Source organism: Delphinapterus leucas, chromosome 6 (assembly GCF_059928025.1).
Source record: "Delphinapterus leucas isolate spDelLeu-1000000601 "Yukka" chromosome 6, BTC_Dleu_Yukka2, whole genome shotgun sequence".
Classification (NCBI taxonomy): Eukaryota; Metazoa; Chordata; class Mammalia; order Artiodactyla; family Monodontidae; genus Delphinapterus; species Delphinapterus leucas.
Genome location: NC_143134.1, coordinates 87,575,511 through 87,718,982, shown reverse-complemented (window position 1 = coordinate 87,718,982; position 143,472 = coordinate 87,575,511). Strand labels below are relative to the sequence as shown.

Below are 143,472 nucleotides of genomic sequence, written 5' to 3'. Positions count from 1 at the left end.
CTGGGGTTCAGCTTTGTATTTGGCCTTGCCTCTGCGTGTAGGTCACCTGAGGGCGTCTGTTCTTTGCTCAGAAGGGGGTTAAAGGAGCTGCTGATTTGGGGGCTCTGGCTCACTCAGGCCGGGGGAGGGAGGGGTACAGAAAGTAGGGCGAGCCTGCGGCCGCAGAGGCCGGTGTGATGTTGCACCAGCCTGAGGCGCGCCGTGCGTTCTCCCGGGGTAGTTGTCCCTGGATCACGGGACCCTGGCAGTGGCGGGCTGCACAGGCTCCCCGGAAGGGAGGTGTGGATAGTGACCTGTGCTTACACACAGGTTTCTTGGTGGCAGCAGCAGCAGCCTTAGTGTCTCATGCCCGTCTCTGGGGTCCGCGCTGATAGCCGCGGCTCGCGCGCGTCTCTGGAGCTCGTTTAGGTGGTGCTCTGAATCCCCTCTCCTCGCACTCCCGAAACAGTGGTCTCTTGCGTGTTAGGCAGTTACAGACTTTTTCCCGGACTCCCTCCTGGCTAGCTGTGGTGCACTAGCCCACACAGCTGTGTTCGCTCAGCCAACCTCAGTCCTCTCCCTGGGATCCCGAGCCTCAGCTCCCAGCCCCCACTCGCCCCGGCGGGTAAGCAGACAAGCCTCTCGGGCTGGTGAGTGCCGGTCGGCACCCATCCTCTGTGTGGGAATCTCTCCGCTTTGCCCTCTGCACCCCTGTTGCTGTGCTCTCCTCCGTGGCTCCGAAGCTTCCCCTCTGCCACCCCCGTCTCTGCCCGTGAAGGGGCTTCTAGTGTGTGGAAACTTTTCCTCCTTCACAGCTCCCTCCGTGAGGTGCAGGTCCTGTTCCTATTCTTTTGTCTGTTTTTTCTTTTGCCCTACCCAGGTACTTGGGGGAGTTTCTTGCCTTTTGGGAAGTCTGAGGTCTTCTGCCAGCGTTCAGTAGGAGTTGTTCCACATGTAGATGTATTTCTGATGTATTTGTGGGGAGGAAGGTGAACCCCACATCTTACTCCTCTGCCATCTTGAAGGTCCGAGCTATAAAGAACTCTTAAAACTAAATAGTAAAAAAAAAAAAAGAAAGAAAGTGATGCCCAATGTTGAGTGAAGTAGAAATGCTTGAGCTATCTTGGCAGATAGTAGAAGGCTGAGGAAAGTGGCCAAGGACGAATGACTACATTATGTGAGGATACAAAACATATCCATTGATTGTATTCCATGAGAGAGCTCAGGAAACACACCATTCACCAAGGCCATCAGGAAAGCACTGGTGAGAGTAGCACTAGCATCACAGTGGTGGCTCTTCTCTACAGGTCAGGGCTCATTGTAGGAGAGGTGGTCGCAGAGCTGAGTTCATACATATCCATGGGGATGAGGCGCTTCATTGTAATAGAGACCATAATAATTGAAATGACCTTCAGGGTCTGAGGGAACAGCCAAGGGACTTGAGCTGCATGGAGTTGCGGAGATGGTAATAGAGCATGATGTCCCCAGGAGAAAAATAGGTAGCAAAGCATGGCAGGTATATACTATGATGATTTCCCTAGTTCTTTTCCCAAAGGGACCTGTGGACGTTTACTTGGGTGATTGTATATTGGGAAAGGCAAAATACCCAGACATTTTTAGACCCACAGTCTGAGTTGACATTGATACCTGGAGACCCAAAGCATCAGCATAGTTCTAATAGAGTGGACCTCTAATAGGCCTACAGGGACCACATAATAAATGAAGTCCTTGCTCACATCTGGCTCCAAGTGGGCCTGCTGGGTTTGTGGATACACTCAGTGGTCATTTCTCCTGTTCCTGATTGCATTGATATAGTTGCATGTTAGGGTAGCCCTCATGTTGGGTTCTTAGTCTGTGGGGTAAAAGATATAATGAGGAAGGCCAAGTGGGAAGCTTTGAAATTGTTCTTTCCTCTCCCAGCCACGATAATAAATCAGAAACAATATCACATCCCTGGAGCACGACTGAAGACTATTGCTGGCTTAAACAAGCAATAGCCTTCATCATAGCTACTGTGCCAGATATGATGTAATTGCTAGAGTAGATCAGTAAGACTTCAGGTACGTGGTATATGGCCATTAATCTGACAAAAGCATTCTTTTCAGTTCCAGTCAGAAAAGAGGGCCATAACAGTTTGTATTCACGAGGGATGGCCAACAATATTCTTTACATTTTGGCCTCAGGGCTATGTCAGCTTTCCTGCCCAGTCATAATATAGCTTGATGAGATCTGGACAGCTTGGGCATTCCACAGACCATCACACTGATCCATTTCATTGATGGCATGCTGATGTGCTCTAGAGGATGGGAGAAAAACCCTACAAAGATTCAGGAACCTGCCATTTCAGTGAAGTTTTTAGGATTCCAATGGTCAGGAGTATGTTGGGATAGCTCTCCAAAGTAAAAAACAAATCACTGCATCTTGTGTCCCCTACCACAAAGATGGAAGCACAGCACCAGTAGTCCTCTTTAGGTTTGAAAAGCAATATTTTCTACAGCTAGGTTTATTGCTCTGGCTCACATAGAGTGACCGAAGGCTGCCAGCTTTGAGTGAGACCTAGAAAAGGAAAGTCTCTGCCAATAGGATCTGGAGGATCCTATGGTGTTGGAAGTGTCCGTGGTAGGAAATGATGCGGTATGGGCATATGTTAAGCTCCAGTGGGACAATCACTTTGCAGGCCCTTGGAATTCTGGCTCCTGCTGCCTCTGAATATTCAACCTGTCAGCAATAGAGACCAATGCTGAGCGCTTGATAGGGCACTTTTCCTTGAGGAGACTAACCAGCTACTTGGTGGCAAGTCAACTGCTTTGGGCCTCTCCCACAATGGCTGGGCCAGTGGTTCATCCTCACAGGAATATATGACTTATTTGGGGTATGGGTTTGCATTTCCTACCTGTAATGGCTCAGCCAGCATCACTATTTAGGGGCTTATGGAATCCCTGATCTACAGGCAGGGATTCTCACACAGCTTAGCATCCAAACATGGGAGCCTCTTCATAGTGAAGGAAGTGTGGAGTGGGCCCATGATCATAGGTCCACTGGTCATATCACATACTATACCAGCCAGGGGCAGCTGGTCTCAGAAAATGTTGAATAGCCTTTTAAAGGCACAGCTAAAGTGCCAGTGTGTGTATGGGAAGAATACATGGCTCTGGGAAGCAAGGGGTACAAGCAGAAGTAACCCCACTTACCATTACTCGCAATGACCCAGTGCGGTATTTTGTACTTCCTATCCCTGCACCTCTGAGCTTTGTAGAGTTGGAGGTTCTGATCTCTAAAGAAGGTGTACTCTTGCCAGGGGACACAGCAAGGATCCTATTGAACTATAAGCGATGGCTGCCACCAGGGCATTTTGGACTCCTGTGTCCAGGGACCAGCCTGAGAGAAGAGCCACCATATTGGCAGAAGTAATTGACCCTGATCAGCAGGAGAAGGTAAGGGTGTTTTTACCCAATGGGGACAGGGAGGGAATATGTGTGGAATCTCTGTGATGCAGTTGGGCATTTCCTGGTATTTCCTTGCCCTCTTGAATGGACACATGCAGCAACTCTAGTCTGAGAAGGATGTGGTTACCCACAGCATGATTACCTACTTCAGGAATGAAGGCTTAGGTCACACTACCAGGTGAATCAACAAGACCAGCCAAGGTGACAGATGACAGTGAGGGGAATTTAGAAAGGAGGAGGCAGAGTATGAGTACCAGTTGCAGGCCTGAGATCAGCAGCAGTGATGAGGGCTGTAGTTTTTTCCACTCAGTGGGCCCTTGCTTAGGAAGAGAGGCCCCATGGAACCATGGAGGAGCTGCTCCCCAGTCCCCTGTGGAGAAGGAGATGTGTGCGACCATGGGAATGTGTCTCTCAGATCTCCTACTGTGGGCAGCGTAGTTGATGCCCCGCCTGCTCTGATCTACCTACACCACCACATTTGCTCCGAGGCCACGTTTCCTGTGGTCTTTTTCCAGACAGTGGTGGTACGCAGCAGGCCCATTCCTGTGAGACAGAGGACGCCTCTGACAGATGATTTTGGCCTGAGGATTCTACATCAGCTTTCAGATACTCTCTGAAAGCTTCATGGCATTCTAAGGCCCCTCCTACCTTCCTTCTTTGCCTCGCTCCTTCTCACAGGTTAGATGTGTGTCACTGTCTGGCAGATCTCAGCCTTCTCTAGCTTTCTCCCCATTTTTTTCCACAGGCATTTCCCCCAGTTTCTTGCAAGTCTAGTCTGATCTTGGTGTCTACTTCTTGGACTTGAACTGACACAGGTAGGTAGAAATTTACTCACTTTATAGATGAAGAAACTGTGCTTCAGGGAGGTTGAGTAACCTGCTCAAGGTTGTATAACCAATAAGTGGCAGAGCCATGATTTAAATCCAGGATCATCTGGCTTCAAAGCCCATGTGCCTAGATTTCATATTTCTGTTTTCTTGCTTCTGCAGTTTCTGTTAGCTTCATTCTCCCCCAGTCTCCTGGAAAGGCTTTTGAATGTTCTAGTCTGTCTCTACCCTGCAAAGGCAGGAGGACTTTTGAGTACTACACTTGTAACAGAATGTGAAAGAAAGAACATTGTACTCTTGGGGTCAGTTACAGTTCTTGGGTTTAAAGAACCCACCTGGGAAGGAGAAATTAAGGGGACAGGGTTGCTGAACTTCCCCTCCCTTCCTGGAGAGTCTTTCTGGAGAGTTAAACCATGAAAGTTCAGAGTTTTGTTTTATAAGAGAAACTGTATGCCTTTATACCCATGATCTTACTAGTACTTGTCCCTCCTTTATGCCCCTCATCTTCTATGAATTTGTGAGTTTTCCTCTTAATTAAATACGACACAAAATTTTTAAGGAGTGAAAATCAAGGGCTTTGTGGACTTTGTGGCTAGGCATCACCTGTGGAATTCATTCACCCTTTCCTGATCACAGTTTCCCTCACTGCCCTGGCTGGCCTCAAGGAGATTGTGCTCTTTTACCATGCGGATTCTCACGTGAACATATGGTTTTTGTGAGATTCTCTATCGAAAGCTGGAATATCTGAATGAGATGTTAGTAAAGGATAACAAAAGGAAAACCAACCTAGGGAGTGCTGTCCTATTGCAGGCAACATGGCTTTCAAGTCAGGTTTGTTTTCAGAGTCTGCAGGATGCTTTCCATCCCTGGACAGCTCAGCCAAGGTCTTCCCTTCCTGGCCCTTTCCATTAGGTGAAAACCACTACCTTTTACAGGAGTGAGGCCAGCTAGCTGTCTGCCTCAGGGCCCACCTTAATTGTTCTGTTTCAAATAAATTGTTCCCTTTCTTTTTTGAGCACCCTTGCTTACCCTAGATGTTTGACACAGGGAGTCTCTTCACCCAACTGCTGAAACTCTATCCCTTTCCAGTAAGGATGCAGTTGCCACAGCGTATCATAATTTAACCTCTTCTCCTTGCCCATCTTCATCATCATTCTCATCTCTACTGGTTCATTCCCATGTTCTCATCAGCACACAAGCATGCTGTAATATACCATCTTAACAAAAAACAAACCACAGAACTGCAAATCACAGAACTACAAACCACAAACAGTACAGAAATGTACTCTATTCTACAACCATTTTCAATTTATGGCTCTTTTCTCTGTTTTCCTTTCTAGCATAACTCTTATCTGTTTCCAGTGCCTCTCTCCCCATTTTTTCCTGAACCTACCACATCAATTAGACTTTCATTCCTACCATTCCACTGAGAATGCTCTTGTGAAGGCCACCAGTGGCCTGCAGTTTATGAAACTCAGCATTTAATTCTAAGTCCCCATCTTGCTTATCCACTAGGCAATATTAACATAGTCGATCACTCCTTGGGACCTTCAAAACGATGTTCACTTGACTTTGGAGACACCACACTCCCCTGGTTTCCTGCCTATATCATGAACTGCTCCTCCTCATATTTTTTATCTCATATTTCTTATCATATCGGAGCGCCCTAGGACTCCGGCCTCAGACCTTTTCTCTACATATATTCATACCCTATTAAAGGTTGACAAACCACTTTTATAAAGGACCAGATAGTAAATATTTTTGGTTTTGTGCGCCATATGGTCTTTTACAACTACTCAAGAAGCCATAGACAGTACAAACATGAATGTTGAATTGATCAGTGTCATGATTGCTATAGGTATTCAGTGTTTTTTATGAGCCTTACATTGCTAAATAAACAATTTGTCAACCTGGTATTTTAGCATAGTTACCTGAGCATTACTGGAACTCAGAGGGAGGAAAAGTTCCCTACCTGTGTAGGGGAGGAGGGGGAGTTCTGTTTTGAAATGTCTGTATATTTCTCCAGGACCTTGTGCCCAATTTTGTTTAAAATTCAAGGGTTTTAAAAGGCTCAAGGCTCAATCTGAACTCTTTTTTCTTATTAATGTCAGCATTCAGCCTTTGCTTATCATGTGGGAGAAGGATGTGTGTAGGGGGTGGAGGGTGGCTTGGGCATGGCTGTGGGGAGGAATGAGGGACAGCTTCTTAGTAGGGTCTGAGAAAGAGGGAGGTTACTTTATTTGTTGAGATGGGGTGATTAAACTCCCAAAGTGAATTCTGAGAGACAGCTGCACACAGAAAAGAGATGGTGATTAGAACTAATTATTGTTGTTGTAGATGTTTTGCATTTCTATAGCACTTTGTATTTACAAAGAATTTTGTAATCGCTTATTAACTTTCCCCCACCAGAACCTTGTGACATAGGCAACAGTACCACAGATGTTTGTATTTTGTCTTCTGGGAAGAAATTTGAGCTGCTTTGGCCATATACTAGAATTAAGGAATCAAAATCCTTATTGCACCTCTTTTACTTCCTTTGTGACTTTGAGAATCCAAATAAGAACTTGAACACTGTTTTATTCTATAATTTTATTATGAAGAGTAACTCATGAAGATGGTTTAGTACTTTGCTAAATTAAAAAAGATATTATATGTAGGTACATAATAATACTAACTTCTCAAAAATTGTTTTCTTCAGATTTTTAAAAAATAAAATTAATATTAGTGTCTATATCATATTTTTACATATCAAGTGTTTAGCATAGTGCCTAGCGTATTTACCTAATGAGTGCTTAATAAATGTTATCCATTATTAATACTGTAACAAGACCCAAGTAACATAGGCATTCTTATTGCCTCCACTTGATTTCTTTCTTTAGTGTTCCTGTCTTTGGGTAAAGATGCATGCAGATGTACATTCACTTATTCAGCCATATTTATTGAGTGACTACTGTTTATCAAGCATTGTTCTTGGAGCTAGGTATAGAGCGGTGAACAAAAAAGGAGTATCTGCTCGCATGAAGCTTATATTCTGGCAGGATGGTGAGGACTCACATCATTGTGGAGGAGGGACTTACATTCTAGTGGGAGTTAGGCTGGGACAGAGAGGATAGAAGCATGATTAGGGTATATTTAGAATATGTGTGGAAAAACTTTTTCCTGAAATTTTTATATAAAAATAGTATTTTGTAATAGCAATAGGTTAAGTGTTTATGTTTAACCTATTCATTTTTATAAAAGTATTTAAATATATACTTGTTTATTTTATTTTAGAAAAAATATACTTAGGAATTTATAAAATATTTAAAGAAAATATTATTTTATTTATTATAATATAAATAATAATACCACCATACTGAAATTTTTTAAGATAGGAAAAGTATCTATAATTTCATTACAATATTATTCCTTTTAAGTCGCCTGCTTCAACATAGGAAAAATGGGCTCAGTTTCCTGACACTTGGGCATGGCTTGTAGCAGCAGACAGCTCAGTGGTATGGCAGCCGTGGGAAAGGATATCACATAAAGCCATCCTGAACTCCCTTAGCCCAGAGCCTGCTTTGAAGGGATGAGGTAAAGGGAGGGGAATATTGGCCATGCTGAAAAAGATCAGGTAAAGATGAGTAGACTGGATAAGGATTAAATCCCTGGGACATGCCAGGTGCCAGAAGACCAGAGAGAAGGTTCTGGAGGTCGAGAGGAGCCCCAGGTTCTCACTGTTGCCTTCTCAACCTCAGGTGATTTCTGGGGAAACAGTTGCACCTACCCCCCCAACGTAAAGACTTAACACTTTTCTTTCTGTTAGTGTATTAGGGCTGTGGATTGACATGCAAGCCAGAGTCCTTGCTAAGATGACCCTGAAACAAGTTAATTTGGAGTTCCACAATCTGTGATTTTGGCCTCTTGCCCTCTTTTCCAGCTTCAACCAATGTCTTCTCAGTCTGGGTTCTTGCCTGGATACATCTAAATTGTGATGCAGTTTCCCAATTTATTCCTCACTCTTCGGACACTGAAATGAGTTGATGAACAACTTGAAGATTTTTAAGGTCAGAATTAGAGTTATGGAATTGAAAAATATGCCCAAAAAGGTCATCTGGGAAGTTTCTCTCCATGTTCCTGACCCTGTCTGAAAGTTTCTCTGTTTCTTTGTCCTGCTTAAAACTTTAGTTCTCTGACAGCAAGATTTCATAAAATAAGACCAGCAGTCACACAAACAGTCACCAACAGTCATACCAGAAATCTTCATGAATATCAGGAGTAAATGTCCCCGATCTTGATGGAAATGTGTTGGGGGCTCTTCTGCTTCTTCTAGGCCCCTTCCTGAGACACTCCCTGGATTCTGCTCTGGGTGTGAGCACTAGCTGCAAAGCCCTTAAGCTTTCTTTATTCTGGACACTAGGCCCACTGGCTTCCTGGCACCTCCTTTAAGGGTGCAGCCTCCATGCTTTGTCATTTTGTTGGAAAATCCTATAAGGGTTAGGAACAAGAGATGTTGTTTTAGGAGAAAACTCCCAAATGGTGTCTCTGATCTCGGGTTCCTTCTGTTTTACCAAAGGAAAAGTCAGCCAGGTCATCCGCTGACATGAAGAGACCCAGGCGGGAGTCCACAGCAGCACTTCAGTGCACTGAGAAACCTGCATAAACAGATGCCTTGTCCCAAGTGCTGAGAATTTAAACTTCAGGCTTGCATGAAGCCCCTAGATACGTTAGGGAGACAACCAGCAGTTTTTCTATTTTACATGGAAATGCTAATCTCACTTGCAGAAGAGAAGTACCAAAATAGTATTATGATTATAACAGTAGAAATGTAGGAGTGTGGAATTTGTAATGTTATAGACAAATTAAGCACGAAATGCAAATACCACATCAGAGTGGGCTGTGTATCCAGATCTCAGCTGAAATTCTCGGAAAGGGTTACAATGGCTAACTAGTGCAGCTGAATAAAGGGCTGCGGTGTGAGGAGATGGAGGGGGTAAAAATAGGTGATGTAGAAAGAGGAGGAGGCAGTCTTAGGTTTGTGACATCTCCTCAGCTCTTCTGGGGAAGTTGTTCATAGATTTGAATATCTACAGTAATGAATTCTCCCACTGAAATACGTATACTTGAGAATTAATTTAATAACTGTTACTTGGGAGGATAATACAGACTGCTGCTTATGATGACGTGACAACTTGAAGACTTAGTACGTTTGGGCTGCTATAACAATACCATAGACTGGATGGCTTATAAATAGCAGGAATTATTTCTTTTGGCTGTGGAGGCTGGGAAGTCCAAATCAAGGTGCCAGTCAGTAGATTCAGTGTTTGGTGAGGACCCAGTTCCTGGTTCCTAGATGGCCATCTTTTTGTTGAAATCTCAGATGGTGGAAAACAGAGGGGGAAGCAAGCTCTATCATGACCCTTATAAGGGTACAATCCCATTCATGAGGGCTCCACCTCCATGACCTCATCTAATCCTAATTACCTCCCAAAGGCCCCACTTCCTAATACCATCACATTGGGGTTAGGGTTTCAACATGTGAATTTGTAAGGGGGGTCATAAACATTTAGTCCATACAGAGACATTTGATAACCTGCAAATCTGATTGCTTCAATCCTCTGCTCAGAGTGCTCCAATGGATCCTAGTGCCAATAGCACAAGTCACTCATTATTTATTGGTTTGCTCATATTATTTTTTTCATTCTTTCCATAAATATTTGTTGAGTAGCAGTCTGTGCTAGGTGCTGGAGATGTAGCAGTAAAGAAGACAGATAAGGGAGACCCACCCCTCTTGGAGCTTGTATCTTGTGGAGACAGACAATAAACAAATCATTTAAATGGAGGTGGTATTTTAATAATAAACTAATGTGGATTTGTTTCACAGACATCCTAACCCCAATCATGTTTCCCAAATCCAATCGTATTCCCTTGTAGCCATCCCACCAGTATGTTCTCCACCATAAAGAAGAACCATATGATAGAGGGGAAACTCCCTCCAGAGAAAATGATGAAGTAAAAGAAAGCACTTTCATTGAGAGTAGGGGTATGGAGGTGGGAGGATGTTACAGAAATATTCAGATAGTGCGAAGGTGATCTGAGACCCTTTGAGCCTGATGGCAGGTACAAACCTTGGAGAAGCTCTATGTTTGATGTGGAGGTGGGGAAGGGGAGAGTAGGCAACGAAGGAGCATCTGTGAAGGCAAGCGTCTGGGTAAAACTCCTCCCAAAATGCTGCTTGTTCTCAGTGGTCTGTATTTAGAATGTAGAGATTCAACAGTCCCTGTGTAGCCCTAGAGTACTGTGAGGACAGCAAGACCAAGGGACACCGGAGCCACTGAGATGATGGCCGTAATGGAGGTTGGTGGTGGTGCTTGTTGATCCCAAGTGGATTCCAGGACAGAAACTAACAGTCAGGGGCGGATTAGAGATAAACAGGGTGAAACAGCTCAATTGAAGACCAGCAGAAAAAGAGTACGGAGGGCTTCCCTGGTGGCGCAGCGGTTGAGAGTCCACCTGCCGATGCAGGGGACACGGGTTCGTGCCCCGGTCCGGGAAGATCCCACATGCCGCGGCTGGGCCCGTGAGCCATGGCTGCTGAGCTTGCGCGTCCGGAGCCTGTGCTCCGCAGCGGGAGAGGCCACAACAATCAGAGTCCCGCATACTGCAGGAAAACACACACACAAGAAAACCAAAGAAAAGAAACAAAAAAAGAGTACGGAGACCAGCTGTACTCCCATGTTTCCAGGGAAGAGTAGTAGACACTGTGTATGAGAAGCGGGAGGGGGAAGGGAAGAACACTCTTATGAGGGCTGAACTTCAAATTGGCTTAATACTTACCAGAAAGTGACTATCACATGTGAAAAGATCAAGGGGCAAAGGAGAGAATGAAAAGAAGCCTGGACTGATAGGAAAAGTTTAGCTCATGAGAGTCTTTTTTTTTTTTTTTTGCCACGAAGCAGAAGCATAATATTTGTCAGTTGATTAATGTTTTAAAACACAAGGTTCATGATGCCATGCCCCTACTTAAAATCCTTCAATAATTTTCCGTTACATTTAGAATGAATCCTAAATCTTTAATAGGGCCTAAAAACCTCTATGATATTGTGGCCCTCCAACGTGTTGTAGTACTGCTTCATTTTAATCTCACCAGTCAGAATAGTAATAAGCTAATATTTACTGAACAATTACAAACACCCTATGAGGTAGGTATAAATGAGGAAACCAAGGTCCAGAGAGGTTATGTAACTTTTCCAAGGTCACACAGCAAGTTGGGGGCATAGCTGGGATTCAAACCCAGGCCATTTGACTTTGGAACCTGGGCACTTCATCACCACACTGTACTGTCTGTTTCAGTTCCTCATAGTGCAAGTGCTTTCCCACTTCAACCCCCTTGTGTACATTATTCCCTGTCTAAAACGTTCTTCTTCAAGTAAACTCACTCTTTCAGTTTCACCCTAAATGTCACTTCCTCTGCAAAGCTTTCCCTGATAGCCATATCCCAAAGGTTAGGTTACATGTCAGTCCTATACACAATCAGGATACCCTTCTTATTCCTAAGTAGCACTTTTTGTAATTTTATATTTATTTTGTGTGATAATATAGTGCTGGTGGGAGGTTGGGTCAAAAATTTTAAACTTGAACACATACACCAAAAAAAGTAGCTTTAAAAAAAAAAACCTGACCTCAATTCCCTGGTGGTCCAGTGGTTAGGACTCTGCACTTTCATTGCTGAGCGCCCGGGTTCCATCCCTAGTCAGGGAACTAAGATTCCACAGGCTGCGGTGCTGCCAAAAAAAAAAAAAAGCTGATCTAATCTTACTTTTGAGCGCCAGCCCCCTTGTTTGTATTTCTGACTTGTTTTGAAGAGCATTAGGAAAGTCCTTATATGTATAGATAAGTGGTTGTAAAATGTAACAATTTATTTTTACGTACTGTCTTTCAGTCTCAGGATTTTCTTCAGTTAAATAGAGCCATTAGAGAAGTTTTATTCCAATTTTTGTAAGACTTCATAGTTTGGTATAGTTTCCAGTGTGTTAAAAATTAGTAGAGGGAAATAGAATTACCATATGACCCAGCAATCCCACTACTGGGCATATACCCTGAGAAAACCAAAATTCAAAAAGAGTCATGTACCAAAATGTTCATTGCAGCTCTATTTACAATAGCCCGGAGATGGAAACAACCTAAACGCCCATCATCGGATGAATGGATAAAGAAAATGTGGCACATATATACAATGGAATATTACTCAGCCTTAAAAAGAAATGAAATTGAGCTATTTGTAATGAGATGGATAGACCTAGAGTCTGTCATACAGAGTGAAGTAAGTCAGAAAGAAAAAGACAAATACCGTATGCTAACACATATATATGGAATTTAAGAAGAAAAAAAATGTCATGAAGAACCTAGGGGTAAGACAGGAATAAAGACACAGACCTACTGGAGAACGGACTTGAGGATATGGGGAGGGGGAGGGGTGAGCTTTGACAGGGCGAGAGAGAGTCATGGACATATACACACTAACAAACGTAGTAAGGTAGATAGCTAGGGGGAAGCAGCCGCAAGGCACAGGGATATTAGCTCGGTGCTTTGTGACAGCCTGGAGGGGTGGGATAGGGAGAGTGGGAGGGAGGGAGACGCAAGAGGGAAGACATATGGGAACATATGTATATGTATAACTGATTCACTTTGTTATAAAGCAGAAACTAACACACCATTGTAAAGCAATTATACCCCAATAAAGATGTTTAAAAAAAAAAAATTAGTAGAGGGCTTCCCTGGTGGCGCAGTGGTTGAGAGTCCCCCTGCCAATGCAGGGGACACGGGTTTGTGCCCCAGTCCGGGAAGATCCCACGTGCTGCGGAGCGGCTGGGCCCGTGAGCCCTGGCCGCTGAGCCTGTGCGTCCGGAGCCTGTGCTCCACAATGGGATAGGCCACAACAGTGAGAGGCCTGCGTATCGAAAAAAAAATAAAAAATTAGTAGAGGGCCCATTAGAGAGTGCATGCTATTGTGTATTTATTTTAAAAAAGTAAAATGTTTATGGATAAAACAGAGCAATGGGCTTGCATGCCATCATGCTTATAATTGAAACTAGTAGTCCCAGGTAGAGTATTTGCTGGTGCTAGGGGTTAGGTTCCAGGGGCTGATGCTAAGATGCGTAACTTACTGAAGCAGCAAAGAACAGGATGATTAGGAAGAGTTATAAAGAAAGTTTGTAAGAAAAACTGAGAGTCAAGCTGAGAAGCCAAAAGCAGTTGAGACATCTGGTGGCAGGATCAAGGCTGAAAATGAGAGAAAAATGAGAAAAATGCACATACAGGTTTTTGTGTCATCAGAGGCTTTCATTTCACTTAGGTAAATACCTGGGACTGGGATAACTGGGCTGTATGGTAAGTCTGTTAAATTTATAAGAAACTGCTAAAATATTTTCCAAAGTAGCTATACCATTTTGCATTTCCACCAGCAATGTATGAGAATGAGAGTTCCAATTGTTCTACATCCTGATTGGCACTTGATAACATCAGTTTTTTGTTGTTGTTTTGGTTTGGATTTTAGGCATTCTATTAGGTTTATAATAGTATCTCATTGTGGCTTTAATTTGCATTTCCCTAATGACTAATAATATTGAACATCTTTTTACGTGCTGATTTGTCATCTGTGTATCTTTCTTTGGTTAACTGTCTGTTCAAGGCTTTTGTCCATTACAAAACATTACAGATTATTTCCTGTTCCTCTACATCCTTGCTAGCATTTGGTGTTGTCAATGTTCTGGATTTTGGCCATTTTAATAGGTGTTTAGTGGTATCTCATTGTTTTTTGTTTTTAAATTTAACATCTTTATTGGAGTATAATTGCTTTACAGTGTTGTGTTAGTTTCTGCTGTATAACAAAGTAAATCAGCTATATGTACACATATATCCCCATATCCCCTCCCTCTTGTGTCTCCCTCCCACCCTCCCTATCCCACCTCTCTAGGTGGACACAAAGCACCAAGCTGATCTCCCTGGGCTATGCAGCTGCTTCCCACTAGCTATCTATTTTACATTTGGTAGTGTAAAATAGGGGCTACTTTTCGTTACAGTGCACGGGCTTCTCATTGCGGTGGTTCCTCTTTGTTGTGGAGCACGGCCTCTAGGTGTGCGGCTTCAGAAGTTGTGGCACGTGGGCTTTAGAGTGCAGGCTCAGTAGTTGTGGTGCATGGGCTTAGTTGCTCCGTGACATGCGGGATCTTCCCGGACCAGGGCTCAAACCATGTCGCCTGCATTGGCAGGCAGATTCTTAACCACTGCACCACCAGGGAAGTCCCTGTTTTGATACATAATAGTTTGTACTTCTTAATCTGCTATCCCTATCTTGCCCCTCCCCACTTCCCTCTCCCCACTGGTAACCACTAGTTTGCTCTCTATATTGTGAGTCTCTTTCCTTTTTGTTATATTCACTGGTTTGTTTTATTTTTTAGATTCCACATATAAGTGATACCATACAGTATTTGCCTTTCTCTGTCTGACTTATTTCACTTAGCATAAGTACCCTCTAAGTCCATCCATGTTGCAAATGGCAAAATTTCATTCTTTTTTATGGCTGAGTAGTATTCCATTGTATATATATACCACATCTTTAGTCATGTGTTGATTGACACGTTGCTTCCATATCTTGGCAGTTTGAACACTTGGGTGCATGTTAGTTCATCTTCATTTTTGAAGGACATTTTAGCTGGCTATAACATTGTGGAATTTTAACACTTTAAAGATGTTGTTACACTGTCTTCTGGCATATATATATATATATATATATATATATATATATATATATGTGTGTGTTTTTTTTGTGGTACTTGGGCCTCTCACTGTTGTGGCCTCTCCTGTTGCGGAGCACAGGCTCCGGACGCGCAGGCTCAGTGGCCATGGCTCACGGGCCTAGCCGCTCTGCGGCATGTGGGGTGTTCCCGGACCTGGGCACGAACCCGTGTCCCCTGAGTCAGCAGGCGGACTCTCAACCACTGGGCCAACAGGGAAGCCCCCTATATGGTTTTTGATGAGAAATTCAGTCATTCAAACTGTAACGTAGTATTTTTCTTTTTTTTTTTAGTTAATTTTTATTGGAGTATAGCTGTTTTGCAATGTTGTGTTAGCTTCTGTTGCACAGCAAAATGAATCAGCCATACATGTACATATATCCCCTCCCTTTTGGATTTCCCTCCCATTTAAGACACCACAGTGCATTAAGTAGAGCTCCCTGTGCTATACAGTATGTTCCCCTCAGTTGTCTATTTTATGCATAGTATCAATAGTGTATATGTGTCAATCCCAGTCTCCCAATTCCTCCCACCCCACCCCTTTCCCCCTTGATATCCAAACATTTGTCTCTATGTCTGTGTCTCTATTTCTGCATTGCAAATAAGGTCATCTGTACCATTTTTCTAGATTCCACGTATACATGTTACTATATGATATTTGTTTTCCTCTTTCTGACTTACTTCACTCTGTATGACTCTGTAGGTCCATCCACGTCTCTACAAATGACCCAATTTTGTTCCTTTTTATGGCTGAGTAATATTCCATTGTATATATGTACCACATCTTCTTTATCCATTCATCTGTTGATGGACATTTAGGTTGCTTCCATGACCTGGCTATTGTAAATGGTGCTGCAATGAACACTGGGGTGCACGTGTCTTTTTGAATTATGGTTTTCTCAGGGTATATGCCCAGTAGTGGGATTGCTGGGTCATATGGTAGTTCTACTTTTAGTTTTTTAAGGAACCTCCATACTGTTTTCCATAGTGGCTGTATCAGTTTACATTCCCACCAACAGTGTAAGAGGGTTCCCTTTTCTCCACACCCTCTCCAGCATTTATTGTTTCTAGATTTTTTGGTGATGGCCATTCTGACCAGGGTGAGGTGATATCTCATTGTAGTTTTGATTTGCATTTCTCTAATAATTAGTGATGTTGAGCATCCTTTCATATGTTTGTTGGCCATCTATATGTCTTCTTTGGAGAAATGTCTATTTAGGTCTTCTGCCCATTTTTGGATTGGGTTGTTTGTTTTTTTGATATTGAGCTGCATGAGCTGCTTGTATATTTTGGAGATTAATCCTTTGTCAGTTGCTTCATTTGCAAACACTTTCTCCCATTCTGAGGGTTGTCTTTTTGTCTTGTTTATGGTTTCCTTTGCTGTGCAAAAGCTTTGAAGTTTCATTAGGTCCCATTTGTTTATTTTTGTTTTAATTTTCATTACTCTAGGAGGTGGGTCAGAAAAGATCTTGCTGCGATTTATGTCAGAGTGTTCTGTCTATGTTTTCCTCTTAAGAGTTTTATGGTGTTTGGTCTTAAATTTAGGTCTTTAATCCATTTTGAGTTTATTTTTGTGTCTGGCGTTAGGGAGTGTTCTAATTTCATTCTTTTACCTATAGGTGTCCAGTTTTCCCAGCACCACTTATTGAAGAGGCTGTCTTTTCTCCATTGTATATTCTTTCCTCCTTTATCAAAGATAAGGTGACCGTATGTGTGTGGGTTTATCTCTGGGCTTTCTATCCTGTTCCATTGGTCTATATTTCTGTTTTTATGCCAGTACCATACTGTTTTGATTACTGTAGCTTTGTAGTATAGTCTGAAGTCAGGGAGCCTGATTCCTCTAGCTCTGTTTTTCTTTCTCAAGATCGCTTTGGCTATTTGGGTTCTTTCGTGTTTCCATATAAATTGTAAAAATTTCTGATCTAGTTCTGTGAAAAATGCCATTGGTAATTTGATAGGGATTGCACTGAATCTGTAGATTGCTTTGGGTAGTATAGTCATTTTCACAGTATTGATTCTTCCAATCCAAGAACATGGTATGTCTCTCCATCTGTTTGTGTCATCTTTGATTTCTTTCATAAGTATCTTATAGTTTTCTGTGTACAGGTCTTTTGCCTCCTTAGGTAGGTTTATTCCTAGGTATTTTATCTTTTTTTGTTGCAGTGGTAAATGGGATTGTTTCCTTAATTTCGCTTTCTAATCTTTCGTTGTTAGTGTATAGGAACGCAAGAGATTTCTCTGTATTAATTTTGTATCCTGCAACTTTACTTAATTCATTGATTAGTTCTAGTAGTTTTCTGGTGGCATCTTCAGGATTTTCTTTTTTTTTTAACTTATTTTTTGGCTGCATTGGGTCTTCATTTCTGTGTGCAGGTTTTCTCTAGCTGCTGCGAGTGGGGGCTAACTCTTTTTTTTTTTTTTTAAAGAAGATGTTGGGGGTAGGAGCTTATTAATTAATTTATTTTTGCTGTGTTGGGTCTTCGTTTCTGTGCGAGGGCTTTCTGTAGTTGTGGCAAGCGGGGGCCACTCTTTTTTTTTTTTTTTTTTTTTTTTTTGGGGGCCACTCTTCATCGCAGTGCGCGGGCCTCTCACTATCATGGCCTCTCTTTTTGCGGAGCACAGGCTCCAGACGCACAGGCTGAGTAGTTGTGGCTCACGGGCCTAGTTGCTCCGTGGCATGTGGGATCCTCCCAGACCATGGCTCGAACCCGTGTCCCCTGCATTAGCAGGCAGATTCTCAACTACTGCGCCACCAGGGAAGCCCGGGGGCTACTCTTCATTGCAGTGAGCAGGCTTATCACTGTGGTGGCTTCTCTTGTTGCGGAGCATAGGCTCTAGGTGCTCAGGCTTCAGTAGTTGCAGCATGCGGGCCCTAGAGCACACAGGCTTCAGTAGTTGTGGCATGCAGGCTTCAGTAGTTGTGACACGGGCACAGTAGTTGTGGCTTGTGGGCTCTAGAGCTCAGGCTCAGTAGTTGTGGCACACGGGCTTTGTTGCTCCATGGTATGTGGGATCTTCCCGGACCAGGGATCGAACCTATGTCCCCTGCATTGGCAGGTGGGTTCTTAACCACTGTGCCACCAGGGAAGTCCCTTTAGGATTTTCTTTGTATAGTATCATGTCATCTGCAAACAGTGACAGTTTTACTTCTTTTTTTCCAATTTATATTCCTTTTATTTCATTTTCTTCTCTGATCGCCATGGCTAGGACTTCCAAAACTATGTTGCATAATAGTGGCGAGAGTGGACACCCTTGTCTTGTTCCTCATCTTAGAGGAAATACTTTCAGTTTTTCACCATTGAGAATAATGTTTCCCGTGGGTTTGTCATATATGGCCTTTATTATGTTGAGGTAGTTTTCCCTCTGTGCCCACTTTCTGGAGAGTTTTTATCATAAACGGGTGTTGAATTTTGTCAAAAGCTTTTTCTGCATCTATTGAGATGATCATATGGTTTTTATTCTTCAGTTTGTTAATATGGTGTATCACACTGATTGATTTGCATATACTGAAGAATACTTGCATCCCTGGGATAAATCCCACTTGATCATAGTGCATGATCCTTTTAATGTATTGTTGGATTCGGTTTGCTAGTATTTTGTTGAGGATTTTTGCGTCTATGTTCATCAGTGGTATTGGCCTGTAATTTTCTTTCTTTGTGATATCTTTGTCTGGTTTTGGTATCGGGGTGATGGTGGCCTCCTAGAATCAGTTTGGGAGTATTCAATCCTCTGTGATTTTTTGGAAGAGTTTGAGAAGGATAGGTGTTAGCTCCTCCCTAATCTTTGATACAATTCACCTGTGAAGACATCTGGTCCTGGATTTTTGTTTGTTGGAAGATTTTTAATCACAGTTTCAATTTCATTACTTGTGATTTGTCTGTTCATATTTTCTGTTTCTTCCTGGTTCAGTCTTGGAAGGTTGTACTTTTCTAAGAATTTGTCCATTTCTTCCAGGTTGTCCATTTTATTGGCATATTGGCTTGTAGTACTCCCTTATGATCCTTTGTATTTCTGTGATGTCAGTTGTAACTTCTCCTTTTTTATTTCTAATTTTATTGATTTGAGTCCTCTGTGTAATGTAGTATTTTTCTCTTGTTGTTTTCAAGATTTCTTTATCTTTGGTTTTAAGAAACTTGATTATGATGTGTCTGGGCATGGTTTTCTTTTAATTTGCCCTGTTTGGAGCTCACTGAACATTTTGAATTTGTAAATTTATGACTTTTATTAAGTTTGAGCAATTTTCAAGTCATTTTCTGAAATTATTATGAAATCCTTACAATTCTAGAACTCATAAGGATATATTAGCTAAAATTATATTTCCAGATCTTTAACCTTAAGAGCTTAATCATTAAACAAATGATTAAGTTAATTAAAAAACCATCTTTGGATACCTGAACTATTTCTAAGAAACAGATGCAAAAATACTGCTCACTAAATATAATTTTGATTTACTCTCATTTCTTGGAATGGCAGTATATTAACAAATATGTAAAAATATGCAAATTCACTGGATGATTATTTGCTACCTCAGTTTTCTTAAGATGATATGTGGTAGATGCCCATGGAAATACTAGCTAAATCACTCTTGCTTTTCTGTCTTCTAGTTTTCTCCTATGTCTGGAGAAAAGAAAAGCTTGTTACTTTAGTTAAAGATGATCATTAATATAATTGGTTGACTATTCTAGGCATTTTTCTCTGTTTCTTCAGTAACTAGAACAATGCCTTTAACATACACCAAAGCACCCAATTAAAATCTGTTGAATCCACCATGGCAGTGAAGATAAACGCCTAAGATTGAGCCTAAAATATCTTTACAACAAGAAGTACCCCTTTCGCAATTTAAAAACATTTGTTTTCTGGGGTATGGGTGGGGTATGGTATTAGCTCCATAAGTGAGAAGAGAAAGGAAAAACTTACAGAAAGACAAAATTCCAATAAAGAAATTAATAGGTCTGGGAGGATAAGAAAATAAGACACCAAACGGAAAAAAAAAATCCAAAAAGAGGACTAAATTGGGTGAAAGGAAGGACAAATGAAAAGACATAGAATGTGATGGATAAAACATAGCAGTTTGAAACACTCGCCTTTTACCAATGAATGTTTTATTATTAGAAAAAGAACTTCCAAGGTCAATAGGACAATCAGTTATCAACTACTTAAAATACTAATGATGTGTAGGAGTTTCACATTTGGGCTTTGGACAGAGGTTCAGCTCAACAGCTTCTCACTCCCTTTCCTCTCTTTCTTCTCCTTCTCACCTCTACTCCTTCCTCTCTCGTTCCTTCCCATTCCCTCAGGACTGCATGTGCACACACCCACAAAGATCAAAAAGTCTGTAGAGAAATGCACCCACGCAGAATTTATACCTAGAAACACATATGGTCAGATTCAGGAGACCCAGCTACACAGTTCATGTCCACATGATGCAGAAAAACACACCCACAAGGAGATATCCACTACCTCAGTTTTCACACAAAGACAAAAAGAAATCTAAACCTCACTTCATTGAGATCGAATATATACAAAATAAAATGTACCCATAGTAAAATAAATATTTCAGGAATCCTTCTGTTATTTCCACGTATCATTACACAGAGGCACCAGCCGCTTTATTCATGCTGACTCCTGCATGTGGATCACTCTCTTCCAATTCCACGTATTAAAATCCTGTCTGCTTCAAGCACCAGTTTAAATGCCATTTTCTACAACATGGAGCTTTCCCAGATCACTTCAGCCAAAAATAACCTCTCTCCTCTTTAGAGGAGATTTATATAGTAGTTTACTGTACCAGGCACATTCTGAGATATTTTGAGTGTTTCTGTATAACTAACAGTTATTTCCTACTTTTAAGTTATTGGGATTCACTTATGGATAACATTTATTACTCTCCCCCCCACCCAAATGCTTTATTCAATAAATAGCCTTTGATAGATACTACTCTGTACTAATGGGAAAAAACTGAGGCACACAGAGGAAGGTAGTTCAGACTGAGAAATAGTGGTGCTGCTCTCCTCTGCGGGAGGCCGGGGATTGTGGTCTTTGCAGCAGCCTCGTGTTTAGAATTGCCCTCCCTGCCTCTGCAACTGGTCAGGAGAGTGGAGACTAACTAGGAGGAACGGAAAGGAGGGAGAACTAGGAGTCAGTGTTCCTCAGCTGTGCAAGTAGAAAGACTACATGTTGTCAAGGTTCTCTGAGCCAGTTGGTTTCCTGAAGAAACCAACTGTATTTAAACTGAATTACCAACTGAAATTAAACTGAAAGGAGGCTGAGTCATAAAATCACCATGCTAATTTACGAATTTATATTGAGAAATACAATCCCGAGGGACCTGGAATACTCCTACATGCTAGTCAGGTCATTCTCTTCGTATAGGTCCATTTACACTGTAAGTTACATTCTAGTCAGAAGGCACTTGATGAGCCTGTAATCAAGCCAGGCGTGTGAATGGGACAGTCTCAGATGCTAATGTCACTGGGCTGTTGCCCCTGGGGGACATACCTGATGAGAAGTAGGTATGACCTGGACGACATTGGACACCTTTGGACCCAGCCTTGCTCTTTCGCTCCTGTTTTAGAGTCCTTTTATTACTGTGGCCCTTCTTTTCAAAAACAACTGGACATGTGAGTGGTCTGCAGTTTCAAACATCTTATAATCATATGTTATGTCCATTTCCTCTCAACTTGATTGAATTGAAGGTTGCAAGGCTTAGTGGAGTTTAGAAACAAACTTTTTATCCATCACTAAGTTGCTACGTGACCTCAGGCTAGTGTTACTTCACTTACAGGTGATTCAGTTTCCTCCTATATAACATGGGATAACAGCACCTGGGTCTGGTTGAGGGTAAGGGCTGAATGAGGTGATGTGTGTAAAGGGCCTGGCACATAGTACTTTTTCTCAGTCAGGGTCAATTCTCCTTTCTTCCGTGTGTTCCTGAATTCTTAACTTGCATTTACAGATCACTGTCTAAGTTAGGTCATTGCCAGAGATGGCCAAACTTACCTATTATAGGAGAATTTTTTTTTCATAACATCACCCTCAGATAGTTGTTTCAAATTTCATCCAGCAATCCCACTTCTGGTTATATATCTGAAGGAAGTGATATCACTCTCTCCAAGAGATATCTGTACACGCATGCTCATTGCAGCATTAGTTATAATAGCTAAGACATGGAAACAACCTAAGCGTCCATTGACAGATGAATGGATAAAGAAGATGATATCATGGAATATTTTTCAGTCATAAAAAAGAAGGAAATCCTGCCATTTGCAACAACACGGATGGCCCTTGACAGCATTATGCTAAGTGAAGTAAGTCAGACAGAGAAAGACAAATGTTATGTGATCTCACTTATATATGGAATCTAAAATAAACACCAAACTCATTCAGACAGAGAACAGATTGGTGGTTGCCAGTGTCAGGGAGTGGGGATGGGAGAAATGGATGAAGGTGATCAAAAGGGACAAAATGCCAGTTATAAGATTAATAAGTTCTGGGGGTCTAATGTATAGCCTGGTGACTGTAGTTAATATGTTTGAAAGTTGCTGAAAGAGTAGATCTTAAAAGTTCTTATTATAAGAAAAAAATTATAACTCTAAGGTGATGGATGTTAACTAAACTTATTGTGGTAACCATTTCACAATACCTACATACATCAAATTATTATGTTGTTCCCCTTAAACTAATACAATGTTATGTGCCAATTATATCTTAGTAAAACTTGGGTGGGAGGAAGAATTGTTGCTCTTTGGAGGCCATTTGCTCCCCAATACACACCCCAAAGCCCAGTGCTCTATTGCTTGAGGATTATTTTTGACACTTATTTAATACATAGATTGAAAGACTGTGCCCCTAGAGATTCTGATTCATTAAGTCTGGGGTGAGGCCAGGAAATGTGTATTTTCACAAGCTTCCCAGTGATTCTGATGTAAGGCCAGGATTGAGAGCCACTGGAACAGATGGCCTTTTAAAGTTCCTGAAACGGAGTCCTCGGGACTCATTGGGTGGGCAAGTGCTGCCCTCTAGTGCCTCTAGATGCTTGCTACACTTCTGTGTAGCGTAGTAACCTGCTGTGAAGCGCTGGTGGTCTTGCAGATACTACTCTGGGGTGTGTCCAACTCTTCCTGTCCAACTCTTGGGCATTAATAAAAATGCTAGCATATAAAAAATGTTGCTTCTGAATGGAAGCAGCTATACCTCTGTCCCCTCTGTCCCTGAGACATCTAAGGTATTCACTAGTGTTTTCTGAGAATGAGACACAGCAAAACTCCTAAGTAAGGCTTGTGTGGAGGGACAAAATCACATCAGTGTCCTGTCAGGATTTTTCTTTATCGGGCTGTGATATGACCCATGGTGCATATGAATCAGTAATCATGAACAGTTTCCTGAAGAAATTCTACTATTACAGTAATTGTGGCACTGTAGCATTATCATGCAAGCAGGGTCCAGCTTTAGCAAGTTTTCTAGAAACAGACGAATCTGAATCCTTTACAGTTGTGTAGCCCTCCAGAGTCCACAGAGACCTTTGATGTACTTCATCTCCCTTGTTTGCCGTTCACGATAAACCATGAGGCAGGAAGGGCAAAGCTGAAGGTCCATGCCCACATCATTAAAAGCAACAGTGGCCATCATCAAAAAATCTACAAACAGTAGATGCTGGAGAGGGTGTGGAGAAAAGGGAACCCTCTTGCACTGTTGGTGGGAATGTAAATTGATACAGCCACTATGGAGAACAGTATGGAGGTTCCTTAAAAAACTAAAAATAGAACTACCATACGGCCCAGCAATCCCACTACTGGGCGTATACCCTGAGAAAACCATAATTCAAAAAGAGTCATGTACCACAATGTTCACTGCAGCTCTGTTTACAATAGCCAGGTCATGGAAGCAACCTAAAGTGTCCATTGACAGATGAATGGATAAAGAAGATGTGGCACATATATACAATGGAATATTACTCATCCATAAAAAGAAACTAAATTGAGTTATTTGTAGTGAGGTGGATGGACCTAGAGTCTGTCATACAGAGTGAAGTAAGTCAGAAAGAGAAAAACAAATACTGTATGCTAACACATATATATGGAATCTAAAAAAAAAAACAAAACAAAACTGGTTCTGAAGAACCTAGGGGCAGGACAGGAATAAAGATGCAGACATAGAGAATGGACTTGAGGACACGGGGAGAGGGAAGGGTAAGCTGGGACGGAGAGGGAAGGGTAAGCTGGGACGAAGTGAGAGAGCGGCATGGACATATATATACACTACCAAATGTAAAATAGCTAGTGGGAAGCAGCCGCATAGCACAGGGAGATCAGCTCGGTGCTTTGTGTCCACCTAGAGGGGAGGGATAAGGAGGGTGGGAGGGAGATTCAAGAGGGAGGGGATATGGGGATATATGTATTCGTATAGCTGATTCACTTTGTTATACAGCAGAAACTAACACACCATTGTAAAGCAATTATACTCCAATAAAGATGTTTAAAAAAAAAAAAAAGACAGTGTGTGGACTTCCCTGGTGGTGTAGTGGTTAAGAATCCGCCTGCCAGTGCAGGGGACACAGGTTCAATCCCTGGTCTGGGAAGATCCCACATGCCACAGAGCAACTAAGCCCGTGTGCAACAGCTACTGAGACTGTGCTCTAGAGCCCACGAGCCACAACTACTGAGCCCGCGTGCCACAACTACTGAAGCCCGCGCGTCTAGAGCCCGTGCTCCGCAACAAGAGAAGCCACCGCAATGAGGGGCCTGCTCACTGCAACGAAGACCCAACGCAGCCAAAAATAAATAGATTAAATAAATAAATTAAAGAAAAAAGAAATGATCCATTAAAAAAAGAAAAACGGTAGTGTGTTCATTACACGAATGTGCCCTTGTTTAGGAAGACGCTGATCCCACTGTCGTATCCACACAAGCACCCTCCGTCAGTGGGTACCAAATCAATAAGTAAACCAGTACTAAAAGTCTGCTCTGCAGAAAGGCATAAGATTGTCATTTGACTCTACCTCGGCTCTGAGACAGAGGAGCAAGGGTGGGTAAGTTGCTATAGAGCAGTTTGCAGCATATGGTTTTAACAGTTTAGTGGGATGACAGTGGCTGTGGATTATCTGTTAAGTAAATAGTATACTCGTTGGAGCTGGTGCCAATGTTGCCAAATTTGGTGATTTTGTCTGGGGCAAAGAGGTCAGGCTAATGGGAGACTAAGCAGTGTTGCAGCAGTAGCTGCAGGAAGCAGGAGCTGGTTGTGTAGGAGATATAGAGTCCTATGCACCTCCTCTTCATCCCATTGGTAACCCTGGGGTTCTGGGGATGGCCGAACGAGCAACATCTGACACTGGACCTATAAGACTGAATGAAGCTTCTTAATTACCTACATTCATAGTCCAGGGAAGGAGGACCCCAAGTACCACGCAGTGCCATACCGGGTCAGATTAACTGGAGACTGAGAACCTTTGCAGCAGCATAGAGACCGGCAGCAGCTGCAGGAAGCCGGAGCTTGGTTTGGCAGGAATAACACCAGTAATAAAAGATTCAAGCCACTTTGTACGTATCTTGATCTACTGCTAAAAAGCTGATGCAAGATGCTTTTTCACTGATTATTGTTAACCTGTCATTCAGTGCTCTTTAGTTGGAAAAGTCTTCTCATTCCTGTATTATGGAATTTACAAGTTCAGGAAAGATGTTGAAATGGCTCAAATTCATCCCGTCTTCACGGTGAGACTCTTCTTAAATTATCTTAAATGTAAGAATCTATTTTGTATTTATTTTGTTCTGTAAAAAAGGACATTTAAGAAAAACATTCACTAATCCATTATTTTGCCAAATTATTTTCAGAATATTCTTCCTTATAGGTAGCAAAAAACCCCCTCATGCTAACAATTGGGTTTTCTTGGCCTTTTGTTTTTTAAATTGTGGTAAAATATACTCAATATAAACTTTACTATTTTAACCACTTTTAAGTGTACTTGTCACTGACATTAAGGACATTCACAGTGCTGTGCAACCATCACCACCATCCATTTTCAGAACTTTTTCATCATCCCATACAGAAACTTTGTACCCATTAAATAACTCCCTACACCTCTTTCCCAACTCCTAGTAAGGCTGGTTCTTGATTCAACTCTTAATAAGGTGGGTTCTTGATTGTGAATTAATCTTGTCTTTGAAACTAGGTTTTTAAGTGTCTTGAGAGCAGGCAGGTAACATAACTCAAATGTTTTTGTACCTTTGACACTGTCCAGCTTAGGGATGAGACTGGGAGGACTCCTTCTTTAACTCTTCAGTAAGTTATTTAAAACAGAAGCTATGTCCTTTCCTTGTCACATTAATCACTGTTCTTTTCCTGAACCTCTTGATACTGACTACCTATTGCCTGTGGCATCAAAACCTTCACTGTCCAAGACTTAACAAGACAATGTGTGCACTGTCCTCTTGTGTGTTTTCTAGTTATCTTCCCAGTACAGGTGATATAGTTCATGGAGTTCCTTTGTAGTAGGAGGAAGAGAGACAGTAGCCACTGTCTCTGTTTTAGGGCATGCAGTGTACATAAAGACTCAGTTATCTGGGGATAGAGGCCAGACTATTATCTGAAAGAAGAAGGCTGAGCCAACAGGATATAGAGAATAGAGCATGAAAGAGTATTTGCTTCCTGTGACTTGGCACTTTTAGGCTCAGGCTCTGCACTGTGTCACATGAGTTTCTCCTAGACAAATAAAGGTCTGTGATGCTATGCATGACGGGAAACAGGAGGGCTTTGTGATGCAGTCTACGGGTCTGGTTCTGTGCTCTGTGGGGCAGAGATGATAGGTCTAGAATTTGGAGGCATTAGGTTCTAAGACCCTGAAAGCCTAGGAAGCCTAGAAAGGGGGATGGCTAGTGAGGTTTAGATTATGTTGAGGCCTACCTTTATTCTGTGGGATGTTGCATATCCTCTTTACACTTATGGTTCCATCATCATTATTGCATTAATTATTTGGCAGGTGAGAAAGAATCACCAAGATTTAAGATTGGAACCTAACAGGAACTGCTGCTGGGTAGGGAAACACTATGACCACAACTGAACCAATTAAGCCTTAAACAAGATTTTATCCCCTCACTGTCTCTTGTTACCCTTAACCCCTTACTCCTGTTTTTTTTTTTTTTTTTTTTTTTTAAATGGTATAAGTTTCCTCACTGGATCCCAGAACAGCTTCATATTTGGGTGATTCCTCTGGTTGGTGGACATTTAGGGCCTTGGATGGCTAAGGTCCTTTGGCTACTGTACCACCGTTCCTCCCTTTCTCTTGTCTTATCCTGATCTCTCCACAGAACTTGTTCAGGGAATGGGGGTGGAGGTATGGTGTATGAAGATCCTAAAAATGAATCAGAAATAAGAGAAAGGAAATGATGGTGTGAAAAAGGTAGAGTAGGAAAAAGAAAGGTAGGAGAATGTGTAAAATTGGAACACAGAAAAAGCTTGGGAAATATTTGCAGGTTTTGTCTCAGTTTAGACATGAAAAGAAGAGAGCACCCCAGCTTCACACTGTCTTTTGCCTTTAAGCATCACCGGAGAGTCTAACAAAGGGCTAAAGATAAAACATCAAGAGGTAACGTCCCAGTCTCTGCTCTGAATTCTCTCCACTGTGGGTGAGGCTCCCATGAACCCTGTCCCTCAATGACCCCTGGTGCCAGGCACCAGGTGCTCTAACCACTGAAGGCCCAATTCCCCAAGTTGACAGATTCTCCCAGAAGACTTTTTTGGGTGGGAAATCAGAGCCTGGGAATGTTCCAGAATTCTCCACCTTACCCCTGGGAGTGAAGAGGAAGTAGGGGAGTGAGGAAGTAAGGGCTCTGTCCTTAACCGTGTCATTTACTAGTTTTATGACCCAGTGGACGTCACTTCAGCTCTCAGTCTTGTTATCCATAAAATGGGCATGATGATGCTGTCTCACTCACAGTGTGGTTGTGAAGGTCAAAGGAGATTAGGTCCAGGAGAGCACATCATACCTGGTTAAGTTGTAGGCAGACGTGCCTCAGAGTACTGGCTGTTGGGGTTTGCCGTCTCCTGTCATCCAAAGGTCTCCAGCTTCCTGTAGGATGTCCCTGAATCCTCTCCCGTTCCATGTAACGCTGTCTCCTGGTTTCTCAGCTAGGAGATTTTCCTGGGAAGAAGCTGAGAAGCCGTGGGAGCTGCCCTCTGTCATGAGAAGGTGATCTCTTGCTCTTTGCAGTCTCCCAACTCCTAGCCTGGCCTGTGATCATTTCTCCGCTTGGCCTGGGGCAGGGTTGGGGAGGAGCATAATGGCTGGGACGTAGCCAGACACAGTGGAGCCTGGACACTGGTTGGGGGTTCCCAGAGGAGAGGGTGGGATCAGATGTCTCAGGAGACAGGAGTCCTGCAGTTCTGCTCTGGGCTAGGCTCACAAAGGTCCTGGAATTCAGGATTTGACTAGTGCAGGATTAAAACTACATGGGTTTTCACTCAACCACAAGACAAGTTAGGAGGATAGATAATTAATTAAGTGCATAAATCAGTCATCATTTTCATATTCTCTTTACAGCTAGACCCTTTCAAGGGCAGACCCCTGGACCCTGCTGACGTACCTCCTCTGGTTTTGTCTTCAGGGAGGCCAGTTCCTGGGACAGCCCTCAGGCAGGAGCTTGTCATATTGTCCCCCTCTTGAGATCTCTAGAGAATAGGGATTGTCTTCCAAGAGATGTTGTGTATGCCCTGTAATCCCCAGAATGCAGAGTTCCCACAAGGACCTCCGTAGCCCCAAACGAGGCTGACTCCAGGTTCTATCTGGTGATGTTCCTGGTGCTGCGCCATCAGCTAACCATTGGCTCCCCCATCTGCCTGGTTGCCTTCTCCTAGTTCAGCTACTCAGCACAGGTCAGCAGAGAACTCACCCACCTCCCAGGCTCTCAAGGCCCTGCGTTCCCTTCAGTTGTCTGAGACTTTGCCCAGGTTAGCTAGCCCTAACCTGCTGAATGTTTCTAGAGAATAGCCGTGGCAAAAACAACCTGGGGGTAGAACGCAGAATTTACAGGCCAATCTCCAGGCCACACCCTTGAAAAGAGGCAGATGTCATTCCATCAGTAACAGACGGTTGCCATGTTTCCCTTCCCAGCCAGGGCTGGCTTCCTCAGGAGGGGAGCGTGCGGCAGATCCTGCGTACAGGTCCCTGCTGCGAAACCTGCAACGCTGTGGCTCTGGAGATTCAGCAGTTGCTATCGGGTGAGAACACCCTGACCACCACTACTTCTTCGGGGACATCGCAGGGCTCCTCTTGCCTAGAGGTTTTGTCCTCGTCTAGTCTCTCTTTTGAGCAGAGTCAGGATTCCCTGCACTCCAAAGAGCTTTCGCTTCCATCAGCAACCCGCATAGTGTCATAACTAACAAGTCAGAAATCCTTAACCCAGTTAGTTGCCAGGTCAGCCACTAAGTCAACCACTAAGTCTGCCAGTGCAGTCAGCATCCACGAATACTGGGCGGACGACCAGCAGCTAAGGCAGGAATGTCAAGGGCCAGAGGTACCCTGGGACGTGGGAGCTCTGTCTTCTTCAAGCCTTGAAGGGCCTAGGATTCCTGTGAACCAGCAAGACAAGAAGAAGAGCAACTCTGAATGTGTTCCAGAGAAATAAGGCCAGCAGCCCTTGAATATCTGATTCCCTTTCTTTCCCTGAACCCAAAGCTCACAAACCTAAAATACCCCATGACCTTTCATTCCCTTCATCTCATGTTCCTGTGTCCCCAAATCCCTGATGTATCTTTAAGTATGTGTATATAAATGCATGCATTTCTACACCTGAGGGCTCCCAAGATCTGTGGAAGATTCCTGTGGCAACTTATGTCACACGGCCCCCAAATTTTCCAAGCCTGGGGGAAAACACTACCATTTCTTTCATCATGAATGCTACCTCTAAGGCCTCTGTTGAAAAGATGGGCTTTTATCTCCCTGACCTGGGGTTCATGGGAGGTAAGCAAGTCCACCCAAACTTTCTGTTTTTCAAGGATACGCTGTGGATCCAGTGCAGATGTCACTGCAAACAAATCCCAAACTCTGTGACTCTGGCTCTACCCTCTATCATCTTTCAGTTTATAAGTGGTCTCTGTCCATTGCTTGGGGGTCATGCTGAGGCCTCAGTGTCCTGTCTGCAGCAGAACACAGCTACCTTTCTATGGTTCCTCTTTTATGCACATTGAGTCCCTGGTCCACCCCTAGACATCTTGCCACAAAAGTGGAGCCTGGTTTCTTTTTCTTCAATGATTTGTTAATCTCCAAACTGTCTAAAATTTCCTCTTACCTCAGTTAGACCCACCTTCTTTCCACATACCTGAATTTGGGCTTCTTCATCTTTCTATCAACAAGCCTATGTCAATGTCCCATTTCTGACTCTGGCCAAGTGTGAAGCCTTGCAGTGGCACCTTCACTTCAAAGGCAGCTCCAGCTTCTGTGGGGCTTGCCAGCTGTTGCCCAGAGATCTCTGTAGATGCATAGAACCATACAGCATAAGCCCTGAGACATGCTGAAGCCTGTCTCCTGAGACTTAGGGGCCTACCTGTTTGGGGAAGCCCATTTCAGTCCTCAAGAGCAAGGTAGTATTTTCCTGGAGCATGCCCTGAGCTGGTGGAGTTCCACCTTCAGAAGTGGTTGATTTGGCCGTTTGATTTACCATTGCTGGGGTCTGCCCCAGAAGATCCAGCAGTCCATCCAGTTGCTTCTATCCCCCGCTGACCAGCAGCCCCTGCCCCAGTATAGCACACTGACCAGGGTGAGTGTCCCCTAGCCTGCAGACCCAGAGGCCAGAGGGGATAGTGGCCTCTTCTGATCTATTGTGGCCAGTAGTGCCAGCCCACAGTTGCTTCCCAGGCCATGGTGATGTTGTAGAGCCATATTGGCTAAAAATATGAGAGGATCTGCTAGGGGATTGTCTCTGCCCACATCTGCAGCGGTTGGGACTCAAATCACTGGGTCTGCAGAATTCCAGGGGCCCTGGCAGCAACTCGGCTCCCTTGCACCCCGGAAAGTAAGCCCTTAGACATAGAGGCAGCAGTCAGTCCCTGCATGGACTAGGAAGTGACACCCTGAATACTGACAGGCCTTAACTAGCAGCAGTAAGCCTCACCAGACGGTGTTACTGATCACCTTGATTAGCACCTACCTAGGTGCCCTCCCAGGGAGCCTTTGAGAAACTGGAGACAAGTTTTGGCCTTCCTGTCAGAACTGTGGGCTCTTTGTACTGTGGCACTTTCCAAGGCTATGGCCCTGGCAATCACTAGCCAATCTCCAATCACAAAGATGGTGCCTGGGCCTGTTGGGTGCCCAACAGAGTCTCTGGCTCAATCTCATGTAGGCAGCAGTGTATAAATCCTGTGCAGTGCAGCAGAACCAAAAGCAAGCTAGTTCCAGAGCAGTCCTAACGGTTCTTCCCATGGGCCTCCAAGATCTCACAGCCCAGTGGGGACATAACAGAGGCCCAGGTGCTTGTGTTCAGCTGGAGGCCAGTGTGAACAACCCCTGCCTGGAAGATCCCTGAGCGCCAGGCCTCTGCAAAGGTGAGAATAGCTCCCTGCACCAGCAGGGAGAACAGAGGACCCAGGGAAACTCAAAGCATCAGAGAATCACAGAGAAGGGGGTGCAGCGCCGAGTCTCTCTCCAACCAGAGAGAACATCTACCCTGCCAAGGTTCCAGTAGGGACACTTCTAAGTAGAACCCCCAGAGCCCCTGACTTCCCAAATGTATCTCCAGGATCCTTCTCAGGTAAAATTTTAGTTTGGCCAGGATGGTTATGTTGAGTGAGTAGGGACTAGCAAGGATCTGTCTGGATCTTTAGAGCCACCATCTCCATCCTGTCAGCTTAGTGCCCCCTGTCAGTACCTTCACCAGCTTCTCCCTTTACCTGGAGTTCCTAGAGCATCCTCCAGGATTCCTTGGGACGAAAGGACCAGATAAGAATAGTCTGTAAGGCTGTTAGGGCAAGTTGAATGACCTCACCCAAACAAGGATTCCTGAGAATGTCAGATCTGGAGTGTTCGGGGCTTAAAGGGCCAGATCTTACAGGACCAACTTGCTGGCCCACATTTTGCAAGTCCAGCATTTAAAGGAGCCACATTTTTCAGATCCAAGCTTTGCAGGGCCAAAATTTGTAGGGCCACACTTTGTAGGGCCAAGAGCAGGGTCTGGTAAAGACAGTCCATACTCACAAGTGCCCTACCCTTACAGAAGCTGCAGAAGCTGGACTGGGAAATAAGATGAAGCACTTTACACACTGGATTAACCCCAAGGTGAAAGGTCAAGGGCATAAAGAATCCATTCTCCTCTCTAAGGATGAGAAGGTAGCCAAAACCAAGACAGAAAATGTTGAGAAGAGACCACCTCCCACCAAATGCCCTGTGAGGGGAGCTCAGTCTGAGAAGGAGGAGGAAGGCGTGGCCTTCTTTGATCCCCTCCAGTGCCTAGACAATGAGTTCCAGTGACACTCCCTTCAGTCCAGCCAATCCTGGTTCCTGCGCCTTTCCTGCAACAGCTCCAAGCACTGTCCTCAGCTGACTTGTTTCACTCAGCCAGAAAATCCATCCCATGTCTCAACTCTCACCTCAGCAGAAGGCACTTGTCTATACAAGGAGAATACCCAGTCCAGGAAAAAGGAGTTCATAGGTTTCCAAACTTCTGCATCCTCCTGAAGAAGGCTGTCATCATCATTGCCATTAATATGCAGGTGAGGCAGGGCCCTCTCCAAATATACTGTGTACCTCTAAGCAAAGAACCACCTGTTTGTGCCTCTTTGTTTTTAATGTGATATGTGATGGAGAGAGTAGAGGAGGTAGATTGTACTTCCCATATGGTATAGGAGCTTAAACCCATTTTACAGATGGGCCAGCATTCCACACAACTCTTTCAGCTCCACCCTGGACTGTGGATAAAGGGACTTGAGCAGAGAAGGGAGACCCTCGTCTAAGGTGCGCTGAAGGTAAAAATCAGGCTTGACTTCTGTCATGGCTTCCCGTGTTGTCTTTGGGCCCCAGAGGAGCAAAGTGTGCATGATGTAGTACAAGAAGTAGTAGCCAAGAATCCAGTGCACTTTTGGCCCACAGGCACAATTCATTGATAACTTTTATATATTCCCACAATCTGGAGGGAAGGTTTTTAGAGGAGTGTTAACAGTGCTTCATTCTTGAGGAGGTGCTTTGTGTTTATCAAAGGCACATAGCTAATATGATAGACGTCAGAAGCAATTGATAGAATCTCCCCTCTCTGCACCCTGTTGTTATTGATTAGATTTTAAGGGATAACCCATCTGGGAGCTTGCTGTAGCCCTGTTACCTGTTTGACCCCCACTGCCTTTCAGCTGCATGGAATAAATGCCTCCTAGAATGAAAATCAGTTGATGATAATGTCTCCAAAGAGTCACAATAAAAATGACTTCGAGAGGCATCTTGCATTCAACAATTAAAATGTTTGAGTACTTACTGTGTGCCAGGAACTATGCCAGACACAACAGTCACCTAGACACAGGCCTTGCCTCCATGCAGATCATTATCTTATGGGGTAGACAGTCTCATATGCCCAAATTGTCTAATCAAAAGTGTATATACTCGGATGTCCAGTATTTGTTTCAAAAGTGAACTGATTCCCCAGACCACCACCACCACCCAATCACACATACCAAACCTGCTCCCACATCAGTTAATGGCACCTTTCTCTTGCCAGTTGTTCAGACCAGAAATATTGGTGTCAGCCACGACTTTTGCTTCTAACAATCTGCTTCTGCTCTATTAGTAAATCCTGTTGTCTCTACCTTCAAAATTCAGAAAATGACCTTGTCTTACCTCCTCTGCTGCTACTAATACTACAATAGTTTCACAATCTCCTGCTTCTTCCTGAGACCATATCTCCAACAGTCTGTTCTCAACCCAGAAGCCTTATAGTGCTCAGGGAGCGTCCTGGCTGGAGAGAGAGAGAAAGAGATGGAGAGATGGATGTATAATTGTGGGACCAGATAAGGTTACTAAAGGAATGAGTATTAGTGAAGGAGAGATCTAAGGACTTGGCTCTGGGACATTCCAACCTTAAGAAATTGGGAAGAAAAAGAGGAACAAGTAAGCAGAGGAGACTGAAAAGCAGGAGCCAGGGAGGAAGGAGGAAATCCAGAAAAGTGTGGCATCCTGGCATATTGCAAGGAGAAAATGATCAATTGCATGAAAAGTTGTGAATTGGCCAAGTAAGATGAGGGTGTGGAGTTGACCACTAGATTTAGCAGCACAGAGATCACTCATGGCCTTGAGAAGAACAGACTCGCGTGTGATGGAGGTGAAGTGGAGTGGATTCAAGAGAGCATGAGAGGAGAGCAATTGGTGATAGCAAGTGTGATAGCAAGTGTAATCAATTCCTTCAAAGGAGGTTTGTTCCACAGAGGTGCAGAAGAATGGGGCTGGAGCTGTAGGAGGAAGTGGAACCCAGAGAGGGTTTTTTTTTTTTTTTTTAAGATGAGAGAATAAGATGTTGGATGTTGACAGAAATGATGCAGTCGAGGAGGGGTAAACTGATGATGCAGGGAGAACTGCTGGAGCCATGTAGTGGTGTAGAGGTGAGGGGATGGGAGTGAATGTCCAAGTTCATGAGATGGCCTTGGAAAAAGCACAGACACTTTGCTGGTGGTTAGTAAAAGGAAGGAGGCGTTAATGAGGTAAGACTTCATGTATTAGGAGAAGAAGGGTTGTGCTCACATGTAACAGAATTTGGGCAAAGACTCAAAAGGGTAAGTGAGGATCTGGGACGGTACCATGGCTATGGGGTGGAAGGAGTAGTATGGAGAACCAAAGCTGAAGGCAGAAGTAGAGGTAGATTCTGGAAGTTACCATGGCAAGTTTCTATTAGGGCCTAGGAGTTGGTGGCCAACTGAGGGCCCATGTGGGTATAAAAGGGTGGTTGAATGTGCTCTTGGAACACTGGATCAGCAAGAGAGATCACAGAGAAACTCTAGATGCACAGAACATGAGGAAGAGGATGGGACTAAGGACACAGAAAGGGGGCAGGTGTGGCATCCTAGTGTTCAGACACCAGGCATGTTTGGGGGTGGGAGGAGAGACTGGGATGCAGAAAGACGAAGAGGCTGCCCTGAGTGTTTGGGAGGGACCTCTGTTTTGGACACCTCATTCCTCTCAGAAGGTGGCACTTCTCTGCATTCCCACCATCTAACCTACCACAGAGGAGAGAGTAAGGGCAGGGAAGTGCTGTGGCTTCCTCATGGTGTGGTATGGGGGACTGTGGGATGCCCTGCCTCACTGTTTCCTAAGGAAATCCAGGATGGCTCAACATACCGTCAAACCAGGAGGCAGGGGCAGGAATCTCTTCCTCTGATAGGACTCAGCACTTAGCAAAGTGTATCCACTGCTAGCAGGATGCAGAAAAGCCAGATGGGAAGAAGCATGAATGTATCCCTCCTCTGAATGGTGATTCTTTTTTTTTTTTTTAAACAATTTCTGTTTATTTATTTATTTTGGCTGCGTTGGGTCTTCGTTGCTGCATATGGGCTTTCTCTAGTTGCGTCGAGTGGGGGCTACTCTTCGTTGCAGTGCACGGCCTTCTCGTTGCGGTGGCTTCTCTTGTTGCGGAGCACGGGCTCTAGGCACGTAAGCTCAGTAGTTGTGGCGCATGGGCTTAGTTGCTCCATGGCATGTGGGATCTTCCTGGACCAGGGCTTGAACCTGTGTCCCCTGCATTGGCAGGCGGATTCTTAACTACTACGCCACCAGGGAAGTCCCTGAATGGTGATTCTGTGCCTAAGGGTTGGGGGCCCAGCCCCTATTGTGGCCCCCAGGGTGAGGGGCACAGGACCCAGGCCGACTGAACCACACTCTTCGGTGTTTTCCTAAAACATCCCCAAAGATCATAGGAAGTCTTGTGACAGGCACATCCTCCCTGCCTGGTGGGAGGTGGGCTGAGAGCCACGCAGGAGGATGCCCAGGCGAAGGAATGTGACTCAGAAGGGCCATAGCAGCGTCAGGTGGGAAGCCAAGGTTAATGTGCACACATCCTGGCTTAAGTGGACCAGCCTTCCCATGGTCCCTCACAGGCTCCCACGTGCCTCAGCAGATTCCTGTTACGGAAATTTCAGACAACTGACCATCATGATTGCTTGTCTTTTGTACCTGCTTACTCCACCCTAGCAGGAAGGTTGTTGCTGAGCTCAGGAGTGACTTGCTCAATCCTGTCATGCCAGCCTCTTGCCAGCCTCTTGCCAGCAGGGGACTGGGACTCCCTGAGCATGAACTGAAATTCCCTGCCCTGCTCGAATTCCCAGCTTGCTGGAGACGCTCAGACTCAAGGGCTCAGTTAGTCTGTTGGTCCACTCAAATTCTAGTCCCTCTCCTCTGTGGGTCTTTTGAATAAAACATCCCCTGCCCCTAAATTCCCACATCCTCTGAATCATCCTCCTTCCACAGCCTCATTTCTATCCTTGACTAGCTTTCCCATCGCCACCCTGTCCAGGCTGAATCCCTGGAAATATGTTAATAATATATATGAACATAGTAGTGGAAAAAAGCAAGTTACAAAAATATCCATGTTATAGTCTCATATAAAAGATATTAACAGACTTAAAGAACCACCTGTTTGTGCCTCTTTGTTTTTAATGTGATATGTGATGGAGAGAGTAGAGGAGGTAGATTGTACTTCCCATATGGTATAGGAGCTTAAACCCATTTTACAGATGGGCCAGCATTCCACACAACTCTTTCAGCTCCACCCTGGACTGTGGATAAAGGGACTTGAGCAGAGAAGGGAGACCCTCGTCTAAGGTGCGCTGAAGGTAAAAATCAGGCTTGACTTCTGTCATGGCTTCCCGTGTTGTCTTTGGGCCCCAGAGGAGCAAAGTGTGCATGATGTAGTACAAGAAGTAGTAGCCAAGAATCCAGTGCACTTTTGGCCCACAGGCACAATTCATTGATAACTTTTATATATTCCCACAATCTGGAGGGAAGGTTTTTAGAGGAGTGTTAACAGTGCTTCATTCTTGAGGAGGTGCTTTGTGTTTATCAAAGGCACATAGCTAATATGATAGACGTCAGAAGCAATTGATAGAATCTCCCCTCTCTGCACCCTGTTGTTATTGATTAGATTTTAAGGGATAACCCATCTGGGAGCTTGCTGTAGCCCTGTTACCTGTTTGACCCCCACTGCCTTTCAGCTGCATGGAATAAATGCCTCCTAGAATGAAAATCAGTTGATGATAATGTCTCCAAAGAGTCACAATAAAAATGACTTCGAGAGGCATCTTGCATTCAACAATTAAAATGTTTGAGTACTTACTGTGTGCCAGGAACTATGCCAGACACAACAGTCACCTAGACACAGGCCTTGCCTCCATGCAGATCATTATCTTATGGGGTAGACAGTCTCATATGCCCAAATTGTCTAATCAAAAGTGTATATACTCGGATGTCCAGTATTTGTTTCAAAAGTGAACTGATTCCCCAGACCACCACCACCACCCAATCACACATACCAAACCTGCTCCCACATCAGTTAATGGCACCTTTCTCTTGCCAGTTGTTCAGACCAGAAATATTGGTGTCAGCCACGACTTTTGCTTCTAACAATCTGCTTCTGCTCTATTAGTAAATCCTGTTGTCTCTACCTTCAAAATTCAGAAAATGACCTTGTCTTACCTCCTCTGCTGCTACTAATACTACAATAGTTTCACAATCTCCTGCTTCTTCCTGAGACCATATCTCCAACAGTCTGTTCTCAACCCAGAAGCCTTATAGTGCTCAGGGAGCGTCCTGGCTGGAGAGAGAGAGAAAGAGATGGAGAGATGGATGTATAATTGTGGGACCAGATAAGGTTACTAAAGGAATGAGTATTAGTGAAGGAGAGATCTAAGGACTTGGCTCTGGGACATTCCAACCTTAAGAAATTGGGAAGAAAAAGAGGAACAAGTAAGCAGAGGAGACTGAAAAGCAGGAGCCAGGGAGGAAGGAGGAAATCCAGAAAAGTGTGGCATCCTGGCATATTGCAAGGAGAAAATGATCAATTGCATGAAAAGTTGTGAATTGGCCAAGTAAGATGAGGGTGTGGAGTTGACCACTAGATTTAGCAGCACAGAGATCACTCATGGCCTTGAGAAGAACAGACTCGCGTGTGATGGAGGTGAAGTGGAGTGGATTCAAGAGAGCATGAGAGGAGAGCAATTGGTGATAGCAAGTGTGATAGCAAGTGTAATCAATTCCTTCAAAGGAGGTTTGTTCCACAGAGGTGCAGAAGAATGGGGCTGGAGCTGTAGGAGGAAGTGGAACCCAGAGAGGGTTTTTTTTTTTTTTTTTAAGATGAGAGAATAAGATGTTGGATGTTGACAGAAATGATGCAGTCGAGGAGGGGTAAACTGATGATGCAGGGAGAACTGCTGGAGCCATGTAGTGGTGTAGAGGTGAGGGGATGGGAGTGAATGTCCAAGTTCATGAGATGGCCTTGGAAAAAGCACAGACACTTTGCTGGTGGTTAGTAAAAGGAAGGAGGCGTTAATGAGGTAAGACTTCATGTATTAGGAGAAGAAGGGTTGTGCTCACATGTAACAGAATTTGGGCAAAGACTCAAAAGGGTAAGTGAGGATCTGGGACGGTACCATGGCTATGGGGTGGAAGGAGTAGTATGGAGAACCAAAGCTGAAGGCAGAAGTAGAGGTAGATTCTGGAAGTTACCATGGCAAGTTTCTATTAGGGCCTAGGAGTTGGTGGCCAACTGAGGGCCCATGTGGGTATAAAAGGGTGGTTGAATGTGCTCTTGGAACACTGGATCAGCAAGAGAGATCACAGAGAAACTCTAGATGCACAGAACATGAGGAAGAGGATGGGACTAAGGACACAGAAAGGGGGCAGGTGTGGCATCCTAGTGTTCAGACACCAGGCATGTTTGGGGGTGGGAGGAGAGACTGGGATGCAGAAAGACGAAGAGGCTGCCCTGAGTGTTTGGGAGGGACCTCTGTTTTGGACACCTCATTCCTCTCAGAAGGTGGCACTTCTCTGCATTCCCACCATCTAACCTACCACAGAGGAGAGAGTAAGGGCAGGGAAGTGCTGTGGCTTCCTCATGGTGTGGTATGGGGGACTGTGGGATGCCCTGCCTCACTGTTTCCTAAGGAAATCCAGGATGGCTCAACATACCGTCAAACCAGGAGGCAGGGGCAGGAATCTCTTCCTCTGATAGGACTCAGCACTTAGCAAAGTGTATCCACTGCTAGCAGGATGCAGAAAAGCCAGATGGGAAGAAGCATGAATGTATCCCTCCTCTGAATGGTGATTCTTTTTTTTTTTTTTTAAACAATTTCTGTTTATTTATTTATTTTGGCTGCGTTGGGTCTTCGTTGCTGCATATGGGCTTTCTCTAGTTGCGTCGAGTGGGGGCTACTCTTCGTTGCAGTGCACGGCCTTCTCGTTGCGGTGGCTTCTCTTGTTGCGGAGCACGGGCTCTAGGCACGTAAGCTCAGTAGTTGTGGCGCATGGGCTTAGTTGCTCCATGGCATGTGGGATCTTCCTGGACCAGGGCTTGAACCTGTGTCCCCTGCATTGGCAGGCGGATTCTTAACTACTACGCCACCAGGGAAGTCCCTGAATGGTGATTCTGTGCCTAAGGGTTGGGGGCCCAGCCCCTATTGTGGCCCCCAGGGTGAGGGGCACAGGACCCAGGCCGACTGAACCACACTCTTCGGTGTTTTCCTAAAACATCCCCAAAGATCATAGGAAGTCTTGTGACAGGCACATCCTCCCTGCCTGGTGGGAGGTGGGCTGAGAGCCACGCAGGAGGATGCCCAGGCGAAGGAATGTGACTCAGAAGGGCCATAGCAGCGTCAGGTGGGAAGCCAAGGTTAATGTGCACACATCCTGGCTTAAGTGGACCAGCCTTCCCATGGTCCCTCACAGGCTCCCACGTGCCTCAGCAGATTCCTGTTACGGAAATTTCAGACAACTGACCATCATGATTGCTTGTCTTTTGTACCTGCTTACTCCACCCTAGCAGGAAGGTTGTTGCTGAGCTCAGGAGTGACTTGCTCAATCCTGTCATGCCAGCCTCTTGCCAGCCTCTTGCCAGCAGGGGACTGGGACTCCCTGAGCATGAACTGAAATTCCCTGCCCTGCTCGAATTCCCAGCTTGCTGGAGACGCTCAGACTCAAGGGCTCAGTTAGTCTGTTGGTCCACTCAAATTCTAGTCCCTCTCCTCTGTGGGTCTTTTGAATAAAACATCCCCTGCCCCTAAATTCCCACATCCTCTGAATCATCCTCCTTCCACAGCCTCATTTCTATCCTTGACTAGCTTTCCCATCGCCACCCTGTCCAGGCTGAATCCCTGGAAATATGTTAATAATATATATGAACATAGTAGTGGAAAAAAGCAAGTTACAAAAATATCCATGTTATAGTCTCATATAAAAGATATTAACAGACTTAAAAAAATTTTTTTTACTGTGGTAAAAGTCACATAATGTAAAACATACTACTTCAACCATATTTAACTGTACAGCTCAGTGGCACTAAGTACATTGACATTGTTATGCAACTCTCACCATCATCCATTTCCTGAATTTTTCACCTTCCTAAACTGAAACTCTATCCCCATTAAACACTAACTCCCCATTCCCACTCCCCAACTCCACACCCCCAGCCCCTGGCATCTACCAATGTACTTTCTGACACTATGAATTTGACTATTCTAGGTACCTTGTATGAGTGGAATCAAACGGTATTTGTCTGCACCTAATGTAAAAAATATTAATAGACTTTTAGAGAGCGGTATTAGGTTTGCAGAAATATTAGGCAGCATGTACAGAGTTCCCATATACTTCCTCATCCTTGGTCACATACACAGTTTTCCCTATTACTAACATTGTGCATTTAATGTGGTACATTTGTTAAAACTGATAAGACAATACTGATAAATTATTATTAACTAACATCCATAGCTTATGTTAGGGTTCACTATTTGTGTTATACATGGGTTTTATGACATATATCCACCATTACAGTATCAGAAGAGTTTCATTGCCCTAAAAATCCCCTTTGTTCCACCTATTCATCCCTTTCTCCCTTCCCCCAAAGCCCTGGCAACCATTGATCTTTTTCTTTTTATTTTATATTGGAGTATAGTTAACAGTGTTGTGTTAGTTTCAGGTGTACAACAAAGTGATTCAGTTATACATGTATCTATTATTTTTCAAATTCTTCTCCCATTTAGGTTATTACGGAGTATTGAGCGGAGTTCCCTGTGCTATGCAGTAGGTCCTTGTTGGTTATCTATTTTAAATATAGCAGTATGTACCTGTCAATCCCAAACTCCCAATCTATCCCTTCCCCCACCCCAGTAACCATAAGTTTGTTTTCTAAGTCTGTGAGTCTGTTTCTGTTTTGTAAATACGTTCATTTGTGTAATTTTTTTTAAGATTCCACATATAAGCGATATCATGTGATATTTGTTTTTCTCTGTCTGACTTACTTCACTTAGTATGATAATCTCCAGCTCCGTCCATGTTGCTGCAAACGGCATTGTTTCATTCTTTTCAATGGCTGAGTAATATTCCATTGTATGTATTGGATTGGCCAAAAAGTTCATTTGGGTTTTTCCGTATGATGTTACAGAAAAGCCTGAACGAACTTTTTGGCCAACCCAATATGTACCACATCTTCTGTATTCCTTCATCTGTCTATGGATATTTAGGTTGCTTCCATGTCTTGGCTATTGTAAACAGCACTGCAGTGAACACTGGGGCGCATGTATCGTTTCAAATCTTGTTTTTCTCCGGATATATGCCCAGGAGTAGGATTGCTGGATGATATGGTAGCTCTATTTTTAGTCTCTTAAAGAACCTCCATACTGTTCTCCATAGTGGCTATACCAATTTACATACCTACCAACAGCGTAGGAGGGTTCCCTTTTTCTCTACAGCCGCTCCAGCATTTATTGTTTGTAGACTTTTTGATGATGGCCATTTTGACTGGTATGAGGTGGTATCTCGTAGTTTTGATTTGCATTTCTCTAATAATTAGCGATGTTGAACATCTTTTCATGTGCCTCTTGGCCATCTGTATATCTTCTTTGGAGAAATGTCTGTTGAGGTCTTCTACCCATTTTTTGATTGGGTTGTTTGTTTTTATGCTATTGAGCTGCATGAACTGTTTGTAAATTTTGGAGATTAATCCCTTGTTGGTCGTATCATTCGCAAATATTTTCCCCCATTCTGTGGGTTGTCTTTTCGTTTTGTTTATGGTTTCTTTTGCTGTGCAAAAACTTTTGAGTTTAATGAGGTCCCATTTGTTAATATTTGCCCTTCTGTGTCTGGCTTATTTTGCTTAGCATAGTGCGTTCAAGGTTCATCCATGTTGTAGCAAGTATCAGAATTCAGTTACTTTTTAGGCTAAATAATATTCTATTGTATGTATATATTGCATTTTGTTTATCTGTTTATCCATTGATGGACACTTGTGTTGGTTCCACCTTTTGGCTGTTGCAAAAAATGCTGCTGTTGAACATTGGTGACCAGGTGTCTGAGCCCCTATTTTCAATTCCTTTAGTTATATGCCTAGGAGTGGAATTGCCGGATCATATGGTAATTCTATGTTTAACTTTCAGAGGAACTGCTGCCAAATTATTTTCCACAGCAGCTGCACCATTTTACATTCCCACCTGCAGTACACAGGGGTTCCAGATTTTCCACATCCTCACCAACAGTTATTTTCTGTTTTTGTTTTTTTTTGATAGTAGCCATCATCATGGATTTGGAATGGGATCTCATTGTGGTTTGGATTTGCATTTCTGTAATGACTAATGATGTTGAGCATCTTTTCATGTGCTTAATATCTATTTGCATATCTTCTTTGGAGAATTGTCTATTCAAGTCCATTGCCCATTTTTGAATTTTTGTTTGTTGACCACTGATATTTTTATTGTCTCCATAGTTTTGCCTTTTCCAGACATTATATAGTTGTAATCATAGTATGTAGCCTTTTCATTTTGCTTCTTTCACTTAGCGATATGTATTTCCTCCACGTCTTAAATGGCTTGATAGCTCATTTCTTTTTAAGGCTGAGTAATATTTCATTGTATAGATTTACCACAGTTTGATTAGCCATTCACCTATTGAAGGATATATTGGTTGCTTCTAAGTTTGTGTTGTAAAGCTGTTATAAATATTTGTGTGTAGGTTTTTGTATGCACATAAGTTTTCAATTAATTTGGGTAAATAGCAAGAAACACAATTACTGGATCATATAGTAAGAGTGTGTTTAGTTTTGCAGGAAACCACCAAACTGTCTTCCAAACTGGCAGTACCATTTTGCATTCCTACCAGCAATGAACGAGAGTTCCTGTTGCTCTACATCCTCACCAGCATTTGGTGTTGTCAGTGTTCTGGAATTTGGATATTCTAATAGGTGTATAGTGGTATCTTAACAGCTGTTTTAATTTTCAGTTCTCTAATGACATATGATATTGAACACTTTTTGATATGCTTACTTGCCATCTGTATATCTTCTTTGGTGAGGTGTTCAGGTCTTACCTGTTTTAAAATTGGGTTGTTCATTTTCTTTTTAAAATTTATTTATTTTTGGCTGTAGTGGGTCTTTGTTGCTGCATGTGGGCTTTCTCTAGTTGCAGTGAGCAGGGACCACTCCTTGCTGCGGTGCGCAGGCTTCTCACTGTGGTGGCTTCTCTTGTTGCGGAGCACGGGCTCCAGGTGCATGGGCTTCAGTAGTTGCAGCATGCAGGCTCAGTAGTTGTGGCTTGTGGGCTCTAGAGCACAGGCTTAGCAGTTGTGGCACACCGGCTTAGTTGCTCCGTGGCATGTGGGATCTTCCCAGACCAGGGAAGTGTCCCCTGCATTGGCAGGCGGATTCTCAACGACTGCACCACCAGGAAAGCCTGGGTTGTTCATTTTCTTATTGTTGAGTTTTAAGAGTTCTTTGTGTATTTTGGATACCAGTCCTTTACCAGAATATGTGTTTTGCAAAGATTTTCTCCAACTGTGACCTGTATTTTCATTCTGTTAACAGTGTCTTCTGGAGAGCAAATATTTTTAATTTTAATGAAGTCTAACTTATTTATTTATTTATTTTTTCATGGATTGTGCTTTTGTTGGTGTATCTAAAAAGTCACTACCAAACCCAAAGTCATATAAATTTTCTCATAATCTCATTTTTGAAAGAATAAAATGCATATATGTTTTTCATCTTTTTAGTAATCTGTACTTTCTAATTTACCTACATTGCAAATTAATTATATACTTCCCAGGGTTGGCAACATAGTGGCTTTTTTTAGTTTTACATATAACATTCTGTGACTCAGAAAACACAGCTTTTATTGCTCTGGGTTCAGTTTCCCTGTCTATCAATGAGTATTGGAACAGAGAGTCACTGAAGGTCCCTTTCTGTCATAAACATCTAGAATGATCATGTTTGTTTTCAAATTCTTTTAAACATCCACGGACCTAATTGCAGCATCTAGTCATGGGGTATCCAGCCATGGGGCAGGGAAGGACTCTGTGTGTATGTGTAAACATTTTTTAGACTATTCACCTAGGAATTTCTTGAAGCAAGAGGCTGGGCCTGTAGTCTGCAGCAGACACTGCCCACATGCCTCATGCACACTGGCTTTGAAAGCCCCCAACTTACAGCGAGAGGAACAGGCACACCACACCAAGAAAGAGAATGCAAAACTAACGCCCAGCCCTTCACTGCAAACCTTCCTCAAGATCAGTTACTATTTCCAAGGTCACAGTGTTTTCCTCAGAAACCTTCTGAGGTATATTTTTCACATTTTTTTGACTGCGACCCATAGTAAGAAATGTAGTTTATTGGGCTTCCCTGGTGGCACAGTGGTTGAGAGTCCGCCTGCCGATGCAGGGGACACGGGTTCGTGCCCTGGTCCGGGAAGATCCCACGTGCCGTGGAGCGGCTGGACCCGTGAGCCATGGCTGCTGAGCCTGCGCGTTCGGAGCCTGTGCTCCGCAACGGGAGAGGCCACAACAGTGAGAGGCCTGCGTACCGCAAAAAAAAAAAAAAAAAAAAAGAAATGTAGTTTATGATGTGATCCTATACACACATAAACACATGTTCATAGATCTATAACTGACCCAAATTTTATGAAACAATCCTAATTTTACTACACATGATTCTCCCTGATATTTTCTATCCTCTCTAACCTAGTTCATTAAAACAATCCTGATAGTGACTCTCTAAAATGATTTCATGACTTCCTCATGGGTCTGGACTTGCAATTTGAAAAACATAGCCTTAGGATCATTATATATTTTTGATTAGTGAACTACACTTTTGTCTTTTGATTTAAACATGGTTATGTCTAAAAGACAAGGGCAACATTGTGGGGTATAAGGTAAGCTTTCCCCTTGACTGGAGTGATGCAAGAATAGAATTCTCAAGCTTGTCTTTAGAGTCTGTGTGGTTGGAAGGTCTAGCAGATCTGAACTGATATTGATATACCTTTGACTGAAGAAAACTACTGTATACGAGAGACTGATCCTGTGACCTGTGGACATATGTAAAGGAATACTTATTGGAGCATAGTTTATGGTGATTTAAAGGTAGAAACAACCTCAACAGGAATAGGAAGCGTAGAGCTAAGCTTATTAAATGGTGAACTGGCTGGATCCTAGGCAAGTGGGAAGGGTATGTAAGAAACTCTAGGAAGAGAGGGGGAAATGAGTGGACTGAAAAAGCATATCCATTATAATATACATATTTATGTTTGGAAAACAAATATTAAAAAGCCATTACCTGCTTTTTTTTTTTTTTTTTTTTTGGTAACAGACTACAAAACAGCAAAGGTTTACAGTATCTTCTTGGTATTCAGGGCTACATAGAAGGTACTAGCTCTCTAAATAGTTTGGGAAAGCCCCTTCCCAGAGTTATATCAAAAGCTTTAGGGAGCAGCCAAAAGATTTTTATGTTGAAAAACCGAGAAACACTGTTCAAAGACTTGGAATAATTAATTTTTTAAGAATGATTCCTTAGAGGAAAATCAATAAAATATGCATTTGGTCCTTATTGACTTTTTCAGGCAAGACAGTAAGAGTTATTGAACAGCATCCAGCTGATTAGGAGGGTTACTCTATAAGTGAACTGACTCATTAATAGTGTATCAGCAAACTAACCACAGGCACCCCGTAATACACCGCAGTCTTGCTACAACAGTTATTCTCTAAGGATAACAAGAATCACTATTAAGCTACTCAATTGTTAATTGGTGGCTTCAGGAGTCTGTCTTTAGAGGAATTTCAGTGAACTAAAGTTGACATCCACTAGTAAAATAAACTACCCTCACACGCACACACACACACACACCCAAAAAAAACACCCCAACACTTTCCAGCCTTGACCACAGGCTCTAAGAATACTTCTGTTCCTTTTACTTAAGATGGCTCCATTTTCTTGGCCAATTTTTTTTCCCTCTAAAGGCAGAAAATGTAAAATAGAACCTTAAAAAGAGTACATCAAAATCCAAATAAGAATCCCAAGTCATTTTAAATTGACGTGGCTTTGATTTTGAGAGTAAACTGTGAGGGCACAACAGAATTAGGCTTAATGAATGAGGCCAAAGACTTTAGTGGTTAATGGAGGAGACAAACCTATGTACAAAAAACACCTTCATTAAAGCGTGTGTTCCCAGATATCAGTGCGCATGGAGTGTTTGAGAAATTGACAGAATTAGCTCTAATTTCCAGAGAAACAAGTGGTAGTGGTAACGGGTAAAAACAAGTGTCTGGGAAGTCCGAGCTAGTGTAATGAGGCACAAAAAGGAAATGAGAGGTATAAAGACTGGGAAAGAAGATATCAAACTATCTTTGTTCACAGATGACATGGTTGTCTATGTAGAAAATGCAAAATGGTTGACAAACTGGAACCAATATGTGATTATAGCAAGATAGCAGGATATAAGGTTAATATACAAAAGTTCATTGTTCTCCTGTATACCAGTAATGAACAAGTGGAATTTGAAATTAAAAACTCATTCCCATTTACATTAGCACCTCCCCAAATTACTTAGATATAAATCTAACAGAATATGTATAAGATATATATGAGGAAAAATGACAAAACTCTGATGAACGATACCAAAGAAAAACCAAATAAATGGAGAGCTATTCCATATTCAAGGAAAGGAAGACTCAATATTATCAAGATGTCAGTTCTTGCCAGTTCTATAGATTCAATGCAGTCCCAATCAAAATCCCAGCAAGTTGTTTGGTAGAGATGAACAAACTGATTCTAAAGTTTATATGGAGAAACAGAAGACCTAGAATAGCTAACTCAATTTTGAAGAACAAAGTCCGAGAGGCAAAAAGTGGGACAAAAGGTATAATAGGACCATCTATCTGGCTGTTATGACCTAGAGGAAATTAGATGACTGGCTGTCTAGATGTGTTTGTAAGGTAGTAATATATATGTGGCAACTTGGGCTGTGTGTCTATGTGTGTAAAAAACATGTATTCTCTGCAGAGAACTTGCTTATTTATAAGGGCAAATTGCGGGGTAGGGGGCGGTACTCTGCAGCAGGAAAGGGAAAGAGGGAATCAGAATGCAGTTTAGGAACAGCTCTCTGTAAGAAAAAATCGCTGAGAAAGTCTGAGGAGCAGCCTCCTAAGCAACCAAAGGTGTCTCATCCTATGTTAAATGCAGTTGTAAAAGATGAGCTTTTGCTCACGTTTGATTCTTGGCATGAGAGTGACAACTGTTTGGAAAAGACTCAAAAGTAAGTAACAGTGATCTCCTGAAACATGAGAAGGCTTCATTAGGCAAAAACAAAGCAAAAGAAACCTCTGAAAGGGAAGATGGGTGGAAGCAACCGAAGAGTGTTCCAAAGGTGGGAAAAGAAGCCCTAACTTTTCATTGAGGTCAGGAGGGAGGAAAACAGATCTAGACAGCTCTCACTGCCTTCTACAGAGCACGTGTTCTGTATACCTTTGTTGAATGAATGCTGCATCAATGACTTGGCAACAGAAAAGTTTGAGATCATGGCATCAGTACCTTTTCTTTTCCTCAAAAATGGGCCAGAAAGACTGATCAGACCAAGTCTTCAAAACTCACTTCTAGAAAGTACACAGTCACCAGCTCATCACAGCCACTTTGCTTCCCCAGAGGTAGAGCCTGAATGGTGAGTCAGGCTAGCAGAGAAAGGGCAACACATACAGTAGCTACAGGTGATTTCTCTCACCACAGGTTAGAGCTACAAAATTCTGGAATTTAGCCAGTTTCCACAAACCACAATGATAAGAAAAGACCAAAATTACCAAAGTCAGAAGTTTCCTGCATTTATCCTAAGTTCTGGGGCATTGTGGCCTGGCCCCCAGGAGGGCAGCTTCCCTAAAGGCATGTGCAGGAAGCTTAAAAAATGTATCTCCTCTGTCCTGGGTTTGAGCTGGGGGAATTTAGCATGAGCAGCGTCTGCACATAAGGGTGAAAAATTTCAAGGTCGTTGATAATTGGCTCCTGGAAGCCTGTGCCTGAAAGATTGTGTGAGAGCCGCAGGGAAAGCCACATACCTAACACAGAGAGTAGAAAACCAGCAGAACTAGGATCTGTAAGAAATGCAGAATGCACCTACCAATACCACTGCACATCTGGGTGTTATCAACCCAGAGGAGACTCTAAGCAAAACCAAAGGAACAAAAGTCTTTTTAACCCCTCGATGAGACTCCAGCTCTTTGAGGAAATCCAAGCCCTAAGTGATGTGCCTGTTCTCTAGTGACTGACTGTTGTTTTAGGAATCGAGTGCCTCACCACAGTGCTTTTGGAGCCTATTTCTAGCCAGAGTCATTTGGCAGTAGCCTATGTGCTGCTTTTAGTTTCCACCTCTGTAGGTACAGTGTCTCTCCATTCACTCCTGTTTATATAGTCCAGCAGAGCTGGCTTCAGTCAGCCCAGGAAAACATGGCCACCCTAAATTAACTGAATTGTTTTGGGGTTTCCAAGGACTGAAACTGAGTCTTCCTGGACTCAGCTCAAGAGAATGAGGCGTGAGGGAGGTGCTGCTGTTGTTTAATATTAACCGAAATTTCCCAAAGCCCTAATAAACATGAGGACAAAATTATGGCATGATCTTTAGCCCCTGGAGGCCTGGGAGGAGCTTCATGAAAAGCTGTAGGGCTGGCTTCCCACAAAAGCAGAGTAACAGTTAAGGAACATCACACTATCGATGACTGACTGCTATGATTGCACTTAGCAAGCAGAACTTCTCAGCAAGATGGAGAGACACTCCTTGTTCTCTGGTCTGGTCCCCTGAAGCACAGATTCAGCCCCATTTAAGGCACTCATTACACCCCGTTTATCACCATTCGCTAGTTTGTTGGTTCTACAGATACTTGCTGAGTGCAGACTAGTATGTGACAGGCACAGATTAGCCTCTTAATAAATGTTGGTAAAAGGAATAAATGGAACCTCACTCAGCCTGTAGAATGCAGTGTTGAGTATGTGTGTGTAGGGAGCATTAGTGGAGGATTTTTTTAAAAGGTATTGTTGCATAAGTTAAATCTTAAAAGTCAATTAAGAGTTCCTACAATGTATAAAGGAAGAGTTATTCCAGAAGGAGGTAAAAGCACAGACAAAGGCAGGCACATAGATCTACAGAGACCCTATTGTGACTCAGAATGAAACCAGACTGAGTGCTGGGTAGGAATAGGCAAGGAAACCTCGTTCCACATAGAATTATCAGTCCAAAGAATTGATTGGAAATAATATGCTTAAAGTGAGTAGAAAGAAATATGTCCTTGGATTTCAGGAATTAAAAATAAACTGACCCGGACCTCACGAAGGACGGCAGGAGCGCCACAGGTATGGCGTCGCCGGCGCCGTCCTGGAGCCGTCTGGACCGAAGGCAAGAACGCAACGTGTGCGAGCTCGTCCGCCTTGTGGCCGGCGTCCAGGACGAGGCGGACCCCAACTTCCGGCTCGCCTTGCACTTCGGCTGGTCCAACTTCAGATTTCATCATTTCTTAGATGTCAACAGCCACAAAATAGGAAAGACAATAGAAAGGATTTATGAAAAATTCATCATTCATTCTGATCTCAGCAAAGCTGCTAGTTGGAAGAGATTAACTGAGGAATTTCTAAATGCATCACTTTCAAGCATAAAGGAAATCAAGTACTGTCCACTGACTAGAACCAGAATCTCCTGGAAATTGACTTGTGTTGCCATCAAATCCAATGTGTCTAAAGCTTGTGATGAAAGAAGTATGTTCTTGTTTAATCATCATAGCCCCAATCTACTATGGAAATTGAGATCAGAGATTGGCAGAAATAATAGCACTGTCTTGCTATCCTTAAACCTTTAAATGACTTCTCTGCACTTGGTAATAATAATTATCCATATATTGCTCACGAGATGCCAGGTGCTGTTCTAAGGACTTTCATATTCCATCACAGGTCCCCAAGACCACCCTTAGGCTCAGTGATTCACTGGAAGGATTCACAGAACTCCAAAAAAGAAAAAAATGCTATTCTTACTGTTATGGTTTATTACAGTGAAAGGATACAGATTTTAAATGAGCAAAGGGAAAAGGTATGGGGTGAAGTCCAGGAGAAACCAGGCACAAGCTTCCAGATGTCCCTTCCCAGCGAAGTTGCATGGGGATGCACTTAACTCTCCCAGTGACAAAATGTTGCAAACCAGGGAAACTGGGAAACTCCTGAGTCTTGGTGTCCAGGGTTTTCTTGGGGGTCAGTCACATGGATATGCAGTGTCCATGTGGCTGCTCTTAGCTACTCAATCTCCAGCACTCCCAGAGGTCAAACCAAGGACTTCAGGCCTACAGAATCATTCACTGTAAGTCACGTTGTTAGCATAATCTGTCTGGTCAGGCTGATACAGTGTGGCCCAAAGAATGGCATACAAATATGCTGTACTAGCAGGATATTCCAAGGGCTCAGAGGATATCTCAGGAGCCAGTCAAGGGCCAGTCCTGAAGATCTTTGAGATGTTCAGGGTTTGGGCAACCCAGGCCTCCTGAGTTAACCCTTTAGTGCATACATATATTAACTCAATCTTCATAATAACCTCTGTGGAGTATTCTGTTACTGATGGACTTTCCCTTTGTCTGCACTGAGTTGGTGGCCTAAGAAAGAAAGCTTTAGGTAATTTTTAAAACTGTCCATAAATTCAAGGAAGGGCTATAAAGGTATTTCTGGAAGAGAGAACCGCAGTGCCATGAACCCATGCCCTAAGGATTAGAAATACACTTCTGTGTATTGTTCCTGCAAGGATCATTTTGAAAGAGAAGGAGGCAAATCTTTTTTTATATCTCTTCTTGATTCATTTTGTATAGCTTTCTGGGTAGACTATAAAATTTAATAATTTAGGCACTATGACACCATAATATTAATAATAAACATAATGGCAAGCATTTTTAGAGCATTTACTACATGCCAGGCACTGTTAGTCCAATAAAGACCATCTTCAGTACATACTGTTACTATCATTTTGCCAGGCAAATGCCCTAATCTCAGTTTCATCTGTACCAATGAAAATACCTGTGTGGTGCAGAATAATTAAATGAAAGTGACCGTCACTTTTGATTCCTACTTTGACCTTTTTGTTGACATCTTTGGTTATTTTTCTGTACACCCCCAGTCATAGGGCTCACTGAACACAGTGGAACCACATACCCTAGTTCTTCTGTGGCACATCCTACGTCCTGTACCTGCCCTTGCCCTTGTGCCTGAGGAATCTCATCATTTAATATTAAATTCAAATATTGTCTATACATACTATGCATTTAACTTGTTTATTATATTCGTTATTGTTTATTTCCTATCTCCCCTTTAGCATAGGAGTTTTACAGGTGTAGGCTTTGCTCCTGATCTGTTCTCAGGCACCTAGAACAGAGTAGACAATAGATATTTGTTGAGGAAATAAATCTGTGTATTCCTTTCTGCCTTGCTGTCCCTCTCTGTCCTTGGCTTCTGCCCCACTTACACAGGCAAAGTTGGTTGGTTGCCCTTTTCTCCTTTGCTGTGGCGTCCTTGACACATCTGTTGTAGTACAGCAATAACTTCACATTTTTTTCAGCTTTATTGATATATAACTTACCATAAAATTCCTCCATTCTGAATGTACAGTTCACTGATTTTTAGTAGATATGTAGTTATGCAACCACAGTCCAGTTTTAAAACATTTCTGTCACCCCAGAAGTTCTCCTCAAGCCCAGTTTTTTTGTTCCCACCCCAACCCCAGACAACTACTGATCTACTTACTGTATGTTTAAATTTGCCTTTCTGTACATTTCATATAAATGAGATTATACAATAAAAATAAATAAATAAACTGACCCAGAGAACTGCATTTTCTGAGGCCAGTGTGGTGGGCAGCCTCTGAGATGACTCCCATTGAGCTCTGCCTCCTGATTCTCATGGCATTGTATAACCTCCTCCTCTGCAGTACCTTGCTTTTGGCCAATAGATTATGGCAACACTGAGGGGTATCACCTTCCATGATTAGGTTACTTCTATCTTGTTAGCCAACTCTCTATTGCCTTCTTGGTGTGCATGCTTTTATGAAGTAAGCTGCCATGTTGGAGAGGCCCACATGGCAAGGCACTGAGGGTGGCTTGTGACAAACAACCAGTGAGGAAAAGAAGCTCTCAGTCCAGAAGAGTCTGAGGAACTGAATTATGCCAACAACCACTGAGTGAACTTGTAAGCAGATCCCCACTTGAAACTTTGGACGAGATTGCAGAACCTGGGCTGACACTTTGATTTTGGCCATGAGGCAGAAGATCCAGGTAAGCTGTGTCTGGATTCTTGACCCACAGATACCATGAGATGATAAATATGTATTATTGTAACTGGCTAAGTTTTGGGTTAATTTGTTATGAAGCAATTTAATAGAGACAGGAAGTGGGGAAGCTCTGATAAATTCCAGGACTCTTGATGTATGCACTGCAGTTATGGCAAAGGCCTTGGACACAGCATTCCTGTGCCTTACCAGTTCTGTGGTGAAGTGTGTTAAAATTTTTTCCTCTTTTTAAAATTGGGTTGTTTGCTTTCTTATTGTTGAGTCTTGAGAGTTCTTTATATATTCTGGATATGAGTCATTTCCCAGGTATATGATATGCAGATATTTTTCTCCCACTATATAACTTACATTCTCATTCTCTTAACATTATCTTTCAGAGGGCAGCCATTTTAAATTTTTGATGAAGTACAATTTATTATCCATTTTGTCTTGTATGGGTCATACTTTTGAAGTTATGTCTAAGAAATCTTTGCTTAACTCATGTTCATGGGTTTTCTTATATAAATTTTATACTTTTAGGCTTTGCATTCAATCTGTGATAATTTTTTTTTTTTTTTTGTGGTACGCAGGCCTCTCACTGTTGTGGCCTCTCGCGTTGCGGAGCACAGGCTCCGGACGCACAGGCTCAGCGGCCATGGCTCACGGGCCCAGCCGCTCCGCGGCATGTGGGATCTTCCCGGACCGGGACACGAATCCGTGTCCCCTGCATAGGCAGGCGGACTCTCAACCACTGAGCCACCAGGGAAGCCCTATGATCCAGTTTGAATACGTTTTTGTATATATTGTGAAGTGAGGATTGAAATTCATTTTCTTGGATATTGATAACCAATTATTCCAGCACCATTTGTTGAAAAGACTTTACTCCTTTGTTGAAAATCATCTGTCTGTACATGAGTTAGTCTATGTTTAGATTCTCTATTCTGTTCCATTGATCCGTTTGTCTATTTTTATGCCAATACCACACTGTCTTGATTGCTGTAGCTTTATAATAGGTGACTTAGTATATAACACTTAGTATTAATCCTCAAACTTTGTTCTTTTGTAAAGTTGTTTTGACTATTCTGAGTTCTGTGTATTTCCACATGAATTTTAGAATGAGCTTGTCAATTTCTCAAAAAATTGCTGGGATTTTTATTGGGACTGACTTTTATATCTAAATCAATTAGAGAGAGGTGACATCATAATAATATTGAGTCTTCTGACTCATGGACAAGTTATATCTATTTTTTGAGTTCTTTAATTTCTCTCAGCAGTGTTTTAAAGATGCAGTGCATTGTTCTTACATTTTTGCTAGATTTATCCCTATTTCATGTCTTTATGATATTTTCAATGGTATTGATTTTTTCAAATTTCAATTTCTATCTGTTCATTACCAGTATACAGAAATACAGTTGTATCTGTATATCAGCTTTATATCATACAACCTTGCTAAATTCACTTATAGTTCTAATAGCTTTTTTTTTTCAGATTCCACAGGATTTTCTGTGTAGACAATCATGTCATTTGTGAATAAAGGCAGTTTTCCTTCTTTCTTTCCAACCTGGATGCGTTTCATTTCTTTTCCTTACTTCATAGCGTTTGCTAGGACCTTCAGTACAATGTTGAATAGAAGTTCTAAAAGTAGATATCCTTGTATTGTTCCTAATCTTAGAGGATAAGCATCTAGTCCAGGGGAACTGGGAACTGGGCTGCACAGCAGGAGGCGAGCGGTGGGCGAGTGAGCGAAGCTTCATCTGCCGCTCTCCATCGCTCCACATTGCTCTCATCACCACGTGAACCATCCCCCCCCCCACCCCGTCCGTGGAAAAATTATCTTCCACGAAACCAGTCCCTGCTGCCCAAAAGGTGGGGACCACTGATCTAGTCTGTCACCATTAAGTATGACCTTAGCAATGGGATTTTCTTAGATTTCCTTTATCAGGTGGAGGAATTCCTTTCCTAGTTTGCTGAGATGTAAAAAATTAGGAATGCATGTTGGATTTTGTCAAACGTTTTTTCTACACTGTTGAAATGATCATATTGTTTCTTTTTAGTTTGTTAATATGATGAATTACATCAGTATGATGATTTTCAAATGTTAAACCAACCTTGCATTCCTGTGATAACCCCACATGGTCATGGTTTATTATCCTCTTCATAATTTTTTGTTTCAATTTGTAAAATTTTGCTTAGATTTGCATCTATGCTTATGAGGAATATTTGTACTTTTTTTTTTTTTTCCTTGTAATGTCTCTGTCTGGTTTTGGCATCAAGGTAGTGCTGGCCTTATGGAACAGGTTGGGAAACAGTCCCTCCTCTTCAATTTTACAAAAGAGTTTGTGGAGAATTGGTATTATTTCTTCCAATGTTTGGTAGAAATAACCAATGAAGACACCTGCGGGGACTCCTCTAGGGGTGCAGTGGTTGAGAATCCGCCTGCCAAAGCAGGGGACACGGGTTCGAGCCCTGGTCCGGGAAGATCCCACATGCTGCGGAGCAGCTAAGCCTGTGTGCCACAACTACTGAGCCTGCGCTCCAGAGCCCATGAGCCACAACTCCTGAAGCCCGGGCACCTAGAGCCCGTGCTCGGCAACAAGAGAAACCACCACAGTGCGAAGCCCACGCACCACAACGAAGAGGAGCCCCTGCTCACCGTAACTAGAGAAAAGCCCACGTGCAGCAACGAAGACCCAACATAGCCAAAAATAAATATAACTAAATAAATTAAAAAAAAAAGAATCTGCTGTAAAAATAAATAAATAAATAAAATTCAAAAAAAAAAAAGAGCTGTGTAAGGAAGTCTCATTAATGAGTCTCAATGGAAGGCAGTGTTTACAGTCTCTTCTCACTCATCTGCAAGCTTGAGGCCACACAGTCTGGGAGGCATTCCTTTCTGACTCCCACAACATCATTTAAAGATGCTACCACCGTGGCCTTGCCGTGGTCCCTTCATGCACCTCTGATTTCCCATCATCCACTGCCTGTAACATCAAAGCTCTCCATTTCCACGCCATAACCAGACTCTGGCCATCAGGCTGGTGGAGGGTGTGGAGAGTGGAGACAAAGTGGGAGAACAGACAGTGACTGTGAGAGGCACCTTCAGTCCTTGCAGACAAGCAGACACCCTCATCTGCAAACGGAATCACCACATTCACTTCTCTAGACAGGTAGAGGTCTTTGACACCACAGCTGCCTTGTGAAACAGGAGAGCTTTGTGATGCAGTCTGGTGGCCTGGTTCCGTTGTCTGTGAGGCGGAGACAACAAAGTGTAGCATTGGAAGTCACTAGGCGCCAGGACTCTGAATGCCTACATATAGGGATGGTTGGTCTCCTTGTGCTAATGAGGTTTAGATCATGTTGAGCCCGACTTTTGTTCTGTGGGATTTGGGGTTTCCCTTATATACCTATGGCTCCATCTTCATTATTATCCTAATTGTCTGGCAAGTGAAAAAGCGTTACCATGGATTAACATCGGAACATCAAAGGAGCTGCTGCCAGGTAGGGAAACACTATGACCATGACTGAACTAATTAAGCCTCAGATAAGAAGCTTTTAAGCTCTCAGTGTCTCTCCTTTTATCCTTCCTTTTCCCCTCCCTCCCCTTGATTTTTTTTTTTTTACCATCCGTTAGTTACTCTTATAAGGTATTTCCCTTCTCAGAGCCTACAAATAATTTCTTACCAGGCTATCCCTGCAATGTATTCTAATTGAAAACTCAAGAACGTCTCTCTCTGACTTGGGTTGAGACTTGGATGAAATGGAATGTGCCTCACTGGATCTTAGAAGACCTCCCATTATGGGAGATTTTTCTAGTTTGTGTTCCATTAAGGCATTTGTAAATTGAAGTTCTTTGATTATTAGACCTACACACCTTTTATTCTGTTCCACCTTTTCTCTTGTTTCATCATAAGCATGATACCCAACTTCTCTTAGGAAAAAAATGGGAGGTATTGAGGATGAAAGAACCTCAAAATGAATCAGAAGTAAGAAGAGAAGGGAAATATTGGGGTGAAAAAATAGAGTATGGAAAGTTAGGAAAGTTAATAAAATACAGATAAATTACAAGGGATTGGGAACTGTATATTAGCTTTGTCTCAGTTTGGACATGAAAAAGAAAATGGTGTCCCAACTTCATACTCTAACTCTTTTGTCTTTAAGCGTCACCGAAAAGTCAGACAAAGGGCTAGAGATGCAGCATCAAGAGGTAATGTCCCAGTCTCTGCTCTGACTTCTCTCTACTGCGGGTGAAGCTCCCATGAACCCTGTCCCTCAATGACCCCTGGTGCCAGGCACCAGGTGCTCTAACCACTGAAGGCCCAATTTCCCCAAGTTGACAGATTCTCCCAGAAGACTTTTTTGGGTGGGAAATCAGAGCCTGGGAATGTTCCAGAATTCTCCACCTTACCCCTGGGAGTGAAGAGGAAGTAGGGGAGTGAGGAAGTAAGGGCTCTGTCCTTAACTGTGTCATTTACTAGTTTTATGACCCAGTGGATGTCACTTCAGCTCTCAGTCTTGTTATCTATAAAATGGGCATGATGATGCTGTCTCACTCACAGTGTGGTTGTGAAGGTCAAAGGAGATTAGGTCCAGGAGAGCACATCATACCTGGTTAAGTTGTAGGCAGACGTGCCTCAGAGCACTGGCTATTGGGGTTTGCCGTCTCCTGTCATCCAAAGGTCTCCAGCTTCCTGTAGGATGTCCCTGAATCCTCTCCTGTTCCATGTAACACTGTCTCCTGGTTTCTCAGCTAGGAGATTTTCCCGGGAAGAAGCTGAGAAGCCGTGGGAGCTGCTCTCTGTCATGAGAAGGTGATCTCTTGCTCTTTGCAGTCTCCCAACTCCCAGCCTGGCCTGTGATCATTTCTCCGCTTGGCCTGGGGCAGGGTTGGGGAGGAGCATAATGGCTGGGACGTAGCCAGACACAGTGGAGCCTGGACACTGGTTGGGGGTTCCCAGAGGAGAGGGTGGGATCAGATGTCTCAGGAGACAGGAGTCCTGCAGTTCTGCTCTGGGCTAGGCTCACAAAGGTCCTGGAATTCAGGATTTGACTAGTGCAGGATTAAAACTACATGGGTTTTCACTCAACCACAAGACAAGTTAGGAGGATAGATAATTAATTAAGTGCATAAATCAGTCATCATTTTCATATTCTCTTTACAGCTAGACCCTTTCAAGGGCAGACCCCTGGACCCTGCTGACGTACCTCCTCTGGTTTTGTCTTCAGGGAGGCCAGTTCCTGGGACAGCCCTCAGGCAGGAGCTTGTCATATTGTCCCCCTCTTGAGATCTCTAGAGAATAGGGATTGTCTTCCAAGAGATGTTGTGTATGCCCTGTAATCCCCAGAATGCAGAGTTCCCACAAGGACCTCCGTAGCCCCAAACGAGGCTGACTCCAGGTTCTATCTGGTGATGTTCCTGGTGCTGCGCCATCAGCTAACCATTGGCTCCCCCATCTGCCTGGTTGCCTTCTCCTAGTTCAGCTACTCAGCACAGGTCAGCAGAGAACTCACCCACCTCCCAGGCTCTCAAGGCCCTGCGTTCCCTTCAGTTGTCTGAGACTTTGCCCAACAAGCCCCAGGCTCTCAGTCCAGCACACCATAACTTGCCAAGTGACATTTCCCTGGGAAGAAAAGTAGATGAGTAAACACCCAGTGGATGCAGGCCTCAGAGTTTACAGGGCTAAGGGGAGCAGTGTCAATCTCCAGGCCACACCCTTGAAAAGAGGCAGATGTCATTCCATCAGTAACAAACGGTTGCCATGTTTCCCTTCCCAGCCAGGGCTGGCTTCCTCAGGAGGGAAGCGTGCGGCAGATCCTGTGTGCAGATCCCTGCTGCGAAACCTGCAACGCTGTGGCTCTGGAGATTCAGCAGCTGGTGGTGGGTGAGAACACTCTGATCTCCCCCACTTCAGGGGGGCCATTGCAGGGCTCCTCTTGCCTAGAGGTTTTGTCCACGTCTAAAGTGTCTTTTGAACAGAGTCTGGAGCATGGCCCACACTCCAAAGACCTTTCACTTCCATCTGCAACCCTCACAGTGTCACAGAAATCCTTAACCCAGTCAGCTGCCCAGTCAACTGGTGCAGCCAGCATCCATGATTTCTGGGCTGAATACCTCATGCTAAGGCAGGGATTTCAAGTGCCAGAGGTGCCCAGGGGCCCAGAGACTATGTTTTCTTTAAGGATTGAGGAACCTGGGGTTTCAGTAAAGCTGCAGGAGATGATGCAGAGCAACCTCAACCTTGTCTGTGGGAACCAAGGCCATCAGCCCTTAAATTCCCAGGTGTCTCTGCTGACTCTGAACCGAGCAGTTACTACCCTGACACATCCTGTGGCCTTGCAGATGGTCACTGTCCTCCCTGCCCACCTGCCATTCCTGAGTCCTGAAGTCCTGAGGCGGCTTGAGCTACATGTAAAAAAATGGATGCATTTCCAGAGGTGGGGGCTCCCCAGACGTGTGGAAGAGTCTCTGAGGCAGCTTATGCCAAATCCACCATTATTTTACCAACGTGTATATAAGCAACCAGTTTCTTTCATTCAGAATGATACTTCTCAGTTCTCTGTTGAGAGATTTGGGACCATTTCATACCAGAACTTGGGTCCATGTATGGCTGGCCAGCCTACCCAGGCCTTCTGGGTTTCTGAATGGTCCATCATGGACCCAGAACAAATACACTGCTACCAGCAAATCCCAAACCATATGGCTCTTGCCTTGCCCTCTTCAGCCCTTAAAGAATTAAGTGGCCTTTATCTAATGCCTGGGCAGCAGGCTAATGACTCAGTGGGCCATGTGCAGCCAAAATATAGCCAGCTATTCTGTGGTCTTCCTTCTCTGCACAGTGAGTCCCTGGTTGATGCCTTCTTGGGTTCTCAAGGCCTCTCCATGAATGAGAGCATGTCCAAGCCCCGCTTGAGGGATCCTTTTCTCTTCAAGGAACTCTCCTTCCTCCCTCTGCTGCCTAAAGCTCCACCCCAGTCAGCTCCACCCCCTTTTCTGTCTTCTCAAAATTGGGTTACTCCATCTGACAACCAACAAGCTCAGATCAGTGTCCCATTTCTGACCCTGGATGAGTATGAAGCCTTGGAGTGGCACCTGCTGCAGAGGCAGCTCCAGCTTCATTGGGACTGGCCAGATGTTTCCCAGAGAGATCAACACACCCAGAGCCCTGTGCAGTATAAGCCCTGTGACAAAGCCCAGTCTTCTGAGACTGTGAAAACTTCCTGGCCAGGGCATCCCATCTCAGTCCTCACACGAGAACTACTCTTCCCACAGCAGCATGCCAGGAGACAGCTGGAATTCCGCCACCAGAGACAGTTGATTCACCACTGCTGGGGCCTGCTGCAGAAGATCCAACAGTCCATTCAATTGCTCCTGTCCCCCACTAATCAGCAGACTGTGTCCCGGAGCAGCACATCCCTAGACAGTGTGAATGGCCCCTGGCCTCCATCTCTAGAGGCCGCTGGGGCTGATGACCCACTCTCACCCATTGTGGACCCAGTGACAGTCCCCATGCCACACTTGTTTGACCAGGCCAAGGCAATATTGCAGAGCCATATCGACTCCAAATGTGGGCAGATTCACCAGGGCAATGTCCCTGCCTGTGTATATAGCTCTTGGGAGTGCATAATTCCTGGGGGCCTGGAAGTGGCTCCCTTCACCTGCATCCCAGAAAGCAAGCCCCTGGAGCTACAGGCAGCAAGTGTCCCGGACCTACAACAGAAAATTATACCCTGGATGCCGACGGCCCTTGATCAACAGCAACAAACCTCACCAGATGCTGTCATTGAACATCCTAAGCTGCCCCGAGCCCTGTCCGAGGGAGCCATTGAGAAACTGGAGACAACTTTACGGCACAAGTATCTGGCCTTCTTGTCAGGGCTGCCGGCTCTTTATTATGTGGCTCTCTCTAGGGTCATGGCCCCAGCAATCACTTCCCAAGCTATGATCACAGAGATGGTACCTGGGCCTATCGAATTCCCAACAGAACCTCTGACTCAGATGACCTCACCTGAAGAGCAGGGTCTAAGTCCTGGGTCAGTCTTTCAAGATGCCAACAAGGCTTGTGCAGACATTGCAGATGAATTCCAGGCTGAAGTGCAGGTGGAAGAAGTAATTGAGATGGTGCCTCTAGAAAGTCAGACAGAGCCTGCGAGGCCCTCCTCACTTGGAGAACAAAAATTGGCCAAACTAAATTTCCATCTGAGAAAGAAGATGCTAGAGATACAACTGGGAATTCCCATAACGGCAAGGAAGTCCAGGAAACAAAGTGTAGCAGCCTCCGAGAACATATGCACACAGGAGTCTCTTGGGAGTCTAAACAACCAAGGAAACACACTGCTCCAGGAACTCCGTATCCCACGAGATATGCCACATGCCCCAGATCCAGAATGCCTCTATTCCAAAGAACAGCTGGCCACTGAGTTGAAGGCAGTGTATCAGAAACAGAAGCAACCCAGTTCCAGTGCAGTATCCCACGGTTCTGTCCACTGGGCCTCCAATATCTCGCAACCCAGTGGGGACCTGACAGAGGCCCAGGTGCTTTGTGGTCAGCTGGAGGCCAGTGTGAACAACCACAACCTGAAGGAGCCCTGGAGCCCTGAGCCCCAAAGCCCTGACAAGAGCAAGGACTCAGCCCAAGTACCCACACTGGCAGAAAAGAGAGAGGAGCCAGGCAAACCCAAATCGGCCGGGGACCACAGAGAAGGGGATGCCGGGTTTGCAGTCTCCTCCACAAGAGAGAAAAGCCACTCTGCTGAAGCCCAGAGGCCAGAAGGGATGCTTCTGAATGGAACACCCTGCAGCCCCTGGAGACGGAGACATCGCTTTCACCCTGATGCTCCCTGTCAACACAGTCCGCAGCATCGCCCTCAGCTTAAACCCCCAGAGCTACCTCCTGGAGTCCCTGGGGGGAAAGACTCTGAGAAGAATGACCTGCAAGAGAGTCAAGCCAAGCTCAATGTCATCCTCAAACCAGCAAGGGTTCCTGAGAATGCCCAGCCTGTGGTGCCCCAGGTGTCACAGGGCCAGCCTTTCCTAGGCCAGCTCACTCCGGGTAAGCCGTTGCAGGGCCAAACTTTACAAGGTCAGGTTTTTCAGGGGCAGGTGATGCAAGGCCGTACTCACAAGAGGCCCAGCTTTCCAGAATCTGGCTGGAGAAATAAGATGAAATCTTTTCTGCACTTTATTAACCCCAAGACAAAAGGCAAAGGGCATGAGGAATCCATGTCCTCCACATCTGAGAAAGTGGCCAACACCAGAAAAGAAAATGTGGGAAAGAGCCTGGCTTCAGCCAAAAGTCCCAAGGGGCAAACTAAGACGGAGAAGACAAGAGGGGACCCTAAGGCCCAATTTGCGCCCACTGGGAAGCAGATGGGCTTGGCGTTCTTGGATGTGCCCCGCTCCCCAGACAGTAAGCTCCGGCACCGCCCCCGCTCCCATCAACTCCACTCTGCCTCAGTCCCGGGCATCCCCTGCCGCCGCCCTCGGCACTGTCCTTGAGTGGCTTGTGTCACCCAACCAGGGAACCCACCCTAATTCCCAACTCTCACCTCGGAGGGAAGCACTGGTCTGCTCAAGAAGACCCAGCTCAGTCAAGAGACTTTGTAGTCTCTCCAACGTCAGCATTCCTTGAAGAGGACTGCTACTGTCATTTTCATTATACAAAAATACACTGTATATCTCTAAGTAGAGTGGTGTGCGTCTGCTCCTTCTCTCCACTGCGGTGTGTTCAGGGAAGGCATAAGGGAGGTAAATGTCCCTCCTATCTAGGGAAGGGGCTTTAACCCACACTTAAGCTGGGTAGCATTCCACCCCACCCCCACCCCGGACTACGGATAAAGGGACTTGAACAGAGAAGGAAGGCCCTTGTCTAAGGTACATTGAAGGTAAAGGTCAGGATTGAATTTTATCATGGTGTCCTTCGGCCCAGAGGAGCAATGTGGACATAAGGCTAGAATTGTCAAGGAGGAGTGGCCAGGAATCTCACAGGCAAAATTCACTGATGACTTCTATATGTGCCCGCACTCTGGAAGGGAGGTTTTTACGAGAGTGCCAGTGTTCCACCCTTGAGCAGGTGCTTTGTGTTTATCAACAGCCTATAGGTAATATGACAACAGTCAAAAGCAAATGATAGAATCTCCCCTCTCTGCTCCCTGTTGGTTATTGGTTAGATCTTTCTGGAGAACTCACTTGGGAGGCTGCTGTAGCTCTCTTGCCTCTGTCCCACTTCCACTGTCTATCAGCTGCATGGACTGAATGACACTGGGAATGAAGATCACAGTAGAACATGGAGAGGGGCTGGTCCCCACTCCCAAGGGTAGGCAGGGAGAGAAGCAGGGAGGGAGAGCATGTAGATGGAGGTCTGAATACCTGGGGTAGAAGTTGACATGTTCCTGAAGAGGGCATGATAAGAGAAAAGGCTGGTTAGCTATGCACTCTAAAGAACCTTGAGCGAGGAAGCCAACCCAATACCCAAGTGCTTTTAGGGGATGGAGATGAATAAACTGCGTTTTGGTCTGTTGTCCATAGTGTGATGAAGAGCAGTGAGTTGAGCCTTGTTTTCAAAGGCAATGCATATTAATTTAAAATTTCTGAATACTCACCCTCAACCCCACAAAACTGTTTTCCAGTGTCAGGAATTGGTATAACTATAAATCTGTGTTTTTGCTCAGCTCAAACATGAAGTCAGTGACTGTGTTCTAATGTTGATATATCTCAACTTTGCCCCCTTTTTTCTGTGTTTACTGCCTCTGCTTGTTAGATTACTCATCCATTCTTGCCTAAATAATACAATAGTGTCTCATATCCCCAGGGCTTAGGATAGTGGTGGCATAATAATACCTTAATAGTACTTGAATTGAAAGTCTGGGCTTAGGAAGCAGACAAGTCATTACATTAGTGTGATGAGTGCTATGGAATAGGGAATGCTGACACACGATTACTGGGGTACTGACCTCAGGTCACAATAAAAATAACCTTGATTATGCTGTACACCTTAAACTTATACAGTGCTGTATGTCAATTATATCTCAAAACTGGACCAAAAAGAATTTAAAAAATAATTTTGAGAAATATCTTACACTCAGTTAAAATACTTACTATATGCAAGGGACCATAGCTAATATGACAAAGACACAGGACTTGCACAATGGAGCTCATGATGGCATGGGATAGTCTCACATGCCCAAACTGTCTAATCAACACATATGCTTGAATGTCCAATATTCACCTCAAACTACAGAACAGTGAACTCCTGATTCCCTGCTCCAAGCCATCATCTGATTGCACATAGGAAATATGCTCCAGTCGCAGTCTTCACAACATCACTTAATGGCAGCTCCACCTTTCTAGTTGTTCAGGACAAAAGCATTGGTGTCATCCTTGATATTGTTTCCCTAACTGTCCATATCCAGTCCATCCTGTTGTCTCTACCTTCTGAAATGAATTTGGAACATGACGATGTCTCTCGCTCACTCTGCTGCTATGATTACTGCAGTAGCATCATAACTAATCTCCCAGCTTCTGCCTGAGACCATACTTCCAACAGTCTGTTCTCAGCACAGAAGTTTGATGGTCCTCAGGGAAGGTCCTGGCTGTAGAAGACTAGATAGAAAGATAGATTAAGATCGAATGATGGGCTTCCCTGGTGGCGCAGTGATCGAGAGTCCGCCTGCCGATGCAGGGGACGCGGGTTCGTGCCCCAGTCCGGGAGGATCCCACATGCCGTGGAGTGGCTGGGCCCGTGAGCCATGGCCGCTGGGCCTGCGTGTCCAGAGCCTGTGCTCCGCAACGGGAGAGGCCACAGCAGTGAGAGGCCCACGTACCGCAAAAAAAAAAAAAAAAAAAAAAGAAAGAAAACCAGAGCCTTATTATTCTAAGATTTCAGGGACAAAAATGTCCTCAGGTATATAATTCATCTACTTCTGGTAAAACCTTTTTCTTTGCCAATGTAACAAGCTCTACCTTTAACATTTTTTTAGGGTCTGCACACCTAACTCCTAACATCTGTGAAATCCTTTACTTCTTTCACAGGATTTTTCTAGTTTGGCATCCGGGCATCCTCTCAAACAGCAAACACGCAGATCCAGGGTGCAACCCCTACCCTATCTGAAGACAGCATTTCTGCATCCATGGAGGGCTTTAGTAACAATTAAATGACAAGTTGAGGACTTCAAAGCCTTACGATAGAAGACTTTTTCTTTGTTTCCTTATTTAGTTGAATACACGGCTATCCTCATTTTTTAAAAAAGCAAATGCAGAACTTCTTAAAATGGATAGGAAAAAGAAAATTACTAGACAAAGTAAGGAAGAAGAGATGGCCTAGCTGATATACTAGGAGGTTCTCTGGTCAAAGTCAGCATTTATGATTCTGAGCTCTAGGTCCTACTTCCTCCATCAATTAAACATTTCCAAATTGTAAATGTGCTGGGGCAGCAACCGGGCTCCTAGGCAGGACAAAAATACAAACCAAGAGATGCGTGGACGAAAAATAAGACAAAGGTAAGTTTAAAATATACAGCCATTTCAAAGCTCAATTAAAAAAATCCTAGCAAAGGAACCAACCACTGCAGGCAAACAGCAGTATTCGATCAAGAAATAGACAAACTATGCCTGGTAAGCTGAAAGCCATTTCTGAAGAGGTGAAGAGGGAGAGAGAGGGAAGGGACAGTTGTCCAGCAGCTAAACATAACTCACATCAAAAGGAAGGGCCTCACACCTCAATATAACTCCAAGAAATTAGCTACACATTCCCAGACCATCAAAAAGTAGAAAAGGGCTTCCCTGGTGGCGCAGTGGTTGAGAGTCTGCCTGCCGATGCGGGGGACACTGGTTTGTGCCCCGGTCCGGGAGGATCCCACATGCTGCGGAGCGGCTGGGCCCGTGAGCCATGGCCGCTGAGCCTGCGCGTCCGGAGCCTGTGCTCCGCAACGGGAGAGGCCACAACAGGGAGAGGCCAGCGTACCGCAAAAAAAAAAAAAAAAAAAAAAAAAAGATTGAATGATGATGATGATGACAATGAACATGAATATGAAGGAGGAAGAGGAGGAGAAGAAAGAAAGACAAGAAGGAAGAAAGGAAGGAAGGAAGAAAGAAAGGGAGGGAGGGAAGGAAGGAAGGAAGGAAGGGAGAAAGATAGATACATAAAACTATGAGACTGGATAAGATCACCAAGGCAATGATTGTAAATGAAGGGAAGATCTAAAGACAGGCTCTGGGACACCTCAACATTAAGAATTTGGAGGAAAAAGTAGGAACCAATAAGCAGAGACTGAGAAGTAGCAGCCAGTGAGGTAGGAGGAAAACCAGGAGAGTGTGGCATACTGGAAGGCAAGAGAGGAAAGTATTTCAAGGAGAAAGTGATCAACTGCATGAAAAGATGCCAATCCTCCAAGTAAGATGAGGACTCAGAGTTGATCATTAGATTTAACAACACAAAGATCATTCATGGCCTTGAGAAGAATAGACTCAGGTGAGAAGTGGAGGTAAAAGCGTGACGGGAGTGGATTAGAGAGAGAGGAAGAGCAATTGGTGATAGCAAGTGTAATCAACTACTTTAGGGAGGTTTGTTCCACAGAGGTGCAGAAAATGAGAGAGCATCAAGAGGGCTTTTTAAAGGTAGGAGATGTAGCATGTTGGATGTTGATGGAAAAGATCCAGTCAAGAGGAATAAACCGATGATGGAGGAGAGAAAGGGAGAACTGCTAGAGCAATGTTATGGTGCAGAAGTAACATAATAGGAGTGAGTCACAGGTTGAGGGGTTGGCCTTGGCTAAAAGCACAGACGTTTCACTGGTGGTAAGTAGAGACAAGGTGACAGTAATGTGGAGGGACTCTGTGTATCACGAGAAGAATGTTTTTTCTACAATTAAGAGAGCAGGGCAAATACCTAAGGGGGTGAATGAGGAACTGGGGAGGATCATGGCTGGGGGGAGGGGCTGATACATAGAGCCAAAGCCGGAGACAAAAAGGAATTCTGGAAGTTGCCATGGCAAGGTTTTTTATTAGAGCCTAAGGAGTCGGTAGCAGCATGTGAGCCCAGGTGGGCAGAAAAAAAAGTTGAAGTTGGTGATCACCTGGTAACAGGTATGGCATCCTAGTGTTCAGCCAGGGACTAGGGAGTTTTGGGGTTTGGAGGAGAGAACTGGGAAGCAGAAAGACAAAGAGGCTGCCCTCAGTGGATGGGAGGGAACTCTGTTTTGGACACCTCATTTCTCTCAGAAGTTGGCACCTCTGTGGTCCCACTTTCTGACCTACCACAGAGGAGAGAGTAAGGGCAGGAAGTGCTGTGGCTTCCTCATGGTGTGGTATGGGGGACTATGGGATGCCCCCGCCTCACTGTTTCCTAAGGAAACCCAAGATGGCTTAACATACCATCAAACCAGGAGGTGGGGGCAGGAATCTATTCCTCTGATAGGACTCAGCACTTAGCAGAGTGTATCCACTGCTAGCAGGATGCAGAAAAGCCAGATGGGAAGAAGCATGAATGTGTCCCTCCTCTGAATGGTGATTCTGTGCCTAAGGGTTGGGGGCCCAGCCCCTGGGGGTAGAGAGATGAGCTGGAACCAAGACCTTCAGGATTCTCAAGTCTCAGCAAAGTTAAGAGCTGAGAGAAGACAGGGTCAGAGCCTATAATTCATGCAGGATGTTGTAGAGGGATGAAGCCTTGCTCATTCCATCCTATAACCCTAGCACAAGCCCCACCTTCCAGCTCCCCCTAGGCTCAAGAGGTAAAATCAGAATGAAAACTCTCATGGCAGGGCACAAACTCAAGTATTTACTCTTCCAGAATTGGTGGTAGATGCTAGGAGTACATCAATTCTTGCTTGGGAACTTCGGAGTTTCCTCTGCCCTCTGAGGTACCATATTGTCATGGCGAAAGGTTTTGACCTTCTGGAGCCCTTCTGGTCTCTGAGGAAAGCATTTCAGAATTCTATAGAGAGAATTTAAGGCAACTGCCTTCCTGCAGTGGAGGAGAATGGCTTCTCCACAAAATCACTTCTGTTAAACAATGAGTCCTAGCAAACAGAGCGTGGCTGCTTCCTTTTTGTACCTCCTCACTGCAGCCCGCACAGAGAGGGCAACAAACACAGGACGGCACAGGAATAAACCCCACGGAGATGCTGCATCCTGCACCATGTGAGAGAACAATAAGGATAATCTTATTTTAATAAGCCAAATCCTCTTAAATTTTATAAATATTTATAACACAAAAGTGTACATATTTTTACACAAAATATCATGGGTTTGATTCTCATCAACATTTCTAATCTTAATTTCTAGGATTAAAATCTATTAACTCAAAAAGAAAACAATTTAAAATAACAGATTATCCTTGTGATTCTAACTTAAAGTATATAATTATATAAATGTTTTATTCATGTAAGCTAGGATTTACATCCTCCCCACTCTAAGGCCTGTTTTTCCTCCTCCTCCATGCAAATACGGTAAGAAAATGACTGATTAGTATAACTCAATTACCAGTAAACAGGCGAATGCCTAATTTCTGGGTGCTATTTCCTTTTGTGTACCAGCTATCTCACTTTCCCTGAAGGTACTATGTACTTTCACACCTATATGTGTTTCTTCAGGCTTGGAAAAACTTAACCCATCCTTTAAGGCACAGTGGAAATGTGCCCTTGGCTGACGTTTTCCCCCTCCTCCTCTAGAAGCAGGGTTTTCTACGTCCTCTGTGGTGTTCTGCTTTCCCTGCCCTGAAATAGGTATGTATGACTGCCAATGGTGGGATCATGCATCCATAAAGGCACAGTGTCCGGTCCATAATAATCACTTAATACATGTTAACTTGACCTAACCTAATGAGTTAAATTGGCATGAGGTAAATATGCTGACCAGCTAGATAAGAGATTACTCGGTCAACTCTTATTTAGGATCCCATAGAATCATAGATATTTGAAATAATCTAGCTCTGGTTCATATTTTTGTGTTTTATGGAGAATTTAATTTGAAGAAAGGTTTCTATGGCATAAAACAGCATGAAAGCCACTGATTCTGGACTATTTTCAGATGAGTAAATTGAAGATTTTTTAATATAAAAATCTAGGTAATTTGATTTGAAAAATTAAAAGACCCAGCAATAAGGTTTTGTTTTTTCATTCTTGAAAAGTGTCAATCTTCCGGAACTCACTCCAGTTTGCCACAGTCCTCACCATTCCCTGAAGTGTCCCTGATGCAGAAGCTAAGTATCGAGAGTAGCACTAAACTCCCAAAATGATGAGTCTGGCATACCATGGAAATACACCTGACCTTCTCCCTGCATTTGTGTTACTTGCCTGTCCCTGAAGGCAATTGAACTTGAGTCCTCAGATTTGCAATAGATGTGTTTCTATGAAGTATTGGGGAAAAATATTGTTTACAAATTAAACTTCATCTGAAATGTATGCAGTTTGCTATTCAGAGGAATTAACTGTAACTATATACTAACTCTTTTGAACATCAAATGAGCACACTTGATTATATTTCTAGTCCCTTGACAAGAGCTACATCTTAGCCTGGCATATAATTCTGAGAGCTCAGTTTGTCCTATTAAAATTTCTTTCTTCTATTATCATGACATTTACTTTTGCACAGGAGAAGCTTGGGTTCAGTGTGATTATTCTTCCTTTGCAAGTAATCTTTTTGTTTGGCTTTCTTTTCCTGCATGGATAAGATCATAGTTCTTTTACAGTTTTTATCACGAAAATAAAACTGTTGCCAAGACAAGTTGAAGACTGAACAACATTAAGTTAATTTTTGCCAGGGGCGTGGTGAGCTCATTAGAGCTGTAGATTTGGAAATTATTTTTTCACCCTAGCAAGTTTTCCTTTGTGTATATAGTTCTAAAAAACTTTTATTGGTGTATTGATTTCATATAAAATTTACACATGCTAAGTGGTAAACAGTTTGATGATTTTTGGTTTCAGAACATTTTCATCATCCCCCAAAGTCCTTTTGTCCTCATTTGCAGTTAATCACTGCTCCCACCCACCCCAGCCCTAGCCAAGCTTGAGCCAGAAATATACTTGCCCCACTTATGACCTCAACCCTGGGCAGGTATTGGCCCTCCTTAATCACTCATCACTGAGGTCATCACCTCCACCAACAATGCCTTTGGACATAGGTGTTGCCAACCACTCCACATGGAGTGAACTCCCTTGCACCAAAGCACAGCCTGCCTGCTGCCCTGGCAGAACCTTACTGAGCTGAAGGGGGTGGGGAGTGATTGGATATTTGAATTACCATTCAGGAAGACACAAACAGGAAAATTCTGCAACATCTCCATTTCCAGATTCACCAAGGGCCTAGTGCTCTGTGACCCCTGCCTCCAAAGCAGAGACTGTCACCAAAGAATTACTCCATCAATACTCGTGTGCCATTTCACATTCAGATATGACCTTTTTATCTGGGAGGAGACTGTTAGAGTAAGGAGGTGGCAACTACAGATATGACTTATCATTTTCATAACACCAATAATATTTGTTTATTTAATTTATTTAGTTGCCCTGGATCTTAGTTGTGGCTCGTGGGCTCCTTAGTTGTGGCTCGCCAGCTCCTTAGTTGTGGCATGTGAACTCTTAGTTGCAGCATGCATGTGGGATCTAGTTCCCTGAGCAGGGATTGAACCTGGGCCCCCTGAATTGGGAGCACAGAGTCTTAACCACGGCGCCACCAGGGAAGTCCCTTATTTGTTTATTTTAAAAAAGCTTCTAAAAGTTTGAGTTTGTTGTGTGTATAGCAGGTGGTGTCATAAAAATTCAGACAGTCCTTTGAGGCCATGGATACAGGAGGAGGAGATTACAGAGCTCCAAAAAGGATTTCTGAAAAGAATGCAAAAATAGCCAAGGGTGTATTTGGAGCTATGGGAAAAGAAACTATGGTTAAAAAGGTTGGCTTTGCTCTAGAAGAGCTGAATTGTTGATGTTTTAGCATTCAATAAAAATTAATACCCTTATTGATTTGGAAGATTTAACAGTCAATAAAAATAAATGCCCCGGGAATTCCCTGGTGGCGCAGTGGTTAAGAATCCACCTGCCAATACAGGGGACACGGGTTCGAGCCCTGGTCCGGGAAGATCCCACATGCCACGGAGCAACTAAGCCCGTGCACCACAACTACTGAGCCTGCGCTCTAGAGCCCATGAGCCACAACTACTGAGCCCGCGTGCCACAACTACTGAAGCCTGCATGCCTAGAGCCCGTGCTCCGCAACAAGAGAAGCCACCACAATGAGAAGCCCGTGCACTGCAACAAAGAGTAGCCCTGCCCGCCGCAACTAGAGAAAGCCCGTGTGCAGCAATGAAAACCCAACGCAGCCAAAAACAAACAAATAAATAAATTTAAAATAAATGAATAAATGCCCCTATTGATTTGGACGATATGTTGTAGAAGACCCCTCAAAATAGATTCCGTTGTAGTCTTTTGTTTGCCAGTTTGGGCATTTGCATGGTGTTAAACTTAAATCAGAGTTAATTTTCAGGATAAGACTGCTTTTATTCCCCTGCCTGCTTGTCATCCACTATATTCTACACCTCTCCTCCAGCATAATTACTTTCTTAGTCTAATATTTTCTTTGGAGAATCTTCTTCATGATCGACAATTTCAGTTTATGGGTTATGCTGTAGCTCAGAATTACAAGGCATTTAGCTAGAAATGCCTAAAGAGTAAACTTGAGCCCTCACATAAAACAAAGATAATGGTGTCATTTTCAGGGATAGCGCCATCTGAAACTAGCCTGCTGGGATTATTTGGCCAGTGGGTACAGGTAGGAAAGCAACGTGCCCAGGAAGCTTTAAAGGCCTTAGATGTTTGGAAAAAGCAGGTTAACACAAGTACCACTGACACCAATTCTATAGCCTTGGACAAATCATTGTAGTTGTTTTGTTTGTTTTTTATTGGAGTATAATTGCTTTACAATGTTTTGGTAGTTTCTGCTGTACAATGAAGTGAATGAGCTATGTGTATACATCTATCCCTTCCCTCTTGGACCTCCCACCCCCCCATCTAGATTATCATCTAGATCATCACAGGGGACCGAGCTGAGCTCCCTGTGCTGTACAGCAGGTTCCCACTAGCTATCTATTTTACACATGGTAGTGTATTCATGTTAAACCTAATCTCCCAATTCATCCCACCCTCCCCTTTCCTCCCTGTGTCCACATGTCCGTTCTCTACATCTGCATTTCTATATGCCCTACAAATATGTTCATCTGTATCATTTTTCTAGATTCCACATATATGCATTAATATACGATATTTTTCTCTTTCTGACTTACTTCACTCTGTATGACAGACTCTAGGTCCATCCATATCGTTACAAATGACCCAATTTCATTTATTTTTATGGCTGAGTAATATTCCATTATATATATGTACCACATCTTCTTTATCCATTCATCTGTCGATGGACATTTAAGTTGCTTCCATGGCTATTGTAAATAGTGCTGCAATGAAATTGGGGTGCATATGTGTTTTTGAATTATGGTTTTCTCAGGGTATATGCCCAATAGTGGGATTGCTGGGTCATATGGTAGTTCTATATTTAGTTTTTTAAGGAAACTCCATACTGTTCTCCATAACTAAAAATTAGATTGCATTTATGTCTTAAAATAGGTCAGCTCCTTAGGATAATGTTCACGTTTTGTATATCCTCTACCAAAAAAACAATCTTTTAAGTATCTTTTGTCTTGCTTTTGTCTTCTGTATCATTCTGATAAAGCATTGTCCAGTGGACCCTGCCGCAGCTGATCCAACTTCTGACTTCAGTCAGCAAGCTTTCTTTTGCTTTTTCTTAAATATTTATTTATTTGGCTGCATTGGGTGTTCGTTGCGGCATGTGGGATCTTTCATTGCGGTGCAAGTTGCAGCGTGGGCTCTTCATTGTGGCGCATGGGCTTCTCTCTAGCCGTGGAGCATGGGTTTTCTCTTCTCTAGTTGCGCGGGTTCCAGAGTGCATGGGCTCTGTAGTTTGTCGCACGCAATCTCTCTAGTTGAGGCACGCGAGATCAGTAGTTGTGGCACGTGGGCTTAGTTGCCCTGCAGCACGTGAGATCTTAGTTCCCTGACCAGGGATTGAACCCTTTGCATTGGGAGTCAGATTCTTTACCAGTGGACCACCAGGGAAGTCCCAGTCAGCAAGCTTTTGAATATTTATTTGTACCACTCTATTTTTCTTATTCCCAGCATGAACCCATCTGTTACTATATTCCTGTCTCTAGCTCTTTGTCCTTCTTTTTCAACATTCATAATTGTCCTCTTTTCTATCTGCTAAATTGTGTTCCACTATTATAGGAAATCTCACTATAAGACAGACCTAGCAATACATTTTTCAAGATTAACTTTTAGTACAACTATTTCACAACTCTTAGCTCCCTACTCCAAATTACTCAGTTTTTATGATTATTATTTTTTATTACATACTTATTAACTTACTCATTTTGCATCTAGTGACTGTGTTGTTTTTTAATGTGTACTATCAGGGTTAGTCCATAAACCTACAATTCCCCAAATAGTATTTGCTACAATAAGGAATACCAACTAATACAACAGACTAGAGAGTACCAACGTAGACAATTATATGTATGCAAAACTCCATATGTATGTTTAAAGAGGTTAAGGAAGGGTTGTTTAAGATAGGGTATTATAGAAACAGGATAGCATTTCAGCAATTTAAGGTGAATCCCTGCTTTATCATGTTTCAAAGTCAATCTATATGGAATAAAAATATAAACATTGAATCAAATTATAATAAAAATTGACAAAGATTAAATCATTTATTCAATATATAGAAGGAGGATAACGTCTTCATTTTTGAAGAAATTAAAAATTGTAAATGGATGATTGATAGCTTCAAGAATATACGTATAGGGCTTCCCTGGTGGCGCAGTGGTTGAGAGTCAGCCTGCCGATGCAGGGGACACAGGTTCGTGCCCCGGTCCGGGAAGATCCCACGTGCCGCGGAGAGGCTGGGCCCGTGAGCCATGGCCGCTGAGCCTGCGCGTCCGGAGCCTGTGCTCCACAACGGGAGAGGCCACAGTGGTGAGAGGCCCGCGTACCGCAAAAAAAAAAAAAAAGAATATACGTATATAAAATTTCTATACCATTCAAAAACCCCAAAGGGGCTGATATATACAATACTTTTAAAAATTCATGTTTATAAAGAAGACATTCAAACTTGGAAGGATAAACGAAAAAGAGGATATCAGTGCATTTCACTAGACTGTAAGCTCTGAGAGGACAGGGACATTTCCTTGTACTTCACACATAATAGGTATGTAATAAATATTGAATGAATAAATGATAATAAATGAAATAAAAGCCAACTTCTAAAAGCTTATTACTGCAAGAATAAATATGTGAAATAAAAAACTCTGGACAACTAAAATATGCCAGCTAAAATAGTTTAAAAAATTATACAGTATCAGCAGCGTTGTAGTAGAATTGGTACACATTCCTTGTAGCAGCTCTATAAATTGGTTATCTTTTGGAGGTAATACGATAATTTGTAATAAGGGCGCATCATCCCCCATGCAGAAATTTATCCTAATGAAGTAGCCAAGGTTAGATATTTCATCAGATTTGCATCACTGGTGGTGTTTATGTCAGCAAGACAAGGATTACAGATCTACATTTCAGTTTTAAGGGTCACCTGAGTTGAAGAACCTTGTAAAAGAGTTCTGCAATTTTTTTGATTATCTGCAGGGTTCTACTTGCAGAAGCATTTCCTTTAGTGATAGAAGGCCGGCGTAGGCCTTGTATCAGTGAGGAAAAGCTAGATTATGTTGTGGTAACAAACAACCTTCAGATCTCAGTAGCTTAAAACAATAAAGGTTTTGCTCATGCCCATCTTGGATGGGTGGGAGGCTCTACTCCACAGCTTTGTCATGCTTGGTCCAGGGCCTGGGTTAGGAGAGCAGGCACTGGCTGGAGTACTGGCAACTGTCATGGAAGAAGGGAAAGAGGACGTGGTGAAGCATGCACTGCATCCTAAAGCAACTGATTGCATTTCTTAGTCAGAGCAGCGAGCTCCGTGGAATGTGGAATTGGAATCCTACCACATTCCTGGAAGGAAAGAGAAAACCAGACAGTTGTGAACAGCCATCCTGATATCACAATCTCTTAGAGTAGAATTGTGGCCAAGGTAGTTTTAGTTTTCCACCTGCCTCTCTAATCAACTAATCTCTACTTCTGATGAATTTGATGATAACTATTCTGGAAGGAAGCAAGGCCTCCTTCAGATACTTTAACAGAAACTTTGATGTCAATATATATCAGATGCAGAAGGCAATGAGTCATTATGGCTTTCCATCCAAAGCAGCAAAATCAGATGTGCTGTCAAGCATCACAAATATACTTTCTGCACACAGGGTCCATAAGAACTGTTTGGAAAATACAGTATCATTTTAAAGATATCAGTGTCTTTACCAGTTTCCTAAAAGGTGAAAGCAAAACAGAAGTTCGTTGTTGAGGGTGTCGACATGTAAATAAGAGATGAAAACCAGGAAATGGCTGCACTGAGTGATAGCAATAATTTTCTCCAACTACCTGTGTAATGAAAATGGTGAATCTGCTGGCTCTCCACAGCCTGCTTCAAAATGGCAGATGGCATGCCTGATGGGGAGGGGAAGTCTTCATCTCCAGGGCTATTGCTTCAGTTTCCTTCCTTTGCTTCAAGCCTTAATGTAGGATAACCATTTCTATGACATGTAACTTTATCAAGGGTCCTCTGATCATTCTTCTCAATGTAAAAAGCTTCCCTGTAGGATGTTTTAAGATAAAGACTTTATATTAAATCAACTCCATGTTTTAGTAAAGTGCCAGCTTTTTAGAGTTGAGCCTCGTGTTCACAAAGAATACATACTGGTGGTGTAAATTTGTGAGTGTCAGGTAAGATTCTCTTTCAGCTTTTCTGATTTTGTGCATCCAGTGGGAAGAAGTATATCATATAAAAGCACTGTCACTTTTATGTCCCATTATATTTGGTGATAAATCTAAAACCAAATGCTATGTAAGACTCACTATATTTCATTTCTTTGTCAATTTCTGACTGAAGCTTGGCCTGGTGGTAAGCAAAGTGAATCTGTATAATGATCATGATGTCACTGTATGTTTTCCTTAATTTATCTTCCTAGGAAACTATTCTTGGCCGAATAACATGGTGGTGATGATGGAAACTATACTTGAAGTGGCCACGCCACTTAAGGAGCATTCCATATCCCTTACACAACCATATTCTTTGGTCACAATCAAAGCCTTGATAAAATAATTTGAAATAAAAATATGTTTTCTACAAAGACAAAAATCAAAGCAACAGAAAAGAAATCCAAGAAACAAAGCTATATATGTGCCTGACTTACTGAGCCCTCCAAAGTTGATGTAATTAAAGTGCATTGTTTACCAAAACAAAATCCTCTTTAGATAATTTTGTGGTTATTTGAATAACTAATAAACTGTGAGCTTTTGGTATTAATCTTTTTTTTAAACTAAAGATGTTATTGAGATACTTCTTTTTTTGGTAGACTTTCAGCCTTCAAGGACTCTCCATTAGTGTATGCCATATTACAGACACAGCCATTAAAGCTTTAGTTGAAAAGCATGGGAATAGGTAAGTAACGATAAATTTCTCATTTACATGTACCTTAACATTTTTATATCACCTATTAGCTTACAGAGTATGTTCTGTTGTTGTATTTGTATTTAATTATTTGGTGTTTTCATCAAGCATTCATTGAGGTAGGCATTATCCATATTCGTCAGTTGAGTAAAATGAGGCCCAGAGACATTAAGTGACCTGCTAAGTGACACAAAGTATGTTATAGAAGCTAGACCTTCCAGTCTCAAGCATAGTGTTCTTTGTGTTATAGCACAACTCAAGGAAACATCTTGAAAACATTTTCCTTTTCTCCTCTTGTTCAGAACTTCAAAGCTAATCACAAAAAACTAGAGACTTTCCCATCGTGATTTGATTTCCACTGTCTTGGGCTGAAAGAGTTGATGCCATGCTTTCCCCCCATCGTTCTGGAAAGATCGTCAAATAGCTGTATTTTCAGTAACTGTCATTCTTCCACATTTGGGGAGAGAAATTCCACCCACTACAGTAAGATGACCAGTAGCAGATGGCACCTGCAGGAAGGTACTCCAGACTTACAGGATTCCTAAGGGTCTGATGAGGTTTGAGTTCTGTAACCTGAAGGCTCATCAAGGGAGAGCATGTGGAATCCTCAAATAAGGTGGCATCAAAGATCCATGTCTGGTCTCTCGGGGCAGCTGCTGCTGCTCCTACACCTATAGAAACCATCTAGAAAGAAGCTTCATGAACAGCAGTATGGGCTTCTTCCGTATTTGTGAGGTGAATTGATTCGGTGGGTGGTGGATTTTCATTCCACTAATTTAAGTCTGCTTCTTATTTGAGTCTGCTTCTCCTTTGTTCCAAAGGAGTCTGGTGAGTTTTACCCAGTGTGAAAACCAAGGTGTAGGCTCTGTGCATAAACAACCCCTGGACAAACAGAATTTTTCTCTTGGTCACTCCCTCTGGAGAAAGGCTACTGCCTTCTCTTCAACTTTTTGTTTTTTTTTTTTAAAAATAAAATTTCCCAACACCATCAGCCTGGGAAAGTCTAATTGAATAGTACATTGGATGTGATGATGTGTTAAAAAATATGGTGTATGATGACCCCAACGTGAACTGGAAGTCTGATGTATTCTCAAGAATCTGTTTGAAACATCCTCACTTTGATCAACTCACTTCCTTATTATTTTATAAATCATGAATCATAAAAATCAGTTTATATTATGTTTTTGGAAAGAGTAACTGAGAGACTCTAGATATTTGCTTGATCCTGTGGTTATTTTGATGCTTAGACGTTCTACTTTATAAGCAGAAAAAATATTCTACTAAACTGATGTAAGTAATTGGCCAACTTATGAGGAGGAAGTATTGGATACATTATAATTTGTTTACAGATTACCTGTCCTTTTACCTATTGATATAGTACTCATTTTTCCCCTCAAATTCTTACTTCTCTTTGAAGCCTTCTTTGAGTAGTAGGGGGGAAAGGGTGGGACTCATATAGACCTGTTTATTAGTTACGTGAATTTGGGAAAGTTATATATTTTCTGAGCCCAAGTTATTTATAAAGTGTGGGTCATAATGATTATTGTGGAGAGCTGTTGTGAAAATTTAAAAAGATAATGTATATAAGACGCTTAGTGACTAGTATTTAGTATGTGCTCAATAAATGCTACTTTAATTATTTTATTCCAGCCTACATTGATTGTCCCCCCTCTCTGAATGCCTGTGGCACATACTGTTCCCTAATATTTCTATAACGATAACCTTGTCTCCTTAACCAGCTTTTAAAGAAAGAATACTTTTTACACCTTCAGGATCTGGCACAATGCAGGAAATAATTTGGGGAAACACCATGAATCCTCCCAACGTCAACAGCCTGTGAATTGTGTAATAACTTATTTGGCAGAAAAACACACCAAGGAGTGTGGCCCCTATGATAAAGAAAGGCTGGAGCTGGCCAATAAAAACCTCATCAAATCCAATTCTGATTGGCAAAGTATACAAGTAAATTAAGGAGGCCAACATTTCTTACATAAGTTGGCAACAGGTTGTGGTTTCTCTGCATTATCTCAAGTCTTTTGAATCCTAGCCCTTGAACAATTTTGACATAAGTCAGCATTAAATGGAAAGATAAAACGAGAAATGAAGTCTTGGCAGGGAATTCCAAAATGGTCCCTGTTGCCACAGTTTCAAATCTCACCTTTATTCACTCTGGAATATTAATACCAATGCTGTGGTTCAGAAAAGTTCCAGTGTATTTTTTCTTGTTTCTTTTTTAAAAGTTTTACTATCTGGATATATTTGCTTCTAATTGTTTCTGATGCATAGGTTAATTTTTTGAATAGTTGTACCTACTTTTCTCTTTCAAATTTTAGCAAATATTTTCCTACATTATTAAAAACTTGCCGTTAGCATCATAAGCTTTGAACAGTTAGGATGTTTCTAATATTTTGAAGCAAATGCTGCCCCAATGATACATCTTTTTACACAGAGATTTCCATCTCCCCTTTAATGACTATTTAGGCTAGATTCTCCAGAGTGGGATTTCCGGGTCTAACTACATGAAAAAAAAACACTTTAAATCTTGATTTACATTTCCAAATGTTTTTAAGGATTGGACTAATGTGTACTCCATGAACAGTGGAAGGGAATGCCTCTTCATCATAACCTTGCCAGTCACTGTTCTTTGAGACGAGGTGGGGAGTTGAGGCACAGGGACAAAGTGAACTTCACTTATTTGACAGGGAAAAGAAGAAGTTTTTTTCTTTTGTAAGATTGCTTTATTATTCTTGTCTTTGGTTATTTGGTTTTATCTTTAAATATGTTTGCCATTTGCATTTCTTCAATTGTAGATTTTCTGTTCAAGTCCTGTTGAAGGCATAGTGGTTTTTGTAACAAAGAAATTTCATTCATTATCTTTAAGAGAACACAGTTCTTTTCTGTCTAGACCTCAGATTATTATATCCACATTTTATTTTACTTGTTATCTATTTGTTGAAAATTCACTCTTAAATCCATAAGGATTTTTAAGTACCATGCTTATTTTTAAAAAAATAAGGATTAAAAAAAATTAGGACATACAGAATTAAAGAAAATTAAAATTGCCCTTAATTTACTACCCAGTGATGAGCACTGTGTACATCTTATAGATTTCCTTTCAGTCTTTATTCTATGTGTGGAAAAAAAGTTTTTTAAAACAAAACCATAATCACAAGGATAGTTTTGTGGCATTTATTTTCATTAAGTACACAGAATATTCTCAATCCATTAAATATCTTTTGAAAACATCATTTAAAAAAATTATTTATTTATTTTTGGCTGCGTTGGGTCCTTGTTGCTGCACGCGGGCTTTTCTCTAGTTGCGGAGAGCGGGGGCTACTCTGTTGCGGCGCGCGGGCTTCTCATTGCAGTGGCTTCTCCTGTTGCAGAGCATGGGCTTCAGGCGCGCGGGCTTCAGTAGTTGTGGCTCGCGGGCTCTAGAGTGCAGGCTCAGTAGATGTGGCACACAGGCTTAGTTGCTCCACGGCATGTGGGATCTTCCCAGACCAGGGCTCGAACCCGTGTCCCCTCCATCGGCAGGCAGATTCTCAACCACTACGCCACCAGGGAAGCCCTCATTTTTTTTTTTTTTTAAGGTAAGTCTTCCTTGATGATACTTTCTTTTTTTAAACAATTTTATTGAATTATAGTTGATTTACAATGTTGTGTTAACTTCTGTGTAAATTCTGTATAGCAAAGTGACTCAGTTATACATATACATATATATATGTATATATACATATATATACATTCTTTTTCATATTCTTTTCCGTTATGGTTTATCACAAGATCTTGAATATAGTTCCCTGCGCTGTACAGTAGGACCTTGTTGTTTATCCATCATGTATATACTAATTTGCGTCTGCTATTCCCAAACTCCCAATCCTTTTCTCCCCACCTGCCTTGGCACCCACAGGTCTGTTCTCTATGTTTGTGTGTCTGTTTCTGTTTCGTAGGTATGTTCATTTGTGTTATATTTTAGAATTCACATATAAGTGGTATCATACAGTATTTGTCTTTCTCTTTCTGACTTACTTTGCTTAGTATGATAATCTCTAGGTCCATCCATGTTGCTGTAAATGACATTATTTCAGTCTTTTTTATTGCTGAGTAATATTCCACTGTGTATATATATATATATATATATATATCTCACATCTTCTTTATCCATACATCTGTCGATGGACATTTAGGTTGTTCCCATGTCTTTGCTATTGTGTTCATAGCTAGTGCTGCTATGAACATAGGGGTGCATGTATCTTTTCAAATTATAGTTTTGCCTGGATATACGCCCAGGAGTGGGATTGCTGGATCATATGGCAACTCTATTTTTAGTTTTTTGAGGAACTTCCGTACTGTTTTCCATAGTGGCTGTATCAGTTTACATTCCCACTAACAGTAAAGAGGGTTCCCTTTTCTCCACACACTCTCCAACATTTGTTATTTGTAGACTTTTTAATGATGGCCATTCTGATGGGTGTGAGGTGGTACCTCATTGTAGTGAAAATAATTTTTAATTGTTCCATAAAACGAATGTGCAACTTCACTAACAGATATTTGTATAATTACTAAATATTTGCTATTATGTGTAATATGATGAAAATTTTAAGATAGAATCTTAGAGGTGGAATTATTGGATCAAAGGGCAGGGACATAAATACTGCAAAATAGCTTTCTATAGAGAGGTAACAATATGCATCCCAACAGAATGTGAAAATGTAATCTAACCTCATTTTGCTAGCTTTGAGCACTATTATAACTTTAAATAAAAATATTTGCTTCTTTAATTGGGTCATTTGTAGAGACATGGATGGATCTAGTCTGTCATACAGAGTGAAATAAGCCAGAAAGAGAAAAACAAATATCATATATTAACGCATACTTGTGGAATCTAGAAAAATGGTACAGATGAACCGGTTTGCAGAGTGGAAGTAGAGACACAGATATAGAAAACAAACATATGGACACCAAGGGGAGAAAGCGGGGCTGGTGGGGTGGTGGTGGTGGTGGTGGGATGAACTGGGAGATTGGGATTGACATATATACACTAATATGTATAAAACAGATAACTAATAAGAATCTGCTGTATAAAAAAATATATACAATAAAATTTAAAAAACTAAAATTTCCTTCTTTGATAGATTTGAGTTATACATCATCATTTTGCTTTGCTGCAAAGTTGAACATTTATTAGAACATTTGTTTATTGATTATTTGCCTCTATTCTTCTGTGGAATACATGTTTGTATTCTTTCCACACTTAAATATTTATTATTTTTTGGAATATATTATTCTTGGATGTTATTGGATATTGTTCTTTGGAAACTAAAAGTGTACAAAAAACAAAATTATATGTATTCTTAACACCCCCAATTATCTACTATTAATGTTTAATTTTTTTCAATCTTCCTTTTATATTTTCAAGGAAAAGTCATCTACTTATAATTTATATGGTCATTATACATAATTTATTTTGCTTTTCTTCATAATTGGAGGATTGCTGAAAATTCTCAGCATTTTATTGACAGCATGAATTCTGGGGATGTTGGCGGGGGGTTAGAAACCAAGTCATACTAATCCTTCTCTGATCCAGAATCTGTTCCTTTCCTTTCAAAAGTTTTTGAAATTTATTGCATTCAATGACTCTTGTCTTTGTTGGGTTGCCCCTGAAGAGTTTTAGATATTTTCAATTTTTTTTCTTGTTTCTGTTGTTCATTTTATTGGCTACTGGGGAAAAGAGATTTAATGTTATAGTTAAATATTAGACAACCCAGAAAGTCCCTTCTTACTCTTATTTTGGTCACCAGGGTAAGGTGAGGATTTGGCATAACTTCTGTGAGCTGGGCCAATTTTCTAATACTACCTGCCAGATAGTATTAGAAATGTTTCTAAATGGTATCTGGTTGGTTTGGAATGCTTTCTTTAACATATAGTAAGTTTTCATCCTCATCAGAAAATATTTAATGACTATCCATTCTATTACATTAATTTGTCAATTACTGTGCTAATATCCTGTTTTTCTATATATTTTTATTAAATATTCTGATATATGAAAGAAGTTCCTTATTTTTTATTTTATTTTATTTTTTCTGCTGTACGCGGGCCTCCCACTGCTGTGGCCTCTCCCGCCGCGGAGCACAGGCTCCGGATGCGCAGGCTCAGCGGCCATGGCTCACAGGCCCAGCCGCTCTGCGGCATGTGGGATCTTCCCGGGCCGTGGCACGAACCCGTGTCCCCTGCATCGGCAGGCGGACTCTCAACCACTGCGCCACCAGGGAAGCCCCAGTTCCTTATTTTATTTGTAAACATTTTATTCTCATTCTTCCCTGTTTGGTTTTCTAAAAAATATTTATCAATAGGATTATTTTCTCATCAAAAATTCTCTTTGAAATTTTCATATTAAATTCTTTGTAAAACTTTAAGCTATTGGTGCTTCCCTGGTGGTGCAGTGGTTAAGAATCCACCTGCCAATGCAGGCGACATGGATTTGAGCCCTGGTCCGGTAAGATCCCACATGCCACGGGGCAACTAAGCCTGTGCACTACAACTACTGAAGCCCGCACGCCTAGAGCCCACACGCCACAGCTACTGAAGCCCGCGCGTCTAGAGCCCGTGCTCCGCAACAAGAGAAGCCACCGCAATGAGAAGCCTGCGCACCGCAACAAAGAGTAGCCCCTTCTCACCACAACTAGAGAAAGCCTGCGCACAGCAGTGAAGATCCAACGCAGCAAAAATAATTAAAATAAAATAAATAAATTTATAAAAAAACCACTTTAAGCTATTTTGGAAGAATTGTTAGCATTTATAAACATTTGCACTATGCATATTGTCTCCAGATCTTTTTCTGGTTCATTAATTCTTCCATCACATGCAATTTGCCATTTAATGCATCAATTGTTTTAAATTTTCATTTTTACATTTCATTCTTAGAAATTTTCTTCTTTTTCAAATCTGCTTAAACAATTTTGATAGTTTCTTGTTATTTGCTCATACTTTCAATGCTGTCTGTTATTTCTTTAGTGTTAATAAGCATTCTTATCTTATATTCTGTACCTAAAAACTCCAATATCTGCAGGCTTTGCCCATCTGACTTTGCTGCTTGTTTCTGGTAATTCTTGCTCATGGTGCCTTGTTTCCTCTAGTGGTTTGACTTTTTAAGTGTCAGCTTATGTTTCAAGTTCCCCTGGAAACACCTGGAGGACTGGGTGAACACACATTTCTCCAGTAAGGATTTGCTTTTTCTTCTTCCTGGTTCCTGGAACACTACTAACCCAGAATCACTTTAAAAGAAATTCTGGACTTATGGCTTTTCATACCAAACAGGTGATATAAATTTAGGCCACAAATCAGTGTGAAGGCCAACTTATGATTACCATAAATACTCAGGGGAGATGGGCAGTTTCTGTGGTGTCTCCTTTTTGGGGGCAATCATAGTTTATTCTTTCACTGAAGGTGGAGACATTTAAGATCCTGGCTCTGTGGTCACATTTCTCTTCTGACTTCTCTCTTTGTACACACCCTAGGCTTTAAAATCCCATGTTCTGCGGTGCCCTTAAAATATAAGGTTTGAGACAAGTACCCCCATCTTCATTCTAACTCAAGATGGTAGGCCACCCATATAGGACATGCTAAGAGAGTATAATATTAGTTTTGCAGGATGGCAAACACTTAGCCTCAGCCTGTATGAGAAGTGGAGGTTGAAGAGTTGGGGGGAGGGATTTTTTTGGAATGAGTCATTGGTATACCCTTATGGGGGAGGGAAGTGTCCTTGACCTCAAGTCAAGAGAGAAAGGGTGATGAGAACAACCAGGAGAGTTTGACCCAAGTTCCCTGTGGTTTAGGAGCCCCAGGGCCTACTGTCTTCTTTGTGTTCTTTGAGTCCATTCTGCCTCCTAAATATGGTTGTTCTGATAGTTGTCACCTGTCCACATTGAGATCATGGCCACTTTGTGCAGGCTGATGTGTGCCAATTGCTCCGAGGCCTTAATAATGCTAACTACTAGAAAGCAATACAAACATTTAATTTTCTTTCAAAATATAATTGGTAAGCAACAAAATTCTTTTTTGATAAACTTGTAAGAGTTCAGTGTCCACATAAATCTGTGGATTCTTATCAACTTGGTACAAGAAGTAGCAAATATGGACAAAATATGTTCCCTCCACTTTGGAAATTGATTCTTTGGAATTAGAGAGATTTAGCCTCTTGATGAGCCCATAAAATCTTTTCACCGTTAGGAAAAATGCATTGAATCTCATTGAAAGGGGAATATATAACGTTGCATCTGGGAAGAAATTTAGATGGGCTAAAGCTTGCATGGAGGTAGAAATGACAATTTTTTGATTAACAAATTGTCAGCATGGGGCACATTCTTTCAATTTTCAGCAATTTGAAATCTCAGCATTAATCAGCTTTTGTTGAATGCCACCCACTGTTCATACAGCAGTGAGGAAGGCAGTAATGAAAAATTGAAGAACGAGCATTAGATCAGAGATCATGCTGGCTGCCGTGTCTGTTTTGTGTGAAGACTTTTTTTGTTATTCTGGAATTGGTCAAAACATGCTTTGTCCTCATCAAATGACTTCTGTGAATGCTTTCTTTCAGAACAATAAATGGTGCTAATAAGTTGGCCAGCCTCCCACCAACTAGACCTTTGATATATGTTGTGAGCACATTAATAAGAAATCAGAATTACAGAAACATAGGGACTGTTCCGCACTCATAATTGTCTTTTTCTGTGATGCAAAATAAATAAAACTATCATATTGCTCCCAGGAAGCCTAAACCATTTATAAAATCATGACTTTGTTTTTATAAATTGGTTTAATTTATCCATTTTAAAATTGCTTATTAGTTTCCTACAACGTGCAAGGCACTGCAGGGACTAAGTAGCTGAACAAAAATGGCCCTGCTGTGAAAGAGCTCACAGCATCCACATACACTCCATCATTTGGTCCACAAATGTTTACTTCCTCTATATTCTTGGTCTGTATTCTTCCTGTACATTTTTGGTCTATTGAATAAACGTACCAATGTTCTTCATATGTGAATGTGACACTGCTCACTCCTCTGTCTGTAAGCCATTGTTTTGTGCTTTTTTCTAGTATTAAGGCTAGGGACTGGCAGTTCATCACTTCTGGTGTTCTTGGTCTCCCTTGGTACCAAATTATATCACATTTTCAGAAAGACTTCTCAAGGCTAAGTAGCATATAGACTGTCACCTAGATGGAGAACAAAATAAATCGATTGATACAGGACTGGATATTGTGACCTGGGCAACTTTGTTATTGGCTATAACTATGAGTAGTTCCGTGGAGCGAACAAGAATGTGAAATGGAAGTTCAATCATTTGTTGTTCAAAGAAAAGAAAGCCAACCTGTGGACTGTTCTCAGTAGAGTGGTTTAGTAATTTGTGATGAAAACCTCAGACAGAAAGCCTTAAGTTGGGGTTAGTGACTGCTTCAGAGGGTCTGTGAACTTCCTGAAATTATGAATAACATTGAAAAAATTTTTTACTGAAGTATAGTTGATCTACAATGTTGTGTTAATTTCTGCCGTACAGCAAAGTGACTCAATTATACATATATATATTCTTTTTCCTGAATAACGTTTTATATTTAAGAAGCTGTGTGTTTTCTTGAGTAGATAATCTATAGCTTTCACTGGATTCTTTGAGACAGTCATGAATTCCTAAAAAAGTTATGAACTATTGACTAAGTCAGGAGTTGGTGAATTTTTTCTGAAAAACATGAGATAGTATATATTTTAGGCTTTGAAGAACATAGAGTCTCTGTAAACAAATGAGTGTGGCTGTGTTCCAATGCAACTTTATTTACAAAAACAAGATGGTCCAGGGGCCGTAGTTCTCCCACCTCTGGTTTAGGCTATGATTTGGTAAGATGGAACTTTCAAAATACTGTGCTGAAGTACATCCAGGTTTTCCTTTTTATATAAATCATATTTAATGTATGAATTTTATTTATTTAATTTTCTTTTTTCTTTCTTATTGAAGTATAATTTACGTGGAGTAAAATGAACAAGTCTTAAGTGTACAACTCAGTGAATTTTTGCATATGTATATACCCATGTAACCACCACCCACATCAAGATATAGAGTATTTCCGGGCTTCCCTGGTGGCGCAGTGGTTGAGAGTCCGCCTGCCAATGCAGGGGACACGGGTTCGTGCCCCAGTCCGGGAAGATCCCACATGCCGTGGAGAGGCTGGGCCCGTGAGCCATGGCTGCTGAGCCTGCGCGTCCGGAGCCTGTGCTCTGCAACGGGAGAGGCCACAACAGTGAGAGGCCCACGTACTGAAAAAAAAAGAAAAAAAGATATAGAGTATTTCCATCACTCCAGACAGGGCCTTCATGTTCCTCTTTAGTTATAATCTTCTCCCTCCCCTGGAAGTAACCACTCTTCTCTCTTCTATCATCATAGCTTAGTTTTACCTTTTCTTGAACTTCATTTAAATGAGATTGTAGTTCTACCTTTTAAAAAATTGTGTGTATTTGAAAAACTCCTTGTATATAGACTGATATTTGTAACACACAGACAATTTAAAAGATAACTGTAAAGTACGGAGACTAATTGGAAATCACTCATATATCTATCACCTGTCTTAAGAAATGTAATATCATTTATTGCATAAAAAGCCTCTGTGTCCGTCACCGTGCCTCTGTAATAGAGACCATCAATGGCCTGACCTTTGTGAGAACCATCACCCTGTTTTTATTTATAGTTTTACCACATATATATGTATCCTTTAAAAATAGCTTAATTTTGCCACTTAAAATTTTTTTTATAACTGGAATCATTCTATTTATATCATTTTGTGATTTGTTTCTTTTGTTTAATATTGTTTGTGAGATGCACTGTTGTTAAAGCATATGGTTATGGTGTATTCATTTTAATTAATGTATAGTATCCCATTGTATTGATACATCGCACTTTTTGTATTTATCAGGTCTATTATTGATGGGCATTTAGGTTGTCCAGTTTGGCTTATTGCAAATAATGTTTCTATGAACAGATAGAGAAAACTTGGAAATGAATGTTATTTGAGGAGGAAAATTTGGAGTGTGTTCTTGGCTATACTCAGTTTGAAGGGCTTTGGGATATATCAGTGGAGATTAGGTATAAGGATATAGGACTCTGGAGCTCAGACCAGGATCTGCCTGGAGATGTAAGTTGGAGAAGCTATGGCCATGGTTGACATCCAGAGAGATATTATGGTGTAAGGGAGAAGAGGATCTTGTCTTTAGCCTTGAGAAGCTCCAATAGTCAATGATCAGATAGAAGAAGCTGAGTCTGCAAAAGAGAGTGAGAAGGAATAGCCAAAGAGATATGAGGAAAACCAGAAGAATATGGGGTTTTTTTTGTTTTTTGTTTTGTCTTTTAGAAATGAAAAGAATAAAACATTTTAAGAAATAGGCAGTGGTTAACAGTCCTGTGCTGCTTAAAGTATATAAAATCCATGTTTGTTGGATTTAGCTACTAGCAATCATTAGTGACCTTCATGAGAATTATTTTGGGGGAGTGACAGAGTAAAAAACCACATTGGCATGAAATGATGAATGAATGGGGCATAAGAAAATGGAGATAGAAAATAGCAATTTTATCTACAAGGGCAGGAAAGAAAGATAAAGTGATGACTGGATAGGAACGTGAGGTCAAAGGAACCTTTTGGTTTTTCATTGATGAAACTTGAACGTGTTCAAATTCTGGTGAGGAGGATCCATTTCAGACAGAAGGATTGGATATATAAGATGGAAAAAGTATAGATGACAGCATATAGTTCTGGAAAAGGCTGGAGTTAATGGGATCCAAAGATTAGGAATTAGCTTTTGAAAGGAAGAGAAGTGGTCAACTAATGTAGGAGGAGTGGAGAAAGTTGAAAGAATATGTGGAAGGATATGGTAGTGGAGTGTTGAGCATGAGGTAGGAGGCAAGGTCATTGGCTATGAGGAAAAGGGAAGTTGGAGCTCTAAGGACATGTCTAGAGATGAGTGACATAGGTTTGAAAGCCATTTCAGAGAGTGTAGTGTGTTGGCCAGACAAATATAACAGGTTGCTGATCATTTGTTTAAAATGTAAGTATATTGTGTACCTTGCTCCAGTGCAAGGCCAGAGAACATGGATAACAATTTATGTGGATTCTGACTATGACAGACAAGTGAGACAGGACTTTGGGATACTGGCTAGATTATCGGTGAAATGGTAGGTCATGGGATTTAAGTATTAAGAGAATAAAGTGAGTCTTTTTTTTTTTTTTTTTTATTTGCGGTACGCGGGCCTCTCACTGTTGTGGCCTCTCCCGTTGCAGAGCACAGGCTCCGGACGCGCAGGCTCAGTGGCCATGGCTCACGGGCCCAGCCGCAGCCGCTCCGCGGCATGTGGGATCTTCCCGGACCGGGGCACGAATCCGTGTCCCCTGCATTGTCAGGCGGACTCTCAACCACTGCGCCACAAGGGAAGCCCAAAGTGAGTCTTTTGTATATATGTAGATACTTGCATGATATACTGTAGTCAACACTGATTCCCCAAAAGGTCTTGCTGCTGTCAGGTGTTATCACTACATTCATCATAACTGCGCTAAACACATTTCACATGTAAATAAACATGGGCCATCTGGCCTTGGGGAAAAAAGGATAAAATGAAGAAATTAGAAGGCTGATGTTAGGAGTGAAAGCAAAGAAGACAGATATTTGGAGGTCCTGATGACGTGGAAGAAGGTCTCAATGGGAGTAGGTAGAAAAGTAGTTATAAGCTGGAAAGAAAAGGTCCAAGGCCATACTAATGGAGTGGGTGGCTGATGGGCTGCAGAGGACAAGGGTCTAAGTTATGGGGTCAAGAACCCAAGGTTAAGGTGTTAGATGGGTCATCGACTTGGCTACTGAAGTCCCCCAGGATATTGGCAGGACTTAGGGTGAAGAGGAAGACTGTGATTGTGCACTAAAGTCCTTCATGAAGGGTGGTGATTGACGTGTAACTGCAAGGGTGGTAAGTGACAGCTAAGAGGAAGGGGAGAAGCTGTCATGCATGATGTGAGGGGAGGTGATAATTTTTGGCAAGTGATGATGGGGAGCACAGAGGACAAAAACTCCCTGTCCTGATTTTGAGCTACATGACAGTGAGAGAATGAACAGTCTCCACTTGTGAGGGGTGTGGGAAAGTATTTGCAGCAAGGGTCTCCCTTAAGGCAAGGTAGAGGGATTAAGCAAAGAAACAGATAAATTCATAGAGGATTTGGTGTATGGAGCAGTATTTCCATAGAGCTCAGTTCATGGGTTTAGATGGGGTAGGGTAGGGATGGGATGGGTCAAGGGTCCAGAAGTACCAAGCAGAAGGGAAGAGAGAATGGATGGCCAGAGATGCGTTCTTTGGATATTCCTGGTGAAAATGCAAGCTGGGCTTTCAGTTAATCCCTTTGAAAAGAGGGGGCAGTGGGCTTCTAAGACTTCTCTTAGAAGATGTTGGGCTGAGCAGCTGCAATTTCTGCAGTCACTTGGCCTTGGGTGGTATTCTTCTAGGCTGCAACCCTGCAGCCAGGGCATTCAACGTTATAACCAAAATTCCTGGCTATGATTGGTTTCAGCTTTTATATCCTACCACCATACTTGCTTGTCATAGTTGGCTGGGTTCTATAATAATGCAGTCATACACTTCCATAATGTTTAAAGCTTTTAGAACAATTTCCAAGGTACTTTCAGTCAAGTACATGATCCCATATAATGCCATGCATTTTACTTTTATAAAAACAAAGCTTTGCTCTTATGGTTTGTTCACAATTAAGGCTGAGAAAAGAGAATTTTATTTTGGGTTTATAATTTCTGTTAGACGAATTGGTTTGTCAAGTGGAAACAAAAAACACATTGAGGGGGGTTAAAATTTGAAAAATAAGCTTGGGGAGTGAGAGGCAAGGTGTTCCCCTTGTCAGTTTTCAGTGACTGAATGGGTGAAGTTGAAACTAATTTAGAGCAGGTGGGTCTTCATGCTGTTCTCTAGACTTGATGATGGCTTCCCGCCATTCTTTATTTTTTCACTTTTAACATAGTGTTCCTCAGTGCAGGAGTCTGTATTCTCTCACTTAGCTTTGTGACTCTTTGAGATTGGGTGGAAGTGGCAGATATTGTGAACAGTTAGCTGGTAGTGTGAAGCTCAGTTTTGGCCTTGGAAGTAGCAAAAAGAGGTAGAAAGGGCATGAAGTGTTGAAACCTGGCGTCTTACAGATGCTCAAACTTGAGTAAGCTGCACAACAGCTCCTGAACCCCATTTTCCTCCCTGTTAACAATGAAAGTTATGATACCCATTTACCTGGAATAAAATAGACATTGAATAAATGTGAGGCTTTCATTTCTTCCTCTTAGCTGAACTGTTGTTTACACTTGGCACTCAAGTGAAGTTTGAAAGTGTAGGAAGGCTGTAAAGAGGTCTTTTGCCCAAGGCAGACTAGCCTTGGTAGTGGGCAAGTCTTAAATAATGTGACTTATTTTATTTTACATGTTCTGGATATCCTGATACTAGTTTGGGCAGTTAAATGTTTTTAGAGAGCTGACATTTTATATCTTTGTAACTGTATTAAAGTATACAAAACTATATTAAAGTATACAAAATTAAATGAGGGGTTTGACAGTTGATGCTGTCTACCGAGAACCGAATCATTGGGAAATGCAGAATTGTTTAGTCAGATGAAGCAAAGAATTTTTGGGGATTTGTCATTGAGATTTTCTTTTTATGGGAAGAAAAAGGAAATAATTCTTTGTAGTTTGAATGGTCTGATACCACCAGATGTATTTGTGTAGATGCATTCTCTCTCCTTTCCTTGAGCAGACACACTGATTATCAAGTGCTCTGTCATTGCATACAGCATTTTGATTAAAGGGTCTTTTATATTGTTCATCTCCTATCTCATAGACTAACTCAGTGTTTCTTACAATCTCTTTAAGAGGTTTTACAGATATCGTGAAAAGAAGACTCTCAGGGAATTGCTTCTTTTTAAATTTCCTCTGTTGATTGTTTTATAGTTATAGAGTTATGGTTCACAGTTTTTTGTTTTTTTTAATGGATTCTTATTTCTTTAAACAGAACAATGAATTTGGAGGAAAAGTTTTCTCAAGCAAAAAGTTGGTCACTTTATGGAAACTTTATGGAAATATTTATGTAAATCTAATACCTAGAATGTGCCTAAAGAAAAATCCATTGATACCATTAAGATCAATGTATTTTCCTTTTCCTTCTGTTGATAAGTCTTACAGGAATTTTCACACCAAGATTTCTGAGTGCTGTATTTGGAGGATTCTTTCATCAACTTGGCACAGATAGAAATGTCATCTTGACCTTGTTTCTGAAGGATGTTTTAACCTCACTAATTAAGCAATCCCCATCACTATTCAGTGAAAATCTCTTGAGAGTGAAGGGCCTTTGATAGGTAAATTCCCTAATTGGATAGGACCTCTCATCATGAAACAGTCATAACATGTTGATTATAGTTTTACCATTAGGAATTCCATTGCTTAACACAAATGGACTATAACAAGAATTTGATTAAACTAAGTCAATTTTAGCCTGGAGATATTTGGAACCATTGAAAAAAGATCAAGTAACCTTAGTAATCCAGGAGTCTGTGGAAAGAGGATGAGCTTTTGATTCATGATAGCAAAATATTGTACAATAGAGTTTGGGTTTGAATATAATAGCAGTCCTCCAATGATGGCTAATACTTCTTTTCCCTGTCTCTTAAATTACATTAAATTTTTTTATTATGAAAATATTCATGAATACGCAAAAGAAGAACTGTATAATGAATTCCCATGTACCTCACTGAGCTTCAGTAATTACCAGTTTTTTTTTCAATCTTCTGTTATCAATCTTCTCCCTCTTTTTTGTTTGTTTGCTGGGATAATTTAAAGCAGATCACGCATGTATTATTTCACCCATAAACACTTTAGTATTCACCTCTGTCAATCTATTTTTTTGTGTGTGTGTGTGGTACACAGGCATCTCACTGTTGTGGCCTCTCCCGTTGCAGAGCACAGGCTCCGGACGCGCAGGCTCAGCGGCCATGGCTCATGGGCCCAGCCGCTCCGTGGCATGTGGGATCTTCCCGGACCGGGGCACGAACCCGTGTCCCCTGCATCGGTAGGCAGACTCTCAACCACTGCGCCACCAGGGAAGCCCTGTCAATCTATTTTTATGCTGTTAAAAATAGCTATACATGCTAAAAATTACATAGTGCTTTATAGTTCCAGCCTGCCTTATTTCATTAGGTTATCACAAAAATTTAATCAGTATTATCATCACTGTCGAGGAGATAAAAAAAAACCCAGAGGTCTTGAGTAGTTAAATGACATTCTCGGGGGGCAGTGGGTTTCAAACCTGGGTCTCATAAATATTTCAGTCAGTCTTATACTCTTGTGCAGATGTGACCATACCAAGTAAAAGCTATCCCTTGGGTATTTGATTTCAACTGCTCTGGGCAGAGGCTCCCTTCTTTTGGTCTTGTGATACCTGTGGACCAACTAAAGAGTGTGAGCATAGCCAGAGGGAAGTGGCCTTTGGAGATGTGTATTAAACATGTCTTTTTATTCTGATGTTTTGACATCTGGGGCTTTGCTGACGCTGGAGAGACTGCCTTTCCCAGGGCTCTAATTCCTAGACATAGTAAAAGACTCACTTGCAAGTGCGCCTTTCATAAGCAAACCAACCAGTCCAATGCCCACGTTCCCCAACCACCTCCTTTACCTAGCTCTTACACTCCAGGCCACTATCTGCCATTCGTAATCTCCCCCGGGCCATGTACCTGACAACTAGGGGCAGCCCCTATGCCCTAGAATCCACCAAAATTATTCAATCCAGCCAATCCTAAACCTGCTTGCTCTGTCTCACCATTCCTTCCAATGAAGACCACAACAAAGGCTCTTGCCCACATTTTCCCCTCATTCCTTTGCCTCCTGACACTGGTACTTCCCCATGTGGCCCAGTGTGGTGTGGCATGCTACTTCCTCTTGGGAACTGTGAGTATAACAAACTCTCTTTTCAATGGCAGTCATCTCCTGATCTGCTGGCCTGGCCATACCTGGATAATAATAAAACCTGCACTTTAAAGCAAAATGGTTAAGGCTGAGTGAAATCTCTGGGGCTTAATATCAAGGCTTGTTGCTGGAAGATCTGACAAGCTTAGTTGGAAGCAGGTGACAGTCCTGGGTCAGGTAATTGGGTTGGAGATCGAACTCTAAAAGCAATAGGGGACAGGCAATGAGGTCAACAACATGTGAAAGAAATCATAATTGAATGGCAATAGACAATCATTCAGTTATCTTGCTGGCTTCCCAAGGTGGGCTCAGTTCCAGCGGGAATTATATTTTTTCTTAGGTATCAATATCATCTCAAATACATTCCCCTAGGACTATAGGAAGGCAGTGTTCCCTCACACCCTGTTGTTGATGCCTTCCCAGTATTTCTTCCCTTAGGCCACCATTTCTGCTGGTCCTGCATATCCCATCCAAGTCTTGCACTGGTCTACAGTGAAGGGCTATATCTGAGGCTCTCAGTACCTGACTCTACCTCAAGTGTTTCCTCTTCTCTGAGACTCTAGTTTTCAAGCTAACTCTTACATTTCCAGCTCAGTTTCCATCTCAGGTAGAATTTTATTTTATTTTATTTTTTTTGCGGTACGTGTGCCTCTCACTTTTGTGGCCTCTCCCGTTGCGGAGCACAGGCTCCGGACGCGCAGGTTCAGCGGCCATGGCTCACGGGCCCAGCCGCTCCGTGGCATGTGGGATCTTCCCGGACCGGGGCACGAACCTGTGTCCCCTGCATCAGCAGGCAGACTCTCAACCACTGCGCCACCAGGGAAGCCCTCAGGTAGAATTTTAGATCAGACACCATAGACCCTTCTAAATCCAACATCCTCATTTTACATATGCGGAAACTGAGATTCAGAGAGGTAAAGGACTTGTCCTAAGAACATAGGCTGCAAAAAGGTGAAGGCCTTTTGATACTACGATACACATTATTTTACTATTCTGATAACTTTTGGTAAAATCTGACTTGTATTTAATATAGATCATATCTCACAATAACAAGTTCTAGTGGACGATGAGTTACTTGGCTGTAGCACAGTCAATATAATAAATATTTATTTAAATAACTGGGAACTTAATTATTTCCTTATGAAAAAGTTCTTATAATAGTTTATGTCATATTTCATTATAATACCTGCACTGTATAATATGTTAGATTTTTTTTATACAGCAGGTTCTTATTAGTTATCTATTTTATACATATTAGTGTATATATGTCAGTCCCAATCTCCCAATTCATCCCACCCCCACAATATGTTAGATTTTGTCTTTCTTTTTTTTTAAGATTTTTTTTTGACGTGGCCCACTTTTAAAGTCCTTATTGAATTTGTTACAATATTGGTCCTATTTTATGTTTTCGTTTTTTGGCTACGAGGCATGTAGGATCTTAGCTCCCCGACCAGGGATCAAGCCTGCACCCGCTGCATTGAAAGGTGAAGCCTTCACCACTGGACCGCCAGGGAAGTCCCAGGTTTTGTCTGACTTTTGCTTACATACACACCCCACACCTGAATACTCACTTTCCTATTGCCTTAAAAAAACCCAAAACTCCTTAACTCAAATTAACCTATATAGATGGATGGGGCAATAAATAGTTCATGTGTTAAAACCCTTCACAATAACTCATTCATTTTAATATGAATTGATTTTGAAATAATGTCCTAAAAGTATGCTGTCAGTTTAAAGAGGTATTTTATTATTTTGTACTGGTTCTGGGAAATATATGATTAAAGCGTCATTATTCAGTAATGAATTCACTTATCCAAGATATAATCATGGACTCAGGGCTCATATGCCTGTGCTAACTACTAAAGTGACCTGGGTGTGATTAGGAAGATTCCTGAGGTCAGTGATTCGCAAACTAAAGGCATGAGAATCACCTGGGGGGGGCTTGTTAAACCACAGATGTCTGGGCTCCACCCTCAGAGGATCTGGGGTAGGCCCCAGGTATTTGTATTTCTAACAAGTTACTGCTGGTTCAGGAACCACATTTGGAAGGATGCTGCCTTAGGTAATCATTCAACTGAAAGTCATGCAAGAAGAGGGGCTGGTGTGAGTTCCCTGATTCCTTCAGAACCAACTCATGGACTTGCAGTCTTACACCAGGTAGACAGAGTTATTACTTACTATCTTCCCTGTGCCCTTATTGTGACCTGAAAGGAGGATGCTCCTAAAACCCATGCAAGTAGTAACTCAAGTCACATAAATATGTGTGAAAAATACACCAATAGTACCTGCTGCTGGAACAGACACTAATACCTGCAATCCTTAATGCTTTAAAACAATCAGGTTTTTCATGTCCTGTAAGTTGAGGGTGAGGGGTGGTTCCATATTCTTGTGTACTATTAATTTGTAAGAAATGTGAAAATTTTTTTATAAATCTCCATTGCCACGGATCATGGCTGTCCTGTAATTTAGGTATCACCAGCACCTACTAAGGTAGTGCTGCTTCTGCTGTAAGCTGCCTTTGACCGTATATACTGTTGCTGATTTTAATGTACCGATATTGTTGATCCTTATTATTCATGGATTCCATATTTAAGAACTTGCCTACTTGATGAAATTTATTTATAACCCCCAAATCAATACTCATGATGCTTTCCTGGCCATTTGTGGACATGTGCAGAGTAGGGACAAATTTAAGTAGCCCAAGGTGTATGTACTCAGCTGATATCCAACAGGGCAAGGCTTTGCCTTCTTGTTTCAGCTCTCATACTGTAAAGAAGTGTCCTTTTCTTGGTCCATTTAGTGCCATGTTTTTCACATTTTTTGGTGCCCTTTATTAGTGATCTTGCTGTTTAAAATGGCCCCCAAACATAGTACTGAAGTGCTGGGTAGTATTCCTGAGGGCAAGAAGGCTGTGACGTGCCTTATAGAGAAAATATGTGTCAAATTAACTTTGTTCAGGCATGAGTTATATTGCTGTTGTCCATGAGTCCAGTGTTAACGAACCAATAATATATATTAAATAAGGTGTCTTTAAACAAAAGCACACAAAAAACAAGGTTATGTTTTGATCATTTGACAAAAATGTTATGTTCAAACGCTTGCAGAAACCTAACCCTGGTACCTCCCCTAGGAGCAATGGTTGAGTATTTGCTAATCAGTGTTTGCAGCAGCTTCATATAACATAGGAGGATCAAGGGGCTTGGATTTACTGAGGATACCATGCTTAGTGACTTTTGTTCATCTGTTGATTAAATTTAACAATTCATTTCATGTTATCAGCACCATATGTTCACTTCTCATTAAACATTAAAATGCAGACTTTCCACCATGAAGTAATGCTCTGAAGTGTGCATTTTAGGAGGGAAAGAATCCCAGAGTACCTGTGTGATAGAAAGGGTTTGGACATTGGATCCTTTCTTCTATTCAAAAGAAGAAATATTTGAAACTGTTTCCCTGAGGAAACATTGCTATTTAGTTAAGGAATAGGTAATAGATCTAAACGTCAGCCCATTAACTGGATCCTCTGCCACTTTTCTAACTGAGCTAAAATTTACAATAATTCAATAACACTATTGAACAAATGAGAGATAATGATAATAGTTATTATTTACTGAGCCCCTTCCATGTTCTAGGAACCGTACGAGGCACTTGTTACACACGTTATTTCATCAGCTTCCCATCTTCCCAATGCTACTTGTGAGAAGTAGCATTGTCCCTAGTTTACAGATAGAGTCATTGAGACTCTGGAAGTTGAAAGAGAAATGATACAGGTCACAAAGCTAGTAAGCCTGGACCCAAGCTTGCTGTTTTCCCCCGACTCCATCCCCCTTGGCTTCCATCTATGTGGAAGGAGAAGGGAGTCTGACTTCTCCCTCAGATATGATTAGCCAAAAGGTGATATGACAGTGGGACAGGCTGATTTTCACAGACTGAATGTTGATTGCAATTCTGTGAATTTGGAGTGGACAGTACTTCTGGCTGAGAACAGACTGTTATCATGCTTTTTGATACTGGTTGACTGGAAGCCAGTGAAAGGATATTCTGACATAAGCAGTTGAATTAAACATTTTATGTTCTCAATTTTCCCTTTTACCAGGTTCACCTTGGGCTCTGAAGTGTTCTTGCCTTGAACACTGCTCTGAATGAAGTACTGAGAGAAGAACAATACTTCATTTCTTCTTTTTAATCAAAATGTCATGTCCTTGAAAGGAATTCTCCTTTAAAAGTTGACAGTCCACTCTTAACTTGCTTTGGGATGTATTTAGATATATTTGGGGAAGTCTAGCACAAACTCAAAATTCTGGAAAGAAATAAACTCTCATTCTTAGTCTCTTTTCACTCAAAACAGCAAACTTACACAGCAACAATAGCTTAATCTTACTCAATTTCTAGGCATTTACTTCTAATCCGTGAAGAGCTCCTAAATTAGCATTATGTGTGCCATGTTAGATTACTTGATATCTTAAATAAGAAGATGGATGCCATATAAGGGCAGAGCCTATTGCTTAAATTATTTGAGCCTAGTATAATAAGTGTTGTATTACGATCATATTGGAGGTTCCTTAGTTAATCTAGGCACAATATGGGATAAGCACTTCCGTGACTCTCTGATATATATATTCAAATGGGGATTCTGTAGATTCTGTCACAAAAACAGACATGCAAGAGTACAGATTTGGAGCCCAGCCCCAAAAGGTGTTTGGGGCTCTAGGTATTGATCATGAAGCAAAACACAGTTCCTTGCATGTGGTCGGTGCTCTGTAAATTTATGTTAACTTAATGACTGGGTTGAGACCAGGCTATGAAGGCTATACCACAGTAAATTATGTGTCAATTGAAATTTTGTGAATCACATACCATCTTTTTATTTTATTATTATTATTTTTTTGCGGTACGCGGGCCTCTCACTGTTGTGGCCTCTCCCGTTGCGGAGCACAGGCTCCGGACGTGCAGGCTCAGCGGCCATGGCTCACGGGCCCAGCCGCTTCGCGGCACGCAGGATCCTCCCGGACCGGGGCACGAACCCGCGTCCCCTGCATCGGCAGGTGGACTCTCAACCACTGCGCCACCAGGGAAGCCCTCAAATACCATCTTGAATGTGTAGTAAGAGCTTGTTATATTTAGGAACTTTGCCTAGAATTATCTGTAAAATGAATAGCTACTTCCTAATTTGCCTGCTCTGTTTTACTTTTCAAAAAATTTTTTTACTGTATTCCCCACACTATTCTCATTTATTTTGCCATTGGAAGTTTGTACCTCTTAATCTCCCTTACCTATTTCTCTCCTTCTCCCACTCCCTCCCCTCTGGCAACCACCTGTTTGTTCTCTGTATCTCTGATGCTGTTTTGTTATATTTGTTCATTTGCTTTGTTTTTAAGATTCCACATATAAGTGAAATCAAACAGTATTTGTCTTTCTCTATCTGACTTATTTCACTTAGCATCATACCCTCTAGGTCTATCCATGTTGCCACAAATGGCAAGATTTCATTCCTTTTTTTTTTTTTTAATTTTTTAATTTTAATTTATTTTTTTTATATAGCAGGTTCTTATTAGTTATCTATTTTATACATATTAGTGTGTATATGTCAATCCCAATCTCCCAATTCATCACACCACCACCACCACTGCCCCACCCCCCTGCCACTTTCCCTGCTTGGTGTCCATACATTTGTTCTCTACATCTGTGTCTCTATTTCTGCCCTGCAAACTGGTTCATCTGTACCATTTTTATAGGTTCCACATATATGTGTTAATATACGATATTTGTTTTTCTCTTTCTGACTTACTTCACTCTATATGACAGTCTCTAGATCCATCCACGTCTCTACAAATGACCCAATTTCGTTCCTTTTTATGGCTGAGTAATATTCCATTGTATATATGTACCAACCCTTCTTTATCCATTCATCTGTTGATGGGCAGTTAGGTTGCTTCCATGACCTGGCTATTGTAAATAGTGCTGCAATGAACATTGGGGTGCATATGTCTTTTTGAATTATGGTTTTATCTGGGTATATGCCCAGTAGTGGGATTGCTGGGTCATCTGTTTTTTAAAGGAACTATTTTTAGTTTTTTAAGGAAACTCCATACTGTTCTCCATAGTGGCTGTATCAATTTACATTCCCACCAACAGTGCAAGAGGGTTCCCTTTTCTCCACACTCTCTCCAGCATTTGTTGTTTGTAGATTTTCTGATGATGCCTATTCTAACTGGTGTGAGGTGATACCTCATTGTAGTTTTGAGTTGCATTTCTCTAATAATTAGTGATGTTGAGCAGCTTTTCATGTGTTTCCTGGCCATCTGTATGTCTTCTTTGGAGAATGGGTTGTTTGTTTTTTTAATATTGAACTGCATGAGCTGTTTATATATATTGGAGATTAATCGTTTGTCGATTCGTTTGCAAATATTTTCTCCCATTCTGAGGGTTGTCTTTTCGTCTTGTTTGTACTTTCCTTTGCTTTGCAAAAGCTTTTAAGTTTCATTAGGTCCCATTTGTTTATTTTTGTTTTTATTTCCATTTCTCTGGGAGGTGGATCAAAAAAGACCTTGCTGTGATTTATGTCAAAGAGTGTTCTTCCTATGTTTTCCTCTAAGAGTTTTATAGCATCCAGTCTTTCATTTAGGTCTCTAATCCATTTTGAGTTTATTTTTTTGTATGGTGTTAGGGAGTGTTCTAATTTCATTCTTTAACATGTAGCTGTCCAGTTTCCCCAGCACCACTTATTGAAGAGGCTGTCTCTTCTCCATATGGTCATAGATTAGTTGACCATATGTGCATGGGTTTATCCCTGGGCTTTCTATCCTGTTCCATTGATCTATATTTCTGTTTTTGTGCCAGTATCATAGTGTCTTGATTACTGTAGCTTTGTAGTATAGTCTGAAGTCAGGGAGTCTAATTCCTCCAGCTATGTTTTTTCCCTCAAGTTTGCTTTGGCTATTCGGGGTCTTTTGTGTCTCCATAAGAATTTTAAGATTTTTTTGTTCTAGTTATATAAAAAATGCCACTGGAAATTTGATAAGGATTGCACTGAATCTGTAGATTGCTTAGGGTAGTATAGTCATTTTCACAATGTTGATTCCTCCAATCCAAGAACATGGTATATATTTCCATCTGTTTGTGTCATCTTTGATTCCTTTCATCAGTTTCTTACAGTTTTCTGAGTACAGGTCTTTTACCTCCTAGGTAGGTTTATTCCTAGGTATTTTATCTTTTTTGTTGCAGTGGTAAATGGGATTGTTTCCTTAATTTCTCTTTTTGATCTTTTGTTGTTAGCGTATAGGAATGCAAGAGATTTCTGTGCATTAATTTTGTATCCTGTACTTTACCATATTCATTGATTAGCTCTAGTAGTTTTCTGGTGGCATCTTTAGGATTCTCTATGTATCGTATCATGTCATCTGCAAACAGTGACAGTTCTACTTCTTCTTTTCTAATTTGTATTCCTTTTGTTTCTTTTTCTTCTCTGATTGCCATGGCTAGGACTTCCAAAACTATGTTGAATAATAGTGGTGAGAGTGGACATCCTTGTCTTGTTCCTGATCTTAGAGGAAATGCTTTCAGTTTTTCACCATTGAGAATGATGTTTGCTGTGGGTTTGTCGTATATGTCCTTTATTATGTTGAGGAAAGTTCCCTCTATGCCCACTTTCTGGAGAGTTTTTATCATAAACGGGTGTTGAATTTTGTCAAAGCTTTTTCTGCATCTATTGAGATGATCATATGGTTTTTATTCTTCAGTTTGTTAATATGCTGTATCACATTGATTGATTTGCGTATATTGAAGAATCCTTGCATCCCTTGGATAAATCCCACTTGATCATGGTGTATGATCTTTTTAATGTGCTGTTGGATTCTGTTTGCTAGTATTTTGTTGAGGAGTTTTACATCTATGTTCATCAGTGATATTGGTCTGTAATTTTCTTTTTTTGCAGTATCTTTGTCAGGTTTTGGTATCAGGGTGATGGTGGCCTCATAGAATGAGTTTGGGAGTGTTCCTTCCTCTGCAGTTATTTGGAAGAGTTTGAGAAGGATGGGTGTTAGCTCTTCTCTAAATGTTTGATAGAATTCACCTATGAAGCCATCTGATCCTGGACTTTTGTTTGTTGGAAGATTTTTAATCACAGTTTCAATTTCATTACTTGTGATTGGTCTATTCATATTTTCTGTTTCTTCCTGGTTCAGTCTTGGAAGTTTACACCTTTCTAAGAATTTCTCCATTTCTTCCACGTTGTCCACTTTATTGGCATAGAGTTGCTTGTAGTAGTCTCTTATGATGCTTTGGATTTCTGCAGTGTCCATTGTAACTTTTCCTTTTTCATTTCTAATTTTATTAATTTGAGTCCTCTCCCTCTTTTTCTTAATGAGTTTCTTAATGATAAAGGTTTATCAATTTTGTTTATCTTCTCAAAGAACCAGCTTTTAGTTTTGCTGATCTTTGCTATTGTTTTCTTTGTTTCTATTTCATTTATTTCTACTCTGATCTTTATGATTTCTTTCCATCTACTAACTTTGGGTTTTGTTTGTTCTTCTTTTTAGTTTCTTTAGGTGTAAGGTTAGGTTGTTTATTAGAGATGTTTTTTGTTTCTTAAGGTAGGCTTGTATTGCTATAAACTTCCCTCTTAGAACTGCTTTTGCTGCATCCCATAGGTTTTGGGTCATCATGTTTTCGTTGTAATTTGTCTCTAGGAATTTTTTGATTTCCTCTTTGATTTCTTCAGTGATCTCTTGGTTATTTAGTAATGTATTGTTTAGCCTCCATGTGTTTGTCTTTTTTATGTTTGTTTCCCTGTAATTGATTTCTAGTCTCATAGAGTTGTGGTCAGAAAAGATGCTTTGTATGATTTCAATTTTCTTAAATTTACCAAGGCTTGATTTGTGACCCAAGATGTGATCTGTCCTGGAGAATGTTCCTTGTGCACTTGAGAAGAAAGTGTAATCTGCTGTTTTTGGATGGAATGTCCTATAAATATCAGTTAAGTCCATTTTGTTTAATGTATCACTTAAAGCTTGTGTTTCCTTATTTATTTTCATTTTGGATCATCTGTCCTTTGGTGAAAGTGGGGTGTTAAAGTCCCCTACTATGATAGTGTTACTGTCGATTTCCCCTTTTATGACTGTTAGCATTTGCCTTATGTATTGAGGTGCTCCTATGTTGGGTGCATAAATATTTACAATTGTTATATCTTCTTCTTGGATTGATCCCTTGATCATTATGGAGTATCCTTCTTTGTCTCTTGTAATAGTCTTTATTTTAAAGTCTATTTTGTCTGATATGAGAATTGCTACTCCAGATTTCTTTTGATTTCCGTTTGCATGGAATATCTTTTTCCATCCTGTCACTTTCAGTCTGTATGTGTCCCTAGGTCTGAAGTGAGTCCCTTGTAGACAGCATGTATATGCGTCTTGTTTTTGTATCCATTCAGCCAGTCTATGTCTTTTGGTTGGAGCATTTAATCCATTTACATTTAAGGTAGTTATCGATATGTGTGTTCCTATTAGCATTTTCTTTATTGTTTTCAGTTTCTTATTGTCTTTTCCTTCTCTTGTGTTTCCTGCCTAGAGAAGTTCCTCCAGCATTTGTTGTAAAGCTGTTTTGGTGGTGCTGAATTCTCTTAGTCTTTGCTTGTCTGTAAAGGTTTTAATTTCTCTGTCGAATCTGAATGAGATCCTTGCTGGGTAGAGTAATCTTGGTTGTAGGTTTTTCTCTTTCATCACTTTAAATATTTCCTGCCACTCCCTTCTGGCTTGCAGAGTTTCTGCTGAAAGGCCAGCTGTTAACGTTATGGAAATTCCCTTGTATGTTATTTGTTGCTTTTCCCTTGCTGCTTTTAATATATTTTCTTTGTATTTAATTTTTGATAGTTTGATTAATATGTGTCTTGGCATGTTTCTCCTTGGTTTTATCCTGTATGGGACTCTCTGTGCTTCCTGGACTTGATTGATTATTTCCTTTCCTGTATTAGGGAAATTTTCAAGTATAATCTCTTCAAATATTTTTTCAGTCCCTTTTTTTTCTTCTTCTGGGATCCGTGTAATTTGAATGTTGGTGCGTTTAATGTTGTGCCAGAGATCTCTGAGACTGTCCTCATTTCTCTTCATTCTTTTTTCTTTATTCTGGTCTGCAGTAGTTATTTCCACTATTTTATCTTCCTGGTCACTTATCCATTCTTCTGCCTCAGTTAATCTGCTATTGATTCCTTCTAGAGAATTTTTTATTTCATTTAGTGTGTTGTTCATCACTGTTTGTTTGCTCTTTAGTTCTTCTAGGTCATTGTTAAACATTTCTTGTTTTTTCTCCATTCTATTTCCAAGATTTTGGATCATCTTTACTGTCCGTACTCTGAATTCTTTTTCAGGTAGACAGCCTATTTCCTCTTCATTTGTTTGGTCTGGTGAGTTTTTACCTTGCTCCTTCATCTGCTGTGTTTTTCTCTGTCTTTTCATTTTGCTTAACTCACTGTGTTTGGGGTCTCCTTTTCACTGGCTGCAGGTTCGCAGTTCCCGTTGTTTTTGTTGTCTGCCCCCAGTGGGTAAGTTTGGTTCAGTGGGTTGTGTATGCTTTCTCGTGGAGGGCACTGATGCCTGTGTTCTGGTGGATGAGGCTGGATCTTGTCTTTTTGGTGGGCAGGACCGCATCCGGTGTTGTGTTTTGGGGTGTCTGTGAACTTACTATGATTTTAGGCAGCCTCTCTGCTAATGGGTGGGGTTGTGTTTGTGTCTTCCTAGTTGCTTGGCATAGTGTGTCCAACACAGTAGCTTACTGGTTGTTGAGTGGAGCTGGGTCTTCACATTGAGATGGAGATCTCTGAGAGAGCTTTTGCCATTTGATATTATGTGGGGCCAGGAGGTCTCTCGTGGCCCAACATCCTGAACTTGGCTCTCCCACCTCAGAGGCTCAGGCCTGACACCCGGCCTGAGCACCAAGACTGTGTCAGCCACACTGCTCAGAAGAAAGGGAGAAAAAGAAGGAAAGAAAAATAAAATAAAATAAAGTTATTAAAATAAGAAATTAAAAATATATTATTAAAAATAAAAAAATAAAAAGGTAATAAAAAAAAGAAAGAGCAACCAAAACAAAAAACAAATTCACCAATGACAACAAGTGCTAAAAACTATACTAAATAAAACCTCCAAAACCAAAAATGGACAGACAGACCCTAGGACAAATGGTGAAAGCAAAGCTAGACAGACAAAATCACACAAAGAAGCATACACATACATACTCAGAAAAGGAGAAAAAGGAAAAAAATATATATAAAAAAAGGAAGACAGCAACCAAATCAATAAACAAATATACCAATGATAATCTCTAAATACTAAATTATGTTAGGCATAAAACCGGAAACAAATCAGATGCAGAAAGCAAACCCCAAGTCTACGGTTGCTCCCAAAGTCCACTGCCTCAATTTTGGGACGATTCATTGTCTATTCAGGTATTCCAGAGATGCAGGGTACATCAGGTTGATCGTGGAGATTTAATCCTCTGCTCCTGAGGCTGCTGGGAGAGATTTCCCTTTCTCTTCTTTGTTCGCACAGCTCCTGGGGTTCAGCTTTGGATGTGGCCCCGCCTCTGTGTGTAGGTCGCCTGAGGGCGTCTGTTCCCACGCAGACAGGACGGGGTTAAAGGAGCAGCTGATTAGGGGGATCTGGTTCACTCAGGCCGGAGGGGAGGGAGGGGTACGGAATGCGGGGCGAGCCTCTGGCAGCAGAGGCCGGCGTGACGTTGCACCAGCCTGAGGCACGACGTGTGTTCTCCCGGGGAAGTTGTCCCTGGATCACGGGACCCTAGCAGTGGTGGGCTGCACAGGCTCCTGGGAGGGGAGGTATGGATAGTGACCTGTCCTTGCGTATAGGGTTCTTGGTGGCTGCACCAGCAGCCTTAGCGTTTCATGACTGTCTCTGAGGTCCGTGCTGATAGCCGCGGCTCATGCCCGTCTCTGGAGCTTGTTTAGGTGGTGCCCTGAATCCTGTCTCCTCGTGCACCCTGAAACAATGGTCTTTTGCCTGTTAGGCAGTTCCACACTTTTTCCCGGACTCCCTCCTGGCTAGCTGTGGCGCACTAGCCCCCTTCAGGCTGTGTTCACGCCGCCAACCCCAGTCCTCTCCCTGGGATCTAAGCTCCGAAGCCCGAGCCTCAGCTCGCAGCCCCCACCCGCCCCCGCGGGTGAGCAGACAAGCCTCTCAGGCTGGTGAGTGCTGGTCGGCACCGATCCTCTGTGTGAGAATCCCTCTGCTTTGCTCTCTGCACCCCTGTTGCTGCACTCTCCTCTGTGGCCCTGAAGCTCCCTGCCCCCCCACTCTGCCACCTGCTATCTCCACCAGTGAAGGGGCTTCCTAGTGTGTGGGAACTTTTCCTCCTTCACAGCTCCCTCCCCGAGGTGCAGGTCCTGTCCCTATTCTTTTGTCTCTGTTTTTTCTTTTTTCTTTTGCCCTACCCAGGTACGTGGGGAGTTTCTTGCCTTTTGGGAAGTCTGAGGTCTTCCGCTAGCGTTCAGTAGGTGTTCTGTAGGAGCTGTTCCTCATGTAGATGTAGTTTTTTTTGTTTGTTTGTTTTGTTTTGTTTTGTTTTTTGCGGTACGCGGGACTCTCACTGTTGTGGCCTCTCCCGTTGCGGAGCACAGGCTCCGGACGCGCAGGCTCAGCGGCCATGGCTCACGGGCCCAGCCGCTCTGCGGCACGAGGATCCTCCCGGACCGGGGCACGAACCTGCGTCCCCTGCATCGGCTGGCGGACACTCAACCAGTGTGCCACCAGGGAAGCCCGTAGATGTAGTTTTGATGTATTTGTGGGGAGGAAGGTGATCTCTACATCTTACTCCTCCGCCATCCTGAAGCTATGTCTAATAGAGATTTTTGGCGTTTCTGCCTATAGACTTATTTTCAAGAATTTGTTTCTTTGAAGTATAATTTGTTTATGTTGGTAGAATCATTGAGAGTGATTCCCTGGCATCAGTATTTTTTATTCATCATGTCACAGGTGAAACTAATACATGGCCAAGGCTGTGAATCATTTTTCAGGCCAGTGGTTCTCAGATTTTTTGTGCATCAGGATCACCTGGAAGACTTGTTAGATTGGTGAGCCTGACCCCTGGAATTTCTGATTTAGTGGTTCGGGGTGAAGCCCCCCAGATTTCTAACAATTTCGCAGGTGATGCTGCTGTTGCTGCTGCTGGTCCGGGAGCCATCCTTTGAGAACTTGTGATTTAGGTTATAGAGATCCCTTGTCCTGAAGGAGGCTTTTTGACTCCTGAGATCTAGGTAAACATTTGCTTAAGGTTATCAAAATTCCATGCCCATAATTTTGACAAATTCTGGGGTGGGATTTACGTGCTCATGTTCCCTCCTGTCTTCTCTTGCCTCCTGGGCTCTTCCTCCCTTTCACATGATCAGTATTACCTCAGCCTCTTCTTCTAGTTCATTTGTGAGCAAAACAGACTTCAGCAGAAATGTTTCAGGTACCCTAGGAAGGGCTTATAGCACTTTCACAAGTTCTTCCACTGGCTCCCCAGCAGCCTTCTCACCTTGAGGGGTCCAGCCTCTCTCCATTTTTCTGTCGTCTCTCTTCTCTCCACTGTCTTCCTTATTCACTTTTCAGGAGGAAGAAAAATCCATTCTTGCCTATGAAAATTGGCAGAACTATTACATGTTATTCTGCAGATTCTTTTCTCTTGCAAGAGTCTATCAAGGTATTACCCCAGGGACTTCCCTGGTGGTCCAGTGGTTAAGAATCTGCCTTCCAATGCAGGGGATGCGGGTTTGATCCCTGGTCAGGGAACTACGATCCCACATGCCACGGGGCAACTAAGTCTGTGTGCCACAACTACTGAGCTTGCGCACCTCAACTAGAGCCTGCATGCCACAAACTACGGAGCCCATGCGCCACAAACTACAGAGCCCACGGGCTCTAGAGCCTGTGCACCACAACTAGAGAAGAGAAAACCCTCTCGCCACAACTAGAGAGAAGCCCGCACAACACAACGAAGAGCCCGCATGCCACAACTCAGACCCGATGCAGCCAAAAATGAATAAAGATAAATAATAAATAAATAAATCTTTTTTTTTTTTTTTTTAAATAAAGGTATTATCCCAAACTAAGATGGTTCCCTTCTGGGAGTAATTCTGGTGCCAGATGTTAAGATAATGATTACTTTTACCTCATTATTATTAAATACACATCAAAATGATAACACTGTAACAATTATCTGGATTTATCTACTTTTACCATTTTTCTCAGAATCTCAGAATGAAACTCAGACATCTTTAAATCTTTGCCCCTGTCATGTTTACTTTTTTACTTTATTTTTATGGTCTGGAAATTGTATTAGGTGTGTTCATCGTGTGTGTTTCTGGAAGGTCCATTTGTAGCCTCAGCCTGGTTGGGAAGGCGGGACCAGTAGGTGAGGAGCGATAGGGTGGGGTTAGTGGATACGCAGGGCCAAGGTAAATTTGAGGGTTGAATTTTTGTAAACTTTGTAAAAAGTGCATTTCATAATCTATTCCAATAACCTTTTGTCCTCTTCCTTCTTTCCAGGGTTTGCTCATTGGCTAATTATTGTCATATTAGTTTGGAATGTGTGAAATTCAGTTTCTGCAAGAATGTCACCCTGGATGTGGTTAAAAAACTTTGTAAAAACTGTCAATGGTAAGACAATGTTGATTTTGCTCACTTGTGTCTCTTTCAGTCCCAAATGCCATTATGAAGTGAAGAGGAAATGTGATATTAGCTGTGCATTGGTTTGTGCTTTATAAATCCTTGTGGTTGTTTCCATTTTATTAACAGAGTTCTAGCAATCATTAAATATTTCTCAGAAAATAGCTTCTGGTAACTTTATTTAAGACTAAACCAAGGTGACTCATAGCAGACCGCTGTGGCTTCCCCTCCCTTGGTCCTAGCTCCCACTTGCCTCCTTCCTGGGCTGCTCATGTTATATGGGGTGTGTAGGTTCGGCTGCTGCCCTGGAGGAACACAGTGGCTAGGATGGGGTTGGGCTCAGTAAATTTTGTAAACAAACAAATAAATGTACCTAGGCCCTGAATAAAAGACAAAAAAAAAAAAAAGACGAAACCAAGCTTTCATGACATCTCAAATGTACTTTGGAATTCATAGAAAAGTTCAGAAAAAATATTTGGAAAACTTAAATGAAATACCTTTCAGTTATTTTGGCCTCTGTCCTTGGAACACCATTTACGAGAATTATACAAGCTAAGGAAATAAAAAGATTTCAGGAGTCACCAGAGTTGAAGCTACCATTTCAAGTGTTCCATATTTCAAGAATTATTTTATTAGTCCTAGTCTACTCTCTGAAATCTGAGCTCTTTGAATGAAATCTAAGATTTGTGTAATAATCTTTCATGAAATGGGGGAATCCATAGGATAAATAGGGGAATACATAGAACAAATACTTGTATATGGGGCCCTGGAACTTTTTAGGTTTCAAAACAAACAACATATCGGAATAGTCTGGAATATTGGAAATCCCTTTTGCCAATTGTAAATATCTTATAAAAATTAACTAATAATTTGTTTATTACTGGAAGACGTGAATTGAGAGCTTAAAAGACAATGAAATATACATTATTTTAAAAAATCATCTCTAAAGGTATTGCATTCTCAACAAATGTGTTGGTAGGCAAGAATTTTATCATTGTACGGTGCAAATGTGACCTCTTACTTTTTCTTTTTATAAAGCTAACTTTTCATTTTATTCACTCATCTTCTATAACATTAAAGACTTACAAATTAAGGAATACATGTACATTAGAAATTCTGATTCTGTATTTCTAATTACAACATTAGTAAAAGATGAGTATCTTAGTTCATTGCTAAGCTGAGGCTCTTGGGTATTGGTGAAAAGAGCCTTATTTGAATATCTCATCCTTTGAATTCTGAATTATATAATGCTTTCCAGAGGAATAGGAATGGTTTTAGAATTTTATAGATCTCTTTCTGACTGATCTTTCGTCTAATTTTGTACTTCTGGAAATAGGAGCTTTAATCTTTTTTGGTCTAAAAAAAGGGATTAATATTTTAACATCTTATATAGAATTGGGAACAACTTTCATGTTACACAGAAATGTATATTTCTCCATTATTTTGCATGAATATAAATGTATCTCTGACATAACAATGCACACACTGCATTCCCTAGAGCTAAAAGTAATTTTTGAGTATTTGAGATAAAATTCATAGGCTTCCCTAGGAAAAAATTCATTGTGGTCTTAGAACATGATCTGCCTACTGTTAGAATACAAATTTTGGAAAAAGTTGAGTGTGTCCTGAGCAGCTCTAAAATAATTAGTAAATTGCTAACAAGGAAATATTGACATAATTATCATTCCAATATTACCGATATTAAAATGAACATAGCTTCCTAATAGCTGTTTATAATTATTTATAATTTATAAATCCTGCCTACTGTCAAAAAGGCTTTGGGACTTTTTATGGTTAAACACACACACACACACACACACACACACATACATACATACAGCTGAGCAATTCACAATTATACTAAAAAAAAAATTTGATCAGAAACCAACTAGAGAAAGAGCAGAAATGGAACCAAGGTCAAACTGAGTCCCTCAGTTTAACACTAAACATAAGCTGAAATCACTGGCAGGGAAATAAGATGGGAAACATCATGAAACCTTGGTCCTTTTTGCCTTCTAAAAGGAGGCTTGGCAATTCTTCATTAAAGGGAAAATTAATACATTCTAAGCAGAATTTATCATAGGATTCTTCTAAATTGCTGAGGAACCGAAAAACTTAGCAACCAGACAAAATTGCACAAGGTTCTGGTCGGTTGGTATTTTCTTATTTTAAAAAATGTTAAATAAGTTACCATTAATAAAATTTGTGCATTCTTCCTTTATCCTATCACCATTCCCTTGTGATGACTTTAATTCTTCTCCTGTAAGTTGAATTATTATGTTTTTATTGGGTTTGAAGAATTTTTAGAGGCACCGAAGCTACCAGCTGTACCATCACTTCTGACCTGTGCAAAATAAAAGCTTATGAAAGAGTCAAAGTATTTCACAACACGTCTGCCCTTACCTGCTAATGTTTTCAGGAAAATAGCACTTCTAGCAACAAAGACTTTGAAAATATACTTAGTTAAATATGCCCAGAAATTTTCCCAATTAAAATAAGATACAAGACTTTTTGAAGTAACCTTACTTTATTCAGTATTTTGAGTCATAGATTGATCAATAATACAGACATCACTTTAAGTTCTGCCAGCTGTAGATATAAATTATTTTAAAATTTAGATGGAGATAGGTAAGCAAGAGGTAACTGCACATGAAATTTTGGCATCTCATACAAAAACAATGCATTTTGCATGCCAAACATCTCTGCCCCCTCCACCCCTCTAAATAATGATAAAGTTAAAAAGTACAGAATTTTAAGTGTTTGTATTTTCTTGCTTGCTTGTAATGCATTTAAATTTTTACCTGAGATTACTACGGTACATCGCAATCTACTTTTCTTCAGTCACTCAATGTATTATGAGACAAGAATAAGTTGGATAACTCTGAAAGGAATATTTTCTCTCTTATAACTCACAAATATTTAATTGCATACACTCTGGTTTTATACGTACTACAGTGTACTACAGCAATGTCAGATGTGTTGATTTCAGCAGGACTTGTGTCAGGGCATTGCAGTGACTTCTAGGTAGCTCATGTATTCCATAGGGCCCTTTCACAAACTGCAGACAATGCCACACCCTTAGACTTGAGTTACTTGAATATTCCATGCCAAGGAAATAGTTGTGCACTGCCTTTAGCTGTTTCTGGATGCTAAAATAGAAAATAAATGCCTCCTATTTCTTTTTTCTCCTCTCTTTCCTCTAATTTTTCAAAGTAGTAAATTAAAGATAGATTATGTAATCTTTGCCTTCCCCTGAGTATATTTCTAGGGATATTCAAAAGCATTCCTTAGTACCTTGCGAGGTACTTTAAATACTTAAAAAGACGAAAAGCAACCCAATAGGACTCCTTTAAGAATCTTTTTATAAGCTGAAGAGTCCTTTCAAAATGAGAGTGATTCCTCAATAGAACAGACTACAAAGTCCAGAAATAAACTCAAATATGTACAGGAATTTAGTATATGCTAAAGGTGGTATTTAAATCCATGGCAAAGAGATTGTTGTATAAATGGTGTTGAGACAACTAGGCAGAAATTCAGAAAAAAATAAAGTTGAATCTACAACTCACACCTGACCCAAAATAAATTCCAGATGAATCAGAGTTTTAACGTGAAAAATAAAACTGTGAAAAAGACTAAAAAAGAAAAGAAAAAAGCATTCCTGTGGCCTGAGCTGACATAGTACATGCTAAGCAATGTCCTTGTGAGCGACAGGTCATAATGAAATTGTGGAAACTTTGGTAGGAAAAGCAGGATCCAACTCTTCCCCTAAGGCTGGGAAATGGTTTGGTTAGGGAGAAGTGAAAAAAGCTAAAGGATGTTTAGTATTTACATTTTGTTATGACAATAAGGAGCTATCAAGTTAGTCATGTAATCAAGTGCGGCATATTTGGGGGACAGGAGGAGCCCTGATGGAGACTAAAGCAGAAATGTTTGTATATACAGTATAAGGTGGGACCAGATTGTAGAGGATTTTGGATGCCCAGATGAAGAGCTTACCCTTGGTTCTCCTTTTACTGGGACACCTCTAGGGGTTGAAGAGCTTGGGTGCAGGCTTTCTCAACATCAGGACTACTGACATTTCTGACCAGATAATTTTTTTGTTCTGGGTGGCTGGGCCTGTGCATCATAGGATGTTTAGCAGCATCCCTGGCCTCTACCTACTAGATACTAGCATCTCCCCCTTTTCAAATTGTGACAACCAAAAATGTCTCCAGATATTGCCAAATGTCTCCTGGGGAACAAAATTACCACTGACTGAGAAACACTAAGCTCCAAAATGACAGAATAATTGGTGTTTAAGAAGGACTGTCCAGCTGTGGTTGTGTAGAACGAACAGGAGGTTGGCAGGACAGGAGCCTGAGAGAATGTGTTAGAGGCTAAGTATGGTATATTATTATAGTAAGGGCCTCCAATAAAGTACATCTGCCTGTATTCATGACCTTGTATAATCCCCTCCTCCATTGATTTAGAGCTTGGCCATGTGACTTCCTTTGATCCATGGAATAGCAACAAACGTGACACAAGCTGAGGCTTGAAAAGCATTTGTGCATTGGTCCTAAACCTCTTGGAACACTGCCACCATGTGACAAAGCTGGCGTGAGCCTCCTGAAGACACATGTCCAGCTAACAGCCAGCACCACTTCCAGACGTATGGGTGAGGCGCTCTTAAGACCACGCAGCCACACTAAAGCTACCATGACTATATGATCCCAGGCAAGCCAGCAGAAAAACCACCTACCTGAGCCCTGCCCAAGTTGACGGCAGTGAGATTATGCAAATAAAATGGCTGCTATTTAAAATCACTAGGTGTTTGTTGTGTTGTTATGATAACTGTTGTGATAACTGGAGTAGATTAAAATCAGTGGAAATGAGAAGGTGTGTACACAGACTTTTGGAATAATCCATGTTTCTTGACGACCCCTCAGTGAAGGGGCTTATTGAAAGGACAAAGCAGGTCAAAGAATATAAGAATTTAGAATTGAGTGCAAAGGTCAGTGTGAGTTAAGGAAGGAAGTTGCAAGAGCAGTCTTCAAGAAAGCATTTCTGGCAAAGCAGTTAAAAATATTAACTTATCTATTTTGAAAAATACAGATATTTATTAATTGCTAACAGAATGATAATAATATTTCAAAGATTCAGTTTAATAAGTATATCTGAAAAGCTTTAAAGGCATTACCGAGGTAATAAGTGGCATTACTGAGGCCACTTTTTACTTTATATGGAAAAATCAGTCTTTAGAATAAACAGGAAAGCACATAAACCCAAAATCAATAACATTTTTATTGCACTAATAATAAAATTCATTCCAATGTATTAGCTATCTACTTGAACAGAACTATATTCACTTAGCAATTAGATTGCTAAGACCAGGGCTTCTTAATAGAATGCCTCTCATAATTTACTAGTTAAATTTACAGATGGCGAATATCAGTGGCATTTACAGCTTGACGAATGCTGTGAGTGTTGACCTTATTTATTGTACTATTCAAGAAGAAACAGTTCTTCAGATGTTTAGCATTTAGCTTCCTGTTTAAGAACATCAGCTTGAAGAAATGTCAGTCAAATCCTCTATTTTTATGACACTGAAAACAATCAAAGTAATAAGCAATAGAGAGAATTCAGAATGAGAATAAATGGAATACAGAGTCATTACTAAAAGAAATGGAAATAAATAAAAAAGTCTAAAAGGTGGAGGGAACTGATGTGATAAAGTAAAAATAACCCAAATGCATTTTCACAAGCTATGAGAATCACCAAAGGGAACATAAGTCATAGGACAAAGTGAGGGTCTCTTGAAAATAAGACGAGATTTTTTTAAAAAAGGATAAAAATGAATTTTAAAGATCTTATACCCATTAAGCAGCCAGTATTAAAGAAACAATAATAGCACTGTTGAAATTAAGATCAAAGGGTAACATACATCTGCACATATAATTTCCATAAGATTTGTTTAAAAGCTACCTCAGTCCTTGTTTAAATATTGCTGCCTGTCAAGGACTTTATTAATTTTCTCAGGTTTTGGAGACAAGAACTGTGAAAAATTATTTGGATTTGAGGATCTGGAAGATCTATGTGATTCCTAATGTGCATTAACTAGTTGGATCTTAATGTTGGACGGACATGCATTAAAGAAAGCCCGTAAAATCAGAGAATGGGGGTCTTCTGGTAAATCTTGTATATACAGAAGTTTACCAATTTTCCGGAATCAGAAAAGAATAAAATACACATAACGTTAACCAATTTGGAATCCTACCCCTACTTTCCTTTCCCCTTTCTGTCCAGTTAGCTCTCTACGCTCCTGCCAGCTCTTGACTGACCCGAGTAAACACTGTTTACGCCGAAGAGCCTACTGCTTCACTCTCAGCTCCGGCCGGGCCCCCCAACTCCAAGAGCCCCAAACTCAGGCTCCAGAGCTCCGCACGGGAAGCACAGCCGGGATCCCGGAGGCGTGGGAACCGGAGCTGGGCGCTCCTCCTCCCAGGCTGGACAGAGCTAGGCCCCGCCGGGAAGGCGCGTGCGGCCGCGCCGGGGTCTCAGTCGCGGGCGGGCATTTTTGCGCGGGGTCAGGGGCGCGCTGGCACCGCTCCAGGGCTGGCAGAACGCGAAGCCGCGTCGGAGTGCGCCGTCCCATCCAGGCGCCTCGCCCCGCCCGGAGATTCCCACCAGTGGCCAAACCAGCCCGACTCGCCGAATTTGCGGCGGCTCCCGGGGTTCAGCAGGTGGCTCCGGACTCCCCGCTGTCGCCACAGCCGGGGCGGACCGCGTGCCCCGTCGCGCCGCGGAGCCCTTTCGGTTGGCCCCACCAGGCGGGACGGAGGCGGACGGGGACCTGGAGGACCTAGCCGGGCAGCTCTCCGTCTTCGCCGCCTGCGAACCGCTCAGGGAAGCTGGAGTGCGAGAATTTCAGCGCGCTGTGGGCGGAGCTGCGCGTGCTGCCGGCCGACGCAGAGGCCGGCTCCGGAGGCTGGAAGCCGACCGCGACTGCGCCTCACCTTCCAGGAGTTTGCGCTCGGCTTCCGCTGGGCCGGCCGCGGGGGACGGCTCCTCGGCTGGGGGCCGCGAGAACCAGGTGGGGTCCGACCCCGGGGACAGCGAGGAGGACGAGGGCGACAAGGACGCGGCGGCGGCTCTGGCCGCCTCCTGGGACGGGGCGAGCCCTGGCTAGACTTGGCAGGACTTCCAGGCACGACTCTGGGACGAGGCCAAGTTCATCCCCAGGTGCGTGTGTAGTTTGGAGGGCGGGAGGTGGTGGTGGTGTTTCCTGTCCTCCCAGGGGCGCTGCCATCTCTCCCTCTTACACTGCGGAGCGTGCAGCCCTCCTAGTCTCTCTCTGAGTTCCTTTTTCTCCATTCACCGACTCGCTTTAACTTCCCCAAGACGAGACGCCCTAGCGTTAAGGAAAGGGAATGCGTTCAGAGTCAGAGTTTGGGGAGAAAGTTTTACTTGCTCATATCTGAGCCCCGCAAAGGGCACTTTGTTAGTTATACAGGCCAAAGTGAAATCCGCAGTCCGGAGAATCTTCCCAGACACTGATTTAGGAGCGCTCCCACTTCTCAACGACTTGATTATGGCACCTTCTACTCCAGGCCTCCTGGATGCACCTGAGCGGCACCTGAGCCATGACCCGGGCTGTTAGCCAGTTTGGCTTTCTCTATAGCAGTTTTTGTACTCCCTGTTTTCCTGCTACTACATAGAAAACAAGACATTGTTGTGCATTTATATTGCTGCACACAAATATTCATTGATGCCTACAATTTTACAAGCTCATTTGTTTGATTTTCAGAATTAAACAGGGTCGTAGACTTTCTTATCTCTGATTGATGGAGAAATTTAGACCTAAAGACGTTAAGGGACTTGCCCAGTTAATAAAAGAGCAGCATTTAATCCCAGATGTTGTAAACTGAGAGTGAAAACTCTCGCTTTTTATATCACAGAATAAAATGATAAAATCATGAAAAATAAATTCTCTACTCTTATGGCTCTGACAGAAGTAACATAACATTAAGTTACTTAATTCTCAGGCGAAAGGGAATGGCTGCAGGTTTAGGGCATAGAGGGAAAGATAGTTGGGTTTTATTGAGATTAATTTCCATCTGTCTCTGCCAGGAATCTTGGTATGTCTTGAGCTATTTTCACTTCTTCCTCAGGCGCTACAAGCATGTTAATACTATAAAATGGTTTTCTGCTCTCTGGATTTCCGTTGAAATTTTATGGATCTCTGGCTGTCATTATTAGGAAGGTCTGAAAGGCATCATTTTTGTTGGCAGTTCACATATTTGAGACATATGACTCAGAAAAGGAAATAGCCCTGGAAGGCAGCAGTGGCCTGGCTCACGCATTCACCGCTTAGACCTGCAGGGCTGGGAGTCCTCACTTCCTCCTCCGGACAGCCTCTCCCCGCAGTTTGGAGAGTTCGAGAATACTGGGCATAGAAAGTGGCTCATTGCAGTATAAGATGGATTGTGTGGAGAAAGTGTGTGTGATACCCATCTTTTCTATTATTTACAAATGAGTGAAAATGCAGTGTCTCCACCAAGGAAGTAGAAACATTTAAACTTTGCTATAAGCCATATATACTTCGAATCATCTTTCATGTGTAACTTGGTTTGGGTCCAGCTAGTTAAAAAAGGTAACAATATTAAGAATAAGGAAAGGTAAGCCCACACCACATTTTACACACACACACACACACACACACACACACACACACACTGAACTACTTTTCAGAGTTGTCAAGTCTCAGCAGCAAATATATGACACAACCTTTAAATGATCAAAATGACCTTCTTAGGATCAGCATACAAACCAGGACTTAATACCATTGGTGACATTATTATTATCACAATGCTTTTCCAACTCTTCAGAAGTTATTAAATTTAATGGCACCAATGTCATCTGGTAGACTTGTGTCCTAAGCCCCACCCCCATCTTCTGCGAGATTAACAGGTACAATATTTGCCTTCCTGTACTTGTTCAAGTGGAAAAGAAATAAACTGAGTTGCTTCATCTGACTGTTCACATGGCAGCCATCAGCTGTTTTGGTAAATTGGGTTGCTTCTATTCCATGTCCTCATACAGCTGTTCACCTTCCCTTCCTCCCATTCAAATGTGATAAAAAATCTTTTGTTATTGACAGTGCTGTTGCCATTATTTCAGCCAAATTAATCCTGCAAACATCAGAGTGCCTGTTTTGTGCCAGGCACTGTCTTATGTACTGTCCTAGGTCCCTGGAGACAAAGAGAAAGAGGAGACGTAGTTCATGCCCTCAGGAAGTTCATAGGGTGGGTTAAACATTTCTCAAAAATTTCATCGAAGAACTTGTAAAGGCAAGAGAGTTATTTGCAGGAAACACCATGTATTGTGGGCATAGCCTGACACACTGCCCACAAGCAGGAGCTTTCTTTGAAGTCTTGAGTTTTTATCTTAAAAAAATCATGCATTTGTTCATTTTACTCTATAATATATTGGGGCTTGTTTTAATCTAAAATGTTATATTTCATTTCAAGGGGAAAATTGTCTCTCTGGGAAGGTGTGCCATTTCATCTGGTGGCTTAGTTTCCCACCTGGCACTCCATCTTCCCCCAGCTGACCCTGTCCCATGCCTATCCTAGGAGGATTCATGTACAGTTTGAGGAGAACAGATATCAGATAGTATAAGAATGTTTGGTTCCTGTAGAGGCAAAACGTGGTGGCGATTTCCATTTCAAAGATCATTCAAGCTCTTAGATCAAAATATTAAGCAAATTTGGGTTAAATTCCTCAGTTATCAATAATTGCGATATTAGAGAGAAAATAACATTGCGTTGGGAAAGAATAAAAATGGTCTCTGGGATGTGTTAACACATTCTTAAGTTCGTTTTCTCTTATAATACTGAGGGACTCCTTTCCTTAAAGGCTGGGGACGGGAGTGTCCGAGTGACCTGTTGAGTTGGGCAGGTGTAATGGTCCAGAGGGTCAGGATGGGCCGTCACCACTTCCTAGTAAGCTAGAACTAGGTCAGCCAGCAGGTGAAACCAGAATGGGCAAGGTGATGTAGCTGTGTAAGAGAATTCTGGAAGGAGGATTGTATCAGGCCAAGAAAAATCCATCACGTGGGGAGAGGATGTCTGGGGAGAAGCAGAGAGCAGACTTGTAATAACCTAGTCTAGCCAGTTTCTGGTGCCAGGGACATTCGCTTGGTGAAAGCAAGGTTGGTACCCAGTACGATAAGTGTACTCAATAAATATTTGCTGAATGAGTCAAATAAGCCCGTGTTCTTTGATTCCTCGCTTCGTATACTGAGAATGCAGTTAGCTCATGCTGGGTGTGATCTCCTCATTTCTTTTGTTGGTTCCCTCCCTATACTTTCAAGTTCCTAGTGAGCGCTGGTGTGTTCTGAGACTGGCAAGGAGAGAAGGATATAGGGTGTGTGTGTGTGCGCGCGCGTGTGTGCGTGTGTGCGCACGCATGCACACATTGAGCATTTGACTGAGGCAAGGGCATAACAGGAATTCATTTCTCTCCTCTAATCAGAGCTGAAGCTTTTCAGAGTTTTCTCAGTTCCATTTGTAGTGATAGCGATTGTCATTTGTGGACTGATTCACGTTGATAAATTAACTTGGAACCCCGCATTCTAAGAAACAGAAACACAAGGGTCCAGCTGGCACTGGAACCACAATGGGTTTGTGCACGGGCACTGGTTATGCCACAATAGCCAGACCAGGGACAGACCCAGGGTGGGTGCATCTGGTGTAATAGGGGTTAGTGTGATTGGTGACCTGCCAGACAGGGCTAGGGTGGGATTCGTTCAGGTGCCAAAATTGGACCCATGCTGTCAGCTGTTTCACGTGATTTGCACCTTTTCTACACACACAATGTTGAAGAGGACTCTTTTGTTGAATAATTTAGAAGCAAGAAACTTAATGGAGAAGGAACCAAAACTACCCCTGTGTGACCTGTATATGGGTTGTCAAAATGGTTTACTTCAGCATGTCTGTACAACTATAAAGATGATGACTAAAATAGAGAGGAAAAGAGCAACAGTTGAACACCAGTCCCACTTCACTAGATTTTTAAAAACACATAGCTACAAGTACACAGAGGCGTGGTTTCAGCATCGGTCAGCGTTTCCTTTACATTTCCCTTTCTTGGGTTCCACTTTAGGGCTTTTCCCTCTAATCGTCTTCTTTTGCAATAGTGCAGTTGCTTCATAAACCCACTTTACCTACATGATGTGGTGCTTTGCAAGATGAGAACGGAAGAGAGGAGAAGTGGACGCAAAGAGAGAAATAAATACAGAGAGTGATCTGGAGACACGGAGGGAGAGGGACAGGGTGAGAGGGGGCAGAAGACAAGCAGACGGATGGAGAGACACTGACTGATTGATTAGATAGTGCCTCAGTTTCCCTTCTCTTCCCACTCAATGAGAACGGCCCCGAGGCAGCTTGAGATGCGAGAGTTAAATCAGCTCTTCTCTGGTTGATCTCAGCTCTTGAGTATCTTCCAAATGTGAGCATCTGGGTGCTTTGGACTCTGTTTGTAGTGTTTGAAGATAAATATTTTTTTTTCACTCATATGGCCAGTAATATCTTGTGCTCTCCAAGGAGATAAAGATTTGTTTCAGCCTTGAGGCATGATGGTGGGTTGAGCCTCGGTCCTGGAAGAGTGTTTTTTTTTTTTTTTAATACAGTATTTATTTTAAAATGTTTTTATTTATTTATTTTTGACTGCATTGCATCTTCGTTGCTGCACTCAGGCTTTCTCTAGCTGCGGCAAGAGGGAGCTAATCTTCGTTGTGATGCACGGGCTTCTCCTTGTGGTGGCTTCTCATTGTTGTGGCTTCTGTTGTTGCGGAGCACAGGCTCAGTAGCTCTGGCATGCGGGCTCAGTAGTTGTGGCTCATGGGTTCTAGAGTGCAGGCTCAGTAGTTGTGGTGCTCCGTGGCATGTGGGATCTTCCCGGGCCAGGGCTTGAACCCCTGTTCCCTGCATTGGCAGGCGGATTCTTAACCACTGCGCCACCGAGTGTTTTTGACTGTGTGTAATGCTTTCCTTTGGCCCTGGCTTTGGGGCCTATCAGTGTGCTAGCCACAGGCTTTCCAGAGATTCTCTGCCTTTTATGCACTCAGAACTGGAGATATATAGAGACAGATGCATAAAGATCTATCTATCTATCTATCTATCTATATCTTTATCTGTATATCTCTCTCTATATCTTTATTTTCTAATTGTTGCTGGGTTGTTGCTTTTTGTTTTTTCCCTTCAATATATCCTCTGTCACAATTATGTGTGTCATTACTGCTGAGTGGGAGAAGCCTACCTGTCTGTGAAAACCACAAACTACCTTGAACCTTCCAAACCTTGCGCCTGGGCCTGGCAGGAATCTGTGTGTGGCTTAGTTTTTCTGAGCTCTGCTTGCTGTTGGTGACCCCGTCTGGTTCTGATATTTGAGTTTCATCTCAAGATAGTAACTTCTTTTTGGCCTCCTGGCCCCAGAAAGGTATTCTGGCCTGCTCTGACCCTCAGATCTCACTGTTTGTTCCGAGCTTTGCTGTCAGATTTTGATGAGAACTTGTTTACTCTGCCTTATGGTGTGGACAAAAAGAGAAAGGCTTAGGGGCTTCCCTGGTGGTGCAGTGGTTGAGAGTCCGCCTGCCGATGCAGGGGACACGGGTTCGTGCCCCGGTCCGGGGGGATCCCACATGCCGCGGAGCGGCTGGACCCGTGAGCCATGGCCGCTGAGCCTGCGCGTCCGGAGCCTGTGCTCCGCAACGGGAGAGGCCACAACAGTGAGAGGCCCGCATACCGCAAAAAAAAAAAAAAAAAAAAAAAAGAGAACGGCTTAAAATGAGGTATCATTGGAAGACTACGCTCTAAGAGCCGCAGACTCTTCTCTGGCTTGGCTTTTAACCTGAAGTTTTCATTTACTCCTATCCTGAATCACTGCTCAAATTCACAGTCATACTACTCCTGTCACTTTGAGCATGTAAACACCTTTACCTGTGTCTCAGTTTCTTCCCAGGTTACATGATCTTATTTCATTTGTAAAATGGAAGTAGTTGAAACAGGCTCATGTGCTGTGAATGGAAGCTTAGAGGCTGACGGTGGAGAGAGCTCTTAGGTGATGGGGAAGGTTAGGATGCTGTAGTGATTCAGATGTCTGCTTTCTTCTCCTAAGAGGGTATATACAATATACCTTCTTGCTTCATGTGTAGCTTGGTAAAGTTTAGGTAGGGCCTGACTGCGGTATATTGTTGGAAGGAAGAAATGGGAAGAGATTATTTATCATGATACTCGGGCTTCTCCTATCTGACTATTAGTCTCATACCATGTTGTAAAATGGGAAGTAAACACTGTTTCCCAGAGGAAAGTTGTAATGGTGGAATGACACATATGATTTCATAGAAATTAGTTCCTCAAAAAAACAGTTTCATGGGACTTCCTTGGTGGTCCAGTGGTTAAGACTCTGTGCTTCCAGTGCAGGGGGCAGGGTTCGATTCCTGGTTGGGGAACTAAGATCCGAGATGCCGCACGGCCCAGCCAAAAATTTAAAAAACAAACAAAAAACCAAGAAAAACAGTTTCATTGCTTCAACTGGTAAGTGTTTGGGGTCTTCCAAATTATAATTGCTTTTGTCAGAGTAATTATAAAAAGAGGAAAGTGAATTTAAACCTTAAGGCCTTCATTTGTATGTCTTATAAAGATATATAGATGCAGTAGCTCAGACATGTTTCTTTAATTCCCTCAGTATTCATGTGCCTGCCAGTGTCCCAGGCACTAGAGTGACCCTGACCTTCAAGAAGCTTATTGTTTCACCTTTTAAAATATCTAGGAGTTTCTAACACCTGAAGGACCTGGGATGCAGTATAATAAATGGAAAAATACCTCTGGTCACATCCTCGGACTGTGGACATTTCATGTCAAGAATGTTTCTCCAATCAGGGGCCCTTTGGGTCTTGTATGCTTGGGAGTCTTAGAAGACTCAATATTTTTGTTTTCATTTTATGTTATCATTATATGATAATATAAAACAAATTATTTGGAGCACATTTGCAATCACCTGGATGACCCTTGCATGACAGATCTGGCTACAGCATTTCAAAACCTGCCTCTTTGTTTCAGACTGGTTATGCGGCACCCACAGCCCCACTTGTCATGGGCTGATGAGGAAGGCACAGCAGTGGGCTCAGTAAGTGATGTGTCCGTGTAAAAGGAAACTGATTGACAACGTAGAGTGTTGGAGTCTCTGTGTTCTCAATGGAAACGTGATGGGGAATGGGGTTTTGATCTTGTAAATGTAACTCAAAAGTGCAGCACACAAGCTGTGTGTCAGTGCCTACTGACATTAGCTGTGGGTATGTAGTTTCAGTGGAAGTGCATCCCTTGTTGGATTAAATGAATGTTGTTAATTATCATTCCATTGATTTTCAAATGTGTGTTGGGCACATTAATGTTTTGGAACTATAAGTATAATTAGTTTATATCTGTTTATGTTTGTTCATAGTTCGTAACATGATATAGACAATATTTACATCAACTCTGCAATCCATAGGGGATATTTTCTTTAATAAGGTCTACATGTTAGTCAAGTGTGAGAAATACTGTTCTAAAAGGACTTGAACTCCTCAAGAACTATAAAAGGTTGAAAACATTAGTTTCTCCATTTTTCATTGCTTATTGATCTTGTCCATCATTTAAATTGAGGGCAAAAATATTGTGGAAGAAGTTCATCTTAAATTGGTCCCAGTCTTAAGGATCATGTTTGTGATTTGCCCACAGAAGAAACTCTTCGTGCTTTTTTCCTATGTCATTCATTTTAATTACTTCATTTAAAAAAGATTTTTTTTTGTATCCACATGTGCCTGGGACTGTGCTAGGAACTGGGTGCTTAAAAATCATACCCAGTCGAAAATCAAAGTTTCTTGGCCGGCTGCTCTCTCTCCAGAGGCACCAGTGAGTGTAATGAATGGGAAGAATCATGAGGTGGATGGTCTGGGTCCAGGTCTCACTGGGGGTCGGAAATCAAGCACACCTACTAAATTCAGGCAGTATTTTTCTCCCTTCAGTAGAGACGTTATCTCCACTTATCTTGTGTGGTGATGATACAGTTTCAACGAGAGAGATTCTAGGTCCTGGTCAGATTATCTTCAGGTTCCCATCTTCACCATCCCGTGGGCTGTGACTGATGTCAAGGAGAGGGGCTCACAAACTCAGAGGCCTCCGCGGCCAGGCAGGTAACACTGACCTGATAGAATGGAGTCGGGGCCCAGTAGCAGCCTCTGCTTTATCTGCTGGGGGGACGGAGAGATGCTGACAGGCAGGATATAGGCCCAGTGTTGCCAGCGATGCCAGCTTATAAAGGATGGTGAAACATCCAGCTTTTAAGTAGAAATTTCTAATTTTGCATGCTGCGTGAGGTGGGAAAGATACCATTTCCAGTTTGCAACCCCTGTTTCCTACCTGTGAATATGCCCTGGTAAATTCAAGTGTCAGTTGTGATCCTGCCCTGAAGATCGGTGAACATGTGGTTCCATGGTGCCCTTAGACCTTTAATCATGTTACTTCTTCCCCTTTCAAGTTTGTGGGATCATATTTTGACCCAAAGATAGTCTATCTTTACTCTTTTTTTTGCTCTTGGATATTCTTATCATTTCAGAGTTACCTTGTTCAGGCTCAACAGGTGGTGCTGTACAATATTTTCTACCTCCAGGTGATGCTGCCCTGATAGGTGTGTCCTTGGGGGAGGAGGGCTGAGCTCTGAAAGCACTGAGATATCCAGAACACCTTTTCCCCTGATGTCTTTCCTTCTCTTCATTTGAAGCTGGAAGTACCTGTCTGTCACAGTTTTAAGACAGGTAAAAAAATCAATTGGAATGGAATGATTTCTGATCAAAAATAAGGGAATTTAGTGATGAGAGGTCATATTTTCTGGTACCACAGTGGCGTTTCCTTTCATTGCTGGAATATTTTGTCCTTCAGGCAAAAAAAATTTTGAGGAGATGAAAAGATGCTCAACATCACTAATCACCAGAGGAATGCAGATGAAAACCACAGTGAAATATTGCCTCATACCTGTTCTGATGGCTGTTATTAAAAACACAGAAGGTAATAAGTGCAAGTTAGAATGTGGAGAAATTGGGAACCTGTACACTGTTGGTGGGAATGTAAAGTAGTGCAGCCACTATGGAAAACAGTATGCAGCTTCCTCCAAAAAATTGAAAATAGAACTACCGTATGATCCAGCAATCCCACTTCTGCATGTATATCCAAAAGGATTGAAATCAGGATCTTGAAGAGATATCTGCACTCCCATGATCATTGCAATACTATTCACAATAGCTAAGAGTTGGAAACAGCTGAAGTGTCCATTGACAGATGAATGAATAAAGAAAATGGGGTGTATACATACAGTGGAATATCACTCAGCTTTAAAAAAAAGAAGGAACTTCTGCAGTATGTGACAACATGGGTGAACCTTGAGGACATTATGCTAAGTGAAATAAACCAGTCACAGAAGGACCAATAATGTATAATTCCACTTACATGAGGTATCAAAATAGCCAACTCTTAGAAAGTAGCATGGTGGTTGGCAGGGGTTGGGGGATTGGGAAATGAAGAGTCGCTGTTCCGTGGGTTAGAGAGTTTCAGTCGTTCAACGTGAACAAGCTCTAGAGATCTGCTCTGCAACAGTGTGCATGTAGGTGACAGTACTGCACACTTACAAGTTTGTCAAGAAGGTAGATTTCACATTATATGTTTCTTAACCACAAGAAAAGAAAAACTATGGAAATATGAAATTTCTTTTTTATAGAGATAAGAAATTTGGATAGCTACAAAAGCTCTGTGTCTTGTAATTTTTGTCAGCCCCAAATAGAGGCTCCATCAAGAGTTTCCCCTTAAATGTACTCATACCTGTCCTCTTCAGGTGACCAGGCAGAAACACTCCAGGTAAAGAGATTCCGAGAGCTCCATCCCGCCCCCCCCCGCCACCGCCCCACACTAATGGCAACCACTCTCTTCAATTTCATTTTTTTTTTAATTTCAAGTTTTAAAAATGTTGGGGGACATTCTGGGGAATGTTCAGCCATGATACCCTCTTGTGATCATTTACAACTACACAGTTATGGAGCACGCTCAAGTGGGCATTTTGTCATAATGGTATCTCTGACCTAGAGTGTTTTTGTTTGCTTGTTTGTTTTAATGTCTGGCTAGAAAACAAAAAAGTGCAAGTGAGTTATTCATTTTGAAACCTGAATGCAGTGGTGGAAGTCTCCCCTGCTGTGAGCCACCTGTGGCTGCCTGGTCCCGAGGTGGAGGGTCAGGGGGGTTGAGGCAGCATGTGCTGGCTTGTTGCCCATCTCCTTAGGCGTGGTGGCCGCACAGTTCATCCCCTGATGTGACACAGTCACGTTGTAATTCTTGCTCCTATAGAGCAGAGTTACAGTCTGCTCTGGCTGAGGCAGAAGAATTTCTGAGGAGTCAACTGACATTTGCTTAGAAAATCCATGTTTTAGGACATTTGTATGTCATGTTTTCTGACAGACATGCCGTAAACTAGTGTTAGTGTTGGTGATGCAAATACTTTTCCTTTTCCTCCTTGGGGATCTGTTGGCATAGCCTGTACTTCAGTCTGGCAGATATGAGTAGTTTGGGGATGTTAATGAATGAATTATAGCGCATGCATTTTTGCTCTAACGTAGTATGTGCATTCCAGAAAAACCTAATATTCTGCAAACACACACAAGACATATATAAAAAAAAAAGTAGGAATGGGGCCGACCTCTCCCTATCTGTACAGCTTTGCAACCAGAATACTCAAAAACAGTAACAATCCTAATAAGATATAAGCACAATAAAAAAAACCCTATGTTACATTCTTAATAGACAGAGACATGCAGCAGTCCAGAATACCAGTCCAGGATAAACTGTAGATGTTTTAAACAGTGAAAATATAGGATTTTGCAGTTTATTTATTTATCTTTTTACGGTGAAGGTAACTTGATGGATGGAGGTATATGGGTTGTGGCTGCCAAGTTACGGGAACAAGGACAAAATGAACAAACACAAAGCATGTGGAATGTCTGTGTCAGGAAGAAGTCCCCGGGGAGTGGGCACCGTGCCTAGCACTGGGTTCACTTGCAGACGGCTGCCTTCAGTGGCGGTAATAGGCTTGCGTTGGGTGGCTGTGACTTGGGCGCAGAGCACTGACATGCTGGGAAATGCAACTTCCACTTCTGCATCTCTCACCTGTTGACCTAGGGGACGAGCTAATTGATGCTCTAGGAACATGTACTCTGTCTGAGCAGTCCTAGTCTTGAGTACAAATTCATGGGAGGCTAAAGGAAGGCACCGAGCCAGAAATGAGCATTAGATTGATTCCATGTGTACAGATCTGGAGGTTTTATATTGGTCTAAAAAGATAATGTATTGCCTCTCTCCTAAAAGATTTCAGTGAATAAGCTGTCTCTGGACTAATAAAATCTGTCCACAGAAGTCCTCTGATCTAGTAGACAGGCTGTTACAATCCTAATGAGCCCTGTGAGAATTAAAATGTTATATTATGTGAGCATTTGGGCCCTTAAAAAGTGACCTATTCTGTTGAATCATATTTAAAATTAAAGTTCTCATTCAGCAGCTGAATAAGAATTCAGTTCTTCTTGAGTTCAACTTACTCAACCAAGTAAGCTGAATAATCTTACTCAACTCTTTTAAGCAGTGCTAACATATATTCACTGTGAAGCTGGTGTATTCGTTTATGTGATTAACTCCAACGAAAGTACAATGACATAACCCATTATGTTAGGGTTCTCCAGAGAAACAGAACCAGTAAGATGTGAGTGTGTGTGTGTGTGTGTGTGTGTGTGTGTGTATAGAGGCGGTGGCTGGGGGTGGATTTATTTTAAGGAATTAGCTCACACAATTGTGGAGGCTGGCAAGTCTGAAATCTGCAGGCTGGGCCGGTAGGCTGGAGACTCAGGGAAGGCAGTGGGCTGGCAAAATTCCCTCTTCCTTGGGGATGATCAGTTTTCATTTAAAGGTCTTCAACTCACTGGAAGAGGCCTGCCCACATTATGGAGGGTAATCTGCTTTATTAATCTCATGTACAAAAGACCTTCACAGCACCGTCCAGACACGTAAAACCAAATACGTAAGCAGTGCAGCCTACCCAAGTTGACACATAAAATTAACCATTGCAGCTACTAAATAAAATGTTTTTCAGATACTCTGTTTTCGAGATTCCCTATGTTACGGGAATGTTTTGGAGAGATCAGAGAGCATTTGTTTCTTTTTTTTTTTTATTGCTTCCATCTTATAAAATACACACCAGAAAATTTTCAAATATTTATTTGAATCTGGGAAAAATCCCTATACATATGTTATATTCCCCTTGTACCCCTTCCAAATGCCTAAACACTTCAAAACCACATACCAAGTTTCTGGGGAGGCTTTAAAGTTATTAACATTTTTCCATCTGCCAGGAAAAGGCTTGTCCTATCTGTATTCATGGCTCTGAGATGCCCTGGGAGAAGAGGGCTTACTCACCCTGGTGTCTACCCCTCCATTCTCACCCTACAACCTCACTCTTCATGAAAATATTCGTAACTGCAAACTGAGCCCCTCATGGAAGAGACATCTTGGATTTAAGCAGCCTCTCAGCCATCTGGCAAGTCACACCAGCACTTTACATTGCTGCACTTTCCCAGGCAAACTAACTGCTTGCTCACTTCCTTTCTTTCCCTACTTCTCCCTCCCTCCCTCCCTCCCTCCTGTAAGTGCTATGGGAAAGGCACTATGCTAACAAGTCCAAAGGTGAGGTTTTAATGAGAAACAGAGCAAAACTCCCTAGAGTAGGAGCAGGTTTTTACTTTACTGTCCCCAACTACTAGTTTTTGTCCCTGAGTTGGTAGAGCTAACAGGGATGCAATTTGAGAGCCATTGGGAAGCCAAGAATGTTCCACCAGATATGGGTCCTAAAACTTCCATGCTCATATTCCCGGGATGAGGCATTCCTCAGCACCCAGGAGCTTGGCAGGCACAGGTTTTAAATCACGTCTTTCTTCAGGCTCTGCAGCTCGAGGCCTCACTCAAGCAGCATTGGCCACACCTGGGAGTTTTTCTAGACATGCGGGCTCTAGGTCCCGCCGCAGACCTACTGAGGCATCTGCATTTTAACGGGATCCCTGGGAGATCTGTGTGTGTATTAAACTCTGCTGAGGAAATGAGAAACGGGGAGGGCGTGGTGTGTGACCACACTTGGTCGGGAGTTGCTTTTCAAAAGATAGAAAAGCCCCAGAAAGAGAATGTGGAACTGAGGGAGGAAAGATAAACATCATGTGCTTCAAATTTTGCCTGGGGTTTTGCCTCTGGTTACTTGAAATCTGAATTGTGGAGGGTCCATGATTGGATTTACCACGAAGACAAGAAATGTATACTTCATCAAGTATACTGTGTAATATTTTGTGAATGTGTTCTTCAGAGACAAATACACATACAGAAAGGGGCACAGAGCTTGGTGTACAGCTTGCTGAATCTTTCCAGATGGAATGCTCGCTTATTCAGCATCCAGGTCAGGAAACAGCATGTTACTTAGAAGCTCCCGTGCTCCCTTCCAACCAATCACTACAGCCCCTCCCTGACCCGCCCGCCGCCCCCCCCCCCCCCCAGGCACGGTCTCTTGCCTGTTCTTTTCCTTACTCCATGGGTTTGGCTTCTTGCACTCAACATTATGCTTGTGAGCTTGTTGTTGTAGATCTGTCATTTCCATTGCTGTAGAGTATTCACTGTGTGAAGATATCACAATTCATTTATCCATTTTACTATTAATGGCCATTTGGGTACTTTCTACTTTGTGGCTGTCATGTAGAGTGCTGCCATGGGCAGTCTGTCACATGTCTTTTGGTAAGCATATGGAGTCCCCCAGTGCCTTGCTTTTAATAACTGTTTGCAAAATACCTTCAGCTTTCCTTGCTAACTCAGGGTCATCATTATGAGGCCGAGTTTCATCCTGGACTGTAGTATAGTGATAGCCTCAGGATTTGGGGGATGGTAGTTCAGCTTGGCTTTTTGAGTTCCTGTGTGCATTTTCTGTTTTTGCTGTCAGGCTGCCAGGTTACAATTTACTATTGTTGGTTCTTTCTTCCTTCCTTCCTGAGTACCTTCATTTGCTGAAGACTCAGAAAGCAAAATGATCAGATATACTAGAATTGAGTGTTAAACCCCCTTGAATGTAGTCCTGTGCCAAGGAGGGGTGTCTCACAGGGTGCTGTTCATCCTTTCCTGACTTTCAGTCTTCTTTTGGATTCTTCATGGTGCCAGATATGTGAGTTTCAGGTGACTGGAGTGCTGCCATCATTTTGAAATTGGTATTTTTTGCAGTTTTATTCCTTTTCTGTTTTTATGTATATTTTAACTCCTTTCCCCCTTTTGTTCATTTTGAACGTTCCCCAAAGCAGACACTGTAGTTCTAAATTATCTTTGTAGAAATTATGTCATTTAGAAAGGTAAACACAAAACATGGATATATAATATTATGAATACATGTGAGAAGTAGGCGTCTAGCCAAGAGTGGGCATAGTCTTATGCTGATATGAAGCCATAAGCAAGATATGGGCTTGCACCTGTGTCTTCGGCCCCCAGCCCAATGGTTAGTCATTGAGATTATCTTTAATGCTTTTCTTTTTTGAGTCTTGGGAAAATGCTACAAAAACTGTACGTGGAGGTAAACAGATACTACTGCTTTGTGGGTTCTCCTTGTCCACTCAAGCAGATTATTGTAATAACTTTATTATGGCTCCTTCTTTAGTACCACTTGCATTTAAAGAAGCCATTCAACATGTATTTCTGTTTTGTTTAGTAGCTTTTAAGCCAGTTGTACTGCCCAAAAGGGATGTTATCCACACAGGTGAGAGAGGGTAGCTCATACCTCAGGGAACCAGAACTGGAAACCAGTGAAGTTTTGGGATGAAAAATGTAAATTGAGATAAATGTAAATACACAGCTGACTGAAATTGCTTTTTCCTTATCTGATGAACCAGTGAGTTAAGTGGTGACTCAATTAAGAGAAGACTGACTTTTTTTTTGTTATTAATTAATTAATTTATGTATTTGGTTGCGCCGGGTCTTGGTTGTGGCATGCAAACTCTTAGCTGCGGCATGCATGTGGGATCTAGTTCCCTGACCAGGGATCAAACCTGGGCCCTCTGCATTGGAAGCGTGGAGTCTTAACCACTGCGCAACCAGGGAATTCCCAAAGACTGACTTTTCTTTTCTTGGATCTCCTGAGGAGTTGAGGTCAGATTCCTTCAGGAGATAGTGTTTGTAGATCTGAAGGTTGTTTGCTCTTTTAGTGGGCTGTAGCTCTAGGAGCACAAAAGTGGACTAGTTTTCAGGGCAAATGATCCTGGTATAGTGTGAAAAAAGATTTTAATAGGATTTTTGGCTACCTTCTGTTTGTTTTTTTTTTGTTTGTTTTTGTTTTGCGGTACGTGGGCCTCTCACTGCTGCGGCCTCTCCCGTTGCGGAGCACAGGCTCCAGACGCGCAGGCCCAGCGGCCATGGCTCACGGGCCCAGCCGCTCCGCAGCATGTGGGATTCTCCCAGACTGGGGCACGAACCCGTGTCCCCTGCATCGGCAGGTGGACTCTCAACCACTGCGCCACCAGGGAAGCCCCGGCTACCTTCTTTTTAAAAGCACATTCCAGAAAATCACCCTTCGGTTCTTTAGAAAATCAAATGAAAAAGTAGTTAAAATTTCCTGCAGGTTTCTGGGGAAGCAATGAAGTGGAGAGTATCTCAGGAAACTTCTGCCTTGTGGAAAATACACCCCGGGCATCACTGAATGAGATGATGTCTCAAAGGGCTTTAACTGTTGAAATGTTGAAATTGAAGATGTCAACAACATTTTGTTTTAAAGGGGAAATGTGTTGAAGAAAATTTGTAAGAAAATCTCTATAATTTTGCTTTAGTTTGATATTTTTTGGTCTATCTGCATAAAACAGAGAGACTGGAAAACGATTATTGGTTTATCTTTGTGTTTGAAGGTTAGGTAGCAGGGTAGGTAGGTAAAAATCAATGATTTTTCAATTAAAAGTAGATTAAAGACTTTTTTGTGATATGTTTTTTGTATAGTAACTAAACAAACTCTACATGTGTACAGATAGTTTTAAGATAGTTCAAAGACATCATAGAAAAGAAATTCTCATTTAATTACATGATTTTTCAGAGCAAACTCTTGTAACCTTTGAGAAAGACTTTTAAGAAGGCCAGAGCAGGTTGTACACAATCTCCAACAGATTTTCTTGCCAGTATCATATATACTCAAGTGTAAGGTCAAGATTTAACTGTTGAAGAAAATTTGGCTATAGCTTATGCACCCAACAGTTATTCTTCCACAATATCAATAATAATATGGTTAAATGCCAGTCATTCAATAGTTAGTAGTAGGTGTTCAATATATATTAAATATGAATTCAAGAAATACATTTGCTGCTGAGTGAACAGACAGAATGCACTTATATCCCAGAATATTCTAATTTTAGGAGAGGAAATGAGCTCTTTACTGGTACTCATGATTCTATGGTACATTAAGACGTCATTGGGAGATTTAGAAAGACAAGCAAGTCCTTACCTTCTGTAGAAGCTGGTGATGGGTAATCTATGTTACTCAGGATTTTAAGTCCGTTTTCATCTACATAATCATGTGACTTAATTTGTGGGGACTTACATACATATAATAATGTTTATAAACTTAAACATAAATATTCTTTTATTAAAAATGCATCCTAGTTTGTTATTGAAATATATTTAGGATTCACAACATTGTTTTCGCCATTCAGCCAGAGTTCCGATTTCAGTAACCTCGACCCATAAAAACACAAATCTGAGGTGGAAGAAAACGAAGGGATCTCTGCATATCAGAAATATTAGTTACAGATCCCTGCAGGACAGACAGTTTCTCCAGCTGATAATTTTTGAGTCTTTTCAGCTTTCTTAGTGTAGGTTATATAGGAAATATTGGGCACCTCCCCCATTCGAAACAATGTAAAAGGAGAAGAAGGAAAAATAAAGGAAGGAGAAGGCAACCAGCAGGTTGAAGTGGAGCGTATGCTCTTGCCTGTAGATTTCAGATGCAATCTGTTGTGCTTTCTAGAATCTCTCCTTTCTCACTGTGTTCAGAAGGGGATTGACCCTTTTCAGCTTGTCAATCAGATTTCCCATCGTTTGTCTCCTTCCTGACCCTGTGGCCGGCAAGGGTCCCCTGCTCCTTCCTCACCACTGTGTTCTTTACCCTCCCTGAGGCAGAGTCCTTCACCTGCCTCAGATCCAGTACAAAACGCCGCCTTCTTCACTTCACCTCCCACTGTGTCCTTCTTCCCTGGGCTCCGACCTCATTTATTCATTAATGCAGGATCTGTTGCCAGTCAGATCTCTGGGTGCTGCAGGGGGTATGGAGACTGATAGGGTAACTGGGAAGATAAACATCCACAGAAAACTCAGTACACAGAGCTTCAGATAAAATGTGGCAGGGGAAGGGATTTCTTGTTGAATCAGTCAGGGCAGGCAGGCAGGCCTCATGGAACAGGTGACTTTTGGGAGAGCCTTGACTGATGTGCAGGGTTTGATTTCTAGATAGGAAATGCAAAGAGTTTTGGTTTTGATCAGAGACTGATATTAAAATATACTTTGACTAGGGAGGGATAAAGCTATTTCCCAACTCTTCAGTCAAAAAAATTGAAAAAAAAAATAGTTAAGGGATGGGATGATGTGAAGTCAACCAAGATAACATTTGTCTCCTCTGTTGAAAATTTGTGTATTATGTGTTGGGTGCTGTGAAAAATATTTGAGGACAGTGAGAACATACGAGTGTTTAGAAGATGGGACGTTTGAAGGAAATGAGATAGGAGAGTAGAGTGGCCATAGAAATGGTTCTCCAAACCAGAATTTTCTTGTGAATAAAATGAGCGGAACTAATTTGACAGTGTCTTTGAAGAGTAGAAATGTTTTATTTTGATGAAGTCCAATTTGTCCATTTTTTCTTTCACAGATCATGCTTTTGGTGTTTAAGAAATCTTTTTTTTAATTGTTAACATGTTTTAATTTCTCGATTTTTCTACATATTGCTTTGCCTATTTTTTTTTTTAACATCTTTATTGGGGTATAATTGCTTTACAATGGTGTGTTAGTTTCTGCTTTATAACAAAGTGAATCAGTTATACATATATATACGTTCCCATATCTCCTCCCTCTTACGTCTCCCTCCCTCCCATCCTCCCTATCCCACCCCTCCGGCAGTCACAAAGCACCGAGCCGATATCCCTGTGCCATGCGGCTGCTTCCCACTAGCTATCTACCTTATGTTTGGTAGTGTGTATATGTCCATGACTCTCTCTCGCCCTGTCACAGCTCACCCTTCCCCCTCCCCATATCCTCAAGTCCGTTCTCCAGTAGGTCTGTGTCTTTATTCCTGTCTTACCCCTGGGTTCTTCATGACATTTTTTTTTTCTTCTTAAATTCCATATATATGTGTTAGCATATGGTATTTGTCTTTTTCTTTCTGACTTACTTCACTCTGTATGACAGACTCTAGGTCTATCCACCTCATTACAAATAGCTCAATTTCGTTTCTTTTTATGGCTGAGTAATATTCCATTGTATATATGTGCCACATCTTCTTTATCCATTCATCCGATGATGGGCACTTAGGTTGTTTCCATCTCCGGGCTATTGTAAATAGAGCTGCAATGAACATTTTGGTACATGACTCTTTTTGGATTTTGGTTTTCTCAGGGTATATGCCCAGTAGTGGGATTGCTGGGTCATATGGTAGTTCAATTTGTAGTTTTTTAAGGAACCTCCATACTGTTCTCCATAGTGGCTGAACCAATTCACATTCCCACCAGCAGTGCACGAGTGTTCCCTTTTCTCCACACCCTCTCCAGCATTTATTGTTTCTAGATTTTTTGATGATGGCCATTCTGACTGGTGTGAGATGATATCTCATTGTAGTTTTGATTTGCATTTCTCTAATGATTAATGATGTTGAGCATTCTTTCATGTGTTTGTTGGCAGTCTGTATATCTTCTTTGGAGAAATGTCTATTTAGGTCTTCTGCCCATTTTTGGATTGGATTGTTTGTTTTTTTGTTATTGAGCTGCTTGTAAATTCTGCAGATTAATCCTTTGTCAGTTGCTTCATTTGCAAATATTTTCTCCCATTCTGAGGGTTGTCTTTTCATCTTGTTTATGGTTTCCTTTGCTGTGCAAAAGCTTTTAAGTTTCATTAGGTCCCATTTGTTTATTTTTGTTTTTATTTCCATTACTCTAGGAGGTGGGTCAGAAAGGATCTTGCTGTGATTTATGATTTATGTCATAGAGTGGTCTGCCTATGTTTTCCTCTAAGAGTTTGATAGTTTCTGGTCTTACATTTAGGTCTTTAATCCATTTTGAGCTTATTTTTGTGTATGGTGTTAGGGAGTGATCTAATCTCATACTTTTACATGTATCTGTCCAGTTTTCCCAGCACCACTTATTGAAGAGGCTGTCCTTTCTCCACTGTACATTCCTGCCACCTTTATCAAAGATAAGGTGACCATATGTGCGTGGGTTTATCTCTGGGCTTTCTATCCTGTTCCATTGATCTATCTTTCTGTTTTTGTGCCAGTACCATACTGTCATGATTACTGTAGCTTTGTAGTATAGTCTGAAGTCAGGGAGCCTGATTCCTCCAGCTCCTTTTTTCGTTCTCAAGATTGCTTTGGCTATTCGGGGTCTTTTGTGTTTCCATACAAATTGTGAAATTTTTTGTTCTAGTTCTGTGTAAAATGCCAGTGGTAGTTTGATAGGGATTGCATTGAATCTATAGATTCCTTTGGGTAGTAGAGTCATTTTCACAATGTTGATTCTTCCAATCCAAGAACATGGTCTGTCTCTCCATCTGTTTGTATCATCTTTAGTTTCTTTCATCAGTGTCATAATTTTCTGCATACAGGTCTTTTGTCTCCTTAGGTAGGTTTATTCCTAGATATTTTATTCTTTTTGTTGCAGTGGTAAATGGGAGTTTTTTCTTGATTTCCATTTCAGATTTTTCATCATTAGTATATAGGAATGCCAGAGATTTCTGTGCATTAATTTTGTATCCTGCTACTTTACCAAATTCATTGATTAGCTCTAGTAGTTTTCTGGTAGCATCTTTAGGATTCTCTATGTATAGTATCATGTCATCTGCAAACAGTGACAGCTTTACTTCTTCTTTTCCGATTTGGATTCCTTTTATTTCCTTTTCTTCTCTGATTGCTGTGGCTAAAGCTTCCAAAACTATGTTGAATAAGAGTGGTGAGAGTGGGCAACCTTGTCTTGTTCCTGATCTTAGTGGAAATGGTTTCAGTTTTTCACCATTGAGGATGATGTTGGCTGTGGGCTTGTCATATATGGCCTTTATTATGTTGAGGAAAGTTCCCTCTATGCCTACTTTCTGCAGGGTTTTTATCATAAATGGGTGTTGAATTTTGTCAAAAGCTTTCTCTGCATCTATTGAGATGATCATATGGTTTTTCTCCTTCAATTTGTTAATATGGTTTATCACATTGATAGATTTGTGTATATTGAAGAATCCTTGCATTCCTGGAATAAACCCCACTTGATCATGGTGTATGATCCTTTTAATGTGCTGTTGGATTCTGTTTGCTAGTATTTTGTTGAGGATTTTTGCATCTATGTTCATCAGTGATATTGGCCTGTAGTTTTCTTTCTTTGTGACATCCTTTTCTGATTTTGGTATCAAGGTGATGGTGGCCTCGTAGAAGGAATTTGGGAGTGTTCCTCCCTCTGCTATATTTTGGAAGAGTTTGAGAAGGATAGGTGTTAGCTCTTCTCTAAATGTTTGATAGAATTCGCCTGTGAAGCCATCTGGTCCTGGGCTTTTGTTTGTTGGAAGATTTTTAATCACAGTTTCAATTTCAGTGCTTGTGATTGGTCTGTTAATATTTTCTATTTCTTCCTGATTCAGTCTGGCAGGTTGTGCATTTCTAAGAATTTGTCCATTTCTTCCAGATTGTCCATTTTATTGGCATAGAGTTGCTTGTAGTAATCTCTCATGATCTTTTTTATTTCTGCAGTGTCTGTTGCTACTTCTCCTTTTTCGTTTCTAATCCTATTGATTTGAGTCTTCTCCCTTTTTTTCTTGATGAGTCTGGCTAGTGGTTTATCTATTTTGTTTATCTTCTCAAAGAACCAGCTTTCCCTTTTATTGATCTTTGCTATTGTTTCCTTCATTTCTTTTTCATTTATTTCTGATCTGATTTTTATGATTTCTTTCCTTCTGCTAGCTTTGGGGTTTTTTTGTTCTTCTTTCTCTAATTGCTTGAGGTGCAAGGTTAGGTTGTTTATTTGAGATGTTTCCTGCTTCTTAAGGTGGGCTTGTATTGCTATAAACTTCCTCCTTAGAACTGCTTTTGCTGCATTCCATAGGTTTTGGGTCGTTGTGTCTCCATTGTCATTTGTTTCTAGGTATTTTTTGATTTCCTTTTTGATTTCTTCAGTGATCACTTCGTTATTAAGTAGTGTATTGTTTAGCCTCCATGTGTTTGTATTTTTTACAGATCTTTTCCTGTAATTGATGTCTAGTCTCATGGCGTTGTGGTCGGAAAAGATACTTGATACAATTTCAATTTTCTTAAATTTACCAAGGCTTGATTTGTGACCCAAGATATGATCTATCCTGGAGAATGTTCCATGAGCCCTTGAGAAAAATGTGTATTCTGTTGTTTTTGGATGGAGTGTCCTATAAATACCAATTAAGTCCATCTTGTTTAATGTATCATTTAAAGCTTGTGTTTCCTTATTGATTTTCATTTTGGATGATCTGTCCATGGGTGAAAGTGGGGTGTTAAAGTGTTTAAGAAATCTTTGCCTACCCCAAGTTTGCAAAGATTTCCTCTATGTTTCTTCTATAAGTTTTATTGTTTTAGGTTTCACATTTAGGATCCATTTTGCAAGGTATGGATCAAAGTTCATTTTTTTGCACGTGCATATCTAATTGTTTCAGCCCATTTGTTGAAAAGACTATCTCTGCTGGATTGCTTTTGCATTTTGTCCAAAATCAGTTTTCTGTATTCGTTTTGGGTTTATTTCTGAGCTCTCTGCTCTGTTACATTGATTGAGTTGTCTGTCTTTATGCCAGTGTTACATTGTCTTGATGACCATTGCTTTATGATAAGTCTTAAAATCAGGTAGTGTTAGTTCTTCAACTTTTTTATTTCTCAAAGTTGTCCTGGCTATTTTAAGTCCTCTAATTTCCATAGAATCACGTTGTCAGTTTCTAAAAAAAAAACCCCCCAAAAACAACAACCCCCAAAACTAAAAAACAAAACCTGCTGGGTTTTTTTCTTTTTAATATTTATTTATTTATTTATTTAGGCTGTGCCAGGTCTTAGTTGCGACATGCATGTGGAATCTAGTTCCCTGGCCAGGGATCGAACCTGGGCCCCCTGCATTGGGAGCTTGGAGTCCTACCCACTGGACCACCAGGAAAGTCCCCTGCTGGGGGTTTGCTTGGACTTCAATTGCATCTAAAGATCAATTGGGGAAGAATTGGCATCTTAATAATAATAAATAATGAACAAACCTGGTATATTCTCCATTTATTCAGGCCTTGTTACACTCAATTCCAGTAGTTATAAACTTAAAACTTTATTTGAATACTGAACATAGGATATAAATTTCCATAATGTGTTAAGAGAAGAAAATTCCAAGGTATCTGGACTCACGAGAGCTTCAGCCCCTGACCTCCTGGGTTGCCCTTCTGCCATTCTCTGCACCAGGGGTGACACATATGAGAAATACCAGCCTAAGGGGCAGCACTTGCATAGAAATTTGCAGGTGATGTGATTTGAATTTAGATAAGGTGTAAGCTCTTGGAAAAACGGTAAACCCACCAGGACTTCCTGAGTCCTGATGACATGATAGGATTCAGGCAAGCACTGGGGCCCTTGGCTGTGCCAGTAGCTTTTAATTAAACACAGCAGTAATTAATTAGCTAGTTAATTGATGTGTTACAGCCCTCTATCACAATTGAGTAGTGGTCATAGAGGTGTCACTCCAGGTGATGTGTATAAGTAGGTTGCGAGATTCCTCAATTCTTTCACTCTTGTAGGTTTCCATTATGGAAGTGCTGGGCATCTAAAGTTTGGTTACTTCCCTTATCTCTTCTCACCATCTCTGTAGGAGACTTGGGATCAGCCTTTTTGACACAAAATGTTTCTCACCCACAGGGTTTTGAAGAACCTATTTAAGTGAACAAAATCTTTCTTTTTTTTTTTTTTTCTTTCAGGAAAAATGCAAAGCTGAGGAAGCCCTCAGTGACCTCAGACTTCAGCGTGAAATAGAAGTGGGAGATCTACAGTGACAATAAAGAAACTCAGAAAGGTAGGTATGTGGCAGCTGGACTTTGAGGGATACCTTCAGTATCTCAGTGTGTCTAAATTATTAGCAACTAAAAATATATGGAATCATATTGAAGCAGCAGATGGATCAGATTTCAGAATCAAATTGGACTCCTTGGCAAAAAAAAATTTTTTTAAGGCCCCTAATTTCTTTTTCTGTTTCTAAGGGCAGCTTATCTTTTGCATAGATCTAATAAATATTTCTGATCCCCTGAACACTTGTCCATCAAACCTCAGTTTTCTTTCCTTGGTCTTTACCAACCAAGGGCCCTCAAGTCCCAGGTCTGCTTATGACAGTAGGGAAATGGTCTTTCCTTGTCATGCAGCCCTACAGCCAGCTTACTACAAGGTACATGTATTCAGTGAATGTTTATTAAATGAAATGAATCTTTCTCTTCTCTGTGGAAAGTTCCAGATCTAGAGGATCCCTGTTGAGCAAGAAGTAGGAGAGAACCTGCTGAAGTGAAAGCAAAGGTGTGATTGGTTTTGGCCTTTGCTCTATTTGGTTTCTAAAATGAGTAGGGTCTGTTTCACTCTGCTGTGCTGGTAGATGTTTAATAACAACAGGCTCTGGAGAGGGGAGGAAGGGAAGGAGGGATTTGTAGAATTTGACGATTTCCATGGTATAAATACTCCTGCCGTTACCGATTTCAAGCTCCCAAGTCAACATCACTGAATAGAGAGTTTGGGAAGAGATGCTTAAAATAAATAGCCTCTCACCTGCTGGTACACATTGTCTCCAGCACAGTACTGGATTCACTTCCTGCATGTGGATGGTCTCCATAACTAATGGAATTATCTTAGCTAAAATGAAAATGGGTGCTTAAAAAATAATCATCCATGAAAGTGGCATTGTGCGATTTGGGAACATCACTTTGTTTTTCTGATTGTTCATATGATAACCTTTAATGCTCCATCCAGTATTTGTACTGAACGAGATTGACAGTTAACTGCATTTTGTGGGTTATTGCTATTTAAACCTCTGGAACTATTAAGAATTCTCCCCATATCCTTTTTGGAAAACTATTATCAATGTCAACCTTATATTTGATTTCCACAGGTCATTAGACCATACGTACTAAGCTTTTATTACAGAATTTGAATGGACCAATCCTTTGCTTTATGCTAGAGTCACAGATTCTCCTAGCCACTGTCTTTACTTATTTCCATGTCATCCCAAATCTTTAGACTAAGAGAATGTTTGCAAAAGGAGACAGTTTCTTGCCCTGATACAGCATATGACGAAGACCAGACAGGCCCTGAACAGTGAGAGTCAGTAGTGACGAGACCTGAGTCCTCATCGAGACCTGCCAATTTCTGCCTGTAATACATGGGACAATTGACCTCCTCATTTTGATCATTAGCTTCTCATCTGTAAACGGTGATTAATAATAAACTGTCCTTTCTAACCCTAATAACTAACATTTTATTGATTTTGTAGTTTATGAAGCTCTTTTTCATAATTAAAAAAAATTCAATTCTCAAACTTTGTCTGAGGAAAGTGCAAATTCCCCACTTTTATGGATGGGGACAATGAGTTCCAGGTTTAATAACTTGTTCAAAGTCACTCAGCTAATAAGCAATGGGTTGTCTTTCTGTCTTTACACGGGTGGTGCTTTCGCGTTTATACCAGACTTCCTGCCTGCCTCTTAGGGTTATCCTGTAAGAGAGTAGGAGATGATTTATGGGAGAGCATGTTAAAGGCTGTAAAGAACTATACAGAAGTTTACCAATTTAGTATAAGTGTCAACACCTTATGCCACTGGTTCTGAGAAACTCATTTCTTTCTCTCCAGTCATTATTCCTATGCCACTCAAAAGAGAAGGTTCCCAGCTTTGTGGTCAGATGAATCCCCTTTCGGTACTGCCAGTTCCAAGTTTTGCTACCTCTTAATTGGTTTTGTGTTTGGTTCATGACTTTCTTGTAAAATTGCTTATTTCTCTTGGATTCTCTGGTTGAGTTTTTCGTTTCTTGTAAAAAGAAACTCTGCCATCTTCATGATATCACTGATACCTTGCAACTTACTTATTCTTTGCAGTGCATGGAATTTGTTTTTTTCTCCTTGAAAGTACTAATTTTGGAGTCCAGGAAATTTCTATTCTTATTGGACTGATTGCTTTTTAAACTTGCTACCCAGATGTCATCTTGGAATTTCAGATCATTTTAGGTAGCTGATGTAGCAAGTAGATCTGTTTACCTCAGGGCATCTCCTCTGAGAGATGGTCTTCCTTGGAGCTCTGTGTGTGAAGCTGGCTGTCGGACAGGGGACCCCGATTACTAGGTGCATGGGGTATGGATGTTTAGAGAGAAGCCTTAGCTTTCCTTTTGGGAATCATTCAGTTATTTTTAAAAAGACAAACCCTGTCTTGTTGCATTTGGAATCAGCTCTGGCTTGTCTGCTCTTCTTTCCTAGAGTAAGAGCAGCTATGGGCTTGAGAGACAGTGTGCCTTAGTATACAATTTTAATCTCTATTTTCAGCCCCCCTTCTCACTCTCTGGGGTTCTGCATGACCAGTTGTCTCTTCTTTGTTCTACAGTAGGACCTTCAACACACATCTTCTGGACCTCCTTTTCCTCAACTCTCTTCCCTTTGTCAGCACATTACCATCCAGTTTCCTTTTTCCAGCAATGTGTTTAAATCACTTTACTGCTGATGGGCCCCTCTTCCATTCCTTTAATTTTTTTTTAAAATAGATCTTTATTGGAGTATAATTGCTTCACAGTACTGTGTTAGATTCTGTTGTACACCAGAGTGAATCAGCCATATGCATACACATGTCCCCATATCCCCTCCCTTTTGAGCCTCCCTCCCACCCTCCCTATCCCACCCCTCTAGGTGGTCACAAAGCATTGAGCTGATCTCCCTGTGCTGTGCGGCTGCTTCCCACTAGCTAACTATTTTATGTTCCGTAGTGTATATATGTCCATGCTACTCTCTCACTTCGCCCCAGCTTCCCCTTCCTACACCATGTCTTTTAACTTTTATTGGCTTATTTCCTTTGAAATTTCATATTAATGAGGTCTCAAAAGGGAAAGAAGACAAATTCATGTATTCTGTCCACCGTATTGAACTGCAAGCCTCCAGTGATTATTTTCTTCCTTCCTTTTTGTTTTTAAGAAACAATTAAAACCTTTTGAACAGTGAAGGAAACCATAAACAAAACGAAAAGACAACTTACTGAATGGGAGAAAATATTTGCAAATAGTATGACTCATAAAGGGTTAATATCCAACATATATAAACAGCTCATATAACTCAACATCAAAAAAACAAACAACCTGAGTAAAAAATGGGCAGAAGAACTGAATAGACATTTTTCCAAAGAGGAAATGTAGACGGTCAACAGGCCCATGAAAAGATGCTCAACATTGGTAATCATCAGGGAAATGCAAATCAAAACCACAATGAGATATCACCTGTCAGAATGGCTGTCATCAAAAAGACCACAAATAACAAATGTTGGTGAGGATGTAGAGAAAAGGGAACCCTCGTGCATTGTTGGTGGGAATGTAAATTGGTGCAGCCATTCTGGAAAACTGTGTGGAGGTTTCTCAAAAAACTAAAACTAACGTATGACCCAGCAATTCCACTCCTGGGTATATATCAGAAAAAAACAAAAACACTAATTCGAAAAGATACATGCACCCAGTGTTCACAGCAGCATTACTTACAATTGCCAAGATATGAAAACAACCTAAGTGTCCATCAAAGAAGGAAGGATAAAGAAGATGTGGTCTATATATACAATGGAATACTACTCAGCCATAAAAATGAATAAAATTTTGCTATTTGCGGCAACATGGATGGATTTGGAGGGCATTATGCTAAGTGAAATAAGTCATACAGAGAAAGACAAATACTATATGATATCACTTATATGTAGAATCCAAAAAATACAACAAACTAGTGGGTATAACAAAAAGAAGCAGACTCACAGATATAAAGAACAAACTAGTGGTTACCAGTGGGGAGAAGGAAGTGGGGAGGGGCAATATAGGGGTAGGAGATTAAAAGGTACAAACTATTAGGTATAAAATAAGCTATAAGGATATATTGTACAACATGGAGAATATCGCCAGTATTTTACAATAACTATAAATGGAGTATAACCTTTAAAAATTGTGAACCACTATATTGCATACCTGTCATTTATATAATATATATCAACTATACTTCAATAACAGTTTTTTAAAAAAACTTAAAATCATCTTGTAAATTTAATTTTATTGCTTTTGTGGCCTTACTGGATTTTATCTTGTACATTTGTTTTAGTTTCGTCGTTTTTCTAAGAACTCTAGCAAAAATATAACTTATTTTATATTTTTACATATTGTAATGAAAATACTCTTTGGGCAGATAAGAATAGTTTACTTTTATTTTATTTTTTTTTTCATAAATTTATTTACTTATTTATTTTTGGCTAGGTTGGGTCTTTGTTGCTGCACACAGGCTTTCACTAGTTGCGGCAAGCAGGGACCACTCTTCGTTGCAGTGCGTGGGCTTCTCATTGCGGTGGCTTCTCTTGTTGCGGAGCATGGGCTGTAGGTGCTCGGGCTTCAGTAGCTGTGGCACACAGGCTCAGCAGTGGTGGCTCACAGGCTGTAGAGCGCAGGCTCAGTAGTTGTGGCACACGGGCTTAGTTGCTCTGCGGCACGTGGGATCTTTCTGGACCAGGGCTCAAACCCGCGTCCCCTGCATTGGCAGGCGGACTCTTAACCACTGTGCCACCAGGGAAGCCCTTGTTTTTTCTTTTTTAACATCTTTATTGGAGTATAATTGCTTTACAATTTTGTGTTAGTTTCTGCTGTATAACAAAGTGAATCAGCTATATGTATACATATATCCCCATATCCCCTCCCTCTTGCGTCTCCCTCCCACCCTCCCTATCATCCCTCTAGGTGGTCACAAAGCACCGAGCTGATCTTCCTGTGCTATGCAGCTGCTTCCCACTAGCTATCTGTTTTACATTTGGTAGTGTATATAAGTCAGTGCTACTCTCTCACTTCATCCC

The 143,472-nt window shown here is 41.8% G+C and overlaps 3 protein-coding genes across 3 annotated transcripts; all 3 read left to right on the top strand.

The window, feature by feature from the left end:
• Positions 1-21,600: 21,600 nt before the first annotated feature.
• On the top strand, positions 21,601-35,479 carry SPATA31F3 (SPATA31 subfamily F member 3). Its single transcript, XM_022600271.2, is given in 5 exon segments — positions 21,601-27,052; positions 27,559-27,604; positions 28,147-28,207; positions 29,129-29,643; positions 32,226-35,479. Coding segments are annotated over 5 exon segments (1,227 nt in total). The 5' UTR covers positions 21,601-26,908; the 3' UTR covers positions 32,687-35,479.
• A 20,301-nt stretch (positions 35,480-55,780) lies between these two features.
• On the top strand, positions 55,781-62,621 carry LOC111188092 (protein SPATA31F1-like). The gene is given in 4 exon segments (XM_022600277.2): positions 55,781-56,268; positions 56,929-56,974; positions 57,518-57,578; positions 58,543-62,621. Coding segments are annotated over 4 exon segments (4,008 nt in total). The 5' UTR covers positions 55,781-56,124; the 3' UTR covers positions 62,300-62,621.
• Positions 62,622-76,350: 13,729 nt separating this feature from the next.
• Positions 76,351-139,869, top strand: LOC111188033 (uncharacterized). The gene is made up of 4 exons (XM_089912637.1): positions 76,351-76,360; positions 78,234-78,323; positions 114,390-115,264; positions 138,349-139,869. Exons 1-4 carry the CDS (start codon positions 76,351-76,353, stop codon positions 138,421-138,423), a joined length of 1,050 nt encoding a protein of 349 aa, XP_089768763.1. The 3' UTR covers positions 138,424-139,869.
• Positions 139,870-143,472: the final 3,603 nt, after the last annotated feature.

Excerpts from the sequence above, each read along its gene's own strand:
- LOC111188033 (XM_089912637.1), top strand. Across the intron at positions 78,324-114,389 it reads ATCCAATTCTGATTGGCAAA|AGCCTACTGCTTCACTCTCA; the intron begins GTATACAAGTAA and ends TTTACGCCGAAG. Across the intron at positions 115,265-138,348 it reads GAGGCCAAGTTCATCCCCAG|GAAAAATGCAAAGCTGAGGA; the intron begins GTGCGTGTGTAG and ends TTTTTCTTTCAG.